The 144179-nt window shown below is 43.6% G+C and overlaps 2 long non-coding RNA genes across 6 annotated transcripts; both read left to right on the forward strand.

Annotated features, from left to right (window-relative positions):
* Window positions 1-31044: 31044 nt before the first annotated feature.
* LOC309374303 lies at window positions 31045-74946 on the forward strand. Of its 5 annotated transcripts, none has more exons than XR_014170499.1 (4): window positions 31045-31445; window positions 61110-61197; window positions 68195-68424; window positions 74667-74946. It is a non-coding gene; the product is annotated as an uncharacterized lncRNA (long non-coding RNA). The 5 variants fall into 5 exon arrangements; XR_014170500.1 differs by having other exon boundaries at window positions 61128-61197; XR_014170502.1 differs by lacking the exons at window positions 31045-31445; window positions 61110-61197 and adding exons at window positions 39136-39183; window positions 42130-42293.
* A 13060-nt stretch (window positions 74947-88006) lies between these two features.
* LOC309374307 lies at window positions 88007-116927 on the forward strand. Its single transcript, XR_014170508.1, has 3 exons — window positions 88007-88109; window positions 91263-91364; window positions 116734-116927. It is a non-coding gene; the product is annotated as an uncharacterized lncRNA (long non-coding RNA).
* Window positions 116928-144179: the final 27252 nt, after the last annotated feature.

Genomic DNA, 144179 nt, shown 5'->3' on the forward strand with positions numbered 1-144179 from the left:
CATGAAAGGAATTAAATGAATAAATGCATACATTTGTTTGTCTGTAAGTACTGAGCCATTTAAATAATTGAAATAACACTACAGGAATCCAAATGCTTTGGTTTTCCTCCTTGTTTCTCTGACATCTAATGGCTGGCTGGTTTAGAAAGGAATTTTGCCAGACTGTTTGAGAAGAAGCAATTCTTCCTCTGTGTTCCTTTAAGCGAGTGGGCCTCCCCCCCCCCATGCTGAGTGATTCTTCTGCTCTGTAATTGTCTCAATTATTATGATGTCACAATGGCAAATGAAAAATAGTAGTGGGTAACTGCTGCCATTTATTTTTATTTTTTGGTTGTTGAACTTAGCCACTGCTGGGTTAAGTCAATCTGTGGCTGCGTACACATTTCAGGCTTAAAAACACAGCTAGGTTGTCCCTACCCGCCCCCCAATGTGGATTAAAGCACATTGGCCGAGAAACACTCTGAAAGCATAGTATTTCAGAAAGAAAGCAACTAGATACATACAGGATATAGGGAGGCGGGTGGCGCTGTGGGTTAAACCACAGAGCCTAGGACTTGCCGATCAGAAGGTCGGTGGTTCGAATCCCCACAACGGGGTGAGCTCCCATTGTTCGGTCCCTGCTCCTGCCAACCTAGCAGTTCAAAAGCACATCAAAGTGCAAGTAGATAAATAGGTACCGCTCCGGTGGGAAGGTAAATGGCGTTTCCGTGTGCTGCTCTGGTTCACCAGAAGTGGCTTAGTTATGCTGGCCACATGACCTGGAAGCTGTACGCCGGCTCCCTCGGCCAATAAAGCGAGATGAGTGCCGCAACCCCAGAGTCGGTCACAACTGGACCTAATGGTCAGGGGTCCCTTTACCTTTACCTTTACATACAGGATAGCAGAGGAGTAACATTGCTTCCCAAACAGAAGACAGTTCAGAATTACAACAGGAGTTCAAGGGAGGTCACAGCTCAGAGGCAGATGAGGGGGAAAGCTGGGAAATAATGGGAGAGGAGGAGGAGACAGAGCTGGAGCAACTGGCTGAAGCGTTATCACTAGAAAGCATTCCAGACCCACCATCTCCCAGAACCCAACGAGCCTTAAAAGTAGGAGAGCAAATTGCTTGGATGCAGATGGCCCTAAGTAGCAAGCATAAGGGGGTGTTGTTGTTGACCAATGAGGAAGTGGGAGAAAAGGGTGTGTGTGTGTGGAGATTTACTCAGAGCAACACCATTATTCCAAGAGGCTGCATTCTCAAGCCCTTCTCTGTAAATATTGAATAAAAAGCAGATGGTAAGAACTTTCCCTTGTCTTCTCGTTCCTGGCAACCTGCTGTGGGGGTTACTGCCGCCTGACAGAACATACCCCAAACTGACATATATGACAGGCCCTAGATTGTACATTGTCAGCCTTTATATCCCCTCTCCTCCGATTCTTTTCTTCTTCTTCATTACCCACCATTCACCCTAAGGCCCCAGGGCTGGTTACAACATCGAAACACAATATTTAAAACCGATTAAAACAATGTACAAGTTGTTACAAAAGAACTTATTTCTTCACTTTGGGGCTACCTTTGAAGGTGATCCGGAAATTGCAATTAATCCAGAATGCGGCAGCTAGACTGGTGACTGGGAGTGGCTGCCGAGACCATATAACACTGGTCTTGAAAGATCTACATTGGCTCCCTGTACATTTCCGAGCACAATTCAAAGTGTTGGTGCTGACCTTTAAAGCCCTAAACGGCCTCAGTCCTATATACCTGAAGGAGCGTCTCCACCCCCATCGTTCTGCCTGGACACTGAGGTCCAGCGCCGAGGGCCTTCTGGCGGTTCCCTCACTGCGAGAAGCCAAGTTACAGGGAACCAGGCAGAGGGCCTTCTCAGTAGTGGCACTTGCCCTGTGGAATACCCTCCCATCAGATGTCAAAGAGAAGAAAAACTACCAGACTTTTAGAAGACATCTGAAGGTAGCCCTCTTTAGGGAAGCTTTTAATGTTTAACAGACCACTGTATTGTTGGAAGCCGCCCAGAGTGGCTGGGGAAACCCAGCCAGATGGGTGGGGTATAAATAATAAATTCTACTCTACTCTACTCTACTCTACTCTACTCTACTCTACTCTTCACAGATGTTCTCTTTCCTCTCATTGTTGCTTTCAGATCTCCCACTCCACACGTACACCATTGTTGGTAGAAAGCTGCCCAACTCCTATCCGCTCATCGGTTTTCCATTCTCCAGTATCCATCAAACTAACCTGCACCTACCCCAGCCCTCCCCTTAAAATCTGTTTCTAGCCATATGAATCTTCTTACCTGATCTGAGTTTGGCCTCTTTTGAGGACCTGATTTCCTCCTACCATTTTTGAGAGACCGAGATGATGCAGTTTGCTGGTGGTAGTTTCATGACAATATCTCCTAAATCATTCAGTTCACCATGACTCTCAGGGTAATCCACCCTAAGCACAACTGTTGGTTGTACATTGAGCCTGACCATCCACAAAGCTTTCTTCGTTTCCACGGAGACTGAACACTGTGACGTGAAGCAAGGAGGAAAACTCCCCAGTAAGACATAAGCAGCTAGGTGGGAAATTCTGCTGTCGGACATGGCAGGTGTAGATCAGCAAGTATTGTTGCAGAGATGGGAAAGCTGAAAGTAGTAACAGGGGATTATATATTTTTTCAGGTTATTCCAGGCTCTCTCTGGGGGATAGGTGTCTGAGGGGGAGTGAGGAGCCTCCTTTAGTTGAGAGATAGAAGTAGTTAATCTTTATTGACCTGTTGATGATTTTACAGTTGTAGAATACTCTCCTTTTTCTGTCAGAATGCCATTGAAGCTCATTGGTGTGGCCTTTGCAGCAGGGACAAAGATCCCTGACCACTGACGGCTTAGCAGGGGCTGATGAAAGATATTGGACTCCCCATCCCTGCAAGTAAGAACTTGAAGAAAATGCCTAAACATTTTGAATAATTTTACAATGGTACCTCGGGTTACATACGCTTCAGGTTACATACGCTTCAGGTTACAGACTCCGCTAACCCAGAAATAGTACCGCGGGTTAAGAACTTTGCTTCAGGATGAGAACAGAAATTGTGCTCTGGCGGCACGGCGGCAGCAGGAGGTCCCATTAGCTAAAGTGGTGCTTCAGGTTAAGAACAGTTTCAGGTTAAGAACGGACCTCTGGAACGAATTAAGTACTTAACCCGAGGTACCACAATAATGTAAGAGCTTAATTACACAAACATTCAGCACATGATAGAAATTTTAGATTTAGATAAAATGTTTCAAAAGACACACTTGGGAGCCATCGGTGAGGAGTTAGTTAGAGAACTGCTGGGCATCAGAACTTGGCTGAAAAGAGGAGCTGCTACGTTTATTTTTCTCCCTTTTGTTCTCTGTCACTCGAGGAACCTGGGAATTTCACTTAAGGCTAGATAAAAATCCAGGCGGCTGCTGGATTTTATATTTTCAAAAACGGGGTATCAGCCATTATTTGCTTCTATGTCCTGAAACCTGAACAGCTTCAAGTGGATCCCAAGGCAGATAAATCTAATGCAGCCCCCCCCCCAGCAAAACTGGACACCTCCATCTGCCCCAGCTGCAATAAAACATGTCTCCCCTGTATCAGTCTCTACAGCCACAGCAGGCACAGTAACTCTCTAACTGTTTGATTTTACCACCGACGGTACATTTCTCCATTGTCTCCTGAGACAGACGGATGCCAGCAATCTCTCCCTATGCTCCATTTTAAGACTAATTGGAGACTTGGTAGTTTTAATATCAAATCAGCTTATTTTCCCTGCCCCATTTACTTGGCTTATCATCCAGCCTAATGAAAAGCTCTGGAGAACCCTAAAGCTTGCTCAGTGGTATTTTCATTGATATTTCCCATTCCTGTCAACTCCTGCCAATCCTCAGTTTTATACATTTCACCAATTTTACAATCATTTCAACATTTCAACACTTGACTTCCTCCCCTCCTTTCTGCGGTTCCTTAAATTTATTTTTTTAATATTTTCTGCATATCCCAATTAACTTAATTTGCTCATTTATTCATCTCATTTAAATATATACTCTTATAAAACTGCAGGTTATTTCAATAATCCTGCCAATGTTCTTATCTGTTTACAACTTACTGTATCTGTAAATATTCAAGAAACCATTTCCATTCTTTAATGTAAAAAGTTTGTTATCTTGATTTCTAAATTTTTCGGTAAGTTTCGCCATTGCTGCATATTCCATAAGTTTTTGTATCCATTCTTCCTTTGCTGAGACGTCTTCTTCTTCTTTCCATTTTTGGGCAAGTAACATTCTTGCTGTAGTCCCAAACATTAATAAATTTCTATACACTTTGGGTAGTTCTGTCCCTATAATTCCCAAAATGAAAGCTTCTGCTTTTTGGTTTCTTTACAAACATTATTTTAAACATCTTTTTCAATTTATTATATATCATTTCTCGGTAAGCTCTAACCTTGCTACAAGACAAACACCTATGATAGAAAGAACTTTCTTTTGCTTTACATTTCCAACACGTATTTGATTTGGATTGATACATTTTTTGCCAATTTATTCAGTGTTAAAGGTAAAAGGTACCCCTGCCCATACGGGCCAGTCTTGACAGACTCTAGGGTTGTGCGCTCATCTCACTCTAGAGGCCGGGAGCCAGCGCTGTCCGCAGACTCTTCCGGGTCACGTGGCCAACGTGACGAAGCTGCTCTGGCGAACCGGCACCAGAGCAGCACACGGAAACGCCGTTTACCTTCCCGCTATAAAGTATATACTCAGTGTTAGGTACCTTCAATATATCGTTTTCATATCATTTTTTCTTAAGGAACCCCTGCCTCAATTGACCTATCTGTCACTTCCAGCAGGCGGGCTGAAAGTACTTTGATTGCCCCGTGCCCAAGCCAAACCTTTTTCATCTGTATTCAATAAAGTTGTGATCTGTTTCGAACTAAACCAGTCTTAGGTAAAGGTCAAGGGACCCCTGACCATTAGGTCCAGTCGTGACCGACTCTGGGGTTGCAGAGCTCATCTCACTTTATTGGTCGAGGGAGCCAGTGTACAGCTTCCGGGTCATGTGGCCAGCATGACTAAGCTGCTTCTGGCGAACCAGAGCAGTGCACGGAAACGCTGTTTACCTTCCCGCTGGAGCAGTACCTATTTATCTACTTGCACTTTGATGTGCTTTCGAATTGCTAGGTTGGCAGGAGCAGGGACCAAGCAATGGGAGCTCACCCTGTCACGGGGATTTGAACCGCCGAGCTTCTGATCGGCAAGTCCTAGGCTCAGTGGTTTAACCCACAGTACCACCCGCGTCCCAAACTAGTCTTACTGGTCTTCTATTTGTCTGGTGCTTGGGGACTGGAGAGCACAATGCTGTAGGGGAAACACGGAAGACCAATGTGATTTTGAGGAGTTAGATGACATGTCTCTTTCCCTTTACATCCCCGGTTTAAGGTTTGCCGATTCATGATGGCATAACTTGTTTGCGTGGCAAGTTCGCACCCCCTCCCCCATGGAAATAATGACACATGACACAAGTATTAAGGTTAATGGGCTAAATAAGGCCACAACTTTATTGGTTACAGGTGATGAGCAGTATTGACTTAGGTCCTAACCAACTATATCCGACTTCAGCCCATCCACTTGAAGTCCGGGAAGGGTTAACCACCATTGGGTGAGTCCTGCTGATGCACACCAGCTAGGAAGTCTCCTGGAGTCACCGATAGGGGGCGTGCCTTAGGCCCTCACTTCCATAGGCTTCGAACTATATGGCAGGTGGGTGTGTACCTTCCTTCCCAAGCCTCTGCGGGAGGAGAGCAATCCCCGCAGAGGCTTAGGTTGACAATTCTGGGAAATGGGGGGTGGGGGGCGCTTGAGGGATCTTTGCACCACGGCATCAGATATGCTTAAGATGGCCCTGGGTGTAGTGAATGGGGTTGGAGACTCTCAGCTGCTCCGCATTCTCCCGTTATGCCCCATGGTGAACCTTAAGGTCCATAAATAGCAACACCCTAGAGGTCCCGGGCCCCAAGGAAGTTAGATTAGCCTCAACCAGAGCCGAGGGCCTTTTCAACACTGGCTCCTGCCTGGTGGAATGCTCTGTCTCATGAGACCAGGGCCCTGCAGGATCTGATTTCTTTCCGCAGGGCCTGTAAGACAGAGTTGTTCTGCCTGGCCTTTGGCTTGGAATCAATTTGATTCCCTCCCCCTCTTTCTTTTTTCCTTTCTCCTCCTGTGATAGAACTCCTATTTGGGGACTTCCCTGGATTTTTTCCGGCCCATGTCTGGATAGTTAGCCTTGGTGAAGACCTGATGTTTTCATCCCCCCAAAAGTTTTTGATTTGAGTTTCCATTGAAATGAGGCTGCATTTTAATGTTTTAATGTTGTATTTTAATCTTGATTTTAAGATGTATTTCAATCAATTTGTTTTTATATCAGTTGTTAGCCTTCCTGAGCCCTGTCTTAGCTGGGGAGGGCGGGGTATAAATAACATTTATTTTTATTATTATTATTATTATTATTATTATTATTATTATTATTATTATTAATTCCTGTTCAGTCACACCCCTTGTCCCGGGCTGATCGTGAGTGATGCTTGCTAACCAGGTGCAGTCAATCAAGTCAATCAAAGCTGGCTATAAGAGCTGTAGGTTGAAGGGGCTCAGAGAGCTTATTTACAGATCGAGGTACCAGATTCTGTGAGACTTTTTTTCCATGATAAATTTTTATTAATATTACACATATACACATATAGACATATACAAAATCCATTACATAACTTACACATATTATATCCACTCCACAGATCATAAGTATAGTACACAGTTATTTTAGGCTCTGCCGAGCCTTGGACTTCCCTCCACTCCTTTGGTAAGTATCAGATAGATTCTATGGTCACGTATTTTATCTCTTTACATAGTAGCGCCTTACTGTTAGAGTTATTCCAACCCCGCCAGGATTCTGTGAGACTGTTGGCTGGGGTCTCTCTCGCTGCTCTACCTGGAGCTCTGGGTTGCTGAAGGGGAGATTGTGTGTGGCTTCTGTCTGGTATGCTATAATATGTGCTGGTCCCGGGGGCTAACCGAGAGGCGAGGTCCGAGTCCACTCCAAGGGCGATGGTGCGGCATGGAGGCTGTCCGTCAAAGCTGTAGCTGGGTCCAAGGCAGGGAGTCGGGTGGGGTCAGGAACTCTGGCAGAAGAGCAGGACAGGGTGCAGGCAAGAACAGGCTACCAACAATGTTGCTCCCGCAACCTGGGGCTGGTTGGCTTTTATCTGCCCAGAGGCATAGGGCGGCCCCGGTCCACAAGTGACTCGCATCTCCTGGCCTGCAGGCGAGCATTCCTCCTGCAGGAACTTATTTCCCTCCACCTCTCTGCCCTGAGCCTCTGCAGCTCAGGAGAGGCTGAAGGGTTACCAGAGCCAGAGGCAACCTCCTCTTCCCCTGACGGGGCTGAGAGTGGAGCACCTGCAAGCAATGGGTCCTCCATCACCTCAGGAGCCAGAGCAGACTCAGCTGGTGCCTGCACCTGAGGATCCAGCACAGGTGCGGACCTTTCAGGCTCAGCCCCGGCTCTGCTGGTTCTGGAGGCGGGGACTCCTGCGCAGGCTGTGATTCCTCCGGTTCAGCCTCTGAGTCCGAATCCCAGGCCATCACACCTGTTGCTATCTGTTAACCTTATGCAAATAAAGCATTGCTTATTCTTCATCCACTGGCATGCTTATTGGCTCCAGTTTCAGAAAGAACCCTGCGCTTTGCAGAACAGATGTCTGGACCTGTAATGACCCTCCATGCTTCCCCTGAAGTAACAGGTAAGAGATGGAGCTCTCAGCTACACCCCAAGGATAGAGCACAGAGGTGCTATTATCTCCATGTTGCAGATGCAGGGGTGAAGTGAGAAAACTATGGTTTGCCTAAGATCACACACCAAGTTTCTCGCTCAGGGGAAATTTGAATGGGCAACTTCCTAGCTCACAGCTTACACTAAAGATCGACTTCCCTTGTTGCCCATAGCATACAGTGAAAATAGGATTCCTAATGAAGCGGATTTAAGTAGGTGAAGTAACATGATTGCTCACCATGATTAGCAATCAGGTCTACAGTGATTGTGGGGCTGGACAGTTTAAGAAAAAAAATCAATAATATTCCATTTTTTTATTACAGACTGTGGTTTGCCTTGTTTTTTCATTTGTTCAGAATGTATTTCCACAGTGTTGGGAGATGCACAGCATAACAATGCTTTTGGCTGCAGGTTGTTGACAGCTGCCTCTCCACCTGGTAAGATCCACAAGGGTGTAGGTTTTTAAGTAAGCCGGATCTGTCTGTGGTCTGACTTTTGCACCTTCTGTCCACTATCAAAGAATTACACATCCTATCTAGCTGTCCATCTAATCGCATTTCTTTCCATCCATCCTCTCAAGAGATCAGGGTAGCAAGACAGCAGATATTCCTGTTTTCATCCTCGGGTTGGGCTGAAAGAAGTTACATGACTGAGAAAGGATTACCGTCTTGGTAATCCTAGTCTAAAGCAAAACTCTATCCATTATGTCACATTGGCTCTACCAATGCCTTCAGTGTTATTTGTGTGACAGGCCCCGTAGTTCCCTAATATATAATAAACACACACGGACATGATAATTTAGATTAATGGGCAAAAATAGGCCACAACTTTATTGGTTACAGATGTGAGTGGTTTGACTTAGGCTTTGGGTGGAACCAGACAATATCCTGACCAGTGGCGTAGCGTGGGTTGTCAGCACCCAGGGCAAGGCAAGTAATTTGCGCCCCCTAACCCGTGGATTTGCGCCCCCTAACCCATGGATTTGCGCCCCCTAACCCTAACCCCCAGATGTTGCGCCCGGTGCGGCCGGCCCCCCCTGCACCCCCCACACTACGCCACTGATCCTGACTCCTGCCCATCTGCAGGGAATCACACTAAGAGTTAACCACCAGTAGGGGGAGCCCTTTGACATATGTCAAATCAGGGTCCCCGGTGGGTTGTGGTATGGTCCTAGCCCACGATCACACTTCATACAAGATCCACACCCCGGATCCTTTTCACAGGATACCCTTATCAAGGAGGGGCAGGCGGAGGCAACAACCTCCCCTCCCAACACAAAGACTTACCCAATGCCTAACCTCACAAAATTGTGACGATTGCTACAAGGTGGGTGAAAACCAAGTGGCGGGTGCCAATTTGCCAAGGGGAAAAATTCCTACCCGGTGCCATCAATATGCCGGCCGACATATGTCCATAGCAAGGTCATAGCAACACATAAAAAGAGGGCGGGTGGACTGGGAGACCTGCTGAGAAGACAAAATGAGGCCACGCCCCCAGCCGCCCGATTGGTCGGTTGGGGGCGTGACATGACCAGGAATCCCCATGATGTGGGCAGCATCCCTTCACCCCCAACCTGCGTCACTGGAGGTCCTGGATTCCAGTCCGCAACACTTACCCCCCCAGGGAAAGGGAGCGGATTTATATGAAGTGTGCAGTGCAATCCAAAACCATCTTAGGCAGAAATAAATCAAATCCAATGTGGTTTACTCCCATAGCAAGTGTCCTTAGGGTGCAGTCCTAAACACATGTATCTAGAGAACAAGCCCCACTGAACGCAGTGGGCGTTACTTCTGAGTAAACTTGCACGTTGTCTGGAAAGACTAGTGCCCCCCCCGAGTGCTTAAGATGATAAAGGCATCACTGTCCAAGGTGTGCTCCACTGCCATCTCTGCCCTTCTCTGCCCAAGGTTTTCTCCTTCTCGAAAAGCCTGCAAAACCTATTTGACTGCCGGCACAGTGGGACAGAAGAAAAGAGTGTTTACATTGTGGGCAATGATTCCTACTCTGAACGCTGTTAGAAGTCATCCTCTGTATCCTGACACTTCCTGAGAGGTGTTGAATTATTTCCTTGATGGTGGCAAGTCATTGCAGCCGATTAGGAGGGTAGCAGACATATACCCTTCTAAGAATAGAGATCACGGATCCCACTCTTTGCTTTATGAGTCTTCAGGTGACAGGTTTGTTTCTCTGTGGCTGATATAGATAGTAGGGATGCAAGCATCTTTCTAAGCTTACTTTATGCCTCCAAGCCTTTTGTTCATTCTTCTAGAAAAATCAGACTGGGTTCCTTCTCTGGGCAATCACTCTCTCCACCCACAGTTTGAGTAGGAAGCAGAATGTTAAATCAGATCCCCCCCCCAGTGTGCCTCTTCCAAACAGTTCTGCATCACGGGGCTCCAAAAATTTACAGCCTCAGGATACAATGCTTCAAGGTTAATGCAGTCAGCCTTCGACAGCCTTTCTCCAGAAAAAAAATTATACACCTCTCCGTATGAGCACAGCTGTGCTGCTGCTCCGACATCAAACGTTCCAGCTGTTTCAGGTGACACAAACTGCTTCTATTTGTCTTCCCTCTCCTCTTTGCACTCTAGAAACATGTCCCCCCCCCCTTAAAATATGCAGTGGAAAATAAAGTCTAGTAGATGGAGAGTCTGCTCCAGGTAATTCATGCGCCTTCATTTAAGCCTAGTGTGAGCACATAGTGTCTTCTGAATCAGGCGAAACTCTGCACCATTGCCTGGGGGCAGTAATGGCAGAGAAACACATGTGAGGTGACAATAACATTGCATCAGATATTCTCCACTTTGAGAGGCTGGGGATACAGTACAACTAAGAATTTTGGTCAGCTAAAATTTAATTCCTTCAAAAAAACCAAACTAAACTTATTTATCACATTTTGAGAAAGGGGAATTCTGTTTGGAGTCCTTGTTTTCACCTGCAGCTACTGCTTCCTGAATTAAGTCCACATGAGTCATCCCACCCAATCAGGGATTATTATTTGAATAATCAAATAAGGGAGGGTTTTTTTTGTGGGAGGGGGACACTGTTGAACAAAAAATGTAGCCACAAAAAGCAGTTTTGGCTCAGCCGTAGGTGATAGCGAGCATGGTTCATTTGAAAGCCCTCTTCCTCACTCTAATCATGGGGGAATATGATGAAGGACACCAAATTTGTGTGATGATCTCTTAACTCTTGTATCTGTGGCTCTGATCAGAATGGTGAATAGCACCCAATGAGGTCACTTCTTGAGCTGATTGTAATGAGACCACAAAATTGCCCAATTACCTATTCACACAAATGATTGTAGAAATCAGAGAGAAGGGGGGGAGGGGGAGCTGTGGAATTAATCCCCTCCGCTTGGGGGCCGGAAGCCACGCTGTGTTGGAGCAAAGAACTTCATTTGAAGATTTTTTAAAAAGGTACTTGCAGTGTTGAAACTGCCAAAGACATTCGCATAAAGAGAGAGGCTAAAAGTGTCGGTGTCAGAAACCCACCCAATGAATAGAGATCCAAGAGTCAAAGTTGTCTGGCCTTAAGCTTTTTCTGGGGAAGGGGTGAATCAGTGCGTTACTCCCATTCCCTTGACCAGATATGATATCTCAGGGCACCCTGGTAAAGGGGTCTTGGGTGGAAGTTCCTGCCCTGAAGCTCGAGGTGAGCAGATGGGCTAGAGGACGTCCAGTGGTGGCTAGGAGAGAACCAGCTTAGTTGACCTCCATCATGAGGTGGCCCTTAACCCAGGAACAACCCTGTTTAAATTTCAGCCATCAGGTGGGAGGCTGATTCAGAATTCCTACCCAGTGCCTAGGCCAAGGCCTACCTACATCTGTAATCAATAAATTTGTGGCCAATTTTAACTTCAGAACATTGTTGCACCACTCCACTGCTTCACCTCTTCCTGTCCCCGGGTGCACTGCATCTGGGTCTGCAAACTCATCCAAGGAATAGAGACCCAAGAGTTAATTAATAAATTTAGTATCATATTACTGTCCTTGTTCACTGTACGCTGAAGCTGCTTACCATCATCCGAATCATCTTATCCATGTGGTGGCAGCTGCTTAAATATCACACCAGCCTTGTGGAATCAACCTATGAAAGAACGACTCCACTCTTCAAATAGACACCAAAGAAATCCATTCTCTTCCCAATTAGCTGGGATGTTGAACGTGTGGTTTTGCAGATGTTGTTGGAGCCAGTGTGGTGCAGTGGTTAAGAGTGGTGGACTTGTAATCTGGTGAATCGGGTTCAATTCCCCGCTCCTCCACATGCAGCTCCTCGGTGACCTTGGGCCAGTCACACTTCTCTGAAGTCTCTCAGCCCCACTCACCTCACAGAGTGTTTGTTGTGGGGGAGGAAGGGAAAGGAGAATGTTAGCCACTTTGAGACTCCTTCAGGTAGTGATAAAGCGGGATATCAAATCCAAACTCTTCTTCTTCTCTTCTTACAGCGACCCTCATCCCTGACCATTGGCCATGCTGCTTGGGGGGGATGGGAATTGTAGGCCACAACATCTGGAGATGCTACAGGTTCGCTATTGCTGTAGTATATCACACATGTTATAGGGACGCGGGTGGCGCTGTGGGTTAAACCACAGAGCCTAGGGCTTGCCAATCAGAAGGTTGGAGATTCAAATCCCTGCAAGAGGATAAGCTCCCGTTGCTCGGTCCCTGCTGCTGCCAAACTAGCAGTTCGAAAGCACGTCAAAGTGCAAGTAGATAAATAGGTACCACTCCGGCGGGAAGGTAAACGGCGTTTCCGTGTGCTGCTCTGGTTCGCCAGAAGCGGCTTAGTCATGCTGGCCACATGACCTGAAAGCTGTACACTGGCTCCCTCAGCCAATAAAGCGAGATGAGCACTGCAACCCCAGAGTCAGCCACAACTGGACCTAATGGTCAGGGGTCCCTTTACCTTTACCTATCACACTTATGCACATTGAGTCAGGTTATTTGTGCTGACTGCTCCAATATGCAGTGGCTCTCCACATTTCCAGACAGCGGCCTTTCCCAGCCCTGTTATCTGAGCTACTTTAACTTGAGGTGGCATGGATCGTTCCTGAAACCTCAGTCTGTAACCCATGTGTCCCAACATTAAGCTATGGTCCTCCCACAACACACTGAACTGAAAGCTACTTTGTTAAGCCTTTGTTTTTCGGCCTCATATGTGTCCTGTTGGATCATAGCGATATAATTTTCTTTCATATTCAGAGGAGCATGGCTGTTTTGAAAACTGAACAGTATGAATGTGGCCTCTCACAGTTATCCATGTTATTCATGGGTGGGGATGTTTGTGAAATTTTGCCAAATATTCTTAGAGAGGGGAAATGTAATTTTCCAACTATTTGATGGGTGTCTGTGAAAAAGAAAATTCCCAGAAAAGTTCTGGGAAAACTCCCTTTAAAAAAATAAAATTTGGCTCACTTAATGTTGAAGGAAATTCTATTGCTCGTAATGATAGATAAAGGAAGCAGTAGGGAATAGGGTCCAAGCCCATCCCTTATTCCAACAATATCAAGATACTACAGGTTTGCTCCATAGTTGTGCTCAAAATCCCCCACCCTATATATGAGTGGATAGGTTGGGAGGGCCATTTCACTGAATATTCTTGAGTGGGGCCTAGAATTCTTCAGCAGCCTGGGGTCAACCCACAACTGGATATTCTCAGAGAATTTCTAATAATATTCTTTGCTGATAAATAATAATAATAATAATAATAATAATAATAATAATAATAATAATAATAATAATAAATTTTATTTATATCCCGCCCTCCCCAGCCGGAGCTGGGCTCAGGGCGGCTAACAATCAAAATAATCCGACATTCTAAAAACATTCATTATAAAAATTAAGTAAATCAAATTAAAATCAAATTAATGGCAACCATCAAGCAAATTCTGTGTAGATTGCCGATTGCCAGAAATTCTGGCTCATCCCTGCATATAGTAACAGTTTGGTTCTTGATAATCCAATGTCAGGTCAACAGTTCGTACCACTCATGATACAGCTGATCTTTTATGTTATATCCAACTAAGTGATACTTAGAGTAGACCTGCTGAAATCAGTAAACTTGTTAGTCATGAGAACAATAGTATATGCTGACAATGCTTGGTAAATGCTAAGAGGTGAAAATTGACTGTGCTCTTGAAAGCACCTGGTGGTTCTTGAGATGTATTGATGGATATCATAAACAAATCATGAGAAATGTTCACTACTGGTAAATGATGGAAATGAGTATTAGATAAATACCAGGGCATTACAACATTTCCCACTGGTCTCAATAAAGCATAAGAATTGCAAGTAAATGTCAACATTCATTGAGTTTCTAATATTTTTCGCAAACAGACGCTGTCCCTGGCTAACACCAGGTGATAATTAAAAACTCACAAAAATCTCCAAGCAGCTATAGTTTCTAACTTAGCTGGCTCTATCCATTAACATTTTAAGCTTCAGCACTATGCTTTGAATATGGTTTCTGTGGTAGAGCAATTGATCAATTATTGGAAGACAGTGTGTTTAATTGTAACCTTTTATTGCATTAACATTACCCAAGAGCCAAAGCAATCCTCGAGATGCTTCGTTCCTGAAGTGTCAATCTAAACTGACATATCCTATTGTACAAAGACTTGGTTATATCCTCTTGGCGCAGCTATAATTACAGTTAAGCTAGTGAATGCTGCTACCAGAGCAAAGTATTTTATTGTCAGCTCAGAGGCATTTATAATTGCTGGTACTTGTTTTGAGGCTAGTGGGAACCCATCCAAAGGCAATGTTGGTCTACATTGTACCTCACCCAGCCAGCAGATAGCTTTCCCATGGACAGCTGTATTTGTAGTTTTGATGCACAAACTGAGAGACATGCCAATAATGTTTAAATATCTCTTATATGAAGAATGCTTCTTTCCCCCTAAGATACTGGACTCAGGAGCTGCGGTATGTAAATTATCAACAGGTGTCTACATTTTCTCTAGCAAGGTCAGGTTCCATCTAATATCTACACACCGCAACCAAATGAGCTTTTCCTCCCACAAGCTGTTTGAAATGTCCCGTCAAGACCGCTTACAAAAATTGCTGTCTTCCGCAGATGCACAGCTTTTGCCCAAGGCTCTCCCCTTACTAGAGATGGACTTTGTATTAATATGAAGCAGGCTTGTAAGGCCAAAGTGTAGATGCTGGAGGAAAAAATCCCTCGCTGGCTTTAATGCTCTTCATAATTCAGAAAACCTTTCTCGTGAAACCACCGTGTTATATATAAATTGCTAAGCTCCATCTAAGTGGTTGGGAAAAGGTCTGTTCATTTGCTTTCAGTGCTTTTCAAAATTGACCCATGACACCTGTGATCCAGCTATCTCGAGAATATGCAGTGCAAGTAGAAATTCACAAACCTGTTTTTTCTCCATTGCCCAGGGCTAGTGGCTAAGAGGGAGAATGGTCAGTAGACAGAGCTGTTTGCTGGTTTACACAGGTCTTCCAAGCAGCATGCCATAAACACGAGTAGGGCTTATGTCTTGCTTACTGTTAGTTTCTGTTTCCCTCACTGAGCAGCTGCTGGTAGTCACAAGACTATGTTTTCATTCAACAGTCCAGATACTGTTGGATTCCCACAGGAAAGGGAGAGACGGGATGTGACGTTTACTGTTTTCCTCTTTCCTTTGTACTGTTGTTTCTTTGTTGGAGTTGCTCTCTGCTTCCACAGAGACAAGATGTATATTTGTATGTTCTCGGTATAGCTTAGAAATAAAGCTTAGCAATGTAGCCATACCTGCCTCATCTTTTTGTTGTGGACTCTGGATTATACTCTGCTGGGCTCAAGCCAAGATGAGCCGTATCAGCTCGAGGGCCGGAGCTGACTTTGATTAACATGCTAGATCATATTCTTGTGATGAAATTTCAACTCTACAGCTAGTGAACCCACACTAATACAGGAAAGAGAACAAGAACACAGGATATCTGGGTGGGGGTAGCATTATTATCAATTTACAATGGGGTGAAAGGTTCTCAGGCTATGAAGGACTTGCTCACAAATTTATTGACATTTGCACAACTTATGATACCTAGGAAGTGGAAGGGGCAAGCAGAATATAAAATGGAAGAATGGTATAAAGAGGTGTGGGATATAGCTATTAATGATAAATTAACATGTGCCATTAAGGTAAGACGGGGAATACGCAGGAGAAATGATTTTGAGGAGATATGGAAGGTGTGTTTGTAGAATTTGCACTGTTAAAACAGAAAGGGGTCAAACCATCGCAAGAAGTGTTGAAATTTTGGAGGTTGGATAGTTGCAATGGAATGGACTTGGTGGTGGGGTGCACATGTTTATTCTTATTTATTTATTCTTATTACTTTGTCAAAAAAAGAAAAGAATAAAAGAATATGGGAGGAGGGGAGGGAATGAGTAGTTAGAAGAGAGGGGTAAATCATGATTCTTTCCCTCATATCTTGAAATGCTATTCACCTTGGAAATGGGAACAAAAGTTGTCCCGATATCCACTTAGTGTCAAGAGAAAAATTTAATTAGATCCTCATTCCTCAAGCTTATCTCAAGCTTGTTGCATGTTAGGGCAAACCAGTAAGAGCTACAGTCAACCTGACTTTTTAAGGCTAGCATCTTGTGACTTGAGGCTACAGTGAGATTGATTCGATTTTCGGTTTTAAAGAGGCTTTTTGATTGTTAAAGATGTACTGTTAAAAAAACCCAGAAGTGTTAAGTTACTATTAACGGGCAATACAAGACATGAAAAATGCGTAATGAATAGGAAATATGGATGATTGGTGGAGGAGCTGGTGGAAGTTCAAAAATTGCAAATACGAGAACAAGATTGTGTTGAATAATTTGTAAAAGAAAATTTAATATATTTTTTTTTTAAAGAGATTGATTCGATTTTATCTCCAGGGGGGACGGGGGACCACAGATGCTCATTTTTAACATTTTCTTTTAAATCTTAAAAGTATTTTATCAAGTTGTGGCCCCCAAAACACTGAAATATATTTAAGTGGAATGCAATCATGTACACGTAGATTCAGATTTAAGTCTCGTTGTGTTAAATGATTCAAGATGTTCAGTGTCTGTGCGTCTTTACCAGTTGTTGCCTGCAACCTCCGGCATGGTGCAAAAACCTATGGCAGCAATTGCAATTCTCACCCACATTCAATGAAAACTGAAAGAACTGTGTCCCTTCGTAATCAGTAGTTCCCAAACTTCCAGGGACCACCTGAAAATTGCTGAGGGTCTTTGCTGAGACCACGTAATGATTTTTATGCCTGCTGTGGTAATTGTACCAGACGTAGTGTGATTTTTTAATTATATATTCATTGCTTTTATTTCTTGCGTTGCATTTTATTGCATTGCAATTTGAATTCCAGACTGGGAGACAGCAGCTGACTCCAGGAGACAAAGTGAATTTCATGGCCAAGTGGTGATTTTCATCCTGATCTCTCTAGTCCTGGTTCACTTGATATCCTTGTCTGTTATTGCACATTCTGGGGGGAAAAGAAATGAATATTACGGGAGTGGATTGCTGGATAATGGTTTCTGATAGATATGGAAATCTATGGAGTCCTTTGTTACACCTTTAAGACTAACCAGTTCAGGCCACAATCCTGTACATATCAGGGAGCAATCCTATGGAATTCTGTGGGGCTTGTGTCTGAGAAATGCACAATTTCCACACTAGAAATTGCGACAGCAGAGACCCCTTCTTTCCCTAGGGAAGACCCTTAAATGTCAAGTATTATTAAAACTGCAGTGTGTTAAATGTCCACTGTTTCTTTGCAAAGGAGGAGGATATGGAGAGAACCAGAATAGATGGAAGCCACAAAACTGTTCTCTCAGCCCAGAAGCAACAGTTATAATAGGAACCCTTTCTGAATCCAAAGTAAGACATTTTTCAGTTTCATTGGGCGCTTTTTGTAAAACAATAACACTTAAGGGAGGAATATGCTGAGGAAACCAGAATCTGGGCATGCACCTGTGAATTGTCATTGACCACACACCCCTGACAATCTAGCAGCCCTACCAAGTCTAGTGGACATCAGATGCCACTGCATTGTCATACAGAGGAAGTAAAAGGTTTGCTTCATGCTTGCAAAAGTTGTTGTTGTTGTTTAGTCATTTAGTCATGTCCGACTCTTCATGACCCCATGGACCAGAGCACGCCCGGCACTCCTGTCTTCCACTGCCTCCCGCTGTTTGGTCAAACTCATGCTAATAGCTTCAAGAACACTGTCCAAGCATCTTGTACTCTGTCATCCCCTTCTCCTTGTGCCCTCCATCTTTCCCAACATCAGGGTCTTTTCCAGGGAGTCTTCTCTTCTCATGAGGTGGCCAAAGTATTGGAGCCTCAGCTTCAGGCTCTGTCCTTCCACTGAGCACTCAGGGCTGATTTCCTTAAGAATGGAGAGGTTTGATCTTCTTGCAGTCCATGGGACTCTCAAGAGTCTCCTCCAGCACCATAATTCAAAAGCCTATCCTGATTCTATGTAGCCCGTTCAGCTAAGCCTTTAGATATGCAAGGCTGAGATAACAGAACTTCAGTGCTTGGAAATGTGCCATTTAAGCACAGAACTACTTTTGCAATTTTGAATTATGGTGCTGGAGGAGACTCTTGAGAGTCCCTTGAGAGTTTTCCAGTTCTTCTTGCTCTCATTCTGTATGTTAAATCTGCAAGCTGTGCATATTCTGTCAACTTGAATTGCCAATCCTCTTTAGTTGGGACCTTGTTTACTTTCCATTTTTGGGCTAACCAAACATGGGCTGCAGTTGTTGTGTACGTGAATAACCATTCTTGGTATCTTGGGATTTCAGTCTGGGTTGTTCCCAGCAAAAAGGACTCTATTTTTGGGGGGAAGGGGGAGTATAGTTTCTCACTATATTTACTTCCAGGTCAGTGCAATGTTAAGGTTTTTTCTTCTTCTTTTGGTGGATTTTGTGGGTCTGCTTCTGCCTAGAGGGAAATGCAAAGCTTGCTGCTGCTGCTGTGGTTGCAGCCTGCAATCTTTCATGTTTTAATAATGCTGATTTTAGAGCAATCGATTTCAATAGCGGTTGTGTAACTCATTGCTTTCCAGAGTTAATGCCACATTAGGTTGCATTGGTCTCTTCTTCTAGTGATGGTAATCATTTCTGTTATAAAGCACCTCTGGGTGTTTACATGATTTGGTATCATACAAATTTGTTTGTTAATGTGGCGCAGCATGACAGCGAGATGCAAAATGCATTCATATGGAAGAGGAGACCAGATGGTTTGGTAACGATGTCTGGAAAATTTTCACTTAACACTGTCAAAAAGGCATCTTGGCGAAATGAAATTATGGGGACATTTTGCGCAACTGTTGGCAATGTCACCTGCAACGTGTTTTGGAATATAGATATATTTTACAAGTCTCCCACGAAGAAAACCATTTGATTTACCAATATTGAAATTGTGGCTAGCAGGACACCTGTGTAATCTCACATGTGCTTACTCAGAAGGAAGTCCTATTAAGTTTAATGGGGTTACCTGCCAGGTAAGTCCGCTCACCTTTTTGGTGGATGGCTTTGCAGCCTGACCATTCTGTTTGTCTGTGTGTTTACTAATCTATTAGGGAACTGCATGTCATGGAGTCTTGGCACATGAGTATAGGATTATAAGAAGAACCCCTGTTGCACCAGGACTATCTGGTCCAGCATCTTGTTTTCTACAGTGGCCAGCCAGACATGTCTGGGAAGTTCACAAACAGGACATGGCAGCAGTAGTTGTTGTTTGCAAGCAACTGGTGCTCAGATGCATACCGCCTCTGAAATGGAGGACTGCAACCTAAGAATGTCTGCCATAATGGCCATGAGACATAATGAATCACTTTTTATTTGAGGGGCAGAGGGATTTGGATTATAAGATAATCAACCATAGGTTGATGGTAGAGCACATTCATCCATAAAGAAGGTCTCAGGTTCAAACTTTGGGCAGCGGGTTGCGAAAGGTGCAGTGGAACCCTCCCAGTGAAAATGACAAGCATTCCCCCCCCCCCAAAAAAATTACCCTCAAAATCTCAAAGCCCCACATCCTTTCTTATCTCACACACAATTTATGCACCCTTCAATTTACAGAGGTGTTTCCTTCACTCTCCTGTTTTCTGGCGAATCAGCTCTCTGCACCATTCAGCCAATCCCAATCCAAAAGTATAGCTATGGCAAAGAGGTGCCTCTTACATTTTTCTAATAAAAATACGCACGTAACTGACTGGGCTGTGGGAAATTCAACCCAAGTAAGAAAATAGTTACTCCATCTGTTGTTATGAGGCCTGTGCAGCAAAGCTACTATAGCAGATATGGAAGGAGCCTCCTGAATATACTCCACCATTTGATGTTTGATTTTGTGTCCAAAAGCAAGCAGCTTAAGCAAAAGCTATACACAAACGGAAGTTCCCAGCAAGCTGTGCTGGAGTGTAAACAGGCATGTGACATACAACAACTCCACACGTCTGTTCTTAAGGTGGAACGGAATATCCTAACAATGGTCACCAAATTTCTCTCCACAATGCCCCTGGCAATGCAACATCCCACTGCCCTGACTCAGCAGCTCACCTGAGGCACAGGTGCTGCACCCAGCTTCTGTGAACAGGCCAGCAGCCTGGAAGTGCAGGGAGGGAGTAAGAGAGACACACAGCTTGGTAGAAGACCACAGTTAGATATGACAAAAAGTGATGGGAATTGCCACACCGACTTGATGAAAATGGGGTTTTGTTGGGATGAACAGTATTTAGCAATGCTAAAAGATGATAGAACAAAACAGCTCTAAGATAATAAAATATCCATATATTAGCAGTGGTGGAGCAAGCCGATTGGGTGCATGTTCCCTGCACTCAGGGGCAGGGCCAGCCACCTGCGGGGGCAGGGCTAGCCATCCATGGGGCAGGGCAAGCTTGGGCAGGACACTCTGCGGGGCCTCTGAGGTGTGATGGCCTGGGATTCAGACTCAGAGGCTGAACCTGAGGAATCCCAGCCTGCGCAGGAGCCCCGCCTCCAGAACCAGCTGAGCCAGGGCTGGGGCCTGAGCCTGAAGGGTCCTCACCTGTGTTGGATCCTCAGGTGCAGGCACCAGCTGAGTCTGCTCTGGCTCCTGAGGTGATGGAGGTTCCATTGCCTGCAGGTGCTCCACTCCCAGCCCCGTCAGGGGAGGCTGAGGTTGCCTCTGGGTCCGGTAACCCTCCAGCCTCTCCTGAGCTGCAGAGGCTCAGGGAGGAGAGGCAGAAGGAACTATGTTCCTGCAGGAGGAGTGCTCACCTCCAGGCCAGGAGAGGTGAGTCACCTGTGGACTGGGGCCGCCCTATGCCTCAGGGCAGATAAAAGCCAGCCAGCCCCAGTCCCAAGTTGCGGGAGCAACATTGTTGGTAGCCTGTTTCTGCCTGCACCCTGTCCTGCTGGATCTACTGACCTTACCTGACTCCCTGCTTTGGACCCAACTTCAACTTTGACGGACGACCTCAATACTGCACCCTTAACTTCGGACTGGACTCGGACCACGCCTCACGGAAACCCACGGGACCAGCACACGAGGAGTCTGCCTGCCTCCTCCCATTCAGCTGCCCTACAACTGAGGGGGAGGCGGCAGGTGCACCGTTTGGGGCAGCGAGGAGTCTGCCAGTGCCCAAGACACTGCGTCACTCCTAGGAGAGATGCATGGCTCGGGCTCACTGCAGGCCCCACGGTGAGTGACAACTGGCATTTTGGCACCCCCCCTCTGTGGTGGCGCTCGAGGCAGCCCACCCCAATTGCCCCCTTCCTCCGCCCCTGTATATCAGTCATCTGAACTGAAACACACACAAATATATACTAATTAAGGAGGTGGCTCAAGAAAACCCTGATATGCCACCTGGCAGTGCCATCACTTTGTAGTATAGGGGCTACCAATCTTTTCCCCACTTTAAAATAAAGTGCTGTGTGGCTCATTTACATTTTAACTAACCCACAATGCTTTCACTGCAGAAAAAGTAGGAGGTTCAATAGCTTATTCTGACTACCACCTCCAACCTTATCTGGAGAGAGCTCTTGGCACTGCTATTAATGCCTTTGTTCCTTTCCCATGGTGATTTTAGTTTGAAGTTGTGTCATCATGACACTGCAAACGGACAACAAAATGCAGCCTTTTATGCCAGCACACAGACCTGCAAGCTCTTGATGTGTTTAGGATGGGCAATTTTTGAAGATGAGTGTATTTTTCATATACAGCAGGGAGGCTGCGTATAAATCGAAGCTGCTTATCTTTCTTTACAACTGATTTCCCAGACTTTGCGGGCACTTGTTTTCCTGGCATTTGATGAGCGATAAGCTCCTGCTACCTGCAGAATGCAGAATAAAAAATAATAAAGCCAAACTCTCACCTGTGCTGACCCTCGAAGTAATTGCAGCACACAACATTTCCTGCGGTGATTAATAGCTGTGACAGCTACCATTTGGCTGAATAGTTAATACGGGTAATAAAGAAACAAACAATTGCCACTTCTGCCATCTGCGATCCGGCATCAATGTTTTATAGAACCAAAGCTGTTTATGAAGGAGCATCTTTATTTTTTATTTTTTTAATGGCTTCTTATTTCTAAGGCTAGCCTACTTAGCCAAAGCTCAAGGCCACTGCAAGCCAAAGTTTATTAACCGTTACTTCTGCTGTGTTGCAGACAGAGGGTGGGGGGGATAACATAGGACTCAACAAGTATGTCGCGATTCTAGTTTTAAGCTTTTTCTTTCTTTTCCAGCATTTTACCTCAGCCCTCTTTGTTGTTAAACTCAGCTCACTGTGTGATAGAGACATGGGTGGGGGTGGGGCCATAAAAAAGGGTGGGACTGGGGAGGAGTCAACTTCAGTACAGGACCCAGATGACCCCATTCCCATGAGGGCCTAGAACAAGGTAGGGCAGCCTATGGCCCTCTAGATGTTGTTGGACTTCAACTCCCATCTTCCCTGTTCATTGGTCATATAGGCTGGGGCTAATGGGAGTCCAACAACAACTAGAGGGCAACGTGTTTTCTTTTTTCTTTTCTATAATTTTTATTAAATTTTCTGTTTTACATTTTAGAATATTCATTTAAACAACCTTAAGATATCAACGACTTCCCTGCTTCTCTTTCCATGGTTCATTTTACATAGCATAAATCCCGGCATATTTTATATAAACTAAACCATTCAGTATTCCATTATTGCATCCATCAAAACTTATTGACACTGTTGAATTTATCTGAATGCTGCCAAAGCTTTCAAGTGTACACAATTTCCCCCCATATACAGTGGTACCTCTGGATGCAAATGGGATCCGTTCTGGAGCCCTGTTCGCATCCTGAAGCGAACCCAACCCGCATCTGCCCATGCACGTGATGTCATTTTGAGCGTCTGCACATGTGCGAGCAGCAAAATCTGGAAGTAACATGTTCTGTTACTTCCGGGTCGCTGTGGAGCGCAAGCCGAAAATGCTCAACCCAAAGTTACTTTAACCTGAGGTATGACTGTATTCAATAAACATTTTCCAATCTTCTTTAAACTTATGCTCATCTTTTTCTCTTATTCTGTATGTTAAGTCCTGAAGTTGCGCATATTCCATCAATTTAAGTTTCCATTCTTCTTTAGTTCCATTTTTTGGCTAACAAAACATGGGCCACACTGGTGCAATACATAAATAACCTTTTTTACACCTGGGATTTTCCATCTCCGTTATCCCCAGTGAAAAGGACTCTGATTTCTTTGGAAAAGTACTTTTAAACATTTTTTCAATTCATCATGAACTATTTCCCAATGCTCTTTTACCCTTTTACAAGTTCACCACATATGATAGAACGTACCCTCAGTACCCTCATGTTTTCTTCTACTACTGCTTGTGAGTATGAGACCACCCTGGAGCTTATCCTACCACAATATCTGTGGCCTTACCATCAAGCTCAGGTTATGAGGACTCCACTCCAGAAATGGCCATTGTGCTACCACACCTAAAACATTGCTGGAGCCAACACTTGTAAAATAGGGAAAAGCCTCCTATATTTTTGATTGAAACTCAGCCGCAGCCTATCTAATGCCTTAGTGAACTGAAGTAGTACATAAACCCTACTTTTGTGTGAGCAACAGACCTGACTTCCCATGAGCTTAAATTAGAGCTGTCCAAGGTCCTGATCATCTCAACCTTTCTGCTTGGGCCTAAACCTGTTCCAGAACCAACCTGGAGCAGAAGAGAGGCAGAGCTATGGCAGAACCTGTTGAGGCTGGAAAGAAGCCTGAATTGCTTTTCAGTTCTCACTATGGGCTCCTGGCAGTGCATGGCTATATTGGTCAGACCACTAAAATACCTTGACCCAGGGTCATTGGGATATTTGTGTAATCATTGGCAGATAGGGTGTAGGAAGTTGAGAATTACAGTTTAGATGAATAAATCAAGGGAAAGGGCTTTTATTCAGTGGTCCTGAATAAATGCCGATAAACACTCTGGTATGTTATCTGTGCTTTCTCACAAAATAAAATGAAAATGAGAAAAAAGTGTAGCGCTGAATCTACACATTCTTTGAACATGGCCCCTGGGAAGAATGTGGTTTTGTCTTTATGAGAGGATGGAAATTGTTCTTCCCTTAAACTCCCTCAGGTACTCATGTTCTCTCAAATGAGAATGATACAATTCCACATATTGAATTGCACTCTTTTGAGGGGGGAGAAAAGGATGAGTGGAATCGGAAGGGATTCACGACAGATGTCGATCTGCAGTTGCCAAACTTGTCTCCATTGTGATGAAGTATAAAAATGTGCTCATTGACTATGGGGTTACTGTTTTGCATTCCAAAGGAAAAGGTCTGTGTCATCTTATCCGACTAGTCGCTTCTCTGTGAAAGAAGATGGGGGAAGCTGGCCCTATGGAAAATATCCTTAAAATTCAAAGGTAGCATTAGCATATCACAATCTCCTTTCTGCTTAAGATGCCCTACAGGTTGAAAACAATCCTATTTAGCCATGGAAGGAAGAGCAGCATGGGTTGTAAGCAACATCCTAAGGTCACTAGCTAGCAAATAAAGCAGTAAAGCAGCCACCAACATCATTTGGGCAGCGTTTTCTACAGCGCAGACTTAAGCGCACTGCAAACAAAAGTGCAGGCACACACCCAAAGTGTGGTTCAGTGAGATCAGCCAAGGATATGCATAATAGGAAAGGATGTGTGGTCTGGAAGCCCAGAATTTTCAACATAAGAAAAGTAAAAAGCAGGATTCATAACTGGAAACACAAAAAAGGAGAGGCATGTCTGAATAGTATAGGTGGCATTGTTCAGCTGTACAAAAACAACTGTCTCCTGAGAAATCTCTATGTGGGACAAGAAGCTACAGTTAGAACTGGATATGGAACAACTAATTGGTTCAAAATTGGGAAAGAAGTACGACAAGGCTGTATATTGTCTCCCTGCTTATTTAATTTATATGCAGAACTCATCACGTGAAAGGCTGGACTGGATGAATCCCGAGCCGGAATTAAGATTGTCGGAAGAAATATCAACAACCTCAGATGTGCAGATGACACAAACTTGATGACAGAAAGTGAGGAGGAATTAAAGAACCTGTTAATGAGGGTGAAAGAGGAGAGCACAAAATATGGTCTGAAGCTCAACATCAAAAAAACGAAGATCATGGCCACTGGGCCCATCACCTCCTGGCAAATAGAAGGGGAAGAAATGGAGGCAGTGAAAGATTTTAGTTTCTTGGGCTCCATGATCACTGCAGATGGTGACAGCAGTCACAAAATTAAAAGACGCCTGCTTCTTGGGAGAAAAGCAATGACAAACCTAGACAGCAACAAAGGTCCATATAGTTAAAAGCTATGGTTCTCCCAGTAGCGATGTATAGAAGTGAGAGCTGGACCATAAAGAAGGCTGATCGCTGAAGAATTAATGCTTTTGAATTGTGGTGCTGGAGGAGACTCTTGAGAGTCCCATGGACTGCAAGAAGATCAAACCTATCCATTCTTTTGGAAATCAGCCCTGAGTGCTCACTAGAAGGACAGATCGTGAAGCTGAGGCTCCAATACTTTGGCCACCTCATGAGAAGAGAAGACTCCCTGGAAAAGACCCTGATGCTGGGAAAGATTGAGGGCACAAGGAGAAGGGGACGATAGAGGGCGAGATGGTTGGACAGTGTTCTCGAAGCTACCAGCATGAGTTTGACCAAACTGCAGAAGGCAGTGGAAGACAGGAGTGCCTGGTGTGCTCTGGTCCATGGGGCCACGAAGAGTCGGACACGACTAAACAACTAAACAACAAAAACAGCACTATTCGCATTGAGAGGGAAGCCTTCATTTGAACAGAAAAGGACTGTGTTATTCTAAAGCAGCAATGCGGCAGCAAGCAAAGGCTATAGCAGCCAAGTCTGCTGCTTGTGGCTGGAAAGCCAAACAGGAAGTTTGTGACTGTTGCCATGGGAACAAAGGGGCAGTCCATTCTGTACTGAGCACCGGATGTTAGCTCAGCGGGTTTGTCATATGACCTGTGCTGGAAGTACATGGGTGGAGTTTCTCTCTGTCTGTTGAAGAGAGCAGACATCTTTACTGTATGACTGCTTAAAGACACAAATAAAGACATGTAGATACGTTTCTATATGTGTCTGATTCCCCTCCCTGGGGATATGCAGGGAGGAGGAGAAGGAGGAGAAGCAGTTGGTGTGTTTTCCTCACAGCCTGAGGAAAATCGCCGGAACGGACCTCGAGTATGTTGTTTCCTGCCGGGAGTCGCCGGAGGGAGGTCTAAAGAATTCAGCCGGTGCCTGAACAGATAGGCACATACCTCTGAGACGGGCTAGAATTCTAACAGTGGTAGCAGACGCCGGTTGCTATTTTCATCGACCTCTGCATCAAGAAGTGGCCTCCATGGAAGCCTGAGGTGAGAAAGCTGATTCTCTGCAGCCAGAAGCTGACCAGAAGAATCTGAAAGCCAAAGCAACGGCGCCCAGGTATGAGATTTTCGGGCTTAGAAGTGTGAATGCAGATTGATTCATTCTCTGCTTCGAGGGAGCAAACGTTTGGGAAAAACAGCTCCGAGAGACAAGAGCTCTGCATTCCAAACATTCCTGTGGTTTCCTGTTCAAGGAAAAGGAATGCTGTTGCTTAGCAACGAAGGCCAGTTTCACGAGAGGGCTGGACAAGTCAGGCTTTTGCCTCGGAGAGGCAAAAACAAGGTTTTGTTATGACTAGGCCCTTCCAAAGGAACTCTTGGAAGAAACATTCCAACGCGGCCAGCGTTCAGAGCTGCCAGGTGCACAGAGTGTAAACAAGCCAGCTATTGGATTTTAGAGGCTTGTGTTTGAGAGTCAATGCAAGGACTCAAGATGGATGCAAAGAAGGGAGCTTTGCCTTCTCCGCCCCTTCTGACCAGTGACAATTATGCATCTTGGTCTATTAAGATGAAGGCCCTGCTGCAGAATCAGAGACTGTTTGGGGTGATTGAAAACCCCATCCCAGCAGCACCAACGCGTGCTTGGGAGTCACAGGATGTGAAGGCCAGAACTGCTATAATTCTGTGCGTGTCAGATTCGCAGCTGATCCACATACAAGATTTAGACCACGCGAAAGATGTTTGGGACACGCTGAGAAGGACACATCAGAGAGATGCAGGTTCTTCAGCGTTGCTGTATTTTGAGAAGCTGACCAACCTGAGGCTTGCGCCTGATGGAGATGTTCAAGCGCACCTGACGGAAATGAAATTTCTGCGTCAACAGATGGTGGAACGCAATTTCCGTTTGCAGGAGGAAGTGTTTTGCTTTATGGTGATCAACAGCCTGAATCGGACTTACAAAACAGTTGCCAGTCAGCTGGGGTCTCTCCCAGCAGCTGATCTCACGTCGGAGAGGGTCTTTGCCGTGGTTCTTTGTGAACATGACAGACTTGCCGCCCTGGAAGTCAAGGACAGGGGGAGCCAAGAACGGAGTTCTAACGCCCCTACTGCTGTTGCTACTGGAGAAAGCGCTGAAGCTTTAAACGTTGTCCGATGCTACAATTGTGACCAGACTGGGCATCTTCAGCGGTACTGCAAGAAGCCACGTAAGAACAGAGGAGCCAAGGGAAGCTCCACAAAGTCTGAGGCGTCAGACAAAGGTCACACCAAGCCAAAGGCAAAGACTGCAAAAGCTTTGATGTCGCTAAAAGCCACACCAGAGGTGGGAAACTTCTTTGTCCTAGACACGGGCGCGACGGTTCACATGACAGGACACAGAGGACTATTTTCTACGTTTGGGAAGCAAAGCTTCACTGTGCAACTAGCCAACGGTCAAAAGCTGGAAGCGACCGGAATTGGAACTGTGTATCTTAAAAGTCTGAACTTGACTATAAGCAATGTCTATTTGGTTCCAGAGTTGAAGTTTAATCTGCTCAGCGTTTCGCAGATTGCCAAGAAGGGACTAAAACTGTCCTATGATGATCAGAAATGCGAGATCTACAAAGATGGAGAGTTGTATCTTTCTGCCAAAGAGAAAGATGGACTGTATTTGTTGACTTTTGATCAAAGTGATTACATGAAATGTGATTCTTGTGATTCTAACATGATCTCTTTTACAGGTGTAGCCAAGAAGAACGTCAAGCAAGTGACCCCAAGGGTCGACAAGGCATTTCAGCGGGTGTATGCTGATGTGATTGGTCCTCTAGCACCCTCTAGAGGCAATGCAAAGTATTACCTAATATGTGTTGATTCTTTTACAGGTTTTGTCTGGATTTATCTTTTGGAGAGACCGAAAGAAGCCTTAGAAAGGTTTAAAGAGTTTTGTGACAAGGTTAAAAATATGCATGATGCTGACATAGATTGTCTTTGCACAGATGAGAAGCCAATTTTCTTTTTACAGGAGTTCCAGAGGTTCCTGAAGAAGAAAGGGATAAGACACAGAATTGCTAGTTCAGAAGAAGCTTGGAAGAAATGTGTTTGTGTTAGGGTGAACAAAGAATTGCAAAAGGGAATGGAAGCGCAATTGCTTAGTTCACATCTGCCACATGAGTACTGGGCTGAGTCGCTAATGTCATTCTGTTACACGTGGTTGAGAAAGTTTTCAAAAGAGTTGGGAAGTTCTCCTTTTGAGAAACTGTTCCACAGAAAACCTTCTGTTGCCCATTTCAAGGTTTTTGGGTCTCATGTGAGAACAGAAGCTCCAGGTGGAGTAAAGAATGCCAGAGGCATTTTTGTGGGTTATGAAAAGGGTCTCTACAGAGTAATTTTGTCTGAATCTGGTCAGGTGATTCTCACAAAATTTCTAGAGAGTGCTCCTGAACAGGAGAGAGTGATTGTTCACACATTTCCCACAGGTGATGATTCTGATGATGATGATGAGTTTGATCTTATTGAGTTCAGTAGTACTGATGATGACAGCGATAGCTCAGACAGCTCAGTTGTCACAGTCATTGAGAGGAAATCTCACACAATGACTAGACCCTCAGAAGAGGAGGATGAACCACTGATTAAGCTTAGTACTGGTTCTCCAGAGAGTCCAAAGGCTGAACCAGAAAGCAAAGAAGAGCAGCACCTCTTACGTAGGTCTGAGAGAGCAACGAAGGGTGTACCACCCAAGAGGTATTCACAAGAGTTTGCTAACATAGCTGTTGCTGTTGTAAACGACCAAGGTCAGATTGAAGCTGTGTCGGAGTCAGAGACAAAGGCACAACAGAGAGTTGCTAACCCAGGTAATGCAGAAGCACTCATTCCTTGGAAGTCACACAACCAGAGAGGTACATTGGTAAAACCAGTGGCGGGTAGTTCCAAGGGTGGAACTGAAACAACAGGGGAATGTTATAAGTATAACAACTGTTTGTTTTCTTCTCTGGATGACGCTTTGCTCGCAGCACGCATTGATACTTTAGGGGGAGTATGTTATTCTAAAGCAGCAATGCGGCAGCAAGCAAAGGCTATAGCAGCCAAGTCTGCTGCTTGTGGCTGGAAAGCCAAACAGGAAGTTTGTGACTGTTGCCATGGGAACAAAGGGGCAGTCCATTCTGTACTGAGCACTGGATGTTAGCTCAGTGGGTTTGTCATATGACCTGTGCTGGAAGTACATGGGTGGAGTTTCTCTCTGTCTGTTGAAGAGAGCAGACATCTTTACTGTATGACTGCTTAAAGACACAAATAAAGACATGTAGATACGTTTCTATATGTGTCTGATTCCCCTCCCTGGGGATATGCAGGGAGGAGGAGAAGGAGGAGAAGCAGTTGGTGTGTTTTCCTCACAGCCTGAGGAAAATCGCCGGAACGGACCTCGAGTATGTTGTTTCCTGCCGGGAGTCGCCGGAGGGAGGTCTAAAGAATTCAGCCGGTGCCTGAACAGATAGGCACATACCTCTGAGACGGGCTAGAATTCTAAAACTTTTCAGTGACCACAGCATAGCAAAAATGGAATAAACTCTCCCCCATGCCCCAGGTTCCCTCTGCAGCTTTTATTTACCTTTTTAAAAACATGCATGTTAATCAAATTCATACAGTCAACATTTCCTCTGGTTTGGCTCAGTGTGGCTTTTAAACCAGAGTACTGAAGCAGGTTCACAGGGTGCTGGCAAGTATGATTTGTTTAATCATTTGAATTTTTTGACCTGCCATATCAGGAGTGCCCAAGTTCTTCAGTTCAGTCTCATGGTCTGAATTTCCTGGTTTCTGTTTATAAAGCTTTGCTGATGTCTGGGTGAAGCAATTGCTGAAGCTCCTTCTGTTGCATACCATAAAACTAGGAAATGCTTGCCTGGTCTCATTCTGAAGCAAAGTTCTTAACCCGAGTGTGGCGATCACACAGGGTCCCTGGACGTTTGATCCCTGTGCTATCACTATGATCACTTCCCCGCTGCCACCAACCCGTTTCTTTCGGGTATACACTGAGTCCAGACAGTTGTTAACATTAAAACAAATAATCAAGTTTATTTTATAAGCATGAACAAGTTTATGGTTTCAGATAATTCTTCTTGTCAGTTTCTTATCCATAGTTTCTATATCGGCCTATACCTTCCTAGTAACTGCTAACTGATTATCCCAACTGTTTAACTGACTCCTCCTAACAGTTTCACTCAGTCCGTCACATCAAAACTAGACCAACTCACTGACTTATCCTCCCTCTTCCTTCTCCAACTCCCAACTGACTTTTCAACAACTCCAACTCTAACTCCTCCCCTTGGGTTCCCACTGGCCAATCACTTCACACTCATTTAACCCTTTCCTTCTGACTCACCTAGGAAGGCAATCGCCACACCGAGGTACTATTTCTGGGTTAGCGGAGTCTGTAACCCGAGGTACCACTGTATTCTAGTGCAAATGGGATATGTGGGATTCAGTTTTGAGTCCCATTCCAATGAGGCTTTTTTTTGGTGTGGCCAATCACTGCAAACATCTGAATGTTCATTCGCATCACAGCATGCAGGAAATTAACAACGTAATGTCTGCTATTTTCTAATTTCTTCCTCCTCACTCTGCAAACGTATTCCCAGGTGCCTCATTCACTTTACAAGCAGATGCGAAGGCTCATAAACTCAATTACAGCCCAAAGGAACGAGACATTCTGAGAACTTTCTGTTGCTAAGGTAACCCACCCTCCATTGGTCGATGTTTACACTGAGTCTCCGGGTCTCTCGCTTTGGCAGTCGTGAAAATACATATGTAAGGAACAGAAGCAGAGAAACCGTAAGGTATGGCAAACTTCTACAGCCACTAAGTGCTCCTAAGTTGGGAGCAGTAACTGCAGGACACAAATTCTGTTCATTGAAACTAGGAACCCATCTGCGCTATGCATTTAATGCACTATGATACCACTTTAGACAGTCGTGACTTCCTCCAAAGTGTCTCCTGGGCGACTGTTGTTTGTTATGAGTAGTAGTAGTAGTAGTAATAATAATAATAATAATAATAATAATAATAATAATAATAGTTTATTTATACTCCGCCCATCCTGCTGACTTCCCCTAGCCACTCTGGGCTGCTTCCAACTGAATATTAAAATACAATAGTCTATTAAACATTAAAAACTTCCCTAAACAGGGCGGCCTTCAGATGTCTTCTAAAAGCCCTTTGTGGCTTAGGACCCTCGTATCTACTGGACCGCCTCTCCTGGTATGCCCCGCAGAGGACCTTAAGGTCCATGAATAACCATAGTTTAGAGGTCCTGGGCCCTAAGGACGTCAGACTATCCTCCACTGGGGCCAGGGCTTTTTCAGTGATGGCTCCGACCTGGTGGAATGCTCTGTCCCATGAAACTAGGGCCCTGCAGGATTTAACTGCCTTCTGTCAGGCCTGTAAGACAGAGCTATTCCGCCTGGCCTTTAATTTGAATTCAGCTTGATCTTTTATTTCCCTTCCCTTCTCTCCCCTCCTCCTTCCCTTTTATGAAGATCACCCGCTCTGAGACCCAACAGCTAATTCTCCCCTGGCCTCCTCGCTGGCCCAAGTAGGACCAAATCAGCCAGCCAGCCCTGGGGATTATCTAGAAGAAGAAGAAGAAGAAGAAGAAGAAGAAGAAGAAGAAGAAGAAGAAGAAGAAGAAGAGGAGGAGGAGGAGTTTGGATTTGATATCCCCCCTTTCACTCCCCTTCAGGAGTCTCAAAGCGGCTAACAATCTCCTTTCCCTTCCTCCCCCACAACAAACACTCTGTGAGGTGAGTGGGGCTGAGAGACTTCAAAGAAGTGTGACTGGCCCAAGGTCACCCAGCAGCTGCATGTGGAGGAGCGGAGACGCGAACCCGGTTCCCCAGATTACAAGACTACCGCTCTTAACCACTACACCACACTGGCTCTCAATCTAATGCTTATTTCCCCTAAATTGGTTTTTGAATTTTATTGTTATTCATGTTTTTATACTGTATTTTATGCTGCTTTTATAATTAAGTGTTTTAAATTTGTTGTTAGCTGCCATGAGCCCTTTGAACCAGGAAGGGCGGGGTATAAATAAAATTTTATTATTATTATTGAAAGTCTGGTAGTTGTTTATCTCTTTGACATCTGGTGGGAGGGCGTTCCACAGGGTGGGCGCCACTACCGAGAAGGCCCTCTGCCTGGTTCCATGTAACTTGGCTTCTCGCAGGGAGGGAGCTGCCAGAAGGCCCTCGACGCTGGATCTCAGTGTCCAGGCAGAATGATGGGGGTGGAGAAGCATCTCCAGGTATACTGGACCAAGGCTGTTAAGGGCCTTAAAGATCAGCACCAACACTTTGAATTGTGCTCGGAAACGTACTGGGAGCCAATGTAGGTCTTTCAAGACCAGTGTTATGTGGTCTCGGCGGCCACCCCCAGTCACCAGTCTAGCTGTCGCATTCTGCATTAGTTGTAGTTTCCGGGTCACCTTCAAAGGTAACCCCACATAGAGCACATTGCAGTAGTCCAAGCAAGAGATAACTAGAGCATGAACCACTCTGGCAAGACAGTCCGTGGGCATGTAGGGTCTCAGCCTGCGTACCATATGGAGCTGGTAGACAGCCGCCCTGGACACAGAATTGACCTGCACCTCCATGGACAGCTGTGAGTCCAAAATGACTCCCAGGCTGCGCACCTGGTCCTTCAGGGGCACAGTTACCCCATTCAGGACCAGGGAAAGCATTCCAAACCCTCCATGTCCCAGAATCTGGTGAGCCTTAAAAGTAGGAGAGCAAAGAGTTCAAAGACGTCTTCTTTGTTTAACAGGAATTCAATAATATGAAGCTCCCATCATTCCTATGCTGGACCACAAAGCCATCATCCTAGCCCCCTCACTTGTAAAGCTTAGATCCTCACCATACTCATCCAAATCTTATTCTTGGTTCCTTATCTTCTCCTTTGTTATTTTTTCAAATACAGAGAAAAAGCTGCTATAGAGTGGATAAAGGAAATGTGGTTGTATGAATCAGTCCCAAAGTCACACATATAGCTGCTTATTGGATGGGTACAGGGCTGTGAATGCATATCTATTGGCCTCAACTTGATGGGACACAAGCTGGCAAACCAATCTAAAGTTTTTACCCTGTAGTAAAAGTTATTACATCCCCCAAATAAAACTATTCATCACCTATTATGGAGATCCATCTTGACAGGGCTGAGATGCAGTCTGACTGTTAACTGTTTTTGGCTTTACCAAGACTTAATGCATATCCCCTTTGTGACATCACACATGACATCAGAATGGCATGTTTGCATTCAACCCCCTAGACTATCTCCAGGCCAACAGCAATGGCCAGTAAACCTCTGCAACCAAGTAACCATCAGCCTGACTACCCAGTTGTTTCTATCTAGACTATTGGATGTTTATTTTTTGCTCTCGTAATCAAAGCCTGAAGAAGAGCTGCGTGTAATAATAATAATAATAATAATAATAATAATAATAATTTATTTATATCCTGCCCATCTAGCTGGGTTTCCCCAGCCACTCTGGGCAGCTTCCAACACAATATTAAAATACAGTAATGCATCAAACATTAAAAGCTTCCCTAAACAGGGCTGTCTTCAGGTGTCGTCTAAAAGTCTGGTAGTTGTTGTACTCTCTGACATCTGGTGTGAGGGTTTTCTGCAGGGCAGGTGTCACTACCGAGAAGGGGGTGGAGATGCTCCTTCAGGCATACTGGGTAGAGGCCATTTAGGGCTTTAAAGGGTCAGCACCAACACTTTGAATTGTGCTCGGAAACTTACTAGGAGCCAATGTAGGTCTTTCAAGACCGGTGTTATGTGGTCTCGGCGGCCGCCCCCAGTCACCAGTCTAGCTGCCGCATTCTGCATTAGTTGTAGTTTCCGGGTCACCTTCAAAGGTAGCCCCACATAGAGTGCATTGCAGTAGTCCAAGCAAGAGATATCTAGAGCATGAACCACTCTGGCAAGACAGTCTGTGGGCAGGTAGGGTCTCAGCCTGCGTACCATATGGAGCTGGTAGACAGCTGCCCTGGGTACAGAATTGACCTGTACCTCCATGGACAGCTGTGAGTCCAAAATGACTCCCAGGCTGTGCACCTGGTCCTTCAGGGGCACAGTAACCCCATTCAGGACCAGGGAAAGCATTCCAACTAGAGCTTGCATCACTCTGGCTGAGTGCTGACAGTTCTTACAATATCCCTATTGCCCTCACAGAAATGTACCATAGTTACCAGAGTCGTTTAAAACTCAAACCCTCTTTCTGGGGAACTTTGGGAAATTTTGAATGTTCTGATTTACAATCTGGTTTGCTAAGTACATATAAAATTGGCTTATCAATCATTAAATGGAAGGAGAGACCCTGGTTTTAGATATGGAAACAGTGTGTGTATGTGTGTGTGGGCATGCATGCTCCATAATTGTAAATGGATTTGAGAAATGTCACAGAGCTGGCAACACTGATCATTCCTTATCTGAGGCGAAAGTCAACGTTGGATGATAACGTATCAACACAATTTGAAATTGTTCTTTCCCCCAAGGCATTTTAAGGTTGGATTTTTTTGTCCACAGGGAAGGTGAAAACTAGGAGAATCAAAATGAATATGAAGTTCACTTTCCTTATAAACCTCATGGCCAGCAGGCATAAGAAACAATCATTTGGAAGAAGGACATGTTATAAAAAGCAAACTGCAGATAAATGAGAGTCAAACTACCACGGATATGGTGTTTTTTTCATTGTAATTCCTCTATAGCTTGGTGGCCAATAAGGAAGTAGGAGGCTTGCCTGAAATAATAACTAAATGCACAAAAAGAAATCTAAAGCAAAGCATAACAATACAAGTTTTAATTCTTCCATGGTGCACAGATTAAAACCTCATTTAAATGTCACTTTGCTGCCGCTCCTTCTCCTACTAACTACACTATGCTTTTCCATTCCATTAACCTTTCAAAAATATTTTCTCTTCTCTATTTAGGGGTAGGAAAGAGCACATAGAAAGATTTCAGTGCTGCTCAGCTTGCAGACTCATTGTCCTGTCACAGCTACATTGCGTCTGTAGCACCTTGCAGATTTTGAAAAATGTGGCAAATCTGTGATCAGAGATCCCTTGTGCAGAAACATCAGAGGTCTAAATACTGTTCAAAGAAGGATATAGTAGCATAAAGAGAAGCAGCTGGAATCCTATGGACCAGATGGGTTTTTGATGAAAATATATATACATATATTTTTCGGTCAAGGTAAATTAAAAGGCAGAATTACCAACCACACTAGAAATTAAGGGCACAATGGTTATGGTTTGAAGATTACATGAACAAACACTGCTCTAAAGATAACATGCTGATAGACTAAGCTTGTAAGGATGACCTGATGTTATATAATAATAGTACCATAAAAGGAGTAATTACAGTGATAAATGATATGCAATGTAAATAAGAATTTAAATGAAGAAGAGTTTGGATTTGATATCCCGCTTTATCACTACCCGAAGGAGTCTCAAAGCAGCTAACATTCTCCTTTCCCTTCCTCCCCCACAACAAACACTCTGTGAGGTGAGTGGGGCTGAGAGACTTCAAAGAAGTGTGACTGGCCCAAGGTAACCCAGCAGCTGCATGTGGAGGACCGGAGGCTCGAACCCAGTTCCCCAGATTACGAGTCTACCACTCTTAACCACTACACCACACTGCCTCTCGATTTAAAGATGACGAGAGCTGGTGGAGGGAAGTCACATGGGTGTGGTATTTTATGTTCCTTTTGTCCTTACTTTTTCTTCTTCCTTTTTTTGGTTTATTTTGTGGTTAAGTGTGTGTTTCTTATTGTTTTGTTTGCTTGTAAGTACGCCTAAATAAAACGTTTAATAATAATAATTATAAGGCAGAATTTTGCTTCAGCGTTTAAAACTTTTCTTTCAAAACCTGTTGTTTGCAGGTTGTGATTTGCAAGACAGAGTTTGCATCACATCATCTATATCTTCAGTAAAAAAACAACCCCCAACTTTGGTGAAGAGAGTATAATAATAATAATAATAATAATAATAATAATAATAATTTATTTATATGCCTCCCATCTGGCTGGGTTTCCCCAGCCACTATGGGTGGCTCCCAACAGAATATTAAAAGCACGATAAAACATCAAATATTAATAACTTCCCTAAACAGGGCTGCCTTCAGATAGTTGTTTATTTCCTTGGCATCTGATGGGAGGGCGTTCCACAGGGCAGGCACCACCACTGAGAAGGCCCTCTGCCTGGTTCTCTGTCACCTCACTTCTCACAGTGAGGGAACCACCAGAAGACCCTCGGAGCTGGACCACAGTGTCTGGGCTGAGCGATGGGGGTGGAAGCTCTCCTTCAGAATATGTTGTGGGGACACAGTTGGTTTTTTTCTGATCTGACATAGATTTTGATTGCAGTTATGACAAACTCATGACCTAGTCTTCACATGCAGCAGTATGACGTGGCAGCGTAGACTGTGCCATTTCAGGTTGCAGAGACATTGGTGCTATGCTTTAATGTTCCTGCACGGGAAAAGCCTCCTTGCAGGTAACCCCCCACCCCAGTAATTCACAGAGAAAGGTTTTAGATGAGGCCACATTTTGCTGCCCAATTTTAAAAAGCTTACTCTAACACAGAGGAACTTTCAAAACTGCGCCTTCCCACCCATTCTACTACCATACCATTCCCACCTAATTCTGTCACATGTGCAGGCCACACCTAGGTTTATGAGAGGTGTGTTTGTATTTGAAGGCAGAAATGATGCAAACAGGAATAAGTTGGTACTTACGATGCAATAGGTACACAGAATTATCTGCTGTGTATTTAGCATCAAAACAATAACAAGAGAAAACCTCATGGTGCCATTAGAGTTCTCTGTGTCGCCTCTAAGAGGGTTAATTATGAGAAGAGTGCTTGTTAGTCTAGTACTTACAAACCACCCACCCACTAATTTAGTGACTGGGGTTTTTTGCACACAATTTCTTTGCTTTTCAGATTTCATGAATTTGCGTGCCATTTGCTGTTTGCTGAAGTAAACAGCAGCCTATTTAACAAGAACAGCTGAAGAGTTTGCGGATTCTTGAAATATGCCTGATACAGAGTCCCCTTTTTACAATGGGTAAGCCATTTCATGCAAACAGACCTTATGTTTTAGGTCAGTTTGAACAAAATTCACCTCTGCCATTAACTCAGTAGGTGTCAGGATGCTGTCAACAGCACCTGGCTGGTTGCCCAGGAAAGTATAAAAGCATATTTCCTTTCAGTCCTTTATTCAGGGGCGGAGCTACCTGCCCCGGCACTCTGAGCGGTGTGGGGGCAGGGCTAGCTGGCCTGCATGGCGAGCGTCCTTAGCTGTCCACCGCCTGTGTGGTGACCATGGGCAGGTGCTGTTTGCCGCCCTCGTGGAGAACTTCCCTACCCATTTGTTGCTTGCGTGGCGAGTGTCGGGGGGCACCGTTAACTGCCCATGGCAGCATCGTCCCTACCGGCCCACCACCCACACAGCGAGTGTCCAGGAGCGCCACCCGCGCAACAAGAGGAGGGTGATGTGCCGATGTCACCCGCCCTCACAGCTGACACCCGCTGTGCACCACACCCCCCACACCCACCTTCCTCCACCAGTGCCTTTATTATTTAAGACTTTACAGAGAGAGGCTATAGAACCCAGATAATGGCATTGTCCCGAGTAAATCTCCACCAACCCCATCTCTCCCACTTGGAAGGTAGGTAGTTTGAATGGCTATTTGCTCTCTGCTCCTTGCTGTCAGGAGCTGTCAGTGGCTCCTGGCTGGTTGCCCAGCATAGTATAAAGACAAGGAAAAGTTTCATACAGTTTTTTTATTTCAAACTTTACACAGAGAGGCTATAGAACAGAGCCTCTTGGATAATGGTGTTGTCCCGAGTGAATCTCCACCCTCTGTCTCTCCCACTTCCTCATTCGTCATTCTCATCATTTCCTCTACAGCTGCCACCCTCTGTCTTTGAGCTCTTTGCTCTTCTACTTTTAAGGATTGCCAGGTTCTGGGGGGATGGAGGGTCTGGAACACTTTCTAATGATGTGTCAGCCAGCTGCTGCTCTGGCTCTGGTCCTCCTCTTCCATTCTTCCCCAACTTCCCCCCTCATCTGCCTCTGAGCTGTGTCCTCCTGCAAACCCCTGTTGTAAATCTATATTATCTTCCTCTTCCTCCTCCCTGGAAAGGTCAGGATGGGAAGGAGGTCTCCACCATTCCTCCTCTATCCAGTTCCTGACAATTAGTTTTCTTTAACAGTGGAAGCAGGTTTTCAGATTGTACGCAGCTCTTCTTCAGGCTATGATTATGAGAGCAAAAAATAAACATCCAATAGTCTAGATAGAAACAACTGGGTAGTCAGGCTGATGGTTACTTGGCTGCAGAAGTTTACTGGCCATTGCTGTTGGCATGGAGATAGTCTAGGGGGTTGAATGCAAACATGCTATTCTGATGTCATGTGTGATGTCACAAAGGGGATATGCTTTAAGTCTTGGCAAAGCCAGAAATAGTTAACAGTCAGACTGCATCTCAGCCATGTCAAGATGGATCTCCATAATAGGTGATGAATAGTTTTATTTGGGGGATGTATTAACTTTTACTATTGGGAAAAAGTTTTAGATTGGTTTGCCAGCTTGTGGCCCATCACGTTGAGGCCGATAGATATACACTCACAGCCCTGTACCCATCCCATAATCAACTATATGTGTGACTTTGGGACTGATTCATACAACCACATTTCCTTTATCCACTCTACAGCAGCTTTTTCTCTGTATTTGAAAAAATAACAAAGGAGAAGATAAGGAACCAGGAATAAGATTTGGATGAGTATGGTGAGGATCTAAGCTTTACAAGTGAGGGGGCTAGGAAGATAGTTTTGTGGTCCAACATAGGAATGATGGGAGCTTCATATTATTGAATTCCTGTTCCACAAAGAATAAGTCTTTGAACTCTTTGCTCTCTTACTTTTAAGGCTCGCCGGATGCTGGGATATGGAGGGTGTGGAATGCTTTCCCTGGTCCTGAATGGGGTAACTGTGCCCACTCCGGGTGACTTCCAAAAAATATTGAAAATACATTAAAATGTCACACATTAAAAACTTCCCTAAACAGGGATGCCTTCGGATGTCTTCTAAATGTCAGGTAGTTGTTTGTCTCTTTGACATCTGATGGGAGGGCGTTCCACAGGGCGGGCGCCACCACCGAGAAGGCCCTCTGCCTGGTTCCCTGTAACCTCACGTCTCGCAGGGAGGGAACCGTCAGAAGGCTCTCGGAGCTGGACCTCAGTGTCCAGGCAGAACGATGGGGGTGGAGATGCTCCTTCAGATATACTGGACCGAGGCCGTTTAGGGCTTTAAAGGTCAGTGCCAACACTTTGAATTGTGCTCAGAAACGTACTGGGAGACAATGTAGGTCTTTCAAGACCGTTGTTATGTGGTCTTGGTGTCCGCTCCCAGTCACCAGTCTAACTGCCGCATTCTGGATTAGTTGTAGTTTCCGAGTCACCTTCAAAGGTAGCCCCACGTAAAGCGGATTGCAGTAGTCCAAGTGGGAGATAACTAGAGCATGCACCACCCTGGCAAAAGTGTCTGCGGGCAGGTAGGGTCTCAGCCTGTGTACCAGATGGAGCTGGTAGACAGCTGCCCTGGATACAGAATTGACCTGCGCCTCCATGGACAGCTTTTACCTGTTCTGTTTCTTACAGCATAAAGTCTCTGATTCCTTAGTGTGGCGATCACACAGGGTCCCCGGACGTTTCACCATCTATTGATCCCTGTGCCACCACTTTATTTCCCACTGCCACCACCCAGGCCCTACCTGGTACAATACTGAGTCCAGTCAGGGTTAAATTGGAACAAAAACATTTGTTTATTTATTGCAGTTTAACAAGCATGTGGTTTCATAAACAGTATCGGTCAATTACATTCATGAGGTGCCTATCCAGACCTATAACTGCCGCTACCTGCTCTCATTCACTAAACCACCTCTCAGAGATTTACCTGTCTACCTAGCCCTAACTATTCCTGACTCAGCTTATTTCGCTACACTAACTCAACCTACCCACAAACTTTAGTCCAATTCACTCCCACTCCAACCAACCACCCAACTCCCAATGAACTTCTCCTAGAGCTAGTTTTATAGTCCCTCTGACTCCACCCCCCTGGGTCCTGATTGGGTAACCTGTTTAACTATTTCACCTCCAGCACTCTCATATGTTAACGTCACACTTAGTTCCTTTATTCCTTGACATGGGCTTCCACCCTCCTCGCATCCTCTCTTGAAAACGCTCAAGCATTCTGCACAATAACTTCCATACGGTGGCATTTTTAGGAGCCCCTAGGATACCAAAACTGAAGCACCACTCTGGACAGAAGGGGACTTGAGTCAGACAGAATCTATAAGACCACCCCCACTTTTGACTTTTGTATGATCTTTATCAGAAGCCATCAACTTGAAGAGCAGCATGTGTGTTTGAAGTAAGAAGTGCGCAATAATTTCATCTGCAGGCCAAAGCACGGAGTGTTCTTAGGAAGACATTTGAAAATGTAAATGTCAGGAGATGAATAATTAGATGGAACATACTGAAGGCTTTTTCTGTGGATTAATGCTATAGTATTGTGGCTGATCTTGTTTCAAAATATAGCCGGTGTTGTAAGTCCATCAAGCTGTAATTAAACAATGAACTAGAGAATACCAGAGTATTATTTAACTATTGTTCACTCTGCTCCATTAAAAAAGTCACTTGCTTAAAATCATGAGTCGTTGCAACATAAAACACAGTCCCAGTAAAGAGAGATAAAATAATAGAAAGAATCCCAAACTGATACAGTCAAAACGGAAAAACAAGAGCTCAAATCTAAATTCACATGGGGCAAACAGTCTGCAATCATGGCTGTCATATTTCCTTACATGATTTAAACTTGCTTTATAAATAGCAATTTTTCAGAAATAAATAACTATAGCTTAGAAAAAACTCCTGGTAAAGAAATCCAAGCCATGTGGTTCTTGCAGAAAGAGAATGTATTTAACTTTTTAAAAATCTAATTTGTCAGAGCAGCAAGTGCATGTAACATTGCCTTATGTAATATTTGTTTGTCTTTGCTAGCTAACACTTGACATATTTTTTTCCAAATTAATCCCTAGGCATAATTCTGGACAGGATAATGGAAATAAGTCTTTCTCTTTATGTAATAGACAGGGCTATAAAAGCAATCTGCAACATCCTCCACACACTGTCGAGCTCAGACACACAGACATTTCTTAAAAGAATTTTTTAAAATGCATTTTCCCTCCCAATAACTAGAAAGTATAGTTTGAAAGTGTCGAGCACTATGGTCGTTCCTTGTAGCACAAAATGCTGAATCATTAAAATACGAATCCATACCATGACTAGGTTTTACGAACCCACACCTCTCAACTGTCCTGAATTAAGCAGGACATCAAGTATTCACAAAAGCTGTGATGTCTGTGATGTCCTGCTTTCACCACCTTGCCTCTGCCTTCTCTAGGACAGCCAGGGTGGCTTCTGCCATAGGCTCTACTGCACACGTCTAGATACAGATGTACCACTTCCAGCAGCTGTAGCAAGGGTGAGTAAGCCATAAGAACAGGCCGTGAGAAGGAAGAGTAGGCTGCTAGAAGCCCCAGGACTAGCTACAGAGAGCGAGCAAAGGTAAGGCCATGGAGATGCAACGAGGTCGAGGGTATGTTCTTTCATATGTGGTGGACCTGTAAAAGGGTAAAAGAGTATTGGGAAATAATGTATAATGAAATGAAAAAATGTTTAAAAGCACTTGTATTATACTCGGAGTTGAGTGTGGCTTTCATGCTCTTTATTCAGCTCATCGTAGCGAGGAATGTGAGTTCCCCCAAAATATCTGCTTTATATACATTATTTACATAATGGGCTGCACGTGATTGGCTAATTCTGGGATTCTCCCGTAGGCCAATCAGGTTGCGGATTCACTTCCACCTGGAGGTGGATTGGGTGGCTCCTGCGGACCAATCATACTGCTGCATTGTTCTAGGACCAATCAGATGCTGCATTCTGAATCCTATTATTCTAAGACCAATCCGACTGCTGAATTTTGGATCCTATTGTTCTAGGACCAATCAGACTGTTGCATTTTGGATCCTATTCAACTCAGTACATAACAGCACTTTTCCAAAAACAACAACCCAGAGTCCTTTTCGTTGGGGATAATTCAGATGGAAATATCCAGGGGTCAAAAAAGGTTATTTATGTATGCCACTATGGCAGCCCGTGTTTTGTCAGACCAAAACTGGAAAACGAGCGAGGTCCCAACCAAAGAAGAACGGCAACTTAAGCTGACAGAATATGTGCAGCTTGCGGATCTAACGTATAGAATAAGAGGACAAGAAGAACATCCGTTTAAAGATGATTGGAAAATGTTTATTGAATATATGGGGGGAAATTGTGCACACTTGAAAACATTGGCAGCATTCAGATAAATTCAACAGTATAAATAAGTTTTGACAGAAGTAATAATGGAATACTGAATGGTTTAGTTTATATAAAATATGTAGGAATTTATGCTCTGTAAAATAAATCATGGAAAGAGAAGAAGGAAAGTCATTGATATTTCAAGGTTGTATAAATCAATATTCCAAATTGTAAAACAGAAAATGTAATAAATATTTTACACACACACACACACACACACACACACACGAAAAGAGTCCATGGATTGGCGGGTAAGAGAAAAAGCAAGTTCAGTCAGGGCGGGCGAGAAAAAGAGTCCATGGATTGGGTGGGGGTGTATGATAGCTAAACTACTTGGGGTAGTAGTGAAGTATACTTTAAATGTGTGGTGTGTACTCCATTTCAGTTGCCCTCAGGTTGTCAGGTGACCCCATCTGCTTGCCTTCCACTGTTGTTTTGCACATGCAGTTACTGGTAGCTGTTACTGGTAACATTTGCTTCATTGGTTGTGGGTGGCGCTGCGGTCTAAACCACTGAGCCTCTTGGGCTTGCCGATTAGGAAGGACTGCGGTTCGAATCCCTGTGACGGGGTGAGCTCCCGTTGCTCTGTCTCAGTTCCTGCCAACCTAGCAGTTCAAAAGCACACGAGTGCAAGTAGATAAATAGGTACCACTGCGGCGGGAAGGTAAATGGCGTTTCCGTGCACTCTGGTTTCTGTCACGGTGTCCCATTGCGCCAGAAGTGGTTTAGTCATGCTGGCCACATGACCCGGAAAGCTGTCCGTGGACCAACGCCAACTCCCTCAGCCTGAAAGTGAGATGAGTGCCTCAACCTCATAGTTGCCTTTGACTGGACTTAACCGTCCAGGGGTCCTTTACCTTTTTACATCCTCACTAGCCCAAATAACAGAGACTGGCTTGGAGTGCACCTACCTTCCATTCAATCCTCCTGCTCTGCAGCTTTGGAAAGAAAGCTGACCTGAAGAACCTGGTTTCACTCACCGTTTCATAATCATGGGGTCGTGGTGGTAGGGTGTGAGATTGTATCAAGATTTCATGTTCACCAGCAGGAAGAAATATTCCAAAATGTTGATGATGGAAGTAGAAAGCTATTGCCATGATAGTCATCAACTTGTTTCCATTTTACTATCTGGCCTACAATGAATCTGGGGTAGGAAGGATAGCTCCATGAACTAAAGATCAGACAGACATAAAAGTGTCTTAGGTAAAAGGTAAAGGTAAAGGTACCCCTGCCCGTACGGGCCAGTCGTGTCCGACTCTAGGGTTGTGCGCCCATCTCACTTAAGAGGCCGGGGGCCAGCGCTGTCCGGAGACACTTCCAGGTCACGTGGCGAGCGTGACAAAGCTGCTCTGGTGAGCCAGCACCAGTGCAGCACACGGAACGCCGTTTAACTTCCCGCTATAAAGCGGTACCTATTTGCGTGGACAGGCGGAGTCCCCAGATCCCGCGTGGTCCCCCCGTCATGTGGAATAACGACTCAAGACAACATGCTATGGGATTAAATTGGCCACAACTTTATTAAATTTCAGATGTGGGTAGACCTTGGCTCAGGCATTGGGCGTTCTCCCTCCCCAGTCCCCAGCCGGGGACCTGGGGAGCATCAGGGTTATCCAGTGTTTGTGTGGGGGATGGGCCGGCTCTGGAGAACTTATGTTCAAGCAGAGATAGCCGCCCTGTAACGCCGCTGCCGCAGGGGAGAGCAATGACGACCTTTCGGCGTACGGTCAAAGCCTTCCTTCAGAAAACCCCTTTAACGGGGAACCCTGGTATCGCCGCCGCAAAGAGGAAGATGGACAAAAGGATTCTGCCCAAGGCCTGATACCGCCAAAGTTGTGACGTTTTGCTACGGTAAAGGCGAAACCTGCCAATGCAGGGAAATTCCTTTCCGGCCCTTTAACAGCGACCTTAACGTAGCAGCGCCTGCATACCTGTGAAGAAAAGTTAACCTGCAAAACCTGTGAGGAAAAATTAACCTGCAAAATAAGACATTAACTGAGGGTGGGTAGGGTGGGAGAAGCTCTGGAGCCAAGTGAGAATTCCCAGTAAGATCCTCCCTCCTTTGTGTGGGCAGGCAATCCCTCCCCTACCTGGCCTGGTCTCCTTGGCAACGCTTCCCCCAGGTGGGATTGGACAACTGACTGAGGTAGGCGGAGACCTCCAGGTATCCCACATGAGGGAAGGCAAAGCCAAGCCTATGCTGTTGGAGCCGCTCCAGATCTAGGGGCTGCATGCGTCCACGCAAAGGCCCCCCCCCATTTTAAGCGGGGAGCGGTCATTATCTACTTGCACTTAAGAGTGCTTTCGAACTGCTAGGTGGGCAGGAGCTGGGACCGAACAACGGGAGCTCACCCCGCCGCGGGGATTCGAACCACCGACCATACGATCGGCAAGTCCTAGGCGCTGAGGTTTTACTCACAGCGCCACCCGCGTCCCAAGGTGTCTTAGCTTACCCTTAAAGACTATCTCTTAGTTTTTCTCTGCTTGTCCTGGCTCTCAGCATGACCACTTCTACAACCTGCCATCACTTTCTTCAACTTTATTTATTTATTAAAAACAAACAAACATGAAATACAGATGTACGTAAAATGACTAGCTAGTGTTCCTTCTGAAGTTTAATTTGGATGGTTTATTTCCTGACAGAACCCCTATGTACATTTTATAGACGTGGCGGCAATTTATTCTGAGACTGTTTCCAAATAAATGGCAAAAGTTCATCTTGGAATGCCACCAAACCTTGGAGTAAGTTACATAACATGCCTCAGCTGATCATAAAGCATAAGATTTGTTAACTCCGTATACGCACACGATATATTTATCCTGCTAAACTGTCGGTCCTCAACACAGCAAGGCAATAATTATAGCTTTCATTAAATTATGCTAGGAATCACACAATGAATTACACAGCAGGCTACGGGGTATAAAACATCTTGGTACCGCAGCAATGAACCAGGAACTAGAAGTCTTTTCATCCTGAGATCTGGCTTGCTATTGCTTTCATTTAAGGTCCTGACAATGACAGAGTCCATTAACTATCCAGTTGATCGTCAAGTCACAGCAATATAATCCACTGGGTTGTTGTTGCTGTTGTTGTTTTTAAAATGTGGTGGTGGTGGTTATATTGTACAGGTTGCAGCCTCCAGATTCACACCGATGTTGCAAAACCTTGGATGCCCTGCGCATGCATGGGAATTTTAGGTTTCTGTACAGTGGTACCTCAGGTTACACATGCTTCAGGTTACATATGCTCCAGGTTACAGACTCCGCTAACCCAGAAATATTACCTCGGGTTAAGAACTTTGCTTCAGGATGAGAACAGAAAAATTGATGAGCTATGCAGAACTGGCTAAATTGACATACAAACTGCGGGACAAGGAGAACTGCGACTTTAAGGAAGAATGGGAACTTTTTACAAATTATCTAAAAAGACAACAAAATGAACTGGACTCCTTGGCAGGTTTTGAATAAACATGCACAAATTGGTTATTGGTTGATAACATGATAGATAGACAATGCAAGGATATGTATAATTTTATAACATGCAGAGAATAATATGTGCAGAGAAATCAGAGAGAGGAGCTGAGGGAAGTCCCTGGTGGGGGGGAGGGAGGGATGGAAGGGGGTGGGGGGAAAGGGAAAAAATAATGTACAGTGGTGCCCCGCAAGACGAATGCCTCGCAAAACGAAAAACGCGCAAGACAAAAGGGTTTTTCGGTTTTTGCGTCGCTTCGCTAGACGATTTTCCCTATGGGCTTGCTTTGCAAGATGAAACGTCTTGCGAGTTCTTGTGAGTTTTTTTCCTTTTTCTTAAAGCCGGTAAGCCGTTAATAGCCGCTAAGCCGCTAAGGCATTAATAGCCGCCAAGCCGCTAAGCCGCTAATAGCCTCTAAGCCGCTAAGCTGCTAATAGCCGTGCTTCGCAAGACGAAAAAACCGCAAGACGAAGAGACTTGCGGAACGGATTAATTTCGTCTTGCGAGGCACCACTGTATGTGATTTGATAATTTGTTATGTTGAAAGTCCTTAATAAAAATACTTTTAAAAAAGATGTGGAGGAACAAGCAGGGGGCTGTTGCCATGGTCTCCGCCATCTGCTTCCTGAAGCAGCTGTCTCACACTGCCACACTGCAGTCCTTCCTGTTCTTGTGGAAAGAGTTGTAGGGGTGTCTGGAAGACATCATTTCCAGTGTGCACAGGAACCTAGGAAAACCAGCTGGACTCTGGCTGTCCAACACTGGCCAACAAAAACAACCCGGTGGGTCTGAATTACTTGCAAAGTAGAAATTATGGAAGTTGTCTAACGCTGTGCACAGCTGAAGAGCATCTTACCAAAAATGCGAAAACTCATGGACTATGCAGAATTAGACAAATTAACAGGAAGGATTTGAAACCTGCGGGACCAGAGATTCTTAGAAGATTGGAGTAAATATTTGAATTATTTAAAAAGCAGTTGTAATGAACAGATTACGCTAGTAGGACTGAAAGAAGTTCTGTAAGGAGGATTGTGTGAAAGGAAGACTATGAAAAGAACTATTAGTTAATGATAATTAAAAGTAATGGAGAAATTAAGAAATGCAGAATAAGTGATAAAGAACGGAAAATCTTCAGAGGTTGTTGATGGAAGTCTAAAATATCGTATAAGATAAGAATTTATGTTAAATGATTGTTGGAAATGATATGTTAAAAAATCAATAAAAATGTATATATAAAAAAGCGAAAACTCTTGGATGCATTTGAAACTCTTAAGCCTTATATGAGGTCTATATGGGCATCTAAAAAGTTATTGCGCAAGCCAATCATGCAAGGTGAGTATGGTCAGGCACCCAACATCTGAAGGAATATGACATGCCAGGGCGGGTTTGAGGCTTGCTGTAGTTTGTGCCATCATAATGCTTCTTTTTCTAACTCCAAATGAACTTGAAGAATCCCTGAAATGCAATTGTAGCTGTATAAATCATATCGATATCGTTATTGCAGGTTTATGCTGGTGGAGATCAGAGCAGAATTCACCTATAAAATCAGGATATAAACTTGTCCATACAGTAGAGCGGAAACCTCTCTATTAAAAAAATAAATTAAATTGGATGCAGGGAAGAGAAGCTGTAGAAGGTTGCTGGGTCAAGGGATTTCGTTTCAGTCCGTCTGTGAGATTGCATTGCCCGTCTTCTGAAACACAATCCATTGTACCTTAGACTTCTGAAAGCTATGGCAATTAGATTGTAGCTGCCTCAATGCAGAGTGACTTAACAAGGAATCATTTGGACACTTGAAAGAATCCGCATTCCAGACAGACCATGACTGCCAACAGACCTTTTCTTACGCAATAAAGATCCTTTGTGTGTTTTGAGCAATCTCATCCGTCCTAAGAAGAGGGTTATACCAGTTCACCTTGGTCTTCAGCTATCATTCACTGCTCTTTCTGCATAAACTCTTAAGCAGAATGACCACTTTTAAAACTTGGGTTGCTAGTCAACTACTGTACTTTTTACCCAGAGGAAACCCAATGAAATTAATGGACCTAACTTCACCATTATTGTCTCCCTGCTTATTTAACTTATATGCAGAATTCATCATGCGAAAGGCTGGGCTGGATGAATCCCTAGCCGGAATTAAGTTTGCCGGAAGAAATATCAACAACCTCAGATACGCAGATGACACAACCTTGATGGCAGAATGTGAGGAGGAATTAAAAAACCTTTTAATGAGGGTGGAAGAGGAGAGCACAGAATATGGTCTGAAGCTCAACATCAAAAAAATGAAGATCATGGCCACTGGCCCCATCACCTCCTGGCAAATAGAAGGGGAAGAAATGGAGGCAGTGAGAGACTTTACCTTCTTGTGCTCCATGATCACTGCAGATGGTGACAGCAGCCACAAAATCAAAAGACGCCTGTTTATTGGGAGAAAAGCAATGACAAACCTAGACAGCATCTTAAAAAGCAGAGACATCACCTTGCCAACACAGGTCCGTATAGTTAAAGCTATGGTCTTCCCAGTAGTAATGTATGGAATTGAGAGCTGGACCATAAAGAAGGCTGCTTGCCGAAGAATTGATGCTTTTGAATTATGGTGCTGGAGGAGACACTTGAGAGTCCCATGGACTGCAAGAAGATCAAACCTATCCATTCTGAAGGAAATCAGCCCTGAGTGCTCACTGGAAGGACAGATCCTGAAGCTGAGGCTCCAGTACTTTGGCCACCTCATGAGAAGAGAAGACTTCCTGGAAAAGACCCTGATGTTTGGAAAGATGGAGGGCACAAGGAGAAGGGGACAACAGAGGACGAGATGGTTGGATGGTGTTCTCGAAGCTACCAGCATGAGTTTGACCAAACTGCGGGAGGCAGTGGAAGACAGGAGTGTCTGGCGTGCTCTGGTCCATGGGGTCACGAAGAGTCGGACACAACTAAACGACTAAACAACAACAACAACAAACTTCACCATGTCAATTGATGTCACTGGGCCCTTCATAGCTACAGACTTTAAAATGAAAGTTGACAGTCTAGGGCTTCTGTTGGCTGTGAGACCCATTTCTACCCCCTGTACTCAACTCTTGGTGTCTCTGCCTATAGTTATGAACATTGCAGAGTCCCCAAAGAGCATCAGACTTTCTTGGAACACAGTTTGAAAACCACTGCCCTGAATCTCTTTGGGTCATGCTTTATTTTTGTGAAATATTCTGTGAAATGATGTTCTCATTTCTTAATTAGTCATGGCAGATTGCTTCCCCCCTAATTTTGATTGATAATATTGCCAGTACTAAGGCATTTTTTCCTGGTTGCCTGTTCAGTTTCTGCCAAGTATTAAAAAACCAGCAGCTATTTAACGATCCAGTGTTGATATTCAAGAAGACCAAGCTTCATTATTAGCCACTGCAAACAGATTTGTGCCAGAGACGGTATCATTGAAGCTCTCTGTTTTTTGTGTGGTTTTTTTTTGTTACTTCTTGTTTATGCAGAGTTGCCAATACATATCTTATGAGCAATTTACTGCTGAAACTGGCAATGCTGAGAAGCATAACTTCACTTTTTTAAAAGAATACTTTGAGTGAACCCATATTTACATATATCAATCCAGTCTTTGCTGATCTGTTATCCAGCTAGAGAATTGATTCCTTCAACTGATTAAAGGTGGATTAAAAGATTCCCTCCCCATAATGCCTTTCCACAGCTATATCTTGTTGCGCAATGCTTCTCTGCCTATGTGTACCAAGTATTTGGTGTTAAAGTCAAAACTGTGCACAAAATGTTTGTTTGCATTGAAGTTAAAACTTGTGTAAAGGTTTGCGTTTGAAAAGCAGAGAAGTTTGCCTTTAGCAAGAGGTTCCACCTATGGGATCAGTGAGAGAAGTTCCTAAGAAGAAGAAGAAGAAAAGTTTGGATTTGATATCCCGCTTTATCACTACCCTAAGGAGCCTCAAAGCGGCTAACATTCTCCTTTCCCTTCCTCCCCCACAACAAACACTCTGTGAGGTGAGTGAGGCTGAGAGACTTCAGAGAAGTGTGACTAGCCCAAGGTCACCCAGCAGCTGCATGTGGAGGAGCGGAGACGTGAACCTGGTTCACCAGATTACGAGTCTACTGCTCTTAACCACTACACCACACTGACTCTCCTAGACAGTGTCAAAGGACTTAAAGGACAGAACTGTATAGCCTGCTAGTTGAATGCAGTGTGTTACTTTGTATTTGCACTCAGTAACATTTATATGTAACTAGTTTTAAGATTGTATTGCAGTACAGTAGCACCTTGGTTCTCCAACCTAATCCGTTCCGGAAGTCCATTCCATAACCAAAGTGTTCCAAAACCAAGGCGCATTTTCCCACTGAAGGTAATGCAAAATGATTAATTTATTTTAAAAACAACCCCTAAAACAGCAATTTAACATGAATTTTACTATCAAACGAGACCACTGATCTCTAAAATGAAAGCAATAAACAATGTACTGCAGTCACACAAATCAATCAATCACTCGGTAGCTGAACTGGGTTCCACACAGCCACAAAAACAAAACAAAAAAACCACAAAAACGCAAAATAAATAGCAAAAACAGACAGACCTCAGCGTAACACTCAAAATGGAAGTGTGGTACTCAAATCAGAAGCGTAACACTCAAAACGGAGCACGTCCGGCTTCCGAAAAATGGTCGCAAACTAGAGCACTTCTGGGTTTGCAGTGTTTGTGTTCCAAGCTGTTTGAGTACCAAGGCATTTGACACCCAAGGTACCACTGTAAAGTTTAAAAACTCGTTATTAGGCTGGAAAGCTGATTAATTTCTGCACAAGGTCCAGATCAGGGATTCCACTGAACAACTCTAACTATAGAAAACCAGACAGGTGGAGGCGGCCTGTGCTTCTTCAGAAGAAGTGCCATCTCTCAGTTTCAAAAGTATTACCAGGGGGAAAAAAATGTTTCATCACATATTTTCTTCTATGACTTTGGTTTTCTGCAGTATAACTCCAAAAGGTAAAGGTTGCCTTTCATAATAGCGAAAGTGTCTGGATGATTTGCAAGAGCAAAGCTAGACTCATAAACTGTAAACTCCAGTACTTTAAAGCGTGCCCTAAAACTAGCAGGTAAAAAAATTAATCAAGAAGATCATACTATTCCTGTCAAGCCAGAGGCAAAAAACAGTAACAACTAAAACGAAAAAATGCAACGGGCCAAAGATGTGGTCTAGCTTGTATTTTACTTCTACATCAGGTTGGTAGCATTTTAAACACTGTGAAGGGAAAGGAAGAAACACTGTCAAGGCAAATGTTTTTAGGCAGTCACGAGGTAGCCTACAATATTTTTGATGGAGAGGATCCAAACTCCCCTTTTCACAGCCTAGTTCAGTGTTTGTCAAATTTTGTTATAGGGACCCTTGAGTTTCTCAGAAACTGATCAGTGGCTTGAGCATTTTATATTGTATGAATAACTCATCATTTGAGGGGCTTGTCTCTCCTTGTTTATTACCTATAAAACACAGATCTTCAAGGTGAAATGATGGTACAGTCCATAAAGTCATTCTGGGATGGGAATGATTGCCTCGTATCTTCTGATCCCTTTTGGACTACATTGCTTATGTTTCTGTACTTTGCTCATTTTGTTCAAATGTCATGCGGCATTCCAAGACCCCATTAACTTCTGATGTAAAAGAAAAGGAAAAGGAAAAGGAAAAGGAAAAGGAAAAGGAAAAGGAAAAGGAAAAGGAAAAGGAAAAGGAAAAGGAAAAGGAAAAGGAAAAGGAAAAGAAAGGCTTTGCTGCCAAGTGTGTGTGTGTTTTAAGGCAAGCAAGCAAACTTGATGTTTATTTCTTTTCTGTCTGCATAGTTAGGAATAAATCTCTTTGCAATGTAGCTCAGATTTTCTCGGCTCCTTCCCTGCGTGCTGGATACTCTGCGTAATGGGGGAACGTGATTGGAGCCTCATCAAAGGCTCAGGTCATTAATCATCTCGGAGGACTCGACCGGAAGAGTTGCTTGGTCGAACGCAAGTCCGACAGGAAGCCCTCAAAAAGTGGTGAAGTGACTCCCCCAGGTAGCCTCAGGTTGCATGGCCGTGCGGTCAGATAAGACCATGCACGAGCTTACCCAGAACTCTGCCCAAAACCATCCAATTTATAGATAGCTAGATAACTAGCATGTGTGGCCTGGCTACGTGCAGATCAGTCATTAGCCACCCCCTCCCAATGCCTCACTTTCTCCAAACAATGTCCACAATCAAAGAAGGTCCTCATCACTATCTCTTCCTCCTAACTGATGAGGACATTATAGGCTGTTCTCGTGCCATCAAAGAACTTAATAGAAAAGGGGGGGGGGACTGCGTCAGGAAGAGGGCAACTGAGTCAGATCACTAACTCCTCGAAATACAATTTATCTTCTGGATAGATTGCCCATACATGGTGGAAAGCTATAAACTGGATGATAAAACTATTACCGGTACATTAGCCACTGAAAGTTTGAGCAAAATTGGTCAGTTCTCCAGTACCGTGTTTTGGGATATTTAAAGCATTCATGTTGTGATGTGCTGACCTTCCCACCTCCAAAACACCCCATTTGGGAGAGTGTTTTGCTAGCTGCTGGAGATCCAGTTAATGGCTCACCTGCCTCTCTGTCAAGTGGGAAGATGTTCTGCACTGGTGGAAGTCCATATCAACCATCAGAGCTGGGTGGAGAGACATCTTGGCCTAATCTATCCCCGCCAGTCCAGCATAGGGCTTTTGGAATTCCTCTGCCCATCATTTCTCAAAATTTAATTTCCCAATTCGTTATTCTTGGGGCTTCTTACTAGGCTGTAGCTGTCCTGATTTCTTTTAGCTGTGCATAGTTAAGTCTGTCCTGGCCATTCCATTTCTTTCCCTCCCCTTTTGCCCCTCCTTGCCTTTCCACTCACTGTGGGTTAAACCACTGAGCCTAGGACTTGCCGATCAGAAGGTCGGCGGTTCGAATCCCCGCAACCAGGTGAGCTCCCATTGCTTGGTCCCTGCTCCTGCTAACCAAGCAGTTCGAAAGCACGTCAAAGTGCAAGTAGATAAATAGGTACCACTCTGGTGGGAAGGTAAACGGCGTTTCCGTGCACTACTCTGGTTCACCAGAAGTGGCTTAGTCATGCTGGCCACATGACCCAGAAGCTGTATGCTGGCTTCCTCGGCCAATAAAACGAGATGAGCGCCACAACCCCAGAGTCGGCCATGACTGGACCTAATGGTCAGGGGTCCCTTTACCTTTACTTCTCCACTGCCTACAAAGCAATCCTTATATTTGCTCTCACTCCAGGCATTGACCAGACTTAGCTGCTGATGCCACACACCGAAATAATGCAAAAGGGGAGAAACTAGTTGTTCAAGGTGCAAATATTATGGTTTTCTTAATAGCTCAATATGTCTTGGAACTGAAGTTCCTACTTCAGGAGCAAGCTTCGACTTCATTGTGCCAGATAAGTAGCTGCATTTGTGCAAGCTGCTTCAGATATTCTGTAGAATTTGTAAGTCTGGGATTACTCTTGAAGAAGGAACCTCAGTTCTGAAATGATATGAGCCATAACAAACCTTAATAGTTGGCACTTTTGAGAAAGCCATTTCCGACCTGACTGGGAGGAGAGGGGGTTGCGGGCAAAACCCTCCTCCCACTCACGCGAGGGCGGCACCTTGCCCCCGCGTGAAGATGGAATCCCCGGGCGTGCCTCCCACCCCACCCGCCAATCGGCGGGCTGGGGAGGTGTGGCCTAGTCCATTTAAGACCAGGCACACCCGGGGACCACCCTCTTTCACCTTTGCCGGCCGAGCGGTTTTTCCATCCCACCCACCCTTTAGGTTTAGGTAGCTATGGCCTTGCTATGGACTTCGGTTGGTCGCCGCAAGGGGCCTGGTAGGATTTTTTCCAATTTGGCACACTTCGAGCCTTTTGGTTTTTTCGCCTACCTCGTAGCAAACGTCACAACTTACTCGGTATTGGCGGTTAGGCATTGGCAGGGGTCAATTGTTATGCAAATGAATGGGGGGAAGGAAGCGCCATCACCTTCCCCAATGGAAAGGGTAGTCCGGTAGAGGACTCCGGGGGGGCATTGCCTTGTCCGAAACCTAGGGAGGTCAGGGCCCCCGGCACGCCCCAGAGCGGTGACACCCGTGGGATCCTAGTTGGCGTACTTCAACAGGACTCCCACGGCTTGTGGATAACCCTTCCCGGTTTCCATGCCGGGTAGTCGATAGGAGCCAATGAGTAAGGCCAATACCTTCCAATTCTGTAATCAATAAAGTTGTGGCCTTTTTATGCCCATTAACCTTACATAATGTGTCCAGTGTTTTCATTTCTCTTGGGGGAGGGGAATTGCCACGCAACCAGTTTCTCCTCTTTGCTTTATTTCTTGTTTCTGTGTCTCTCCCTTTTTGTTATGCCACATTAGAGATGGTTGAATATGTCAACTTCCATTTCTCATATTTCCAGTCATCCTTTCACCACATTTCTGCGTTAATTTGAAAAGAAATTCCTTGTGAAAAATCATTGGCATTGTAGTGTGCATTTCTGCTAATATACACATTTTTGGCCAGCATTTTTGTGTAATGCAATACATGGTTTTTTTGCATGCTATTTTCATGAATATATGCATGCAAGCATGCATTACATTATGACTGTTGTCTTTGTCCATGGAGTTTTCTTGGCAGGGATACTGGAGTGGCTTGCCGGTTCTTCCTCCAGATGGATCACGTTTGGTCAAAACTCTCCACTATGACCTGTCCATCTTGGGTGGCCCTGCACGGCATAGCTCATAGCTTCTCCGAGTTATTCAAGCCCCTTCGCCACGGCAAGGCAGTGATCCATGAAGGGATCCTAGACAGCATCTTAAAAAGCAGAGACATCACCTTGCCAACAAAGGTCCGTATAGTTAAAGCTATGGTTTTCCCAGTAGTAATGTATGGAAGTGAGAGCTGGACCATAAAGAAGGCTGATCGCCGAAGAATTGATGCTTTTGAATTATGGTGCTGGAGGAGACTCTTGAGAGTCCCATGGACTGCAAGAAGATCAAACCTATCCACTCTGAAGGAAATCAGCCCTGAGTGCTCACTGAAAGGACAGATCCTGAAGCTGAGACTCCAATACTTTGGCCACCTCATGAGAAGAGAAGACTCCCTGGAAAAGACCCTGATGTTGGGAAAGATGGAGGGCACAAGAAGGGGACGACAGAGGACAAGATGGTTGGATAGTGTTCGCAAAGCTACCAGCTTGAGTTTGACCAAACTGTGGGAGGCAGTGGAAGGCAGTGGAAGGCGTGCTCTGGTCCATGGGGTCCCGAAGAGTCGGACACGACTAAACAACAACAACATGCATTACATTACACAAAAAGCTGGCAAAAAATCTTTCAGGAACTGCAAATTGGGGAGGTTCACATTGAAAGGTGAACTGAATTTCTCCCCCACTCCCTGCCACACACCAAAGGGGTGTGCCTAATTGTACAACTCTGCAGAGAATTTTTCTGCAGCAAACTCTATGTACAGCAGCTATCTGCATGCCGCTGTAAGGAACTGAAAAGTACGACATGCCACTTCTGTCACCGCAATGCATACTGCTAGCACATTCAACAGTTACTGTGCCAGACATAGCTGCGTAATGCACCTCTTATGTTTTTGCAGGCCTTTTGTCTTTTCGGTTTCATCTAATCTTGTCTCTCCCCCTCTCCCCCCTTTCTTACTGTGTCCAAGCATATGCCAAATAGACTGGAAACAACCTTCTGTTTCCCTACAGGCTTGGTTCCTTCACCACCTTTATAAAGGTGAAGAACTCCTCAAGTGGTTAAAATATGCTATTTAGACTCCGCATATGCATGGCTCATTATGTCTCTCTTGACGACTTTTGTCAGCAAGCCGTTTCTGTCAATAATTTTCCGCTTCGCTGCGCTGTTCATTAAAATTCCATTATAGGGCATTTGAGGTTTGACAGATCTGGGAGCTGTCATCTAGTCAACTAGACATCACCAGTTTCCTTTCAAATCCGATATTGTCATCTTGATGGTGCTGAGTAATTTCTGTTCTTTTCTTGCTCTATAGCTTGTCCAGGGCAAAGAGCGTTGCTCTCTCCTGTAAGCACGGTTGCTATTCAACGGTACCCGATAACAGCACTGAGGGCAGCAATTGGGTGCTATTCTGAACTGTTCTGGGACGCGGGTGGCGCTGTGGGTAAAACCTCAGCGCCTAGGACTTGCCAATCGCATGGTCAGCGGTTCGATTCCCCGTGGCGGGGTGCGCTCCCGTCGTTCGGTCCCAGCGCCTGCCAACCTAGCAGTTCGAAGGCGGAAAACATAATTTTATTGATTTTAAACGATAACAAACAAAAATAAAAATATTTACATCTTGTTATCACAAATTTCTTTCTTTAAGACTTCCTTCAGCTTCCCCACAAATCATCCGTGCCCTTATTTGAAAAGTTTACGCAAATCCTGGTTTATATTGACATTATTTTCTCTTTTCTTCCTTTTCTCTTTAGACAATATTCCTACTTTTTCACAGAGCCTTTTTAGCAGTTCGAAGGCACCCCCGGATGCAAGTAGATAAATAGGGACTGCTTACCAGCGGGAAGGCAAACGGCGTTTCCGTGTGCTGCGCTGGCTCGCCAGATGCAGCTTCATCATGCTGGCCACGTCACCCGGAAGTGTCTGCGGACAGTGCTGGCCCCCGGCCTCTAGAGTGAGATGAGCGCACAACCCTAGAGTCTGGCAAGACTGGCCCGTACGGGCAGGGTACCTTTACCTTTTACTGAACTGTTCTGCCAATGGGGCTGCAAAGTAGCCAGAAAACTGGGCTCCCAGGTTTCTGGTTTTCCATTTTGAGCAAGATGCAAGATGAGCAAAGGGCTAATAATAATAATAATAATAATAATAATAATAATAATAATATATTTATACCCCGCCCATCTGGCTGGGCCTCCCCAGCCACTCTGGGTGGCCTCCAACTGAATATTAAAATACAATAATCTATTAAACATTAAAAGCTTCCATAAACAGGGCTGCCTTCAGATGTCTTCTAAAAGTCTGGTAGTTGTTTTCCTCATTGACATCTGGTGGGAGGGCGTTCCATAGGGCGGGTGCCACCACCGAGAAGGCCCTCTGCCTGGTTCCCTGTAACTTGGCTTCTCACAGTGAGGGAACCGCCAGAAGGCCCTCGGCACTGGAGCTCAGTGTCCGGGCAGAATGATTGGGGTGGAGACACCCCTTCAGGTATACTGGACCAAGGGCATTTTTAAATGTTTTTAAAGCTGCACACCTTTGGTAAATAGACAGGACTTACGTTAAGCTCCCTTCCTAGACCTTTCCTCATTCACCTCCAAAGCCAGACAAAACTGTTAGTTCCACCCCAGGCTCAGAACGTGTGATCACAAGAACAGACAACTCTTATTTGTCAAGCTTCCGATTGAATGCCTCTAAAATTAATGATGGAAGTAGCTGGAATCACAGAGAGCTTAGAACCTTAGCTAGCAAGTTGCTTTACTGGAGAGCTGTGATGCTTAAGCGTTCTATGATAGCATACTGCCAGGGCTCCAGATCCATGTAGATTGTTAGTGAGGGTTACGCTTAAACCACAGGTAAGCAATCCTGAATCACAACTTTCTGAAACCAAAGCCTGGTGGAATCTACACACATATGAAAAACGCTATGAAAATGCTTTCAAAAAAAAGTTTTGAAAAACACATTGGATTTTGCATAGCTCACTATCGCCATCTAGTGTCACATTTGTGTATCGCCCTTTACAACACATTTAACACGTTATATTCCCAACTGTGTAGCTGAGTCCCCTGTATCATCTTTGTTTATCTCAGGAAGGTGGTTATCTTCAAAACTGTATTGATAAAAAAGTGCACTATGGCTCGTAGAACATCACCCGCAGGTCTGGCAATGTAATTCACATCAGTGAGTGCAAATTGCCACTGGATACCATATTTAGTACTTGCGTAAAACAACAACAAGTTCCGTATAGTAAAAGCTGCGGTTTTCCCAGTAGTGATGTATGGAAGTGAGAGCTGGATGATAAAGAAGGCTGATCGCCGAAGAATTGATGCTTTTGAATTATGGTGCTGGAGGAGACTCTTGAGAGTCCCATGCACTGCAAGAAGAGCAAATTTATCCATTCTTAAGGAAATCAGCCCTGAGTGCTCACTGGAAGGACAGATCCTGAAGCTGAGACTCCAGTACTTTGGCCACCTCATGAGAAGAGAAGACTCCCTGGAAAAGACCCTGATGTTGGGAAAGATGGAGGGCACAAGGAGAAGGAGATGACAGAGGACGAGATGGTTGGACAATGTTCTCGAAGCTACCAGCATGAGTTTGACCAAACTGCAGGAGGCAGTGGAAGACAGGAGTGCCTGGTGTGCTCTGGTCCATGGGGTCACAAAGAGTCGGACACGACTAAACAACAACAACAAAAAGCTAAGTGCCCTGGGCTAATCCATCTCTGAGCACCTTGTTCAAAACAGCAATAGGGAACTCTCTTCACCACAAAGTAACAGACAGAGTTTGTGCTGGGTGAGGTGTCAAAAGTCGAAACTTCAAAGGCAAAGGGTCAGCAGGAAAAAAATAGTCCTGCTAGCTACAAATAGGAGAGGGCAGGATATCAGAAAGGGCTTAGAGGCAACAGGAAGGGGCGGTGGAAACGACTAAACAACAACAAAACAACAACTTGCCTAAGCACATGTCTGAGGAACCAGGAAACTGCAATCTTGATGGAGCAGGGGCAAATGTAACTGGTTTCAAAGCATTTCTGTTCAGATAATCTCAGCATCTCTGTATTATGAATTATTGTAGAAGGGATAACAGCTAATCTCTTTATAGATGTGATACCTTAACCCCACATGGCCTTGACAATACCAGGCATCACTCGGTACGTCAAGTGCAATGTTTCTGAGTATTCCATCTTCTGTATACTATAACTGATACATTGGCTACAAGTACCCTTTGGTTCACAGCAGAGCAACTGAAGGAGGCAGAAGCCAAAATATTTTGCTTTAAGACTTTAATATCTCTGCTCTGACAGTCGCTGTAAAAAATACACAATCTTCGTGATTAACTGCATCCTCTGGGGATGCAAACTTGTCTGAAGTGCTGTTCGATGCTTGAAAAAGTGTGTGGGGTGGAGTGGGGGTTTGGCTGTATCTTTTAATTAGCACACAGTGTTGAAATATATTTCACATCATTTTTAATTTGTATGCCATCTTTCCACCTTCCTGCACTCAAAGCAATTTACGGCCTGCATGAATTGCAAAGTAAATGAAAACCAGTCATCCTAGAACAATACAAAATGGATCTAAAAATAAACAATTAAGGCAATTCAAGAATCTGTCCACATATCATATTTACCAGAGAAAAACAAAATATCAGCAAATGACAATAGAAGGAAATCCCCCCCCCCCAATCAATTACAATAGATGATTAAAATGTAAGCAACCAAGACAATACATGAAATGCAACTAACCATGGGGAAAGATCTATTTTGCAGCTAGGCCATCTTATGTGTGTTGTGTGTTGGAGAAGAGAAAGTATGAACTGAGAGCTCTTGTATGGCAACCAAGAAGTGAGGTGGTTCTTGCCATGATGAGATAGCAGCACCTAGCAGCCCAAGATTTTACTTTCTTGGGCTCCATGATCACTGCAGATGGTGACAGCAGCCACGAAATTAAAAGACGCCTGCTTCTTGGGAGAAAAGCAATGACAAACCTAGACAGCATCTTAAAAAGCAGAGACATCACCTTGCCAACAAAGGCCTGTATAGTAAAAGCTATGGTTTTCCCAGCAGTGATGTATGGAAGTGAGAGCTGGACCATAAAGAAGGCTGATCGCCGAAGAATTGATGCTTTTGAATTATGGTGCCGGAGGAGACTCTTGCGAGTTCCATGGACTGCAAGAAGATCAAACCTCTCCATTCTGAAGGAAATCAGCCCTGAGTGCTCACTGGAAGGACAGATCGTGAAGCTGAGGCTCCAATACTTTGGCCACCTCATGAGAAGAGAAGACTCCCTGGAAAAGACCCTGATGTTGGGAAAGATGGAGGGCACAAGGAGAAGGGGATGACAGAGGCCGAGATGGTTGGACAGTGTTCTTGAAGCTACCAGCATGAGTTTGACCAAACTGTGGGAGGCAGTGGAAGACAGGAGTGCCTGGTGTGCTCTGGTCCATGGGGTCACAAAGAGTCGGACACGACTAAATGACTAAACGACAACAACAAGCAGCCCCAGACAAGAACCAGGTCAGAGACAAGAGTCAAGGATTCACGGTGCATGCACTGCTCCTGTAAGGAAGCTAGCATGCCCATCTTGGGCTGATAAGGTAATTGGCTCTCGTCCACTGATTGTTGTTAGTTATTCTGCAGGGGCTTCTGCCTTCCCCTCACTGGTGGTCCTCCTACTACACACAAAGAGGACTCAGCTACATTAGTAAAGAAACAGCGATTTGAATGCACTATAAACATGCAACACCAGATGGCGGCAGAGAGCAGGGAATTTTAAAACACAATTTTCCATAGAGATTTTTTTCTTTCGTTAACATGATCTAATTTCTGACTTAATTAAAGCACTATTCCTGCATTTAGATCCACCCTGAGATACCGCTATCACCGCTAATTCAACTAAGAAAACGCTTTGGCTAACCAGTTGCAGCAGGTCAGTAATTTAAGTGTTGATGAAGTGCGATGATTTCCCATGATGGCAGTCTGTGAACCATGACAACCAATCCAGAAATGGAACTAATGATACATTTTAGGAAAATGTAATAGAAACTGCCAAGGATTACACCCAGAAGCTTGCTTTTTAAAAGATGCTATACAATGTAGCAAAACATTGCTTTTTTTGAAGAATTCATGAAAGACTAAAATAATACCTGTTCAAGATTATCTAGCAGGCATTGCAATTATTTCTAAATTAAACGGAACGAATAACTCTGTTCTTGCACTTATAGATTGATTTACAATTGAAGCTTGCAAAGTTAATCATAGAACTGTGCTGAAATTTTCAAGAACTTCTTTAAAAGTCATTGGATGGACAGACAGGTGGAATAGACACCATTACACAGGCGGACCTTATGCATGAAGTGACTAGAGAATGATCTGATCCACTGGGTCTTCTGCTTTGTTCGTTTGTTGAACTTTCTGAGTTACTTCTGTTGAAATTTGATACAATGAATAGCATACCTTATTTATCTAAGAGCACAGCCGGTTACGTCTCCTGTGTTTATTGAGCTTAGTTCCCTTCATACAATGGGACTTCCCCTTCTTGCCCTATACTTATCTCTTCCCAAAATCTGCTCAAGTAGTAACTAAAGTAAATTAGAAATGGCTGTATGGGAGGAGTGGAATCACTTTTGAACAACGGTGTCAGATACAACTCCTTGTTTTTATGATGGTGCTGGGAGTTTTGTGATCTCATGGACAACCTCTGGCTCACTTGCTGTCGGGAGTCCAGGCCCCCAGCTTGATAACGCAATAAGCGTAGGTAATTAAAAAGGAGGATTTATTGCAAAAACAAACAGATAGGTCTGGACAGCTCTAACGCAGCTGCTAGCTTTATCACTCAAGATGACCCTTCTGAAGACTGCTTCCTGTGTCTACAGAATATATTGAACTGCACCTTACGTCTTTTGTTTTGCTTCCTGTCTAGAAGCCCTCCTATTCGCCGACTCCTAGGACTGCTTGGATCATCTCCAGCCCCTTCCGTTTCCAATAAACTCTCTGTGTGACTGTTCATGCCTATTTGAACATCCAAAGAGCTTTGGTTGTGTTCCAGCCTGCTCTTAGCCACTGCCTCCTCAGCCAGCCCGTCAAGGTCAGGAAGAGCCAAAGGTTGCAGCTGCCGTCTCTCCCCTGTCTGACTAACATCAAAGCAGCCTCCCTGTTCTTGGCTGCTTTTTGCAGTTGGCTGCAAACCTTCGCTTGGAGCTGGCTCATTTCTGACACTTGCTTAATAAAGTGGCTCTTGTGAATGATTCAAAATATGCACAGTGTAACCTTAGACCTATAAACTCACCTCACTTCCGATTGCAACTTTTTCTTGGTACATCATCATTTTATTATTTATACCCCACCCATCTGGCTGGGTTTCCCCAGCCACTCTAGAAAATTATGCTTGCTTTTTCCAGTTCACAGAAGAAAAGCTGAACTCTCACTTGAGCTCCCATTTGAGCAGCGTTCACACACAACTAGAACGGTATAGAAACTTGTGGAAATGCAATGGTGTGAACTGATTTTCAGAAATTGGTATCTTCTACACAGTACTAATGGGCTGTCTAGCCCATTTGAAACGACCTGTGTACATGGAAAATCAGTGATGAATTTGAAATAGTACCCTAGAATTATGATAAGCTTCTTTGTACTTTTTGTGCAACATTACCTAGATGAATTTAATTTGGGGCAGAAATGTCCTGCTTGTTAGAGACACACTGTAATAATAGCACCAACATAAATGACAGAATGAACTGTGATACCTGAGCGTATCGTTTCGCTTCTAGTTAGTGTGAGATTTTATAAAGCTTCATGTCTTTCCACTTTAAAAAATTTAGGCAACGCTTCTCAAAATGACAAACTACATCAGCAATCCTGTTTTCTTCAGTAGGCTATATTTATTTTATTTCAGCACAGTGACAAAAGAACTGTCAAGTGAGAGGAAGCTTTCTTTGGATAGTTTTCCAGAGCATAAACCGCTTCAGGTTTCTTTGTTGAAAGAGGAGTATGCCGAGCTGTCATTATTCTGCATTGACAAATTTAGGTAGCTTGCTGTTTTAATCAGGACTGGCATTTGAAAAAGAGTTGTGCCTATTAAAATGGATCAATTCACTTTTATGAATTACTAATGAGGGAAACTCATTTTTTATTGTAAACTCCACATTAATGATACATTTAGAATGAGATCACTGCTTTCTTAAGGAAGTTTTAAACAGGTTTACATTGTGGATGGCAAATACAGGATGAAGGAGTGCAAACAGTACGTGAGGAAATTGATAGGGCAAGGCCTGCCTTATTTTATTATTTATGGGACTTATTCATCATGTTATACCAAAGTTTCAAGGTGATTTAACAATGATAGACAATGCAATAAATTACATATAAAAAAATAAAAACAACAACACAAGTGGTCACATAGTAATCAAACTCACTTCTCCCCAATAGCATTATGCATGCATGTCTTTTTATTATTATTATTATTATTATTATTATTATTATTATTATTATTATTATTTATTTACTTTTACACCATAAACATTTTCACACGTATTTTTTTTAAAAGGGTTCTTTCAAACCTTGAGACCTTCTTCCTTCACTCCATGGGTTCCAATTCTAAATTTTATTCCTGCATCTTTTACTGTAATTTATCTGTTATATAATCATAGTATCCAAAATCCATATTACATTCCAAGTGTCATTGTATTCCTGCCAATGATTTCAACTGTTTACAGTGACCTCTCAAATGTGTTAGAAAGTTATTCCAGTCTTTTTAAAAATACTTGGTCTTCCTGGTTTCTGATCTTTCCCATCAGTCTTGCCATTTCTGCATACAGTGGTACCTCGGGTTAAGTACTTAATTCATTCCAGAGGTCCGTTCTTAACCTGAAACTGTTCTTAACCTGAAGCACCACTTTAGCTAATGGGGCCTCCCGCTGCCGCCGTGCCGCCAGAGCACGATTTCTGTTCTCATCCTGAAGCAAAGTTCTTAATCCGAGGTACTATTTCTGGGTTAGTGGAGTCTGTAACCTGAAGGGTATGTAACCTGAAGCATATGTAACCCGAGGTACCACGGTATTCCATAAGCTTGGTCTGCCACTCTTCTCTGGTCAGTAATTATGCATGCATGTCTATGACTTCTGTAGATTCTGCTTTAAACCTGACCCCAAGTATTTTACTTTGGATATGAGTTTGTGTGTCAATGCAACACAGGATCCCTATAGCGTAGGTTGGAATCTTCAAGATTCAATGATGGTTGTTTGGCATCAGATCCTTCATCATGCATAAGGAACAGTAAGTGGTTGGCAGCATGTCGTCAAGTATCTTGATGGCCATGAATGGCCACGACAGCCTCACAAAAGCAACCATCGTATACATCATATGCCCAAGTGGCCACAAATTTGGTATTTTCTGCATTTTGTATCTTTACCCATGGGTCTTCTTATTGTTTTCTTCCTGCTGAAACTTTACTGCCTCATGAACTTTTGCTTTTGAGTTGATTCATGTCCCCCACCGCCAAACAATATTCTCTGTCAATGTGTGCACATACCTTGCCATTATTTATAGTCTCACATGATGCTGATCCCAGCTGGCATTTTACCTCAGATATTACTATTAATATTTATTAAATTTATACACCTCCCTTCATCAAAAGACCCCAGGACAGTTCCCAGAATAAAATACAAGACAAAACATAAGTAAATAATTAAACCAAAACAATACCCCCCCCTCAATACAGGGTGAGCTCCCGTTGCTCGGTCCCTGCTCCTGCCAACCTAGCAGTTCGAAAGCACATCAAAGTGCAAGTAGATAAATAGGTACCGCTCTGGCGGGAAGGTAAACGGTGTTTCCGTGCACTGCTCTGGGTCGCCAGAAGCAGCTTAGTCATGCTGGCCACATGACCTGGAAGCTGTACGCCAGCTCCCTCGGACAATAAAGCGAGATGAGCGCCACAACCCCAGAGTCAGTCACGACTGGACCTAATGGTCAGGGGTCCCTTTACCTTTACCTTATATGGGGAGAGGCAGTCCCCATTATCTCTCATATGGGAGATTTGTTGCCATTCATCTCTATGCAGAAAGGTAAAGGCTTGCACTAGGGATGTGTTCTTCAAATTTCTTCCCCAAAAGAGTACAGCTCCCATCAACCCCATCGAAATCAGCCAATGGCCATGGATTATAGGAATTGGACATTCAAGGCTGAAGATCACTGCACTGTGAGACTTTGTTTAGTTAAGGACAAATCCTGCCCTGATACTGAGTGGCCTGGTGCTCCCTGACAAAGAACTTACAGAGAAACACACTGCATCCTTTCGGGGTTACACAAACCCTCCATTTACACATACGCCACTCTTTAATAACGACGGGAATTTTCTTACTACTATAACAGACAAGGTCATCACCCAAGAACATCTCAATCAATGGCCACAAAACTGCCTTTCCTCCTCTTTATACATATTTTAAAAACCAGAGGCACAAATAACTCCTGCACTTCCCATGGGGATGCAGCGAGCTCGGAGGTGGTTTGCAGAAATTCGTTCGAAAAATCGCTGGATGCTGATCAAAACACAGCTGGCTTCTGTGATTCCTTTCTGCAAACTGAAGGCAAATATCCAAGGTGTCACTGTGGCAACTGACACCTTCCAGATGGTGCAGATGCCTGTGGATTGGCAGGGTGCTGTTTAAGCACATTTATGCGCAGAACAGCAAGTGAAGAACAAGCGAGTTTTCTGCCACCATGGGATTTTGCTCCCAGCTTGTGGCTCTGTCACTTGTTTCATACAACATGGAGCAGATGTGGAAACTTCTGCTTTCCATGAAAGGCTCAGCCAATTGCAGAAGTTCTAACACCTAAGGCATGGGAAAGGACCCTGGGTTGCTAGGTAGCACAAATGGGGAAGAATCTATTGTCCCATATAGGTCAAGGTCAAGGCCCCTGGATGGTTAAGTCCGGTCAAAGGGGACTATGAGGTTGTGGCGCTCATCTCACTTTCAAGCCAAGGGAGCTGGCATTTGACCACAGAGAGCTTTCCGGGTCATATGGCCAGCATGACTAAACCACTTCTGGCACAGCAGGACACTGTCATGGAAACCAGAGCGCACAGAAACACTGTTTACCTTCCCACCGCAGGGGTACCTATTTATCTACTTGCACTGGTGTGCTTTTGAACTGCTAGGTTGGCAGGAGCTGGGACAGAGCAATAGGAGCTCTCCCCATCATGGGGATTCAAAACACCAACCTTCCTAATCAGCAAGCCCAAGAGGCTCCGTGGTTTAGACCACAGCATCACCCATGTCCCTTTTGTCTCATATGGTCTCCATGGAAACACTGAAGAGCATCAGTTGAAAAACACACATGCCACCACCAGCAGCAATAGCTAAGGCCTAAGGACACAGTCCACCATGGTCCCACCAGAGACTTGATCAGTCACCACTGCCTTTTAAAATAAGATTATTATATATCCATTTTCACTTATTGCCGGCTGCCTTGAAGGCCTACTGTCAGGCAGCAAGGAAGGATATAAATATTGTGGATGAATAAATCATAAAGAGGTATTTTATCCAAATTACAGATCTGGGCAGTTTTACCTTTTGGAAAACACATTTACTTGTTTGGTAAGAGGGAGCTGTAAGGTAAAGGTAAAGGACCCCTGGATGGTTAAGTTCTGTCAAAGGCAACTATGGATTAGCGGCGCTCATCTCATTTTCAGGCAGAGGAAGCCGGTGTTTGTCCACAGACAGCTTTCCGGGTCATGTGGCTAACATGACTAAACTGCTTCTGCCACAACGGGAAACCGTGCCAGAGGTCAGAGCACATGGAAACACCGTTTACCTTCCTGCCGCAATGGTACCTATTTATTTACCTACACTGGCGTACTTTCAAACTGCTAGGTTGGCAGGAGCTGGGACAGAGCAATGGGAGCTCACCCCATTGCAGGGATTTGAACTGCTGACCTTCTGATCAGCAAGCCCAAGAGGCTCAGTGCTTTAGACCACAGCGCCACCCACATCCTTGCAAGTGGGAGCTGTGATTGATACTAGAAGCATTTCTCATGGTGATTGTTTTTTTTTTGGCCTCAGTAAAACCAGAGGTGGCCGAAAATGAAAACATTTGTAATTTGCACCCCTGCTAATACACAACCACATTTGTATGAGTTACTATTGAAGGCAGACAGTTGATTTTCCTACAAAAGTCACATAGACTGATGTATGTAAAACCAGGAACCTATGTACCGGTAACTTTCGTAGGAAAAGTAAGAGCCTGCCTTCAATCGTAACTCCAGGAATGATCTGGGCTTTGATTATTATTGGGGATGATGGTGGAAGATAATTGTTTATTCACAAGTATATGCTGAGTTGTGTCTGAGGGGCATCTCAAAGACTAGTTTGAGAGATCTGAAACTTCTGCTAGGCAGGACAAGCCAAAATAGAGGCAGCAGAAGCACATTCCTCTGACTAAAGGGAGACTGCTTATTCATTTCCCAGTATCTGAGGATACATGGACTGAACAGTGAATCTGTGGAGCCCTTAAGACATTGCACAGCAGTTCTGTTGAAACTAACAAGAATGAATGAAATGAGCATGAACAGAATATTAAAAACTCATGAAATCTGCTCCATTAACTTCAAACCTCCTCAAGTTTATTCCAAGCACATTAAAGACGCTCTAATGCAAAGCGGTAATTAGATTAATACATTTTTAGGTATGTGTGTTTCTGCTGGGGGAAAAAACCTCAAACTCTGATAGCTACTCAAGATTTATCATTCAGGTTTGTACATTCTGGACATCATCAGGCCAAGTATAGCAATATATCCAGGGTGCTTGCAGATTTTAATACAATGCTAATAGCTAATGTTACATGGAACCAAAGCTGTCGTTCTTTCTTTGGGTGTGACTCACACTTTTATTTCATTCTGAGGATTTGGCAATTTTACTTGTTCCTGCTAGGTGCTATCGTGGCGAAGACACGGACCTAGAAAACATATGAGGGTCAGAAAACCCATCTGCAGACAAGCAAACAAAATGCTGCAATGCAGAAGATCCCGCAACCAGCAGGGATTTCTGAACCAGTAGGCTACACCATCCAATTGGTCAGTTGAAGCCCTCGAGAGAATATAGAGAGCTAGACCTCAAGCCAAAGGGCAACCTCTTTAAAAAATCTGTTCTTCACTAATGAGGTGAGGTTTGAGGCAGTCTCCAGGCCTCACACAATATATATAGGGTTCAATTCTGATCTGGGGGGGGGGAGGGCTGTTGGAACAAGCTGCCTTTCCAAGAGCTGTCCATAAATTGCCCATGCCTTGCTGCTAATAGTGTTCTTTTGTTAACCATTCATCCCTTTTATAATACAGTATTACCTTAATTTATTGGAGGATGGATGGGGGCTAACAGATTAAGGTTGAATCCTGACAAGACAGAAGTACTGTTTTGGGGGACAGGGGGCAGGCGGGTGTGGGGGATTCCCTGGTCCTGAATGGGGTAACTCTGACCCTGAAAGACCAGGTGCGCAGCCTGGGAGTCATTTTGGACTCACAGCTGTCCATGGAGGCGCAGGTTAATTGTGTGTCCAGGGCAGCTGTCTACCAGCTCCAGCTGGTACTCAGGCTAAGACCTTACCTGCCCGCAGACTGTTTCACCAGAGTGGTGCATGCTCTAGTTATCTCCTGCTTGGAGTACTGCAATGCGCTCTACATGGGGCTACCTTTGAAGGTGACCTGGAAACTGCAATTAATCCAGAATGCGGCAGCTAGACTGGTGACTGGGAGTGGCCGCCGGGACCACATAACATCGGTTCTGAGATATCTGCATTGGATCCCAGTATGTTTCTGAGCACAATTCAAAGTGTTGGTGCTGACCTTTGAAGCCCTAAACAGCCTTGGTACAGTATACCTGAAGGAGCATCTCCACTCCCATCATTCAGCCCGGACACTGAGATCCAGTGTTGAGGGCCTTCTGGTGGTTCCCTCCCTGTGAGAAGTGAGGTTACAGGGAACCAGACAGAGGGCCTTCTCGGTAGTGGAAACTGCCCCGTGGAATGCCCTCCCACCAGATGTCAAGGAAATAAGCAGCTATCTTATTTTTAAAAGACATCTGAAGGCAGCCCTGTTCAGGGAAGTTTTTAACATTTAACGCTGTATTGTTTTTAATACTTGATTGGGAGCCACCCAGAGTGGCTGGGGAAACTCAACCAGATGTGTGGGGTATAAATAATAAATTATTATTATTATTATTATTCCACAATGAACATCTTATTTCCCTCTTAAGGTGTCCTCTTGAAAACAACAATCCCGACCAGACTTCTTGTTCACTGTGTTCTTCCTCAGAAGTTTTCTTTCTGGTCCAGAGGGGGAGAGCATTCTGTTTCACATGGATAAATCCTTATGCCAATGGAGCCAGTGATTTATTGCTCCACTGAATACATCCCATAGTCTATCCTGGTTTAAGGCAGTGTCTTACGTTCCTGTTTCCTGTGAGATTTTATGATATTTGCAATTAAATGTGTCTGCAGTTAAACATGAACAGGAGCCAAAGTTCTTAGGTTTATGCTGCAAAGAGAACAATACGGACCCCCCACTCAATTCTTTGAGAAGCAACACATTTGTAATTTTCATCACATTACTTTTAATGAGCCGGGCTGGTTGTGAGCCAGAATCAGATTCGGTTTGTGGCCTACAGACCTGTGGTGACATAAATTATTTCTTATACAATAGGCTCTATTATGAAGCTTAGAAAGTTGTTATTAATGAGAGCTGGCTAAGGGCTAGGATGGCTTTAACCATGCTGCCTGTAGCTGGGATCAGCTGATACTGAAACAGCTCCTGGGGAGTAATTCTAGTGAGCAAATGGAAGAGTCTGGAGATGAGCTGATCATCTTTCCTTGGGCTGATGTCCTGAACACCCAGACGCCACCAGCATATATAGCAGAACAACTTGCCCTTGATGGTTGGGAGTCAAGCAGCTACTCTCTCCGGTAACCTCAATGCCAAAAGATTGCAGATTATTATTACTATTAATAATATATTATTTATACCCCACCCATCTGGCTGGGTTTCCCCAGCCACTCTGGGCGGCTCCCAACAGAATTAATGATGATGATGATGATAATAATAATAATAATAATAATAATAATAATAATAATAATGTGATAATAAAACATCAGACATTAAAAGCTTCCCTAAACAGAGCTGCCTTTGGATGTCTTCTAAAAGCTAGATAGTTGTTTAATTCCTTGACATCTGATGGGTTAGGGTTAGGGTGGGTGCCACTACTGAGAAGGCCCTGTAACCTCATTTCTCTTAGTGAGGGAACAGCCAGAAGGCTCTTGGAGCTGGACCTCAGTGTCCGAGTTGAATGATGGAGGTGGAGACGCTCTTTCAGGTATACTGGGCAGAGGCTGTTTAGGGCTTTAAAGGTCAGCACCAGCACTTTGAATTGTGCTCGGAAACGTACTGGGAGCCAATGAAGGTCTTTCAGGACCAGCGTTATATGGTCTCGACGGCCACTCCCAGTCACCAGTCTAGCTGCCACATTCTGGATTAATTGTAGTTTTGGGGTCATCTTCAAAGGTAGCCCCTTGTAGAGTGCATTGCAGTAGTCCAAGAAGAATTTATCATCTTGATAGGCATATAACTTTTTCCAGCATCTGACGAAAATTTCCTGTTCTGCAAAGGCCCTCATGTGTGCATGCCAAATTAGAGCTAGGATGGAGTGGTGGCAGCAATAATGGCTCAAATTTGGGATTCACTGTGGTCACACCCACACATTGAAATCACACTCAATGCACATTTAAAGCACATGGAATCTTGGGAACTGTAGTACATTAAGAGTGCTGCAAATTGCACCTTGGTGAGAGGGAACCTACAGTTCCCAGAATTCTTTGGGGGAAATCCATTCACTTTAAATGCAGGTTGAAAGTATCTGGTGTGGATGTGACCTAAGTGTGTGGACCACTCCAGTTACAAATAACAGTGGAAAGTTCTTTCCCCCTCAAAACAGAGTCCTTTTTGCTGGGGATAATTAAGTCTGAAATTCCCAGGTGTCAAAAAAAGCTATTTATATACGCTACTACTGCAGCCCGTGTTTTGTTAGCCCCAAAATGGAAAACTAGTGAGGTCCCAACCAAAGAAGGTTGGCAACTTAAGTTGATAGAATACGCACAATTTGCAGACTTAACATATAGAATAAGAGAACAAGAAGAACATACGTTTAGAGAAGATTGGAAAATGTTTATTGAATATAAGGGAAATAATTGTATACAGCTGAAGAAGTTGGCAGCATTAAGATAAATTCAACAGTGTAAATAAGTTGTGATGGATGCAATAATGGAATTCTGAGTGGTATAGTTTTTGCGTGTTGAGGTCCCCAATCCACCCCCCAAAATAACTCACAACGGACACGTAATTTTTGTTTAAGATTTTTGGCATGATTTTGGCCACAACTTTATTAAAATACAAACTGTGAGTGGTTGTTTAGGCATTGGTTAAGACTATATGTCCCCCCGCCTGGGGACAGAACTGACTTCCGGGCACCACCGAAAGACAGTGCAGGGGAAAGCAAGTCGGGGAAGAATTGGAGCTGAGACACAGACTCTCAACTCTCACCCGCCTGCTCCCCGAAGGCTTGCCGGCCCTAGTCCCATTCCAGGGATTGGACGAAAAGATGGCAAGCCCCAGGATTCCTTTAACGGAATTCCCTTTCCGCAGCAACCATGGAGGGGCAGGCCCAGCCTATCCTGAACCCCTCCATGGAGGGGTAGGCCCAGCCTATCCTAACCCCTCCTCCACCAGATTTATAACCAATGCCTAACCACAACCTTACAAGTTGTGACGATTTGCTACGCAGTAGGCAAAAACCACCCACCCAGCCAATTTGCCAGGTGGAAAAATTCCTACCAGGCCCCTGCTCAAAGGCAGACGACCCCATGACAGGCATAGCAAGGTCAACGCAACAACCCCTTACTCTAGGGCGGGTGGGCGGGTGATCCGTTGCACGCAGCAAAAGAGAAAGTACAAGGCTGCGTGCAGAGTATTTAAACCTTTTACCCCTCCCACCAAAATTGCAACATGACTTTTCCCCCAGCAACTCGGCAATCCAATCAATGCCCCCTGGCCATCTTGGAGAACTTACCCAGCAACAAAGGGGTGGCTCAGTAGACCCCACCGCAACACGTGCTCTCCCTGAAGGAGAACACGCTTTGTAAAATATACAGGGATGTTAGATATGTAAAATGAACCATGGAAAGAGAAGGGAAGTCATTGATATCTTAAGGATGTAAAATGAGTATTTTAAACTGTAAAACAGAAAATTAAATAATATATATATATGAACAAATAACAGTTGACATATGATTTGTTAGTCTGGATTTATTCAGGTTTACCAGACTAACAAATCAGGTGTTTCAGGGTTTGCCTAGCTCTACCCAGAGATCAGAATAAAACTCATTCGGGTCATTGAGTTGTGAGTCAAGGACCCGCCCCCCGCTTGAGGATAAGAAAGGCACAAGGACGCAGTATATTAGGTTAATGGGCTAAAAAAGGCCACAACTTTATTGATTACAGCATGTGAGTGATATTGGCTTAAGCATTGGATAAAATAACAGAGCGTGACTCCACCCCCTCAGGGAGAAGTGAGTCTATCAAGGGTTAACCACCAGTAGGAGGAGTTTGTTGATGCAAATACAACTGGAAGCTCCCCCTAATGTCACCGGGGGTTGTGCCATAGCCCTAGCCACTAGCAAGGGTGTCGGACAGGATCCACAACCGCCAGATTCCTTTAATGGAATACCCAAAAGTGGAGGGGCAGGTAATGGCCACACCCTGCCCTCCAATACACAAACATATTCCTTTTTTATAATATTTATTAAGATTTTCAATAATAATACAATGAAAAATACAAAGAAAAAATAACAAAAATGCAAAAATAAAAATAATTAAAAACACATAAAGGTTCCATTACTTATTTTCCTTTAACTTATTTCTCAGACCTCCTCATACCTCCCTTTTTTGTATTCCAATTCAAATTATTAGTTCAGCAAATCCTCACCATAAATTTTTACTTATTTCTAAATCTTTTTTTCATATTCTCTTAAGCATTACAGCTGGAAATCACTTAATTTCTGTCCAACATCATTCTAACATTCATTAATTTTACAATGTTTCTGTAAATAGTCTTTAAATTTCTTCCAATCTTCTTCTGCCGACTCTTTTCCCTGGTCTTGGATTCTGCCGGTCATTTCTGCCAGTCCCATATAGTCCATCACCTTCATCTGCCATTCTTCCAGAGTGGGTAGATCTTGTGTCTTCCAATACTTTGCAATAAGTATTCTTGCATCTGTTGTAGCATACATGAAGAAAGTTCTGTCCTTCTTTGGCGTCAATTAGCCGACCATGCCCAGGAGAAAGGCCTCTGGTTTCTTCAGGAAGGTATATTTAAATACCTTTTTCATTTCATTATAGATCATTTCCAGAAAGCCTTGATCCTTGGGCACGTCCACCAAAGGTGAAAGAATGTACCTTCAGTTTCTTTACATTTCCAACATTTATTATCGGGCAAATGATAGATTTTTGCAAGCTTGACTGGGGTCATGTACCACCTGTAAATCATTTTCATAATATTCTCTCTTACACAAACATATTCCAATGCCTAACCGCCAATACCCAAAAAGTTGTGATGATTTGCTATGAGGTAGGCGAAAAACCAAGTGGCCGGTGCCAATTTGCCAGTTGGATAAAAATTCCTACCAGGCCCCTTGGACAACCAAGGCGACCAACCACAGGTCCATAGCAAGGTCAAAAACATAGAAATGTACTAAAGGGAGGGAGGGTGGGTGATATTTGTCACAGAACAAACCTCAAATGAAATCCATGTATGGGCAAGACATTAGAAGAGGTCCCTAACAGAAAGTTTGACCATTGGTTTGAGAGACACAGTTTGGCATGGCTATGACTTACTAAGTACCTCCCATCTATGTATTGGCAGTGAGTGATAAGGATGCTAGAGATGATATGAAGCAATCTTAAATTCTTTCACTATATATGGTTGGGTGTGGGAGGGAAGAGATGCTGAATGGCTGCACAAGACTGATATTTCATAGCTTTGTTTTAGTGTAGGGGTTGTATATTATTAATGTCACACAGATATTGGATGGGTGCTGCCAAATCTAATTGCATTACTCTTAGTGGGCAAATAAACCAGGAAGGATGCTAGGACACAGATAGAGCCTGACAGCTTTTTAGAAATCAGTGCTTGCAACTCTCTCTGTTCCAAGTTCCATGAGAATAGATTCTGGATGGTGTGCAACTCAGGCTTGTTTATAGGCCTCGGGAGACGGTGTGGTTATGTATGAAGAGAGGATTGCATAATTTCACATATATTGTATAATTTATGCTACGATGAATGCATTCTCTTTAATGTTCCCAAGATGTCTTGGATGATCCAAGGGTTATTTCTGTCCACCATGAAGATGCAAGGAGACTACTGTGGCAGCTCCTCCTGTTTAGAGACGCCAAAGCTGTGGAGAACGCAACCATTTTCTATTCTGCAGTGCAAAAAGAATAAAGAATCCCGCCATCTCTGAGAAAAGGAACTTCTGAATGTTCCTGGATCTTTCATGATAACGCTAGTGTGAAGAAGGATGTTTTTGGTGCGGGAGGTATCTCAATTCCCATTTCTCATGGAAATAAAACTGGAAATAACACCCACATTTTAAAGGCAACATGTTACTTTTGTTCAGGTCTCTGTCTTTAACGACAATATGTATTCATGGCTGACAGTCTTCTTTGGTGATCACTCGTAGACAAGTAAGATTGTCTTCCATATACACGGTTATAACAGTGAGTCCGTAAGTGACTGTGGAGGCCAGTTCTGGATCCACACGTCCTTCCACAGTGGGGACATAGGTTTCCGGGTAGGAGTTGATCACGGTGAGGGTTTGCCAAGCATGCTTTCCTTTTAGCATGTTTCTCCTGTTTCTCCTGCGTTTGAGTATCTTCAAAGCTCATGACACCTTTGGCTTTTCTCCAACTGGAGCGCTCACAGGCCAGTGTTTCCCATTTTTTTAGATTTGCCTTCAGAGAGTCTTTAAACCTCTTTTGTTGACCACCAGCATTACACTTTCCATTTTTAAGCTAGGAAAAGAGTAGTTTCATTGGAAGACGATAATCAGGCATCCGCACAACATGACCAGTCCAACAAAGTTGATGTTGAAGAACCATTGCTTTGACACTTGTGATCTTTGCTTATTCTAGTACACTGGCATTAGTTTGCCTGTCTTCCCAAGTGATGTGTAAAATTTTTTGGAGACACTGTTGATGGAATTTTTCAAGGAGTTGGAGATGGCATTTATAAGTGGTCCATGTTTCACAAGCATACAGTAAGGTTGGTAGTACAATAGCATTGTAAACAAGCATTTTGGTTTCCCTGTGAATGTCCCGGTCCTCAAACACTCTGCACTTCAATCAGGAGAAAGCTTCACTCCCAGAGCTCATGCAGTGCTGCCATCTATGTCGGCCCTTGTGGAAAGATAACTGCTCAGGTAGGAGAAGTACCATTAGGCAGAGTGAGATGTCTACCACATGTAAAGGATTTGGGGTCCCACTTTATCTATTTTTACCCTGGGGACACTTTCAGGTTGATTTTCTTCCCGAGGCACCATCATCTTTTTGGTGGGCAATCTAAAGAAGGTAGAGACAGGCGAAACTATCAATTTTGGGTTCTCTTGGTTTAAACATTTTTCCAACCTTAAATTTGGTTCTCAACACTTCCACATCAGTTTGCACATTTTCTTATTGAAAAAAAAGTCCTCGTGAAAATTTAACCTAATATACACATGTTTGTACAGTGGTACCTTGCGTTACAGATGCTTCAGGTTACAGATGCTTCAGGTTATAGACTCCGCTAACCCAGAAATAGTACCTCTGGTTAAGAACTTTGCTTCAGGATGAGGACAGAAATCATGCAGCAGCAGCGTGGCGGTAACAGGAGGCCCCATTAGCTAAAGTGGTGCTTCAGGTTAAGAACAGTTTCAGGTTAAGAACGGACCTCCAGAACGAATTAAGTTCTTAACCCGGGTACCACTGTAATGTGATTCTGCCTAATATGCATATCTTTGCAGAGCATTGCCCGGTGATATAATATACGTAGAGGAAAGCTGGGGGGGGGGTGAAGTCTTCCCTCTGGTCCGCTCCTCAGGTCATGTCCCCAAGCTGGCTACAATCACAGGGGAACGCCAGCAGTCAGTATGGCCGGTGGAAGAGGAAGTGGCACCCTCACCGTACCAAATCCGGATGTGTGCCAGAGCCCACACCAGGCTACAACCACCACCTGCCCAGAGCTGCAAGCAGGAGTGTCAGCTTGGCCCTGACTTGTTGGGAAACTGTGTACGTGCAGCTACTCACACAGAGTCAATTAAGATTTGGCAGCCAGCCAGAAGGCAATCTGAAGGAGTAAGTCTGCCTGGTGATAACAGAGACATGCAGACAGCTCCCTGATTGGTCAAGCTCTCTCAAGGGAGTGATAATTAATGGCGTACTAACTGGAATATGTGAGTTCAGAGGTTCAGAGTTCTGTGTCAGTGTAGGAGTTGTGAGTCGTGTCAGAGAGAGCTAGCTAAAGATCTGTGTTCTGTTCCTGTAAATAGTCCACTGTATATAATAAACACCTAACTATAAGTTCCTGGTTCCTGCTTCGTCTATCCTGTCTGCAGCCAAGTTGCCAATTGCTTCCGTGGATTCTGCATGTACTCTGCTAGGTCTGGCTAAGGTCCTGCAACTAGTCCGAAAGCTGTGAAACACCAAATAGGTGTTGCCAATATGACTGTGGGTTCCTGGGGCCATGGGTGCCATGCAGCGTGCATGGTCCTGGTGCTGAAATTTGTCAATACCTGGTCCCTTCGTGGGAAATTTTGTGGGTGCTCAGGTGCCCCAGGGAGCCAGCACCAACGGCTGCAAGCTAAGTGGCCATTCTCGCCTTGTTTCTTTCCTCTTGGACATGTAGGAATACAAAATGCTAAAAACAAAAGAAAGAAAGGTAGCGTGGGAAACCAACTTTGCCTTGTAGCACTACAGAGCAGATTAGACGATATCACAGTGGTGTGCTGATGGGGGAGCAATGCTTTTAAAAGGAAAGTTTGCGGTATAATATACGGCAAACAACAGGGCCCCCGCCCGCCGCCAGCGGAACTGTTTGAATACCTCTGCAATTTAACTATACAAAGTTGATGAGGAAACAGCAGCAACACTGAGGGTTTTTTTGGGTTTTTTGCACTTGCATGTTTCATGTTTGTTTGGAATCTTTTTAGAAATCTCCTTGCCTCTCGAAAGAGCAAAGGAAACCACGTGGCGCTGGCCCCAGGCTGAGACTCTGAACTGCAAAGCATTCGCGGGGGAAGAGCTCAGCCGCTCCAATCTTTGATCTAACTACACACATCTATTGTAGAATGATAAAAAATCATTTCTGTCCTTAGGCAGGAGAACAATGTAGCCTTAGGAAGAGGCTCTGCCTTTTTCTTTCCCTCTTTCCCTGGGAGATGAAGCCTTGCATCTTTCAAGGTGAAAGAAGATTTCCCGTGCTAATCATGCATTATGAAAGCCACTGATGAAATACCCTTTTAAACTGTATTTGAAATTGGGTGTGGGGTTTGACAACGTGGATTGGAATTTTCTTCCTGATGCTATTTTTGTGCTCTGTAACAGCTGAAGGGTTTAACCAGCGGTTATCAATATCCAATCTATAGGGTCAAAGGGTTGTATTATTTTTATGCTTACTCACAAATATTTTCCTACCAAATAAAGCTTCCTAGGACAACTCTTTGGAACATTTAAATTACAGGATTATAGTGGATTTAGTTGTCATTGGCAAATTCCTTATCCCACACAGTTAAACTATAGAATTCAATTCCCCAACTAGTGATGGGGTAGAAATATGTTTTGATGTGCATTTAAAAGGCAAATCTACCAAATTTCTGACATGATGTAATAACCTAAACCCAGCCATCCTTCGAAAGTAACACAAATCCCAATTTTGCAATGTGGTTCTCTGATGAAACCAAGTTTGCCAAATTGTATACATCCCATAAAAACATGCATAAGAATTATATGCTAGTGAAAATAACATACAAATGTGCATATTTTAGATGAAACTGTTTGCAGAAATGTGCACATTAATCCAAATTACATACAGAAATGTGTTTATTGGGAGAAATTCGCACCAAAGGGCTGAAGAATTTTATTTATTCATTTAGCAAGTTGCTTTAAAAATATGACCTGAATTTAAGATGGTATTCAACTCTGAGTAGGCTTGCTAAGATGTATAAGATGAATCAGATAAGCGCTGGAGATGCAAAGAGGTTGAGGGAACGTTCTTTCACATGTGGTGGACTTGTAAAAGGGTAAAAGAGTATTGGGAAATAATCCATAATCAATTGGGGAAAAAAATGTTTAAAAGTATTTTCCCAAAAAAAACAGAGTCCTTTTTGTTGGGGATAATTCAGGCTGAAATTCCCAGGTGTCAAAAAAAGAAAGGAAAGGGTTATTTATGTATGCCACTATTGCGGCCAATGTTTTGTTAGCACCCAAAAGAAAAATGAGTGATGTCCCAACCCAAGAAGAATGGCAACTTAAGCTGACAGAATATGCACAGCTTCCAGACAACATATAGAAAAAGAGGAACATACATTTAGAGAAGATTGGAAAATGTTTATTGAATATATGGGGGGAAATTGTGTACAGCTGAAAAAGTTGGCAGCATTAAGATAAATTCAACAGTGTAAACAAGTTTTGATGGATGCAATAATGGAATACTGAATGGTATAGTTTTTGTAAAATATGCAGGGATTTATGATATGCAAAATGAACCATGGAAAGAGAAGGGAAGTTATCGATATCTTAAGGATTGTAAAATGAGTATTTGAAATTGTAAAACAGAAAATTTAAGAAATATGTATATATGACCTGAATTTAGTATTGGTAAAATGAGGAACTGAGAGAACTGGCACGGTCAGATCCTTCTACCATACACAAGAGATAGTGATGGCCATGGACTTGGATGACTTTCAAAGAAGACTAGAGAAATTATTAGAGGATAAGGCCGTCAGTTGCTAGTAGTCATGATGACTCTGTTCTGTCTCAATTGTTGGAGGCAGTATGTTTTTGAATGCCCATTTCTGGCAACTACAAGTGGGAAAGAGTGTCGTGGCCCTCAGATCTTGTTTTTGGGCTTCCCCCATAAAACTGTTTATCATTCCACAAATCTTATGTTTCCCCTGAGCCTGCTAATATCTCCTTCTTCAACACGGGTGGTTCTGTTTGGCTACAGAAGAAATGGAACTTGCACCCTGAACTTTGGAAACAGAGGCAATGTTTTTATTTATTAGACAATATTGTTCTTCCAAGAAGAATTTCTGCATATTTCTCATATCTGGGCTGTTTACATGACCATGAACTACTTAGCTTCATCTGGTGTGTGCCTTTGAACCATTTTCTGGGCCCTCTGTGCAAGAAACTGCCCACTTATCTGCCTTGAAATTAGAATTAAGTAAATTGGTTAGCCTAAATTTATCTGCAATGACTGCATAAAACGGGGGCACCCTTTGCATGGACGCGCGCAACACCTGGATCTGGAGCAGCTCCATCAGCACAGGCTTGGATTTGCCTTCCCCCAGGTGGGATACCTGGAGGTCTCCACCTACCTCAGTCAGTTGTCCAATCCCATCTGGGGGAAGTGTTGCCAAGGAGATCAGGCCAGGTAGGGGAGATACTACCTGCCCACACAATAGAGGGAGGTTCTTACCTGGGAATCCTCACTTGGCTCCAGAGCTTCTCTCACCCTACCCACCCTCAGTTAAGTCTTATTTTGCAGGTTAACTTTTCTTCACAGGTACGCGGGTGCTGCTATGTCAAGGTCGCTGTTGAAGGGCTGGAAAGGAATTCCCCTGCATTGGCAGGTTTTGCCTTTCCTGTAGCAAAACGTCACAACTTTGGCGGTATGAGGCCTTGGGTAGAATCCTTTAGTCTATCTTCCTCTACCAGGGTTCCCCGTTAAAGGGGTTTCTGAGGGGAGGCTCTGACCATAAGCCGAGAGGTCATCATTGCTCTCTCCCTGCGACGGCGGCATAACGGGGGCAGCTATCTCTGCTTGAACATATGTTCTCCAGAACCCGCCCATCCCCCCCATACTGGATAACCCTGATGTTCCCTAGGTCCCTGGCTGGGGACTGGGGAGGGATAACGCCCAATGCCTGAGCCAAGGTCTACCCACATCTGAAATTTAATAAAGTTGTGGCCAATTTAATCCCATAACATGTTGTCTTGAGTCGTTATTCCACATGGCGGTGTGGGGGGGGGGCGCCGCCTGTCCATGCAAATATATTTAATTCTTATGTACTCAAGTTTTACTAGCTTCACATAAGGGGGAGGGGGAGGACATGGAATCTAGAAAATACTTTCAAAGAAAATTTCTCGGGTCTTTTTATAGTCTCTTATTTTGAAAGAAAAGCCCTGTTATTGTCATTCAGAGGCTGTTCAGGAGGTCTGAAGACCTAATAGTTTTAGGGGTGTAAGATGGGAGTCTTATTCAGGAAGCAATAACAGAGGCAATGTAAAACCTGTTTCAGGACTCCAAACAGCCCTTAAAGCAATCATCATTTCAATGACTTATTGATTTCTGGGATAGTTAAAAGTGCAGGGCACATTCTCAGACTTGAGCAGCAAATCAACATAAAAGATGTTCCGTCTTTTGATTATGAACAAACACTAGATAGCCTAACAAGATAACTAATCTGCACTAAAGGCAATGGTCTAACACAAGTTTGAACATGGCAAAGGAGAGCTTTTTATGGGCATTTTAAGATTATTTCATAGGTTTTCCAAACACCACACAGTTGAAGTCCGTGATGTGCCTCACGTACATAAAATGGGTTGTTGTCTGCATGCGTGTTCAAGCAGGATGGGCAGAAAATGCCCAGAGAACCCTGAGGGGGGAAAAAATCTGTACCTGTTTGTGGACACTGAAATTCCCATTCAACTGCTTGCTTAGTGCTGGCTAAACGCTTAGGACAGCTTTCACCAACCAGATGTTTTAGTCTGTAACTTCCATCAGCTCCAGCCAGAGTAGCCATTTTCTGTAATGTACTGAATTTCGGGTATGTTGCCCTCAGGGATATAAAAAGTCACCTGGTGTCATTGTGATATCAGATGGCTGACAGGAGGGTGCCAAACCTGGCCAGATCCACTGGCCAGATCCAGTTACCCACTCCTGTTTAATCAGACACTGCCAGTTCAAACCCCATGATGATTATATAATAATAATAATAATAATAATAATAATAATAATAATAATAATAATAATTTATTTGTACCCCGCCAATCTGGTTGGGTTTCCCCAGCCACTCTGGGCGGCTCCCACAAAGACAAAAAATACACTAAGATGTCACACATTAAAAACTTCCCTGAACAGGGCTGCCTTAAGATGTCTTCTGAATGTCAGGTAGTTGTTTATCTCTTTGACATCTGATGGGAGGGCGTTCCACAGGGCGGGCGCCACTCCCAAGAAGGCCCTCTGCCTGGTTCCCTGTAGTTTTGCTTCTCACAATGAGGGAACCGCCAGAAGGCCCTCGGCGCTGGACCTCAGTGTCCAGGCTGAATGATGGGGGTGGAGACACTCCTTCAGATATACTGGGCCGAGGCTGTTTATTGCTTTAAAGGTCAACACCAACACTTTGAATTGTGTTCGGAAACGTACTGGGAGCCAATGTAGGTCTTTCAAGACCGGTGTTATGTGGTCTCGGCGGCCGCTCCCCATGAGTGCATATGTGAAATTAAGGGATTTTATATTAATTTATATGTGGCCGATTTGCACATTAACAGCCATGAGCTGCCCTTGGTATTGGTCTTCCTAAACTTTTTGTCATTAAAATAACATTAAAATAAACAATTTTAATGTTTGGATCTTGTTTTTATCAGTAATAAATAAATAAGAGCCAGTTTTTTATTGATAACAATGGGATCCAAACATGCATTCAAATTTAACTCCCCCCCCCCCGAAGCAAATGAATAAATCATAGGTCTGCTTACTTAAATTTTAAGAAACCAGTGTGCAAAACCTTGATGTGCTCTTCAATCCACTTGTAGTCAGTCAAACACAGAGGCAAACTTAGACCAGTCTAAGTAATGTTTGCTATCTAGGGAACTGTCTTCAGCTCCTGATAAAGATCCCCTGGGCACCTAGGGATCTTCTGTAGCCTGGGGGCCTTTGTGCTGCCTGTCTCCAAAGGCAATCTCTTTCATCTTCACTCATAACAGTATTCAGTAATTGATCACAGGGAAATTCATAGCAAACATGCTGATTGTTTTATATTCAAAGTCTGCCTGTCAGACTTCTCCAAGATATTCCCCCCTGCCCCCATATTCCCCAAGTCCAGGGGTGAGGAAACTCAGGCCTGGAGGGGTCAAATACATCCCTCCAGCTCTATCTATTTGGACCCTGGGATTTCCTCAGGCCAAACCCCTCATCAGCTTCCTTGACTGTTTCCCCCACCTGCTATAATGGGCTCTTGAATGCTGATAATCGTTCTTGTTTGCCTGGGTGAAGGATAGAGATGGTTGCAAAAAAGCAGTCTGCGTAAAAACTAGCCTACTGTACAAAGGGAAAAATAATTTCATTGTCCTGCCCGCTTTTTACCTCTGGACCTGCTTACCATGAGCATGTGGTCCCTGAAAGGTTGCCTGGAATGGAATCTGGCCCTTCATTTGTAAAAGGTTCGCCACTCCTGCCCTAGTTAAAATCCTATTTCTAGTTTTGCTGTTCTATGATTCCCTAGTGCACAAAACCCAAGAGCGGGGCTGAGGGTAAATTCTTTTGAATGCCAGTGGGGTTAAATTTCTTAATTTGGCCAACCATTTCAGTGCCATCTCGTGTAAATAGGTCATTTGTTCTTTCTGACTGTTCTCCTTTTGGATCATTCTTGAACACAAGCAGTTAATCTCGAGGTAATATCCTATACAGGACATTGATAGATTACTATTGCTTCTCAAAATGAGCATCTAAAACTGCGCTTGTGACTTGGACTCATGCTGTAAGTCAACCAAGATCAGCAGATGTTTCTCATCTTGATATTTCTAGCGTAATGATTTGCTAGCCAATCGTAACAAAAGTTTGAGCTCCCCAAACATCTTCAGTCTGTAATCCTCAGATAATCATGGGGATCAGATTTGAAGGGAGCCCGCCCAATGCGTGAAGGTTCTGACGCAGTTGAGGTTGGAATGAAAATGGCACTTGAAGCATCAAAGAACGTGGAGCTTGTAGAGAAATTGAGAAGTGAGGAAAGGAATCGACTGAAAATCCAGCATTTGGATCAGTGCTGACGATCAGCTAGTATGTGTTAGTTTGGAATAACGTCTATGACATTTCCCTTGTATTGCCATTTCAACCCTCTCAATGCCCCATAGGCATATTTGCTGCCACTAAGAGTTTGGAATATGCCATTGAAATTCAGATAGTTGTTGCTGTGAGTGTTTGATTTGTGATTTAGTGATTTAGTGACCTTTCTCCCCTCCTGTTCCTAGAATCCCTTTGTAGCTTCATATCCGTCCTTTGTAAACAAGCTGCCATAAGAGCCTGGCTACATGTTACACTCACCATCCAAAAGGAAAGGGAGTCTTATGGCACCTTAAAGGTCAACAAATGTATTATGACATCAGTTTTCCTAGACCAGACTTTTCATTGTTTTGGCTGCAGCAGACTAACATGGCTACCTTCCTGGAAATTGTCACAATTACGAAAGCGCCCTCACTTCTGTCAGTCAACACTGGTGGAAACTTTGGTGGTATTCATCTTGGTGTCATGCTGTGAAGGAAGGAACAGCTGCTGGCCTATGGGCTTTTATCTGCTGCTAACATGCATTGTTAATTTCCCCTGTTTCTCAATAGCTGGGGGAAATTAGCAGAGCGAGATAAGAGATAGGCCAGCAGCTTTTCCTTCTCTCTCAGTGTGACATCAAGGCAAACACCTCCAAGCTTTCCTCAAGAGCTGACTGTTCAGGGGGCACCTTCAGAATTCCAAACCGTCAAAGCCTGGAGATGCCAAATGTGATAGATGTCATGTGTAGCTAGGCTCCTCCATGGTAACCAGAGGTTCCACATCATTAGAATTGAGAAGGGGTGAGGGAGAGGGCTGAGATACGCAGGAGGGTGAAAAATGAGGCCGCGGGACCCCAAGCTGCTGAAAACCAGTGCTTAAATAGTGGAAGAGCTGGCAAGGTTCCTTCAGCTACACCTTTCCATTAGAATTTAAATTGTTTTGCTCCAGTTCATGAAGCCATCCATTTCCTCCTGAAGAATGTTCTGGTCATTTAGGAAAAAAGGAGAAAGAAAGAAGGCAGACTCTGGAAAGGGGGCTTGATTAGTTTCCAATTCGTTTGACTGGAAGAGTTGTGAATTTCTATTAAAACCGAGACACAAATTAGAAAGTGGCTCAGTATCACTGCAACTTCTGGATCTTGTGTGGTGTGGCCAAGTGGGCACATAATGGAGTCGGAGGTGGGATTTATCTTCTCTGATCGCTATCCAAATGTGTAAATACAATGACCAATGACTGGTAGGGTTGTCAGGTTGCCACCTAGACTGCCCTATCTTTGCTTGAATGTTAACAGCAGAGCAAGAAAGTTTATAAAACCATCACTGGCAGCTTTCTGGTTCATTCCTTTCCTGGTCCATCTCCATTGCTCTTTTGCGTGGACAGGCGGTGTCCCCAGATCCCGCGCGGTCCCCCTGTCATGTGGAATAATGACTCAAGACAACGTGCTATGGGATTAAATTGGCCACAACTTTATTAAATTTCAAATGTGGGTAGACCTTGGCTCAGGCATTGGGCGTTCTCCCTCCCCAGTCCCCAGCCGGGGACCTAGGGTGCATCAGGGTTATCCAGTGTGTGTGGGGGGGGATGGGCTGGCTCTGGAGAACATATGCTCAAGCAGAGATAGCCGCCCCCTTTATGCCGCTGCCGCAGGGGAGAGCAATGACGACTTTTCGGCGTGCGGTCAAAGCCTCCCTTCAGAAAACCCCTTTAACGGGGAACCCTGGTATCGCCACCGCAAAGAGGAAGATGGACAAAAGGATTTCGCCCAAGGCCTGATACCGCCAAAGTTGTGACGTTTTGCTACGGGAAAGGCGAAACCTGCCAATGCAGGGAAATTCCTTTCCGGCCCTTTAACAGCGACCTTAACGTAGCAGCGCCTGCATACCTGTGAAGAAAAGTTAACCTGCAAAACCTGTGAGGAAAAATTAACCTGCAAAATGAGACATTAACTGAGGGTGGGTAGGGTGGGAGAAGCTCTGGAGCCAAGTGAGAATTCCCAGGTAAGATCCTCCCTCTGTTGTGTGGGCAGGTAATCCCTCCCCTACCTGGCCTGGTCTCCTTGGCAACGCTTCCCCCAGGTGGGATTGGACAACTGACTGAGGTAGGCGGAGACCTCCAGGTATCCCACCTGAGGGAAGGCAAAGCCAAGCCTATGCTGTTGGAGCCGCTCCAGATCTAGGGGCTGCACGCGTCCACGCAAAGGGCACCCCCCGTTTTAAGCGGGGAGCGGTCATTCTTGCAGGCTGGGAAGGAAGGTGAGTAGATGGATTGGGGGAAGCATTAGGAGATATGTGTGCAGCCCATCTCAATCTTCTCCTCCATTGTTAAGGTCAGAGGTAACCCTTCACTTCCCAGGTCCCTTGGATGAATGTGTTTGGACACAGTCCTTTAACCAATGGGAGGAATCCTATCATCCTGAGGTTTGCCTGTCCATCCAGCTGTGGCACATTTCATAAAGGATCAGGAAAGTTTCCACTGTATAGCGGGTATTTCACTTTTACTGGGGGGGGGGGATATATATTTTTTGCCCTGGATACACACAGACAGATTGCATTCAGCTTGTTTGGCTCTGACCTTTGTACACTGCAGCTGTTCTACCCGGGTTAGTTGAACTGTAAACAAGGGAGAGCATGGATGGTTCTCCAAATTACAGAATAATGAAAAGGTCAGAATCTCTTTTACAGACTGCCTTGCATTTCTCCAGCCAGAAGGTATTAAAAAGCCACAATGCTATGCCTCGTTTGGGTGTCTTAAGGGTTCTAATGAGAGCAGAAAATGGCTCTGCATGAATCTATGCTTCTGACAGAGACTGTAATGAGAAGAGCAAATGGTGATAAATGTAACCATTCATGGACCTTCTATGGCGGTTTTGCCGTGTGGCTTTTTTTTTGCTTGTCATGCAAGGAGGAAAGCACCTCTATGAAAAAGGGTTGCCTGCAAATACTCCATTCTTTTTAGCTATCCCTGGTTAACTAGTTCATACCAAATGATGTTTTCAGTTCACAGCAACATGCTTTTTAAGACGGACTCTGAGATGAATTGTTAGAGAGGCCAGGAATTAGTTTTATGAGTCAATGCTGCAGGAATCCTGACTTCTATGCTTAAGATCACTAATGGGATTTCATCCACACATAACTGTATACAGTGGTACCTCTGGTTAAGTACTTAATTCATTCCGGAGGTCCGTTCTTAACCTGAAACTGTTCTGAACCTGAAGCACCACTTTAGCTAAGGGGGCTGCCGCCACGCCGCCAAAGCATGATTTCTGTTCTCATCCTGAAGCAGCGTTCTTAACCTGAAGCACTATTTCTAGGTTAGCGGAGTCTGTAACCTGAAGCGTATGTAACCTGAAGCGTATGTAACCCGAGGTACCACTGTATTGAGAAGGACGGGAAAATCACGTCACTTTTGCCACCTCTTTTCATGCTCAGGATGGTTGAGAAATGGCTTCTTGGGTTAAAGGATCTTGATTATGAGTCCCTTGTATGCTGAAATACGAATTGCATCTGCATGAGACCAGAGGTTATGTAAAAGGTAAAGGTAAAGGTACCCCTGCCCGTAAGGGCCAGTCTTGACAGACTCTGGGGTTGTGCGCCCATCTCACTCAAGAGGCCAGGGGCCAGCGCTGTCCGGAGACACTTCCGGGTCACGTGGCCAGCGTGACATCGCTGCTCTGGCGAGCCAGAGCCGCACATGGAAACGCCGTTTATGTACACAATATGAGGTTATGTACACTCTCATATTATTTAAGATTAGGTTCTTGGGTGCAGCTCCTAGAGATCTGCATAGGAGAACATCCTGGTGGGTTGTGACTGGTGGGGACTGGTAAGAATGGTCTTAATAGCATCCCAGATCTGCCAACAGAGGGGGCCACCTATGTTTAGAGCTTACAGAAGCACCATTGAAGATAGAACTTACTCCAAGGTGGATACACAAGCCTAAAACTGTCAACACAATGCACTGAAAGTGAAACAAGACCAATCAACTCTTTTTGCTCTGGTTGTCTTGAAATTCCTACTCAACTACACCAGGGAACATCACCAAATTCCTTATTGCCTACAACAGATCTCCATCTTAGAACACAAAATCTTCCTCATAAATATCACTTATTTATTCTTTACCAAGGCAGGATGCTTTGCCACGGGGAAGTAATTTCCTCCACCATCCCAATGGCCTCCAAAACATGTGCTTTGTCTCATTTTATAGTTCAGTCAATAATATATGACCATATACTGTTCTACTGCTGCAGTTAAGGTGGGGCAGAGCTGAAAAGCAGATGTTTAAGATGAGTCTTTGATTTTTCAATTGAGCACTGTTGAGATGAGGTCACAGTGACCTCACAATAAGGCTATAGTGACCTCACAATAAGCCTAGCCTCAATGACACATACAGTGAAAGTGTTTATATGAACTATAACTCATACAGAGTTTTACAGACCTCAATATCTACAGCTAAGATACAGGCAGATATCAACAATGACAATTAAGAGAACAATTCTGTTTACCTTGGGTAAGTGAGTTATATGATGGCGGCAATGGGATGGTTGCTGTCTAATAGCAATTGGACTCCATTAGATCTTATTTCCTTTGGGGAAATTGTCTGCATATAATTTGTTTATTAAAAAACATTTCAAGGCTGCCTTTATGAGTGAAACTTACTCAAGACTGCTTATGTAAAAATAACAGATAAAATACAGCTCCAATGGTAAGAGAATACAATACAAAACCTCTCATAAAACACACATTAAGAAAGCCAACAGTAAGAGCATATCACTCTTGGATTAAAAAAAAAAAATTCCCCATGGCTACCAATCCAAAAGACCTCAATAGCAAGATAGAGTCACTCATGGATAAGTCAGTGAAAATAAGTAGGCCTTCAGGGCTGTTCTGAAGAGTTGTAGTAGCACTACACTACACTACACTGCAGTTACATGATCCAAATGAAGACAACCCTTTGCACTCCTATTGAATTTAATTGGTTTTAGACACTGAGCTGTTCCCTCTCAGTATGGATATGTCTTGGTATTACTGTCCGCTACTATGATGCTCGTTAGACTAATTTAAGTCCATGGACAGTAGCCAATGATTTCACTGGACCTATTCTCCCCATCCCCCAACTTTTATAGGTTTTATTTATTTTCCCCAAGAAAAATAAGACCAGAAAACTCCAGGCTCCCAGGGGAGTCCCCCTTTATTAGTATCAACTACAAACAGGGGCGTGGGTGGCGCTATGGGTTAAACCACAGAGCCTAGGACTTGCCGATCAGAAGGTCGGCTGTTCGAATCCCCATGACGGGGTGAGCTCCCGTTGCTCGGTCCCTGCTCCTGCCAACCTAACAGTTCAAAAGCATGTCAAAATGCAAGTAGATAAATAGGTACCTCTCTGGCGGGAAGGTAAACAGCGTTTCTGTGCACTGCTCTGGTTCGCCAGTAGCGGCTTTGTCATGCTGGCCACATGACCCGGAAGCTGTACGCCGGCTCCCTTGGCCAATAAAGCGAGATGAGCGCCACAACCGCAGAGTCAGTCACAACTGGACCTAATGGTCAGGGGTCCCTTTACCTTTACCTTGCAAACAGACCATGGATCAATCAGTACCCCCTCCCTGCTTCCCTTGCAACAATCTGAACAAATGCCTTTTGGGGTGGGTTGGGGGTGAGAAGGCAAAAGATGCTTTGGCAGATCTTACCAGCACAGGAATGTGTGTGTAGCATTCATCCATCCACTGGATCTATTCTGAGCAGCGCTTGGTTAGCTATCACCCTAATTCTGTTGAAATTTGTAATAGGAATAAATTCCTGCACTGCGACTTGTGGATATCCTCATTTGTACATCTTGCAAGTATTAATCAGACTAGCTAGAATAGGGATGGGGAACCCAACAACTTCCCTCCCCCCCCCAGTTTGTTGGACGCCATGTTTCATTGGCCCAGCCAACATGGTCAGGAGTGAGGAATTATGGGAGTTGTAGTCCAAAGACCACCTGTTCCCCCACCTTAATCTAGAAGACCCTGATAAAAGTATGTGCATATGCCTCTTTAATATTAGTCTTTGCATTTTTCGTAGGCCATGTAGAAGGTTGCTGGAGCTCCAACCAGCAAGGTGGGCCCTTCCTCTCTAATCTTAGATGTGTTGGGATTGGTTGTACTCACTTTATAGCTGCAGGGGGAGACCTTGGCACATGCCCAGGAACACTTGGCCCAAGACAGACCTCTGGTACTGAAAAGGTGTTGTAGCACTGGGTCTGGGGTTAAATCAAGCCATGAATGGTGTTTTTATAAACAACAACAAAAAAACCCCCAAAGAAAATGCTGAACTCAACTTGTAATTTTGAAAGAGAGCAAATTCTGCATTACCCGATGATATCACAGGAAACATATTTGCTAGGTAGGTCTTTCCAGACCTGCGAGGACACCAGATGAAAAACTTGATTGGTTTGAGCAAGGGCATAGGCACATATTTAGGACTACAATTTTTCATTTTTTCATTTTTATTTCGATGTATCTGGCTTCCTTTCATCAAGCAACTATAGCAAGCAGTGCCACTAATGGGATTCCAGGAAACTGAATGCAAGTTAATGTAAAATTACTCAGTTTGCTTGTTTACAACTGGATTTATTGTCGTGCCCACGGCTAATTTTTGTTACATTAAATGAGAAAGATACCATGGCATTGATGGAAATTCTAACGATAGTCACTACCTCGGCTGGGAAGCCTCAAGTTGTTAGTAAGCCCATCAGGATTTATAAACTGAAATACAAGGTTTTCTTTTAAAAACGCATGCACACAATAGGCTATATGCCTCGCTTTTACAAGTAGTGACTTTAATTAATGCATTTAAATAATGCATTTAGAATAATGTATTGGAACTATCTGTATACTGAACAGCTGCCATGATGCATTCCCTGAAGAAGTGGGAAATTAAGTATTGCCTGGAGATTACATGGATGAGGAGTGCCTATGTGGGCACATGTGTATGTAGCTGAAGTGACACACACACACACACACACACACGTTGGCTCGATGTATTGAAAAATGACTAAGAATTTGCTGTTTTTTCATTACACCTGAATAGCCACCTCAGTCTGCCCGATAGTAGGGCCCGGACTGTCACCTTACAGGCCCACTGCTGCAAATATATGCACACACACACACACACACACACACACACACACACACACAGGACACTGGTGGTGCTGTGGTCTAAACCACTGAGCCTCCTGGGCTTGCCAATCAGAAGGTCGGCAGTTCGAATCCATGCGACGGGGTGAGCTCCCGTTGCTCTGTCCCAGATCCTGACAACCTAGCAGTTAGAAAGCACACCAGTGCAAGTAGATAAATAGGTACTGCTGTGGTGGGAAGGTAAACGGTGTTTCCGTGAGCTCTGGTTTCTGTCACAGAGTTCTGTTGCATCAGAAGCAGTTTAGTCATGCTGGCCACATGACCTGGAAAGCTGTCTGAGGACAAACGCCGGCTCCCTCGACCTGAAGCGAGATGAACGCTGCAACCCTATAGTCACCTTTGACTGGACTTAACCGTCCAGCGGTCTTTAACCCATTTTTACATACACACACACAGAGAGAGACAGACACACACAATTTCATAATTTACTCCTTCCCTTTGTTCTGGTTTTCCCCCTCTCAAGTGGGTTTTGCCTGTCTTTTATTCCAGTGATGAGCTCTTTAGGACCTGGGATCATGCCTCTTTTAAATTAAATGTCTCTGGCCTCCCCTGAGCTGTTCGGAAAAGGCTTTCAAGAAGACTGCACCCACGGTAACTGGCATGCAAAGTGGATCTGTCTCTTGGTGCCTTTTTAAGAAACAAAAAAAACAAGACGCCATTAGACATCAAACTTCCCACTTAACAGAGAAGTCTCCTGACAACTGTGTTTCAGATACCTGATGAATTAAAAGCCATGTCTTTAAAAGCTGCACAAATTCTTGGTATCCTTGAGCAGTTCAGCAAGGTTGGTGCACCAGAGACTGAAATAGATGATTACAGCCTTGAGGCCTTGCCACAAATTGAATAGAAAGTATTGCATTTTATTGTAATCTCTCTCTAGTCTTTCTTGGATTTGAAGCCCGTTGACCTTTCTTCTGCACATCTTTTTTATTTTATTTTTAAGAATACTGAAATAATATAATTCACAATTGCTGAGCTGATAGAGCCGGGGCTGGCTTTGATGGGCATCAGGGTGAAGCTGCCTCCCTCGGGAGGGGGACACTGTGAATTAGGCATATATGAAGGTAGGAGAGAGAGGTTTGGAAGAGTCTTACTCTTTTGTTGTAGAGTTAGCACAATGACAATCCCTCTGAGCACATTTGCTTTGCAAATCAGTGAAGATTTTACTCACAGTTTCAAAAGTTACTGCAAATAAGTCTTCATCCGTAGGCAGAAAAATAAAGAGGGAAAGTGTTCCAAAAGAAAGAACTTGGTTTCCTTACAAAAGAATCATGCAATCTTAAGATGCAGGCAGCAAAAATATCTATTAAGAGAGATTTTCCATTCATGCAATTTTCCTTGCAGCTGGCAGCTCCAGCTACTTTGAGGAAGGGCCGAGAGAGGGAGGAAAGGAGGAAGTAAAGGCTAGTCTAAGCCACCCATGGCAACTTGAGCTCAGGGCTCAGGTTAACCCTTCCATGCACACAAGTGTGAGTCAGTAACTGTATGCTGCAACAGGAATTTGTATCTGAATGCTACAGCAAACATCTTGGACCTAGCAGGATGTGTGTAGCTTTTGCCATCAGCTTCAGGTGGAAAAATGGTTGGGGCGGGCACTGGAAGGAGAATGAGAAATGCTGGATTTTTCTTTTAATGGCTAGCCCTATTGATGTGGTCAGAGAATGGTAGCCAGATAGTAGTTGTATGGGGTGAACCAGTTCTAGGTGAGACCAGCAGAAAAAGGAAGCTATGAAGTGTTTGACTAGTTTCCGTTTTGTATATATCTTTGGAGCAGCACACTGCTAAGTAAAGTTTATTACTTTTAATTCAGTCTCTGTGGACCATTTGTAATCTTGCAAATACTACATGGTGTGCAAAGACAAAATGAAAATAAGGCAGTGAAAAATGGGCCAGCTGAAGCCTCTAATAAAGCTGCTATTTGAAGAAAATGCTGCAGAGAACTGGAGAATCTGGAAGCAAGGGTTTGAATTTTGCAGCATTGTAAGTAGAGCAGATAGGGACGCAGGTGGCACTGTGGGTTAAACCACAGAGCCTAGGACTTGCTGGTCAGAAGGTCAGCAGCTTGAATCACCACAACGGGGTGAGCTCCCATTGCTCGGTCCCTGCTCCTGCCAACCTAGCAGTTCGAAAGCATGTCAAAGTGCAAATAGATAAATAGGTACCGCTCCGGCGGGAAGGTAAACAGCGTTTCTGTGCGCTGTTCTGGTTCGCCAGAAGCGGCTTAGTCATGCTGGCCACATGACCTGGAAGCTGTACGCCGGCTCCCTCGGCCAATAAAGTGAGATGAGCGCCACAACCCCAGAGTCGGTGCCGACTGGACCTAATGGTCAGGGGTCCCTTTACCTTTATGTGTAACTTGTACAGGCAATCCTCATTTTGTGAGGGGGTTCCATTCACATCGGCAAAGCACATGTATGCCCATTCTGCTCTGTTCCGCCCCCACTCAGCCCCTCTCTGCCCTTGCCCTGCCTCTGCCCTTCCCCTTTTCATGATGCCTTTCTAACGTTTTGGGGCCACTTCTGAGTTTGGTGCCGTGCCTAAATCGGTTGTTGCCTGTAATGGGGTCTCTTGTCTGTACCACAAGGTGGATGAGGCACCATTCTTGTACAAGAAAAAAATCCTTTTTTGATTTGCTACCTGTCAGCTGGTCATTTTTTTTTTGCCAGACATCGAAGCTGAAACTGACAAAGTTCCACAACACTTCTAAGGTTAGAACTGGGCCTTTTCCATAGGGGCCTCCCCAGTTCTGTGCACCTTGCCCTCCACCTCTTTTTTTTTTTAAAAAAAATATTTTATTAAGTTTTACATAACAATTCTAAATTCATTATTATTATATATTCATTATTAAATTCATTATTCTATTCTATTATTATTATTATTATTATTATTATTATTATTATTATTATTATTATTTTCTTTATTTACAACATAGTCCACAACAACTCATACATGCAAACAAACCTACCACCAATTTTATTTTATTTTAAAATTCAGACAGATCATTCACCTCTTCATTTAGGATTCTCTAAATCCCTTGATTTCCCCTTTCATGGTTACCATTATCAATCTTTCCCCCCCATCTGCTTATCTTATTTTCTCTAATTTGTATAAAGAATAATAATTCGTTTTTTGTATAAACATTACTCAAATCCTGCCAAAGTTTTTAGTTCTTTACAACGTTCTCTTAAGTACATTGTAAATTTCCCTCATTCCTCCTTAAAATCCTTCTCTTCCTGGTTTCTGATTTTCCAAGTCAGTTTCGCCATTTCGGCATGGTCCATCATTTTCATCAGTTATTCCTCTCTGGTTGGAACTTAGTTTCTTTACATCTCTGGGCCAGTGGTATCCTCACTGTTGTCATTGCGTACATGAATAGTCGTTTCTGCTCCCTCTGAATCTCTGTACCTAAGATGCCTAACAAAAAAAGCCTCTGTTTTGCCCCAAATGTTATTCTAAACATTTTTTTTTCAACTTATTGTAAATCATTTCCCAGCATCCTTTAGTTATTGTAATGGTTATATGGGGTTGCTCGTGCGTACGTTGCCGCCGCTCCTGGCTAGGTTGCCTGGTTAAACCGTTTCCTGGCTGGACAGCCCTTCACTTCGTGGCTGTTTCAGTCGCTAGCAGAATCCGTCAGTAGGAGTTTCTTGAACTTCTTCCAGCAAAGAAGTTCTTTGACGCCAAGTCTACGCCTACTTTCCCTGTGCGGAGGTCTTCTGCGCAGGGTGGGTGTGGGTAGAGGAGGACCTGTGCTCTCCTCGCTGGTCTCCGGCGAAGAGTCCTGGAGCCCCCTCGCTGATTCCCCCATCCGCCCCCCTTTATCCCTGGTGTTACGCTGATTTCCTTCCCCAGTCGATGTGTTCCCTCTCTCGCTGCTGGGCCCTTCTCCAGCATCGCTTGGGAGCCTTGCCTCCACTACTGGCTCCAATGTCAGTTCCCTGACAGTTATCTTGCATGTCCACCACATATGGTAGAATGTGCCTTCTTTCTCCTTACATTTCCTGCAAACATTGGAAGCAGTTCTATACATTTTTGCTAGTTTTACAGGTGTTCAATACCACTGACATATCATTTTCATATACCGTATTTTTTGCACCATAACACTCACTTTTTTCCTCCTAGAAAGTAAGGGGAAATGTCTGTGTGTGTTATGGAGGGAATGCCTATGGGTGGCATGCCTATGGATTTTCCTCCTCTGAAAACTACGTGCGTGCTATGGTCAGGTGCATGTTATAGAGCGAAAAATATGGTTGTTTTCCTTCAATGTACAGCACGCTGTAAATTTTAAGTCCATAATTTCCCCCAAGATGAAAATTGAATATTGTGCCCAATGTCTTGTACCCAGTTTATCATTACTGATTTAACTTCTTCGTCCTTAGTATGCCACTCTAGAAACAATTTATACATTTTAGAAAGCAACTTCACATTATTTTCCAATAATCCCTTTTCAAACCATGAAATTTCTATGCTAAATCCATTTTTTCTTATCTATTTTAAACAAACCATTTACCTTGCACCTCTCTTTATGTGTTCTAGCAACCAGGAGTTTTATCCAGGCCTTTAAAATTCCGAATATTATAGTTTTATTTTGAAGCTGCTTTAAAGTAAATTTGGTTTTATGCTCCTACTAAAAAGCTTTTGCATGTTCTCATTTTATTATTAATTTTTATAATGTTTATTTTTTATTGTGAAAATTATAAAAAGCCATCTTGAAATAATGTTATGGATAAGGTGGGATACAAATATGTTAAATATCACTAAAGTACTTTGGATCCTTTTCTAACTATTGTTTTGTTTATTGTTTTGTTTTATTTTAAAATGAAGGGTGTTGTAGGATGTATGGGGTTGTGGAACTTGGCTGTGCTTTGATCCAAAATCTGGGCACCAGTTGGTACCTATTAAATAATGGATATTATTCCACTCATTACGCTTTATTCATAGAGAAACAATCCAAACCATTTCACAGGAAAGAATTTTTAGGCTAGTCATACTGCCAGCTATGAACAACAGTCCAATTTACTCAGCTCCTTCTTTACTGCTTATAAGAAACAGTAGAAATGTTCATTGTGCGTATTCAAATTAGTTTTTAGCTTTGCCAAATCCAAATTATAATGTAAATGATTGACCTATTCAAATATTCATAGTTGTCTATTTGCACATCATTATCATTAGTTGCTGTCTTCCCTGATTAAATCTTAGCCTGAGCTTTGTACGTGAATATGAATCCGTTTCATGTGTATTGTATCAGTTTCTTTCACTCCAGATGATGTCTTCCTTAGACTGGATGCAAAGCTGTGTCCTTATTCAAAATGGTAGCCTCTCTCGTGACTGTGGTTTCGTTGCATCTGCAAAATTCAAAGTAGGAGAAGGATTTGAATTAGGAACTACGAATCAGGAATAAGCCATAAGCTTATGGTGCACAAGCTCTATGCTGCTTCCCCCCCTTTTTTTGTCGACTGACTTGCAGGGATTAAATAAAACAGCTTCTCCAAGGTAGTATTGTATAAGGGATAATTGGATACAACTCTGTGTCTAAAATGGTGACTAAAATACAATTGGGTGATATAGTATCACTATAATCTAATTAATTCAATTGCACCCAATTGCACTGCATAATTCTATATATATAGATAAAGGTAGGAATTGCTGAAGAGAGAGGTTTGGAAGAGTCTCTTTTGTAGCAGAGTTGGCACAATGGCAATCACTCTGAACGCATTAAAACTTGGTTAGATTTAAATATTCCCTCATCCACCTTTATACAAACGTTCCCAACAAAAATACCTAGGCTAGAATAAATCAAAGTAACTTTGCTTTGCAAATGAGTGAAGATTTTACTCACAGCTAACACGCACAATATGGCTTTTTCCACTGCCATATATTTAGCATATTTGTTACCCATAGACTTGGAACAGAGAACCTCAGTCCCAAGGACCTAATGTAGTTTCTCTGTCTCGCTCCTCAGACTCTTCCCCAACCCGGATCCCACACTGACCTTGCTCTGCACCTTCATTGATGGCTCTTGCATGGCTGGGATGTGTTTTTGAACTGTGATCATGTCTCTTGCTTGCTTGGATGTTATTTGTTGGCATCTGTCTGTTTTGAGAGACAATGGAGTGCGCATCCAGGGCTGAAGTCAAACCAGCAGCACTGAAGTGACCTGGATGGAGAGAGCTGCGTTCATCACCGCTCATCACCTGTAACCAATAAAGTTGTGGCCAATTTTAGCCCATTAACCTTAATTACGGTGTCTTGTGTCTTTAATTCTGCTGGGGGGAGGCAGGAACTTGCCATGCAAATGCATGTGGTGGGAAGGAGAAGCTCAAGATGGTTAATGTGCTATAACGGCCACTAGGATGTTATTAGCTCAAAAATGGAAAGATGAAAAGATACCAATGAAAGAAGAGTGGCAAGCAAAACTTTTTTTTTTACACATCATTATTATTAGCTTATTAAATGTTACAAAAAATGAATAGAAAAAAAGAAATAGAAACAATACATAACCACACATAAAAACATTTTATCTACACAATTTTCCAAAATGCAGACTAGAAAAGAAGAAAAACAAAAGATAAAAGAAAGAAACAAGAAAAAGAATGAAGAGAAAAAATACTTTTCGTAATCGATTATTCCAAATTCATACTTCAAACATTACAATATTTAAATCCTACTTAAAATATTATAAAAGACTTCCACCGCATTCACCACACATCTCTTGGTTATCTAATTTGCCTTTATATCTGTTCTTCAGTCACTTCCTTTCCTTAAATTCTTTCATAGTCCATCTAATCTTTGTATTCTCTGTATTCTTCACAAGGTTAGTCTAAGCACAACCAAACTTTTGTATTTGATCCCTGTTTGTGTAAATATACATTTAAGCATTCCCATTGTTTCTGTACCATAGTTTTAGATTCATGCCTTATTGGCAAGAATGGCAAGCAAAACTTATGGAGTATGCTGAAATGGCAAAACGTTCTGGGAAACTCAGAGACAAGGACAAGAGAGACTTTAAAAAAGACTGGGAACCATTTATGATGTATTTACAGAAATATTGTAAAGACGTGGACTCACTAGCAGGGTTTGAGTAAACACTTACAATTAAGAAAACAAGGGTCAAAGACAAGGAGCAATAATTGGGGGAATAACAAAGTGTAAGATGTAATTTGAAAAGATAAGAGTATAAAAATGATAAGAATATAAGACTATTTAGTTAAAAGGTTTCAAAATGAAGGTAAAATGAAATAAGCAGGAGAAGCAAATGTTTAAAGAACCAGAAGAGGAGGTTGAGGGAAGTCAGAGGGGGGTGGGGTAAGATTTAGATTTGCATATTTTTCTTGTGTGTGATGGTGGTGATTGTGTTGAATGTAAAATTGTAAAATTTAATAAAAACTACCTCAGATATGCAGATGACACAACACTGAAGGCAGAAAGTGAGGAGGAATTAAAGAACCTTTTAATGAGGGTGAAAGAGGAGAGCGCAAAGTATAGTCTGAAGCTCAACATCAAAAAAACGAAGATCATGGCCACTGGGCCCATCACCTCCTGGCAAATAGAAGGGGAAGAAATGGAGGCAGTGAGAGATTTTACTTTCTTGGGCTCCATGATCACTGCACATGGTGACAGCTGCCACGAAATTAAAAGACACCTGCTTCTTGGGAGAAAAGCAATGACAAACCTAGACAGCATCTTAAAAAGCAGAGACATCACCTTGCCGACAAAGGTCTGTATAGTTAAAGCTATGATTTTTCCCAGTAGTGATGTATGGAAGTGAGAGCTGGACCATAAAGAAGGCTGATTGCTGAAGAATTGATGCTTTTGAATTATGGTGCTCACTGGAAGGACAGATCCTGAAGCTGACGCTCCAATACTTTGGCCACCTCATGAGAAGAGAAGACTCCCTGGAAAAGACCCTGATGTTGGGAAAGATGGAGGGCACAAGGAGAAGGGGATGACAGAGGACGAGATGGTGGGACAGTGTTCTCAAAGCTATGAACATGAGTTTGACCAAACTGCGGGAGGCAGTGGAAGACAGGAGTGCCTTGCGTGCTCTGGTCCATGGGGTCACGAAGAGTTGGACACAACTAAATGACTCAACAACAACAACAAATTTAAAAAAGAAAAAAAAGATGGTTAATATGGGGCAAATGGCAAGGGGGGTTGTGAGTGGAGCAAGCAGATGTGCAGCTCCTAGTCAACATATGCTTTTCACTGGGTTTATGTGATGCTTATTTATCCGGGTTTCAGAAAAGAGCCACAGAACTGGAAATCGACTTTGCTTCTTCTAAAAGGCTGCACTGCAATTCAGCCATATCTGCCGCAAATCTCTGCTTGCAACATAATCCGTATCTTTGCCGGTTGATCCTTCAGAATAAGATAATAAGAATGGGAAGCCACTGAGACAGATCAGAGACTGTATGATTAATAGGAAACAAAACCTAGGAGCTTCTTTCATTTACAGTCCTGGAAACACATCCTTGTTTTAAACAAGCAAGCCCACCGTCTAATTGGATTGATGACTTCTGGCATTTGCATATATGTGTGTGGATGTACATGCTGCAGGAGCTGTCGTAGTTTTGCTAATTGCAGACAGAAAAAGGAGAACCCTAAGTTAGGAAGAGGAGGCGAGACCAATTAGTCCTCCAAAATTATTGGCTTCAAAGGAATTTAGGAGAAGAAAGCCATTCCACAGCAATCTAATAGGCTTGCCTAGATTTGGCTCTTATATTCCAAGTTACTCCTACACATTAAAGTATTTATCACGGCACTAGAATGCTGCATTAGGAAGGATGAAGAACATCATAACACGAAATCCCTTGTTCAGAGCTAAATTAAGTTTAAAAACGGGAATGAGGAGCTCGCTTTCCTCCATCAAACATGAAGGCAAAGATCTCTTCAGCAACAGAACCTGAAGCTGTAAGTTTAGTCCTGAGAAACAAGGTATCTGAAACATGAACCAATGTTATATAAGATCATATTGTACCAACCACACCATATTAGCAGAACTTGAGTGATACTTGTAAACACAACAAATACGGGAACAATATTAAAGAATATAAAACTGTGCGAAAAAAACAATGACAGTATAAACAGTACAATGAGAATGATTGGAAGAAACGTTTTGTCAGAAGTCTTTTTTATTTAAGTGTTTATTTAAGTATTAATTAGGAAGTTTAAGTTTTTTTATGCCCATAAATCTGCTTTTTCTTCTTTCCTTTTTTCTGTATTTTCTTTTTTCCCCTTAATTGTTTTTTCTTTAATTTTCTTTTTGTAGTATGAGATTGTAAATTCGTTGTATATGTGTGTAATTTAAATTAATAAAGATTATTTTGATTTAAAAGAAAGAAACATGATCCAATGAGGTAGAGAGGGTGAATTTCTTTTCAGATTTTCCTGTTCTTGGTGGGGTTATACTCCCTCTGAAGGAGCAGGTACGTAGCTTGTGGGTTCTTCTGGGTCCATTGCCATCACCTGAAGCTCAGGTGGCCACAACGGCACAGAGTGTTCATCTAGACTTACTTTTTGTGCCATGTTTCTAGGCACAGGTCTGGGCTTCCAAGCTCTGTGTCCAAGCAGTTATTTTCCCCTGTCCTGGTGCTTTCCCTGAGAAAATTTGCAAACGGCAACCAGAGCTTCAAAATGCTGGTGCGTACCTGGAAAGTGCAGAACAAAAGGTAGTCTGGATGAGCCCTGAACTAAGGGATCAATGGGACCAGTGTAGGAAACTCAGAAAATATTGGACACCAGTCCTTCCCAAAGAGTAAAGGTAAAGGGACCCCTGGCCATTAGGTCCAGTCGTGACCGACTCTGGAGTTGTGGTGCTCATCTCACTTTATGGGCCAAGGGAGCCGGCGTACAGCTTCCGGGTCATGTGGCCAGCATGACTAAGCCGCTTCTGGCGAACCAGAGCAGTGCACGGAAACCCCGTTTACCTTACCTATTTATCTACTTGCACTTTGACATGCTTTGGAACTGCTAGGTGGACAGGAGCAGGGACTGAGCAACTGGAGCTCACCCCATCACGGGGATTCGAACCGCTGACCTTCTGATTGGCAAGTCCTAGGCTCTGTGGTTTAACCCACAGCGCCACCCGCATCCCTCCCAAAGAGTAGAAAGTACCAAAACTATGACTACATTTGCCAACACCACTACAAATTAACAAAATTAACACTTAAATTTCATTGCTAAGCCATCTTTAAAATACTGTGCAATTCAATAAAACAACTAACGTAATTTCTGTTTACTTATTCTATCACCTCTTTAACCACTTGATTCTGTTGATTGTTTACAATGATCATTAGCCTGTATCTATAAATGTGCCGCACTTTGAACATCTCTTAGGAAGCAGGGACTCCTTATTCTTTGCCATTATACATTTTTAAAAGTGCTATATAAATGCTAAGTACTACTGGTTGAATGATCTGAGGCCTTGGGTTTAACTTGCCTGCCTGGCATTCTCTTTATAACATCTTGATAAGCAGTAGATAAGGAGAGAGATCTTTAGATTCTGTCTGGATTTGGTTGATGTAAGAAATATCTTTGTCAGGCTCTGCTCTTCAATGACCCTGCATAATATTGCAAATCAGAGCTGTGGAAGATGAACAGATTTGTTGGCATGAGTTTCTTTAACAAAGGCACATGGTTACATAAATGGCAAAATAAGCCCTGCAGGAACGCATAACGAATCTTTAGTTTTCTTTCCTGTGGATGCTTGCTAACGTTCTTGGAAGCAGCCACAGATACAAAAGCATTTGGAAGAGAGAAAATGAAAGGACGAGAAGGAGCTTTCATAAAGGAAATGTTTGAGACGGATGCTTAAAATTTCCAGGGGAGAGGGAGACTTTGTAGGCATCATATTCAGGTTGGTTCATACCTGCTGGAAATTGGGCAGGGGTGAGGAATCTGTACCCCTGTGGGTTTTGTTGGGCTCTACCTTCCATCAGGTCTGCAATAATTCATGCTGTATTATTATTATTATTATTATTATTATTATTATTATTATTATTATTTATACCCCGCTCATCTGTCTGGGCTTCCCCAGCCACTCTGGGTGGCTTCCAACACAATATTAAAATACAGTAATGCATCAAACATTAAAAGCTTCCCTAAACAGGGCTGCCTTCAGATGTCATCTAAAAGTCTGGTAGTTGTTGTTCTCTTTGACATCTGGTGGGAGGGCGTTCCACAGGGCGGGCGCCACTACCGAGAAGGCCCTCTGCCTGGTTCCCTGTAACCTCGCTTCTCGCAGGGAGGGAACTGCCAGAAGGCCCTCAGCGCTGGACCTCAGTGTCCAGGTAGAATGATGAGGGTGGAGACGCTCCTTCAGATATACTGGTCCGAGGCGGTTTAGGGCTTTAAAGATCAGCACCAACACTTTGAATTGTGCTTGGAAATGTACTGGGAGGCAATGTAGATCTTTTAAGACCAGTGTTATGTGGTTTCGGCAGCCATTCCCAGTCACCAGTCTGGCTGCCGCATTCTGGATTAATTGTAGTTTCTGAGTCACCTTCAAAGAGTGCATTGCAGTAGTCCAAGTGGGAGATAACCAGAGCATGAACCACTCTGGCGAGACAGTCCACGGGCAGATAGGGTCTTTGCTCCAGCTGGCTGCTGGAAAACTTAAAACAGCAAATCAGTTCCTCCCCTTCTGTATTTTACTCTTGAGAACTTTGTTATTTACATCCCGAAAGTCACACCATTGTTGTCTTTTAAAGCCTGATTTATAATTTCTGTTACTTTGACCCATCCTCATTGTGAGATACACATTATTATAACTGAAGCAAGGCCACCTCCATCTTTGTTATAACTGAAGCAAGATTAATGTCATCTTCTATGGAATGTTGGAATTAAGTTCACTGCATGTATGGCTTTGAAAGAAAATACAATGAAAATGATGTACAGATGGTACTTAACCCCAAGTAAATGAGCTAAAATGTATAGAATGAAAAATAGAATACATTGGAAATGTAATCAAAAAGAAGGAGATTTTTACCATATGTGGTGGACCTGTGATAAAGTTAAAGCATTTTGGGAGAATATATATCATGAGTTAAAGAAAAAGTTAAAATATACTTTCCCCAAGAAACCCAAAGCATTCCTGTTGGGAATGGTAGGAGATGAAATATCTAGATTAGATCAGAAACTATTTATGTATGCCATTACAGCAGCAAGAACTTTAATTGCCCCAAAATGGAAACAACAAGACATACCGACGATACAAGATTGGCAGACAAAGATGATGGACTATGCGGAACTGGCAAAGCTGACAGGGAAAATCCAACAGCAGAGTGTGACCAAGTGTTCCAGAGAGATTGGAGTAAATTTATTTATTATATAGAAAATCAGTGTATACCATTAAAAACACTATCAGGATTGAGATAAAGCTTGCAACGTTTACAATATTTTTTCTACCTGTATTTTAAAAATTTGAATAATTTAGAAAAATGTAGAATTGTGATGATATAAATGAGTGGATGTAAGATAAGTCTTAGAAAACCAGAAGACGGGTAGAGGGAAGTGGATAGCTCAGCAGAGCTAAAAAAATAAATATGTATTATTGTTAAAAATTTGGAAATCTCTCTCTCTCAATGCCATCTTGTTGCAGGCTGATGTCCAAATTGTATATTCTCATCATGCTGAAATGCAAGCTTCAGAAAGGGGAAAGGGAAAGTGGAAACACAAAAGGGAAAGTTGCAAGGGCATGACCTTTAGAACGAGGATATAAAAAGGATGGGGGGGGGAGAGAGGAAATAGACAATGCCACCATTTCCTCTATCCTCCTTGATCTAAAAATTGTATCAGAACATTCAAGGAATGTGAAAGCTGGTGGATGAGCAGAATTCAATACGCACATCAGTTGATCCAGTGCAGACTGGGTCAGTTGGTATTAGAATTTGCAAATACCAAATTCCTAAAGTGCCTCTAACTTTCAATGTGCTTGACACTCTTAGGATACCTGCTGACCCCCTCCTCAAATTTCTTTGACTATCAGAGCTTTGGCTGGTTGTGACAATGAGCTGGGCATTTTTAGCTACAGCTCCACATTCTCACCACAGCCCTATTGAGGGAGGAAGGCGTCTTTAAAGTTATTTAAGCACACTTTGCTTCAACAATTTCACTTTCAAAACTAGCATTCTAATGCGCACCTTCAGCTAAACGTCCCATTTGTCCTGTTCCTCACTGCAGTCCTGCATGAAGGCTCCGAACAGCTTCCTCTTTCAAAAGGGATTTCTGTTGGCTGGATGAGCTTTTATCATCTTTAAGGGCAATTTCTTGCACAGTATCTACCTGTCACCAGCAGTGTATGTTTAATGCTTACTGTTCCAAAATTGCTTTTGATTTCTACAGGTTTTTTTAAATGATTTTGAACAACCTGAGGGAACCAACCTTTGGATCCAGAACCAAATGAAAAATAATTTTAAAACTTATGTATTCACAATATCTATACAGTCATACCTCGGGTTACAGATGTTTTGGGTTGCGTGATTCCGGGTTGTGCACCTGGAAGTACCGGAACAGGTTACTTCCAGGCTCCGGTGCTTGCGCATGTGCAGAAGTGCTAAATCGCGCTTCGCGCATGCGCAGAAGCACCGAATCACAACCTGCGCGTGTGCAGATGCGGCGCTGTGGGTTGCGAATGCTGCAGGTTGTGAACGTGCTTCCCGCATGGATCATGTTCGCAACCTGAGTGTCCACTGTATAAGGACAAGAATTCCCCCACTTTCTGCTATCAAGGTTGTGTCATCTGCATATCTGAGGTTGTTGATATTTCTTCTGGCGATCTTAATTATGGCTTGGAATTCATCCAGTTCAGCCTTTTGCATGATGAAATCTGGGAGTTCTCGGTCCACTTACTGCTTAAGCCTGCCTTGTAAAATATTAAGCATAAATTTGCTAGCGTGTGAAATGAGTGCAATTGTGCAGTAGTTGGAGCATTCTTTGGCACTGCCATTCTTTGGGATTGTGATGTAGACTGATCTTCTCCAATCCTCTGGCCACTGCTGAGTTTTCCAAACTTGCTGGCATATTGAGTGTAGCACCTTAACAGTATCATCTTTTAAAATTTTAAATAGTTCAGCTGGAATATCATCACTGCCACTGGCCTTGTTATTAGCAGTGCCCATTTGACTTCAGGATGTCTGACTCAAGTTCAGCAACCACACTACCTGGGGTGTATGAGACATCCATATCTTTCTGGTATAATTCCTCTGTGTATTCTTACCACCTCTTCTTGATGTCTTCTGCTTCTGTTAGGGCCATTCCAGTTTTGTCCTTTATTATGGTAATCTTTGTACGAAATGTTCCTTTCATATCTCCAATTTTCTTGAACGGATCTCTGGTTTTTCCCATTCTGTTGTTTTCCTCTATTTCTTTGCATTGCTTGTTTAAGAAGGCCCTCTTGTCTCTCCTTGCTATTTTTTGGAAATCTGCTTTCAGTTTGCTATATCTTTCACTTTCTCCCTCAAATTTTGCTTGCCTTCATGGATCACTGGCTTATCATGGCGAAGGGGCTTGAATAACTCAGAGAAGCTATGAGCTATTCCATGCAGGGCCACCCAAGATGGACAGGTCACAGTGGAGAGTTTTGACTAAACGTGATCCACCTGGAGCAGGAACTGGCAAGCCACTCCAGTATCCCTGCCAAGAAAACTCCATGGACAAAGTTGTATTTACATGCATTGAATATTTATGGTCTTTTGGCAGCATGCTTCTTTTCAGCCAGAGGGCAGTAGAATATAGATTATGCTGTGTCTCCCTTACATAGGAAATGGGATGTTTAGTTGATGGTGCATGTTAAAATGCTAATTTTTAAATTGAAATCATTGAAGCAAAGTGAACCTTAAATAACTTTAAAGAGGTGTTTCCCTCCCTAACATGATTTAATGTGTGATCAGTAATAGCAACATTAACCAAAGATGCATCAGAATCCCTCAGGAGACTTACACTTTATTAAATTGCATCCCCATTCAGCACATTTTTGGAGCCTTTGTTGCTACAAACACTTCAGGGGTAGATGGGATACTGCTGATTAAGATTTGCTCTGCAAAGTGCAAGGAGAAATGAGCTGTGTGAATTGACTGTCAGGCTACGAAAGTGAAGACCCTTAGTTTATTGCCAACAAAACAAAAAACATCCATGTGAGTTCTACCTTTTCATCCACAATAATAAACTAAAGTGGATCTCCTGAAGGTCCAGTTGCTGGAAATCACAAGCGAAGAGAGGGATGTTACTCCCAGGTCCTGCTTGCCACCTATCAGAATGGGAATCTAGACAAGATGGACCATTGGCCTGATGCAACAGACTCTTCTTATGTGGAAATGCTCTTTGACTAGGTGGCTGTGTCTACTTTGTTGTTGTTTAGTCATTTAGTCGTGTCCAACTCTTCGTGACCCCATGGACCAGAGCACGCCAGGCACTCCTGTCTTCCACTGCCTCCCGCAGTTTGGTCAAACTCATGCTGGTAGCTTCAAGAACACTGTCCAACCATCTCATCCTCTGTCGTCCCCTTCTCCTTGTGCCCTCCATCTTTTCCAACATCAGGGTGTTTTCCAGGGAGTCTTCTCTTCTCATGAGGTGGCCAAAGTATTGGAGTCTCAGTTTCAGGATCTGTCCTTCTAGTGAACACTCGGGGCTGATTTCCTTCAGAATGGAGAGGTTTGATCTTCTTGCAGTCCATGGGACTCTCAAGAGTCTCCTCCAGCACCATAATTCAAAAGCATCAATTTTTCGGCGATCAGCCTTCTTTATGGTCCAGCTCTCACTTCCATACATCACTACTGGGAAAACCATAGCTTTTACTATAGGACCTTTGTTGGCAAGGTGATGCCTCTGCTTTTTAAGATGTTGTCTAGGTTTGTCATTACTTTTCTCTCAAGAAGCAGGTGTCTTTTAATTTTGTGGCTGCTGTCACCATCTGCAGTGATCATGGAGCCCAAGAAAGTAAAATCTCTCACTGGCTCAATTTCTTCCCCTTCTCTTTGCCAGGAGGTGGTGGGCCCAGTGGCCATGATCTTTTTTTTTTATGTTGAGCTTCAGACCATATTTTGCGCTCTCCTCTTTCACCCTCATTAAAAGGTTCTTTAAGTCCTCCTCACTTTCTGCCATCAAGGTTGTGTCATCTGCTATGTCTACTAGCCTAAAGCTATTCCTTACTTTCAAAAATTGGATCTTTGCAGAGCTTTCTAAATTTCTCCATCAGGCGCTAGAAGAAAATGGCTTTCAGAGTGGGCACATTCTATCTGGCCTGAGCTTGTAAACAATAATTATAATTTTTTTTCTGTGCGTAGGTGTTCCTAAATACCTTAACTCTTAATATCTGTGGCTGGCTCACCTTAGCAATACGTTTGATGACTTGCTCTTTGGGAGCCCTCCATCAGTGTTTGCCTGTGGCTGCAAATTTCGTTAATAAGTTATTGACAGTTTGTTTTGCCTTCTGGATCATGCTCTGCCTCTGTTGTAAATAATGTAGCATTAGGAATCAAGCTTCCCAATTCCAACTAGGCAAGAAGAGATATGCCGACCCCCAAAGCTTTAATATGAAAAACAGGAAATCGATTCGTTGACATTTTCAATCTTCTGCATCTGCACAATCTATTAATAATGTTGCATTTGCAAAAGAGGATTCCTAACCCCCTCCCTCCCATTTTTATATAACACCATGCAGCAGCAGCACACAGTGGCTTGGGAGAGCATATGAGCGTCTTTTTGAAGAACTAACCATGCGTCAAAATCCAACTTGAAGCCTTATGTATTCCATGCTCTTCTTCTAGTAGAAAGAGGTTCTTGGCAAACTGGGACTCGCAGCTGTCCATGGAGGCGCAGGTTAATTCTGTGTCCACTGCGGCTGTCTACCAGCTCCATCTGGTACGCAGGCTGAGACCCTACCTGCCTGCGGACTGCCTTGCCAGAGTGGTGCATGCTCTAGTTATCTCCTGCATGGACTACTGCAATGCGTTCTATGTGGGGCTACCTTTGAAGGTGACTAACTGCAATTAATCCAGAATGCAGCAGCTAGACTGGTGACTGGGAGTGGCTGCTGGGACCACATAACACCGGTCCTGAGAAATCTGCATTGGCTCCCAGTATGTTTCCGAGCACAATTCAAAGTGTTGGTGCTGACCTTTAAAGCCCTAAACAGCCTCGGCCCAGTATACCTGAAGGAGCGTCTCCACCCCCATCGTGTCCGGGCTGGACACTGAGATCCAGCACTGAGGGCCTTCTGGCAGTTCCCTCATTGCGAGAAGTGAGGTTACAGGGAATCAGACAGAGGGCCTTCTCGGTAGAGGCACCCGCCCTGTGGAACACCCTCCCGTCAGATGTGAAGGAAATAAGCAGCTATCTTCTTTTTAAAAGACATCTGAAGGCAGCCCTGTTTAGGGAAGTTTTTAATATTTAATGCTGTATTGTTTCTAACACTTGATTGGAAGCTGCCCAGAGTGGCTGGAGAAACTCAGCCAGATGGGCGGGGCATAAATAATAAATTATTATTATTATTATTATTATTATTATTATTATTATTAAAAGGTCCTTTATCCTGTTTTTTCTGCCTGTTGTAGTAATTGTAATTTCCCAGTGGGAAAACTGCTTTTGGCTCACCTGGGCATGGTGGAGGTGGTTAGGATTGCACTAGAAAATCCTTATTCCTTTACGGCAATTAAATTATTATAACTTGCCTTTTGATACTTTTGAAAGCATCAGTATTGCCTTATATGTTACCATTCCTTTCTCCAGCTGCCTTAGAATCAGTTTTCAGTCTTTGTAATTGGAACTAACTTGTTTTTTGTTTCGTTTTGTAAAATTCTCCATAAGACTTGCTCAAATTTGTTTCCCTGTCTTTGCCCATCAGTCCTGGGAATCTGTTATATCCAGCCAACACTAGAACAGATACAGACTTATTCACAATAATATCTTGCAACAAGTCTATAAAGCTCCACATCTCATCATTTGTCTGCAATGCCTAATGAGCTGAACATAATGCATTCACTCCATAATTGGAGCTTCATGTCAGTGTAGCCAATTATGAATTGCAATCCTTGTTCCTTTGAACTTCTTACCTGAAATTTATTTTTTCTTTGCTTTTAATTCAAGCAACTATGATCATAGACTTTCAGAGAATACTAGAGAATTTATTTATTTGTGGCATTCAGTGACTATTGCCTGACTTAATTTGCTTTGTGCCTTGAAATATATTACTGGTTAACATATATTTAATATCAGCATCCCCATTCTCATACTGAGTATTGAATGGCTAAGTTTCCTATTGGTTTCCATATCTGAGAGACCAGGGACACTTCCAGATTGAATTGCACTCCAAAACAGCAACAGTCACTTTTTCTGGCAAATTCAGATTGTGAAATTAAAGTTCATTTGGAGCCCTTGCACATACCGCCACAACCCACCCCCCCTTCCACTTTTATGATAATGAATGTGATAGAAAACTGCTGGTAAATGAGGAAAAATGTTTTCTGAATATAACACCATCTAACCTCTCTACAAACCAACCAAAATGAATGTTAAGTAAATGGTTGATATCCCCATGAAATCTGTGCAAACAAATTGAGGTAAATGCTCAAGAAGGGAGACTGTCTGGAAGCAACCTGGTGTCATGAGCCCCAGTGAAGAGTGGGTCAGTAACAAAACAGCCAGTGTCAGTGAAGTTAACCCTTTATTCAAAGAAACCAACACAGTGCAGCCTAGTGTAGTAAACACACAGCAACTCTTCCCAGTAGGTCTTGCCCAAATGAGGCAAGACTGAAGGTCCCTGCCTTTCCATGGTTCTCTACGGCTTCTTCCCCAGCAGCTTAAGGCTCTGTCGTCTTGTCTCTCTTTGCTCCACCCTCTTCATTTCTATGCATATTCTGGGAGATTGGGGGCGGGGGACTGGTCATAGCAGGAAGGGGAGACTCCCTGGATTTCTCAGCAGTCTGCCTTGTCTCTGTCTCCTGGCCCCCGCCTCTCCTGCCTCTGATTCAGGACTGCTCTCTGCCCCAGCTTCTTCCTCTTCGCTAAACCCTGTTGCCTCTTCAGCTTCCGACACCTCCTCTCCCCAGTCTGCCTTCTCTTCTCCTTCTGACCACTCATCGCCATCCTACCACCAATCCCTTGGCTATGAGCCTTCTTATCCGGGGGTTCCCTTGAGGGTTCCCCCAGCCAGAGCCTTCCACCACTCCTCTGCATTCTGCCATTTTATGACACCTGGGTTGAGATTTGTAGAGCCCAGTGAATTAGAAAATATCACTTTAAAGTCTTAGTTTGCTTTCAAGGCCATTCCTAGCTTGGTTCCTTTTAAATCATTCATTAATTATGTGAAACTTGTTTTGTTTTTTAAGTTTGTGTTTTAAGAGCACTTACGTGATACCTCAAGACAAAGCACCAAAACATAAAGATTATTCAAAAGAAGAAAATACAAACTAAGCTAATAACTATTTAATTAATTTGGCCATGTTTATTTCTGCATGCATAATGTTTAATATTGTTGCTTATGACTACCGTCATTACATTTTGTGCCTTTATATTATTATAATATTGGTATGAGGAGTTTGGAGGAGGAGTTTGGATTTGATATCCCGCTTTATCACTACCTGAAGGAGTCTCAAAGCGGCTAACATTCTCCTTTCCCTTCCTCCCCCACAACAAACACTCTGTGAGGTGAGTGGGGCTGAGAGACTTCAGAGAAGTGTGACTAGCCCAAGGTCACCCAGCTGCTGCATGTGGAGGAGCGGGGAAGCGAACTCGGTTCCCCAGATTACGAATCTACCGTTCTTAACCACTACACCACACTGGCCAGTTTTGAGAAAAATGCACCCTTAAATTTAGAATTCTGTGAAGGCTAAATGAAAGGAGCATTTAAATTGTGAATGTGTGTGTGTTTTCCTGTGAAATGACCTTGTCCTTGGTATTTCAGTGATTTTCAGGGAGAAGGATTCACTCTGCAGGTTTGGGCTCTAACCAATTACACACCTATCTCCTGAGTGTTACACCAATGTGTTTCCCAAATGAGAGCTTGGAAGCATAAACATACCTTTTTATGAATGAGCAGACGCATGTCCTCTCTCGTTCCACCTAGGACTACATAGCAACTATTGAAATTATGCATGTTGATTTCTCACACAAAGCAGTTCAATTGAAATATGTAAAATCAATTAACCTAAATTGGTTCGAAATATCCTGTTCACATTCAGTGGAAACCAGTGCATGCTTTTTCATTCTCCTAGTAGCATGGGTCCAGTTGAATATAATTGGAAAGATTACTAAAGCACAGTGTCATGAATTCAAGTGGTAGAGGAGAATGTTTTATCATAGCAAAACATTTTTATGGGTTCGTAGGTACAAGGGGTGGGCGATAAAGGCTGGAGCAAATAGGAAAATGATGAGACTGAAAAATCAGGACAGAGCCCGGCCTTGAATTCAGGGAACCTGAGAACAGTAGTCAGAGAGTTATTTTATGGGTAATATAGGAATAAAATTAGCTAGGAGGATCTCAGAGGTTTATTGTGTAAGTTTCAGTGAAGCAGATGTTTGTTTGTTTGTTAAACATACAGTATCTCACCCTTTCAGTTTGATAAAAATTTTCATACAAGCTTACATACCACAAATATAAAATTACACGCTGGTTAGCTTAACATCTATTCTGGGTAAACCAATTCTCAGAATTTCATGAAGCCTATAGAGCAGGCTTCAGGACGCGGGTGGCGCTGTGGGTTAAACCACAGAGCCTAGGACTTGCAGATCAGAAGGTCAGCGGTTTGAATCCCCGTGATGGGGTGAGCTCCTGTTGCTCGGTCCCTGCTCCTGCCAACCTAGCAGTTCGAAAGCACATCCAAGTGCAAGTAGATAAATAGGTACCACTCCAGTGGGAAGGTAAACAGTGTTTCCGTGCGCTGCTCTGGTTCGTCAGAAGCGGCTTAGTCATGCTGGCCACATGACCTGGAAGCTGTACGCCGCTCCCTTGGCCAATAAAGCGAGATGAGTGCCGCAATCCCAGTTGGCCACGACTGGACCTAATGGTCAGGGTTCCCTTTACATTTATAGAGCAGGAGTGGTGAACCTTTGGCCCTTCAGATGTTGCTGAACTATACAGTACTCCCATCAGCTTCAATAATACTGGCCAGTAGTTATGGGTGGTGGAAGTTGTAGTTCCACAACATCTGGAGGGCCAAAGTTCCTCACACCTGATACAGAAGAACAAGTTCTGCGGCAGAAGAATCAGCATGGCTTCCATGAAGGTAAGTTCTGTCTTACTGAGCTTGCAAAGTTCTTGGGGAACATATCAAATATATGTAGAAGAGAAGCAACAAAGGAAGATATTGTCTACCAGAGCAGCAACTTTTTTATTTATCAATTATCTCATTTGGGGTTTTGCTTTCTGAATTTCAAATAAATCATGCTAAGGTCAGTCGAGAGGGATGCCCGACTATTTAGTTCATAGTGGTTTTGCTTTGATTTCATCTGGGCAGGAGTAAATAAAAGTTGTGTTACCTTGTACCGCCCACCGGGAAAACTGTATGGGAAGAAATGAATTGGTTGCTAGTCAGGCAGCAAGTCATTTTACTGAAGTCTTGTTCCTGAAGTCAAATACGCCTTAGTTTAATTTTGATGGGATTTAATTTTAGAGCCATGTTTAACAATTCTATTTTATGTACTGTGTCTGATGTCTTTCTAGTCCTTGTTTCTCCTGTTCTGATTAATTTGTGTGACTGTGTGGGTGCTGTGTAGCATCTATTGGCATCCTCCACATAGCTTATTTTCCATTCTCAGTAACTACCAAGTGGCTTATTAAAGTAATGCAAGATCTCGTTTTCAATTCCCAAAGGAACCTCTAATGCTATGGGAATAGAGGGATGTAATGCAGGGGATGTTTACAATCCCTCAAGACATGTGTGGAAGGGAATTAAATGGTAGAATGCTTTGGAAAATTTACAATAGTGAGGAGTTGTTGAAATTTGTGAGCACAGCAACAAAAGGAAGCCAACCAATCCTGCTGGCATGCCATGTGTACCCAGGCTACCGGGACACGGGTGGCTCTGTGGTCTAAACCACTGAGCCTCTTGGGCTTGCTGATCAGAAGGTCGGGGGTTTGAATCCCTGAGACAGGGTGAGCTCCTGTTGCTCTGTCCCAGCTCCTGCCAACCTAGCAGTTCGAAAGTACACCAGCGCAAGTAGAAAAATAGGTAAATGGTGGGAAGGTAAATGGAGTTTCCATGCGCTCTGGTTTCCATCACAGTGTCCCGCTGCACCAGAAGCAGTTTAGTCGTGCTGGCCACTTGACCCAGAAAGCTGTCTGCAGACAAATGCCAGTTCCCTCGGCCTGAAAGCGAGATGAGTGCTGCAACCCCATAGTCGCCTTTGACGGGACTTAACCATCCAAGGGCCAGTGGAGCAATGGATAACGTGTCTGACTACGGATCAGAAGATTCTAGGTTCGACTCCTGGCTGGCTCGGAAAGGGTGTAATTTCAAGGGACGCTGGTGGCGCTGTGGGTTAAACCACAGAGCCTAGGACTTGCCGATCAGGAGGTCGGGGGTTCGAACCCCTGTGACGGGGTGAGCTCCCGTCGCTCGGTCCCTGCTCTGTGACAACCTTTTGGTCAGCAGTAGAGTAAAGCCACATGCTCCTGCCAACCTAGCAGTTCGAAAGCACATCAAAGTGCAGGTAGATAAATAGGTACCACTCCAGCGGGAACGAAACAGTGTTTCCGTGTGCTGCTCTGGTTCGCCAGAAGTGGCTTAGTCCTGCTGGCCACATGACCCAGAAGCTGTACGCCAGCTCCCTTGGCCAATAAAACGAGATGAGCACCGCAACCCCAGAGTCGGCCATTACTGGACCTAATGGTCAGGGGTCCCTTTACCTTTACCTTTAACCATCCAGGGGTCCGTTACCTTTTTCTGTTTTGCCCAGGTGACCCATCATGTCCAAAAGACTGGATGCTTCCTAAAGGATTATTGAAGGCTGATATAAATCTTAACATCTTTAGATGAAGACAATCTCAAAAGTGCTTTCTCAAATAGGTGTACACCAGATGAAACCATACACACAGACATGCAACGAAGAGTCTGTCTTGTAGCTCCTTAAGGTTTACTAACAAAAACAATGTAGCACAAAATTTGTGGACTTGAATCCACTTCTTCAGATGCAAGAAGTGGTGATCTTCACTTGGCAGACATAGACGATACAAGGGGGGAGCACAAAGAAGAAGGAAGGTGAATGGCAATGCAATGCAAAAAAAGTAGAGTCATTGACAATTAAATGTAATGTTTGAGATGACCGTAACAACAGAAATTGCTTGTAATACCATCACTACAGTTTTACTATGTTAATTAGCAGGTGTCGTGGAGCAGGAAACCAATGGGCGACCTTCCACAACGTTTTTCTCAGAGAATAGACATATTAATGAATTTGGCTAATTTAGGCCCATTAAATAGTCTTAATCTGAGTAAAGCTTAGTTGAAAACCATCCATAGTTCCTATTCAAGCCTAATTAGCTATATTCAAGCTTCTGGAATAGTTCGAGCTCAGCAATTTCATGCTATGGTTGCCTTTTGGTATTCCTTTGCTGGAGAATGACAACCTTTTGGTCAGCAGTAGAGTGTCCTGGAAGATGAACAGAGCAGTTTCTGAATGTTGCAGTTTCTGATATTGTATTTACTAAGCTTTATGTAGAATTATCACAGACTATACAAATGGGGAGAACGTTTCAAGTACCTGATGAAGTGGGCTTTTGCCCGTTAAAGCATATGCTGCAGTCTTTAAGGTGCTGCATGACACTCTGCTGGTTTTGCTACAACAGATGGACATGCTACCACTCTGCAGGTTGTACCCCAAATTTCACCTGTGGGCTGCAATATCAATTATCCCTGAGGCCTTTCTACATGTTCAGAAAAAGCATGTGGTACAGCTCTTCTAGGTCTGTACCACTTCAGAATATAAATGTGGGGGGGGGGCAATGTCAGTCCCCCCCCATTCTCCCTCAGAAGTTGGCTCCCCTAACTCCGATCCTCAGTTTCATCCAGAACTGCGGTTCTTATGAATTGCTATTGTGAGTTCCTGGGGAGTGAGAGTCATAAGATTATGCATGAAGCTGCTATTACCCAACTGCTCAAAAAACAGCGAAAACCTGTTTTCCAAAGACCGAAGTTGTGTTGTCTCATGTCCCTTTGCAGCCTGTTGTGTGATTTGATTTGTTCACACCACCTATTCCAGCACCGCAATGTGAGTAAACATATCTGAGCGACTCGAAACATTTCAACAAAAATGCGGTGGATTTATAATGGAAACCTGAGGCAGGATGAATGGGGTGTAAAATGCTACAAAATGAACCCATCTTCATGTCAATGTCAGGCTAACCATTGGATAATATAGCACAAAATTTCCCCTTGCATAGATCTGAAATTGGGCATTTGAAGTATAAACTCCTTTTTCAGTGCTCTGTTCAAGTCCTATCTTCTCCAGCAGTTGTGCCTAATTTAGCAATATAGTTTCCATTTGTCTTTTAGATAGAAGACTTGAGTCTGGATTACGAGGAGTTCATGCAAGAGCTATCTCAGCTTGTTTCTGCATGTGCAGCTATTAAAACTGATGCTACCTGCACGATTCTAGATCTGCTACTGAAGGTAGCCGCCTCACTCTGTCTAAGGATAGGGCCGGCTCTGCAAGTGTCCTCTTAGGAAAGCCTCTCCATCTCCTTTCCACAACATACAATATGGGGATAATTCATAATAATATACCTTACAGGATTGTTGTAAAGCTGATGCACATAATATACATAAGTGCTTTGCAAACTCTGAAAGTCTAATAATAGGACATCTATAATTCCTCTATGTCAGATGAGTATGATGGCAAAAATCTGCAATGATAAGCAGCTCGGAGTTTCAAACACCAACCTTGTATACAAGGAAAATGAAACTTTTATAATATTGAGGGGGAGGCTGGGCAACAACAAAGCCACTTGGATCACAGCTTGTTGTTGGGATTGTCAGACAGGCCACTGCTGAAACATGTTCTTAGCTTGAAAGATAGGTTTCATTAACCGAATTGACTGGGAATGTTTTGTTTCAGCGGGCAGAGAGTAGTAAGAGATTTCATTATTCTTTTTTGCTCTGTCAGCCCCAAATGGAATGTTTCAATATGCCCAAAATGAGCTATTTCATTTCAGCTTGTCAAAGTGAACTCTCTCTCTCTTTCTCTCTGTGGAAATATTTTACCTTCTTATTAAAATATGCTGTTGAGTTTTGTTTTCTTTTTCAACCGAGTTGTTGGAAAAGGTCCACGGAACTTCAGAAGAGATTGGTTTCTCTGGTTGTGATGTAAGTTGTGCTTTAAAAATAAAAATCAGAGAAATCTTAATGACCAACATAGTTCAGTCAGGGCAACAGAGACATTAGTGGTCCTCTAAGCAAGAGTAGGGACGCGGGTGCCGCTGTGGGTTAAACCACAGAGCCTAGGACTTGCCGATCAGAAGGTCGACGGTTCGAATCCCTGCAACGGGGTGAGCTCCCATTGCTCAGTCCCTGCTCCTGCCAACCTAGCAGTTCGAAAGCACGTCAAAGTGCAAGTAGATGAATAGGTACCACTCTGGCGGGAAGGTAAATGCCGTTTCCATGCACTGCTCTGGTTCGCCAGAAGCGGCTTGGTCATGCTGGCCACATGACCCGGAAGCTGTACGCTGGTTCCCTCGGCCAATAAAGCGAGATGAACGCCGCAACCCCAGAGTTGGTGACAACTGGACCTAATGGTCAGGGGTCCCTTTACCTTTACCTTTAAGCAAGAGTAATGTCTAAAGCTAGAATGGACAATCTTCAACTACCACCATCCCTGGCTGTTGTCAGTGCTGGCAGGGGTTGATGAGAATTGGAATCTAGCAAGATCTGCATAGTCACAGATTCCCTAGCCCAGGTCTAAACAATGAAATACTTGAGCATATATCACTGAAGAACTGCTTCTCATCACATGATTCTGCCTTCCCACCCAGGTCTTCAGTGGAGGCCTTGATCCACATCCCACCATCAAGTGGGAGTTTTCTCCACTATGATTTTGGAGTTCTGCTCCAGGAGGACAGAACAGGCCACCTATGATGCTTTTTCAGTGCCGTGTGATAAGTTTTATTCGGCCATGATTTGAATTTCACTTTCCCTCCTGTTGTACTTAAAGCTGTTGTTTTGTTGATTTCATGCCGTTTTATAATGAACTGGTTTTTATCTTCCATTTCGGGGTGGGGGGATGAATTGTCGCAAGCCTTGGAGATCCCATTATTGAGCAGGAAAGCGCAGGGTGATATGTCAGCAAATAAACAAAACACACGAAATAATGAAGCCAGGATTAGTCAGTATCGGATAATTCCAGCAGCAATTGCTTTTTGTTCCCTGCTATATAGCTCAGTCCACTTTAAAATTGTGTTTCCATAGGTCTGCCTTTGGTAGGAGCCGAGGAAGCAATTTAAAGTTGAAGCATATTCTGTGCTGCCCTTGAGTAGCAATTAATATCATTTCTGTGGATCCCAATTTCTTCCTGGCTTGCTAACTGCCATTTTTCACAGCTTAATGCTTCCCTCGTAGTTGGCCAATTTCCTGGAAGACCTTGGAAGAAATTCCATAATATGGAGACTTCAGCATGTCTGAAGTGGTTGTTACCTATGCCAGCGAACCATTCAAACATTTCATATTATTTCGGCATTCTCCCCCCCACCCAATCAAAACCCCAACGTTGCCTACAGAGGCATGTATCTGTCTTGTAAGATATGTCAGGCACTCTTGCTATTCTTCTGCTGCCTACTGGGTAATGTTGGCTGCAGCTCTGACAACTGTGACAAACAAGAAATGAAAAATACATTGGCATCATGTGCGAGAGAGATATACTTCAGCTAATGTTGCTGATGAAGTATGGCAGAGCTGTTCAAAAGGCTCGTAATATTTCTCTGCTGTTTTCCCTTCTAAAACGGAGGGCTCATCCACATGCCCACTTGCCCCATGTCTAGAAAGCACGGGGTCCAAGCAATTTTCTGCTTCTCCCACTGCCTCCCCCAGGAAAACCCACTCTTTAGTGCTGAATCAGAGCAAATGTCAATCCTTTCGCCCCCTCCGCCATTTAGGTGAGATTTGAAGCAAAACTCTCACCCATTTCAGTTGCCTATACTAAACCAACTTTCTGCTCCTCTTAGCACAGCTGTCTACTTTTCCCTTTTCTTGCGAGGAATCCTATTCAGAATAAGGGAATTTCCCTTTAAAAAAGGGAAAACATTGACAGCTATGACTCTTAGGCATTAGTTTCCTGATAGGAGGGTGTTCCTTACCAATTTGATTATCTCTGTTTATAGGGGGGAGTTTCGCCACCTCTTCCCTTTGTTTAACTCTGTGTTGGTTAGACATTATTTCCACAATTTGATCCGTGATTGTATTGGCTTTCTCTGGAAGCCGAAGGTGAATAAGGGTGTCTCAAAAAGAAGTCATTTTGCTGATTTCTTCCTGTGACTGGTAGTAGTTGTTGTTTAGTCGTTTAGTCATGTCCGATTCTTTGTGACCCCATGGACCAGAGCACACTAGGCACTCCTGTCTTCCACTGCAGTTTGGTCAAACTGGTAGCTTCAAGAACACCGTCCAACCATCTTGTTCTCTGTTGTCCCCTTCTCCTTGTCCCTCAATCTTTCCCAACATCAGGGTCTTTTCCAGGGAGTCTTCTCTTCTCATGAGGTGGCCAAAGTATTGGAGCCTCAGCTTCATTTGATTTCCAGACTGGTAGTAACTATGCGGATTCTCCACGATGATCAGATTTCTGTCTGTGCTATCTTTTTGCTGATGTTTCATTTTTCTACTTACCAGGGTCATAAGTGTTTTGTTTTTAAAATATTTGTTTACCTCTATGCCGACTTCCAAAAGTTTGAGGTTTCCCCCCCATATACTCTATTAGTAATGTTCCAAGTTCTAAAAGTTACCACTGAACGAGCATAGTGGTAATCACAGAAAAGGTACTCTATGTTTGATATATCCTCTATACTGAGAGATGATGGAATTATTGCTTCTACTAGCTGTAAAAAAATGTATCTTATGTGGGGTCTGAGTAAGCATACCTCTAGACCAATTTTAGGAGATTTAGAACCAAAATCCATTTAAAGTTGATGTTAAATTAATCTCATATTGGTCAAGAAGTGGTTGCTTAAGTGTATATATTGTCCTCTGTTAAGGATGTGTTAGTTTCCTTCAACTCAAGATACTTCGAAGTGAACTAGACACGATCTTTTTGCATAAGCTCAAGAATCCTATGGGGAGCAGTACAGGCGAATAAAAGCAGAAATATCCAGTAACATAACCCCAAGATTCTTAAATGAAAATAAAAATGAGTACAAACAGGCATCCCAGTGTCTCCTGTTTATGCTAAAATAAAACCTGGTACCTTGAACTACATACTGGCAGTGCCTGAAATTTAGTGCAAAGCAGAATGCTCTGTAATCCCAAAGCCATGCTAAATGGCCACGGCTTTTTAAGAGTCTTCAGACACAAACCAACGTAGAATCTACAGCAGTCAATGTGAAGTGTGAGAGGCTTTGAGTGGCTCGGAGGCTGCTTGTGTAATGAACGTTGACAGAACGCTGGCCAGATGTTCATATGAAAGAAAAGAAAGAAGCCACAGTATTGAAGATGCCCTCCTAAGATTTAACATCCAAATGTCTCTGGAGTTTTCCTATTTGATCAACCAAAACAAGAGTCGGTTGAATACTGCATATTGAAAATATCTGATGGCTAAGTATAATGCTGGCAGCTTGTTTCCGTTTGTGGCTGCGTGGAGGGTAGTTTCATGTCCTATGATGGCTGCCGCAGAGTTAGCAAGACTGCAACACCAGCTAGAGAGAGGAGGGAATACTTAGCCATCCCCTTGGGCCTTCAAGAGTTCAGAGTTCTGAGGGCTTAGGGGAGTTGATAGCAACTACCTTGGAACAGCTGAAATAATGGCACCACACGATCAAAATTTAACAATAAACTAGTTGCTTCTCTTTAGCTTTGCCTAAACTTGGGGTTGGGAACCTCAGACATGGGGGCAAATGTGGACTCCAGGTCTGTGTCTGTCCCTTGGGCTTTGTTGCTGTTGTTTAATCGTTTAGTCATGTCTGACTCTTCGTGACCCCATGGACCAGAGCACGCCAGGCACTCCTGTCTTCTACTGCCTCCCGCACTTTGGTCAAACTCATGCTGGTAGGTTCGAGAACACTATTCAACCATCTCATCCTCTGTCGTCCCCTTCTCCTTGTGCCCTCCATCTTTCCCAACATCAGGGTCTTTTCCAGGGAGTCTTCTCTTCTCATGAGGTGGCCAAAGTACTGGAGCCTCAGCTTCAGGATCTGTCCTTCCAATGAGCACTCAGGGCTGATATCCTTAAGCATGGATAGGTTTGATCTTCTTGCAGTCCATGGGACTCTCAAGAGTCTCCTCCAGCACCATAATTCAAAAGCATAAATTCTTTGGCGATCAGCCTTCTTTATGGTCCAGCTCTCACTTCCATACATCACTAGTCCCTTAGGCCTGCTTGCCTGGATAGAGGACACCAGTGGCGTAGCGTGGGTTGTCAGCACCCGGGGCAAGGCAAGTAATTTGTGCCCCCTAACCCGTGGATTTGCGCCCCCTAACCCGTGGATTTGCGCCCCTAACCCTAACCCCCCAGATGTTGCGCCCGGTGCGGCCGCCCCCCCCTGCACCCCCCACGCTACGCCACTGGAGGACACGGAGTGCTGTGAGAGATGGTTGGCATTCCTTTGTCTCATGAGACAATGAAGGAGATGGAGTCAAACTATTGGAAGGTTACAGCGCCTGCTGTAGAGACTGATAGGGGAGAGACATGTTTTGTTGCAGCTGGGGCAGATGAAGGTATCCGTCTGTGCTGATGCAAGTGTACCATGGCATTTCTTCTTTGTGTGCTCCTCCCAGTGGCCCTTCCTGCTCTGGTCACTGCTGTGTATACCCACCTGACTGTCTGTCTCCAGGTACTGTGGTCATCTGCAAGGGATTCCCATATGGCAGGCTTGATGTTGCCAGCCTTCATTTCTGGTATGCAGACATCTTTGTAAAGCAGAGTTGGACTGCCAACAGGCCTGGTGCCTGAAGCCAGCTCCCCACAGAGCACATCCTTGGGGATCTTGCTATCCTGTATTCACCCCACTGACTAATAGTAGGGCCTGGAAACTGCAATTTGTTAACAGCACTCAGAATTTTAGCTCTCTGAAGGATAAACTACAGTTCTCGGGATTCTATGGGGGAAGCAATGTGCCTGTAAATGTATGGTATGGATATGACCTTACTAGCAAGCATAATGTATACCTGAAAGAGCATCTCCACCCCCATCGTTCAGCCTGGACATTAAGATCTAGCACCGAATGCCTTCTGGTGGTTCCTTCAGTGCGAGAAGAGAAGCTACAGGGAACCAGGCAGAGGGCCTTCTCGGTAGTAGCACCCACCCTGTGGAACGTCCTCACATCAGATGTCAAGGAGTTGAGCAACTATATAACTTTTAGAAGACACCTGAAGGCAGCCCTTTATTATACCTTAATTCAGGCACGTCCAAAGTCCGTTTCAGGGTCCTAATCCGACCCGGCGGTCCCTTTAATCCGGCCCCTGTGGCAGTTCATTTCCTGGGGCAAAATCCTAAAAAAACCTCAACAACTGTCGCCCTTTGGTCGGCCCTTCATTTCATCAAATCTGGCCCTCTTTGAAAAGTTTGGACACCACAGCTTAATTCATGGAGTTTATGGCTATAGTATCGGTTTACCAGGCTCAGTTTATTTTGGAGAGTTCCTAAAAGTAAGGGGTTGAGGGTTGTGAAACAGGAAAATTCAATTTATTTTCAGCATTCCTCAGAGCAGCTGTCACTCGGTTAGTTTCAGCGCCCCTTTTTGATGGCGCCACAAATGAGGAGGTGATGAAGCTGCTGAAGGGAGAATTTCAAGCGTGCAATTCCCTCTCCCCCTACACATCTGACTAGAGCCAGCTTTAAAGTTCTTCAAAAACATCCCTCTGAGTAGAAGGGGGAAACACTGGCTTTTTGAATGTTGCATATATATATATATATATATCCAAAGGAATAAAGAGGGACTGCTGCTGGCATCTAGCACAAGGCAGTCTGGAAATCGAATGAAAGCGCCTGTTGACGGAAGGCTGTGTGAGCAATGCAACTAAAAGAAAAAGAAGAAAAAAAGGAAGCAAAACCATAACGGAAAGAGCTACTGTTTTCTTGTTCATTAGCGTTTGAAATGGGCAGTTTGAATCTAATAGGAACGTGAAACAGTTCTGATAGACATGCTACTACCATTGCTGTTAGACATTCACTGATCACCAGGTGAATATGCAGTATCCATAAATAATGTTGACAGCAAAGGCTAGGGATAGGCTGGGTGGTGTTTTATGGATTGGGGAGGGATGCCTGTTCTATCTGTGATACAATGGGCATGTAGAAATGAGCAAGTCTCATGCTCTCCTCTTTCCCCAGGGGCTTCCACTTCTGATTGACCACGGTTTGCCTTGTCATCCAGACCGGGAATTGCGATACATCCTAACTTCAGTAACTGTGGTTTGAAGATGACGTGTTTGATGCTGCCCCTCTGTATGCCCTGCAAGTTGGCTGCCTTGGTCTGGTGGTGTTGTGGCTCTAGGATGCTGAAGGGGTGATACTGCACTGGCTTTGGGCTTAAAAGCCTTGGCCACACAAGCTTCCCACCCAGTCACCTTCAGTGACAGCACTCATCCAGACTTCTCCTTGTCCCACCACTTTCCCCTGGGAAAACCCACTTTTGACCATGGAATAGGGTTTTCAGCAGGTTGCTGTTTGCTCCGATTCAGCACTAAAGAATGGGTTTCCCCTGGGAATGTGGCAGAACAAGCAGAAAACCACTCAGAATCATGCTTTCTAAGCACTGGACAAGTGTGGACAAGTCCTTAATGTTTTGCTAGGCTCTTTTGGTCACCAGTAAACAAGGCCAGAAAGGAATTTTACTCCAATTGGCTCCAATCCCTCGGTGGCTGGCATCAATTTTGTTAGGTGTTCTCAAGTCTTTGATACAAATCTGTGCACAAATGGTATTGGGCAGGATCAAACCAGTAAGAGGGAGCATAAGGGACCTGTGAGATGTTAGTGGATCAAGGCATGCCCCTAGTTTCTGTGGTGCCCAGCCTTGCTTAAACCCTTCTCCTGGTTGCCCAGTGGTATTCTGGATACTTGGCTTGCCTCAAGTCAGGTTCCAGCCCTGGTCAACTCCCAAGGGTGCATTGGCGGCTTCCTAAACAATTGGCCAGAATGCCATTCCAGCAGCAAAGGCAAATTGTAATGACAACCCTATCTTTGTCCCATTGCCAGGCCAACTTGTGGGCTATTTCCACCCAACAACGGTGCCAGGGCTGTCTTAAGCATATGCGGCGCCGGGGTGCAAAGCTCTGCCCGGTGCCGCACCCCCCCAGGTTGCCCAGGGTTATCAACCTTTTTTAGGGGGGGACCCCAAAATTGTTGACCTTTTTTAAGGAAAGGTTCCCCAGAGTTGTTGACCAAGGTCCTACACCAATCCCAGGCACGCAGGAGGGTGGAGGAGGCTGGCCGCCTCAGCACCTCGCTAACTTGCTCGCCCCCAAACTCACAGCACAGAGCCACCCGCAGCAGAAGAGCCCGCCGTGGTGCTCCGACCGATGGGCGGGTTCTTCCCCAGACTCCAACTCTTGGGCCCCGGACTCTCAGCCTGGTGCCCCTGAGAGCCTGGTGCCTGGGTGCTCCGCACCCCTGGTGCCTATGGTTAAGACGGCCCTGAATGGTGCCTAGTGTGTAGCATTCCTACTATACCCACAAGCCACACAAACATAACCATAAGTGAGATTAGCTAGTGTCTGTAGTTGACTCCAAAAAAGCTCAACAACTTTGCTGAAGCCTTCCCCAAAAAAGCTCAGCAACTTTGGTCTATCCACTGGGTAAATCACTGCCAGTTTATTTATAGTGGGAGTAGATTGCAGTCTCTTGGAAGTTGGACGTCCCTGTTCTAGATGACATGACAAACCATGGGAAGCCAAGGGAAGTGGAATGCCCTCCTTTTTGAGGTCCACCTAGTACCAACCTTAACCTCCATTTGGTGCCATGTTAAAGCTTATCTCTTTTCTCAGGTTTTTAATGGATTATTATTATTATTATTTCTGCTGCCTAGTGCTCATATTTTTTTGCTGCTGTTTTATTGGGTTTGTTTTATAGGTTATTGTATGGCTTTTATAGTAACACATTATTCTTTTTTCTGATTTTATGTCATACTTTCGCTAAGTCCCTTGGAGATTCCTGATGTGTCAAGTGCCTATAAACTGAATAAATAATAATAATAATCTATGGCTGTTCCCCTCCATCAAACCAGCTCTGTTTCTTTGCTGTGTTCTTGAATGTGACAAAAAGATAATATATTGGGAATTGGCTATTTTATATGCATTTTTTTCCCAACACTTCAGATTATAAATTTCCCCTTAGGGTCAACATTTCAAATTAACAATGGTAAAGAAACGTGCAGTAATATATCTTAAATCAAGTCACAGAGCATCTCATAAGTATTTTCATACTTGAAATCTTTCTTGTAAAGTAATAAACATACAAACTCAGCCTTGACTGATCTGGGGCAACGAAATTGAAAGGGAGGATGAGAGCAATCCACAGGATAGTCATCTTCAAATATCTAAAGGGGAAGATGGAGCGAGCTTGTTTTCTCCTGTTCTGGAGGGAAGGACCTGAACCAGTGGTTTCAAGTTACAAGAAAGGGGAATTCATCTAAACATCTGGAAGAACGTTCTGATGGTGGGAGCTGTTTGAAAGTGGAACAGACTCCCTTGGAAGATGGACTCGCCTTCCTTGGAGGTTTTCAGGCAGAGGATGGATGGCCACCTATCTGTTAGAATTCCTGCTCCGTGATTGCAGTCATGGGATTGTTGTCTTTCATATGACGGTGTATGTTTTGACTCCACAGAGTGGGAAGTGACGGAGACAGGATGTTTGTGTTACTGTGTTCCGTGAAGTGGGGCTATTGTCCTTTGTTCTCTTTCTTTGCTGTCTGATGCTAGAGAGAGAGGGAGCCATGTTGCAGTGCTCCATGTGTGTTTATATGTAAATAAAGTAGATTAGCCAAAATGCTGAGTTCTGTTACGCAAGCTGCGAAGACTTTGCGGATCCCTAAGTGTGCTGGTGCCTGTTGGCATTGGTCGCTGTGATGTTCGGGCAGAAGAAAGCATTTGAAGCTCCCAAATGGAAGACCAGGAAGGAGGGAACATGGCAGTTGGGCATGTTTCTCTGTCAGGGTCCCACTCGAGTGTAGGAAGAGTTCTTGACACTATCATGGGTGCTTTAGTTGAGATTCCTGCATTGCAGGGAGCTGTATTAGATGACCTTCCAACTACAGTGGTAAGGTCAAGGTCAAGGGACCCCTGACCATTAGGTCCAGTCGTGACCGACTCTGGGGTTGCAGCACTCATCTCGCTTTATTGGCCGAGGGAGCCGGCGTATAGCTTCTGGGTCATGTGGCCAGCATGACTAAGTCGCTTCTGGCGAACCAGAGCAGCGCACGGAAATGCCATTTACCTTCCCACCAGAGTGGTACCTATTTATCTACTTGCACTTTGACGTGTTTTCAAACTGCTAGGTTGGCAGGAGCAGGAACCGAGCAACGGGAGCTCACCCGCTTCCGGATTAGTGGAGTTCATAACCCGAAGTGTTTGTAACCCGAGGTACCACTGTATTTGATTCTATATCAGCTGTTCTAAATAAGGCTAACATGCTTTTCTCCTTATTTTGTATCTTTAATTCTTTGGAATAAACTTTCTCATTAGCCAACTCTCTCTCTCTCTCTCTCTCTCTCTCTCTCTCTCTCTCTCTCTCTCTCAACAAAAAGCATTAAAATTCACAGTGATCAGGTTTTTTCTTCAACCCTTTCCCCTCTAATCATTCCCCTCTATTTTCTCCATCTAGAGCTCCCCCAGCTTTCTCTTTCCACCTGTCACGGACATTACCGTAGCCTTCCTTTCCCACCGTGACTTTACCGCCGCAGATGACAGACTGGGATGTAATTTGCATGAACTGCTTTCAAGATTGCCTTGTAAACATGACAGTGTGCCCAAGCACTGTCACAGGGAGCTTATTAATATCATTCCCCATTAACTTGACAAACTGGCAGAGAAATGTGCACATGTGAGAGAGGGTACAAGGGCAGTGTGGCAGGCCCGTGTGCCTCGCACACTCCATCAACAAGAGAAGGATGCTGCAGCAAACAGAGTTGCTAGACAGAAGTGAGCAGAACCTGGAATAATTGCTCCGGGGAAGTTTCTATGACAGAGGAGGACTTTTCTTTGATCTGCGTATTTCATAGAAGATGGAACAAGATTCCCTGGCACAGAATATATTACTTGAATACAGTATATATCCAGACAGATTGTGAAAGCAATTTTGAAGAAGGGTCTTCCATGACCGTTGGGAGGAAAGTGATCTTTGCAAATTATTGGTTCATTGCTCTTCTTTTATTTATATATATATATTGTGATTTTTATGTTGTAATTTTGTGTTGCGGACTACCCTGAAATCTATGGATGAAGAGTAGTAAACACAGTCAATAAATATAAAATATAAATACATAAATACAAATTTACTTGAGATGCATTGCCCAGAGCGCTAAGGGCCTTCTGGTTGTTCCCTCACTGCAAGAAGTGAGGTTACAGAGAACCAGGCAGAAGGCCTTCTCGATACAGTGGTACCTTGATTCTCAAACCTAGTACGTTCCGGAAGTCCATTCCAAACCAAAGCTTTCCAAAACCAAGGCACACTTTCCCATGGGAAGTAATGCAAAACGAATTAATCCATTCTAGACTTTTAAAAACAACCCTGAAAACAGCAATTTAACATGAATTTTACTATCTAATGAGACCATTGATCCCTAAAGTGAAAAACAATAATCAATGTACTATACTATAAAATAAATAAGACAGTATTGTAGATGATAAAAATTAAAATTATTATTTTTTCTTACCTGCACCAATAATAATAATAATAATAATAATAATAATAATAATAATAATAATAATTTTTATTTATATCCTGCCCTCCCCAGCCGAAGCTGGGCTCAGGGCGGCTAACAACAATCAAAATAATTCAACATTCTAAAAACATTCATTATAAAATTAATTAAAATCAAATTGATGGCAACCATTAAGCAAAATTCTGATGATAGTCATTGTTTGGATGAGAGGACTTTTATCCATTTCCACAGTCACAAAATCAATCAGTCAGTAGCTAAACTGGGTTCCACACAGTCACAAAAACAAATTAACCAAAAACCCCACAAAAACGCAAAATAACTAGCAAAAACAAAAGTGTCAAACTTAATTCATTCTGGAAGTCCGTTTGACTTCCAAAATGTTCAGAAACCAAGGCTGAGTGGTGCAGGTGCCCCAGAAACAATAGCCGACAGTCAGTTAGGACATTTGGCTTCCGAAAAACATTCAAAAACCAGAACACTTACTTCCAGGTTTTCTACATTTAAGAACCAAGGCATCTGCGAACCAAGGCATTTGAGGTTGGTCTACAATGTTAGATATCCCCTGATTTTTGCATATCCTGATTGTTAACCTTCATCGCTTTCCTATTTGTCCAGAGAACATTCTGGAATGCTACACCCATTTTGGGCAGGAGAGCAGTAGGATGTTAAAAACTAGCAGTTAACAAGACAGTTGTTAGTTTTGCTAGGTAGGCAAGTTGCCCTATTTGAATTTGGAACTTTCTGACCCTTCTCAAGCTACCTCATTATTTAGTATAAACAAAGGCGAGATAAATTCTGAGTATGACTTTGATCAGCTCCTGAGAGCCTTCATCTGACTAAAACAAGGAAACAAACCTTTTAAACTTTTCTACCTTTCAACCTTCTCCCCATAAGCCTCTTTTAGTACTTTTAATTTTCAGTTGAAAGCCACCTTGGAACTATGCAGGTTCATGAAATTAGAGGAGAAACTTCACCTCAACAATTAGCGAAGCCATCTTTCTTTTTTATATATCTATTAACCCAGATCCATTGCAGTCCCACCCGTTACTTCTAATTCCCTAAAAGCTCTCCAGCCCCATAGCGTCTAGGAAGCTCAGCCTCTTAGGGGTGTCTTTATTTTTCATTCTGCTTTGTAATCTGCCCTAATCTTATCTATGGGCTTGATTACCTGTTACTTCTTAAATTATCCTTCCAGTTCTCAGGCAGGCAATCCAGAAGACATGTCTTGAGTTCAGTATCAACTCAGGAGCTCCTGAAATTAAGGTCTCTGAAGCATCCTTTATATATCTCCATCCCCATGGAGACTAGACTTTCATTATGACATAAGAGACAGAGGAGAAATTCAAACACTGTTGGCTTGAAAACTCCTTGACGGCTGCTGGATAAAATATTGAGGTGAACAGAAGGGCCTTGCTAGGCTGGAGAAAGAGAGAGAAAATAGGAATGGAATGAACTTTAAAAACAAGACAGCAACTGATCTAACATTAGAATGAGGTGAGGTCTTGTCCTTATTTATCTAGGTTCAGTGATATTTTAAAGTTATTCGACTCAAGTCTTTTTGGTGAAAGAATGTATAAACTTTCAGAATTCTTCTTTAGGTAGCACAGAAAGGAAGCTCATTCTAAAAGGGGTTAAATCTGCTATTTCTAATCTAAGTAACCATCACCTGGATTTTTATGCACTCTTCACCATCACCTGAATATTATACAGAGGTATTTAACAGTTTTCTTTAAGCAAGGAGTATTGGTAGGCTGTCAGCCCTGGTAATTTCCCTGCATGCAGGCTTACCCAGAAAAGTTACTGCAAGGATATTTTACTTCCACACAGCAGTGGCAATAACCCACCCTCACCCCAGCCCTCATAGAAAAATATGCTGGTGTGAAAAATCATCATGTGATCCAAGCAGCCATTGGCTACCAATGTGACGTGAAAGGCAGCCAGAGAGGAAGCTTGCTGGTAGCAGCCACATAACCAGTTTAAGCCTTCAAGGTGCCATCCTGTGCATTCTCATCTGGGAGTTGTTGTTGTTATTTAGTTGTTTAGTTGTGTCCGACTCTTCGTGACCCATGGACCAGAGCACGCCAGGCACTCCTGTCTTCCACTGCCTCCTGCAGTTTGGTCAAACTCATGCTGGTAGCTTCAAGAACACTATCCAACCATCTTGTCCTCTGTCGTCCCCTTCTCCTTGTGCCCTCCATCTTTCCCAACATCAGGGTCTTTTCCAGGGAGTTGTCTCTTCTCATGAGGTGGCCAAAGTATTGGAGTCTCAGCTTCAGGATCTGTCCTTCCAGTGAGCACTCAGGTCTGATTTCCTTCAGAATGGAGAGGTTTGATCTTCTTGCAGTCCATGGGACTCTCAAGAGTCTCCTCCAGCACCATAATTCAAAAGCATAAATTCTTCAGTGATCAGCCTTCTTGATGGTTCAGCTCCCACTTCCATACATCACTACTGGGAAAACCATAGCTTTTACTATACGGACCTTTGTTGGCAAGGTGATGTCTCTGCTTTCTAAGATGCTGGGAGTAGGGACAGGCAAATCTGTTCATTTCAGATTCCCCCAGTTTCTCGTTTTCCAATCTTCAATTCTCTACATTTCTGCATCAGTTTACAATTTTAGTGCACCTTTCTTGTAACAGGCACACTTTGTATTCACTTTTCCCCAATATTCATTTTTTTGCAAAGCTATCTCCCCCTAAAATAATGCAATTTTGTACGCTCTTTTCACAAATGTCTGGATTTTTATGCACACTTCACCTTAGCTTATGCAATTTTGTATGCACTACTTAGCTGGAGAACTGCGTATCAAAATTGTTTTGGAAATTCGATTCAGTGGGTTGAATCCCCACGATGGGGTGAGCTCCCGCTGCTCGGTCCCAGCTCCTGGGAACCTAGCAGTCTGAAAACACACCAAAAAAAAGTGCAAGTAGACAAATAGGTACCACTCCGACAGGAAGGTAAACGGTGTTTCTGTGCACTGCTTTGGTTTCGGTGTTCTGTTGCACCAGAAGTGGCTTAGCAATGCTGGCCACATGACCCGGAAAAACTGCAGACAAACGCTGGCTCCCTCGGCCTGTAAAGCAAGAGGAGCACTACAACCCCAGAGTCATCTGCGACTGGACTTAACTTTCAGGGGTCCTTTACCTTTAGGAACTGAACTGAATTGCTCCACCATCCCAACCTGGTAGTAAGCTCCATTGAACTCAATGGGATTTACTTCTGCATACACTTGGATAGGATTCTACTGTTAATGTGCGGCTCAGGCCTGATTATTGGTGTCATACACTGCATGGGTGACATTCAACAAACCAAGTGCTTTAGCAGAAGCCAGTGTGAAGATTCCCACTGTGTGCCCTCTGTGACTCCTCCAGATTCACTCTGGTGGGTCGGAGAACCCCCAGAATAGGGTGTACTGTAAGAGGGAGATCATGCTACCTGGCAAGCAGCAATGCTTGTAGTAACACAACAATAATAAGTTGGATTCCACCCCAGGAGACTGAAGGGAGGTACTGAACATTGAATGCCCCTTGTTCTGTGTGGCAACTTTAGGTTTCTGTACTTTGCATGCCATTGCTGATGGCAGAGGCATAATGTCTCACATGGTATGGGGGGGGTTGTTGAATGTGCATGATGTCACACTTGCAACACACATGAGTGCCATCACGTGCATTGGAAAGAGGCTGCAAGGCCCAATGAGGCCCTCCGCCACAGCAGGGAGGCCCAATGGGGTGCTCCACCACTGTGGGAAGGTCCTGTGGTGAGGCCCGATGGGACCCAGCCCCTCAAGTTTTAGGGCACTCAGCCACAACCCCACATACTTGGGGGTGAGGGCTGAACTGTCCTCAGTTTCATAGAGTTGGCACGTGTGGCAGAGGGGATATTTTCTCCCCCCAGAAGAAGAGTTGGCACGTGTGCCTGATGGGATAATTCTCCCCTCAGCAACAAGCATGCCGGCACAAATTAACCGAGACTGCAATGCAGAAATTTCAGGGCCTCAGCTCAGAGCAGAAATTACAAGATGGCCACAAATGTAGTAGCAATAAGACTTTCTTTAAAGAGAGAGAGAGGAGAGTGCAGGAGAGGGGGGAAAGAAAAAGATGTGCAAGAAATGGAAAAGCAAGTAAACAGGCAGGTTGCTGGCAAAGAGCACAAGACTATAAATGAGATCAGGTTGAGCTGTTCTCGGAAGCTCCCCAAAGTAAAGGGGACATTGAACCTGACAGCTTTTCATGCTTGAGACTAATTTCTCTACTTTGAAACACCGAGCTTCTGCATTCCTAAGTGCTTCCTCTTTGATAAAATACATTTTTTTGAAAACTTTGGGAGCACGCTTTCTGCTTCCTTCTGGAATCACGATGAAAGGGGCAGCTCACGTCCAAGTGAGCTTCACATTGATTATTTGTAAGTTTTTGTTTGTTTGTGTGTGTGCATTTATCTTATATAAACAGGAATAACTTTAATTCCTTTGGGTCCCATGCAGTTTTCCTCAAGTTCTCATGGCATTTAGAATGGCCTGAGGAGAAGCTCGGATAAACATGAATGGGAAATTGAAAAGACAAGTACCTAACTTGACCCATTCTCCCCATTCTAGTCTTCAGCCTTAAGTACAGGCGCACTCTGAGGAATAAAAACAAGCTAGATGGAGAAAGTAGAAGTGCATTGCATGCAGCCATTTAAAGGTCCGGCCTGCTCACCCATCTCTAGTAGCTTCTTCACTTGGCATGGTTGGAAGAACTAACCTTCAGCCATAAACCATTATGCAAACACACTGTTTCCTTTGGGCCTGCTCACCAAGAGCTGCAAAATAAGTTAGGGAAGGGCAGACAACTTTTGTATCAGTAATCTTTATTTGATTCCCTCACCCCAAATGTAGCAAAGCTAAAACTTTGAAGAGAATAGATTGATAAATTGGTTCCAGCTGACCCACAGAAGCCTAGGACAGTCCTTTTGTTGTGAGAAACTGCCTTCATCGACGAAAGTGATGGACTATATGGAATTGGCTGAGATGACTGGCAGAATCCGGGACCAAGGGTAAGAGTCGGTGGAAGAAGATTGGAAAAAATTTAAAGTATATCTTCAAAAATATTGTAAAATTAAGGAATGTTAGGAAGATGTTGGAAAAAGAAAGTTAGGTGGTTTTGGTAGAAATGATATAATGGATTAAGTAATGAGTTGATGAAATTGACGAAAGAGAGGATGTTAAAATTTAATATATTAAATTAAATTACTTAAATTACTTAAATGAAAAGTAGGTTGGAAGGATGTGCTGAAACAATGATTTGAACTAGAATACAAAATTGGGAGGTGTGAGGAGGTCAAGGAAAGAAGTAAAGGAAAATAGTCATATAAAGGTTTAATATTGTTTTTTTTTATTAAGAGAATGTATCTTTATTCTCTCTTGTTTATCTGTTGTTGTAGTATTTTTTTCTTGTTCTTTGTATTTGGTATTGCTCTTGCTTTTTTTTGGGTAACTTTTAAAATCTGGAATAAATATATATAAAAAAGAGAAACTGCCTTCATCTTTCAGCCGAGGTAAGAGCATGGAGCAGTTTTCTCTTTCTCTGTCTCTCTTTTTAAGGAGACAGAGCTAATGTAGGAAATGTAAACAATCACTTGTACAGTTGTTGAATGTAAGATGGATCAGAAGCTGAATTGAAGCGGGATACTTCTTCAACCATGGAAAGTCACCGATATTATTGATCAAAATGTAGCCTTATTGGACTTTACCAACTGGTGGGCTCTGCGTTGCTCCCGGACGGGAGGAAGGAAGTCAAATGACACCGAGGTTGATTCAGAGAAAGAGTTTATCCTGCTCTCCGGATAGCAGAAGGCACTTGTGCGGTCAGCCCACAGCAAGTCCAAAGAAATGAGAAATTTCATGCAGTATATATATATCCTCCAGGCACCCTCTCCCCCCTTCCCCAGGAATCCAGCCACATCAGCTTATACATGCAGGTTGACATCACAGATGTTCCTACTCCAGTACTCTTAATCATAAAAGGGTGTTCCTCTTCCTGTACTTTTGACTATATAGGGGTATTCCTGTTCCGGCACTCTAAGAAGGTCACCAACTCTCCTGGCGCTGTTCCCAGACTAGGTCTGTGCATCAGAGTGTGGTCAGGATGTAAGATAAGACCCAGACGTGCCATCCCTGCTCCACTGGAACTGCCAAGGCCATCCATTGCCGTCACGGACTGATAAAGGAGAGCACTTTGTGCACTTGTTTATACAGCTGGGTTTTGGCTCAAGAGCTCAAGTTAAAGCATTTTAGAAATGCTCCCTTGGAAAAGGGAAAAAGTGGATTTTGGGTCCTGTTTCAAACTGACTGCACAGAAACCCATTCCTTCAAAAACATTCTTTAAAAAAAAAGGTTTTCTGTGACAGCAACCCTAACTGAGGCCGAGGAGGCATTGAGTGGTAAGTTATCTGCTGCATTTGCAGTCCTGCCAATCATGGCAGATGGGAAGGGCAACTGAAATGGGCCAGTTTTCTACCACAAGTCTTGCGCCACCCCCATCTTGTCTGGTTTGGGGCTTTACGATGAATATCCCTGGTGAGGACATTGCCGGTGATAGTGTTCACTCTGCTGCACTTCTGGAGGGTGCTGTGGGGGGTTTCCGTGGCAGTGGAACCCCTCCTCCATTAAACGAGGCCAGTGGAAAGACACTTCCATAGTACCCTAACCCCCTTTAGCAGTGCATATCAGGGGACAGGATTCCTCCGCATTTAAATTTATTCAAGGCATTTCTTCCTTAGATGTTGAATCCAGCTTCAACATTTGGAAGAGTGCAAGCCTTCCAAGTCTTTAGGATTATCTGTATAGCCACAGGGGCTGTATATTTAATCCAGAACATCTGTGACTAGTCTAAGATCCAGATGACTGGTACGTATCCAATTATTAAGTGAACAAATGACAACTCAAAATTTGTAGAGTTGGGCTGATTCATCGTATGACTGCTGCTAGAACTTATGGGTAGCTTTGCATTCTTAGTACGCATGGGTCATTGTTGGGAGTCCTAGTTCCCTTAACACAGCAAACAAAGTTAATTAAAAAGTAAAATTTATTGCAGAAACAGAGTTCGCCGGACGGCTCCAACAAGCCGCTAGTCTCATCAATCATTATGACTCTTCTGAAGACTGCTTCCTCTGATACCAGAAGCAACTGAACTTTCGCTTCTGAATTCTCTTGTTTTGCTTCCTGTCTTGGAGCCCTCCCATTTATCGAGACCGTGGATTGGGGGGGGTCAGCTCCTGCCTCTTCCCCATTCTCTGAGAGGCTGTCTCTTAGGTCTTTCCCGCCTGATGAACTGCTTACTTCTCTGTTCGTGGCATTTTGCACTTCTCGAAAGCATTGGCAGGGTTCAGTCATCTCTTTATCAACCTACATTCCTAGGGGAGGAGGACTTGGCACTAGCTGAGGCTCATCTTGCCTGGCAGTTAACCCTCTCTGTTCCTCACTGTTTCCTTCACTGAAAGCTGGCTGCAAACTTTCCCTGGGGGCTGGCTCATTCATGACAGTCATGGTAGCATGTACTTCTCCAGCATAAAATAACTGGTATTATTATTTGATTCCCAGTAATCCCTTTTAATATATGTCTTGAGTGCTGAAATATGAATATTGAATCGAGTATCTGTATCCTTTGAGCTTGGCTGGTTTGGTGTTGAACCACACTGTTGCTTTCCATGCCATGCAGAGTTCTGCTTAGGCCATAAGCCTGTTGGTAGAGGGGGCAACATTTAAGAATATCCTTCTCCCTTTGTCACCCCAGTACCACCCCTAACACTGTTCTCTCCAGATCATGGTGCTTGAGACTGCATGGGGGGGGGGGGAATCAACAAAAATCACTTGCCCTCAAGATAGCAGGATCGCAACCATCAGTCTCAATTTACTTTTAAAAAATAATAATTCTATTTTTCATAAACTTGCAGACATACAACTCACAAACACACAAATCCCATACAATTCCAATACACATATATGTTTGACTTCCCTCCCCCTTGTGATTTCTTTTTAATTTAATTTTTTTATACTGCATTTTCCACATTAATCCATTTTAAAGTTATTCTTTTGTTTCTTTGCATAATATGTTTAACTGCTTGTTTTACATTAACCCTGCTAATGAACTTATTTGCCTACAAGAATTTTTCAAATGCAGTGGTACCTCAGGTTACAAATGCTTAGGGTTACAAACACTTATAAAAGAATGGAAATGGTTTATTGAATATTTACAGACAAAATGTAAACAGATAAGAACGTTGTCAAGATTGTTGTAATAACCTGCAGTTTCATAAAAGTATATATTTAAAGTAGATGAATAAATGGACAAATTAAGTTAACCTGGATATGCAGAAGATATTAAAAATAAATTTAAGGAATGGCAGAAAGAGGGGGAAGGAAGTCAAGTTTTGAAATGTCAAAATGATTGTAAAATTGGTGAAATGTATAAATCTGAAAAGCATAAATAAAATAAATAAGGGACACCAATGAACATCTAGTGCAATCCCCTGCTACGTATATTCTATCCGCAGCTATCACATACAGGGATTGAACCCACAACCTTGGCATCATCAGCACCAGGCTCTAACCAATTGAGCTATCCAGTGATCATGTTACAAAACTGCCCTTCGGAGGCACATAGCAAGCTACCACTGGTCCATCTGGTTCAATATTGTCTGTGGTGATTGGCATCAGCACTCCAGGAATTCAGGCAGGGGTCTCTTCCAGCCCTACCAGCAAATGCTGGGGATTGAACCCAGGACCTTATGAATGCAAAGCAGATGTTCTACCACTGAGCTATGACCCTCCCAGATAAGCATGAGTTTCTGCCAAGGAAAAGGTCACCCCATTCCTCTCTTTTTCTGTAAGGGTTGCAAGCAGCCTGCCATCAAGCCTTTCTGACTAGAGGCATTGCTAGAGGCATGTTTCCGTTTCACCCCTAAAGCAATTTCCCCTCCTGCCTTTTAACCACATATTAAAATATTTGAAAAAATTATTATTATTATTATTTCTTTACAAGACATACGAGAAAGATATCTTGGACTGAAAGAATCGTCACTGGATTAAATAAATTTCTCTAGAGGTTGGCACCAGCTGATTCACAGATAATATGTTACGCTAACCAGATGCTGTAACATATACTCAAGTCACCATGCAGTTTTCAGAAATTGGTTTTATTCCCCCCTTTTTTTTAAAAAAAAGAGAGAGATGTTTGCGTCTCAAGGCCCCAAGACCCACCCCCAAAATAAATACACACGGACACTTATATTAATTTAAGTTTTGGGGCAAAATTTTTGGCCACAACTTTATTGAAATACAATCACGTGAGCGGTATTGGCTTAGGCATTGACTCCCCACTATAACTGGCTCCACCTCTCAGGGTGATTGTCAAATAGGCTAAACCAAACGAGGGAGTTAGGTCGATGAGGACCAACCTAAGCTCACCCTGGGGTTCCTGTGGTCCTGGCATGGCCCTAGCCCCTCAAGCGGACTTTGGACGAGATCCAGGACCGCCAGATTCCTTTAACAGAATACCCAGTTCCTGGAGGGGCAGGTGATGGCTGCACCTCCCCTCCCCACACTCCAGCTGAGCCAATGCCTAACTGCCACCTTACAAGTTGTGACGATTTGCTAAGGGGTAGGTGAAAACCAAATGGCTAAAGCCAATCCGCCAAATGGAAAAATTCCTACCCAGCCCCTGTTCCAAAACAGGCGACCCAAACCAAAGCAAGGCCAAGCGACTCTACCAAAACTAGGTAGTCAACAGTGCGAAGCAAGTGCCCCTTCTTCCATCACACTGCCGGTTTTAAAGCCCCTGGGATCACACCACCCACTGGCTATTGGCTAAAATCGCCTGGTGTGATCCCAGGGGAATGGCCAGGATTTCTTGCTCCCCCCCCCATTTTAACCCTATCAAGAAGAAGAAGAAGAAGAAGAAGAAGAAGAAGAAGAAGAAGAAGAAGAAGAAGAAAAGAAGAAGAAGAAGAAGAAGAAGAAGAGTAGTAGTAGTAGTAGTAGTAGTTTGGATTTGATATCCCGCCTTTCACTCCCCTTTAGGAGTCTCAAAGCGGCTAACATTCTCCTTTCCCTTCCTCCCCCACAACAAACACTCTGTGAGGTGGGTGAGGCTGAAAGACTTCAAAGAAGTGTGACTGGCCCAAGGTCCCCCAGCAGCTGCATGTGGAGGAGCGGAGACGCGAACCTGGTTCCCCAGATTACGAGACTACCGCTCTTAACCACTACACCACACTGGCTTTCAGGTGGTGAGTTTTTGGGTCCCGCGTGCAACCCCGTTCTATCAGGTGAGTTCTTGGGTCCCGCGTGCAACCAGGACCCTTTGTTATGAGGATCCCATTTTTGGGACAGCTGTCAAAAGTAAGGCTGTTTGTCTGGAAAGTAAGTTACATTGTCAAGATTTAAAATGTATTGAAAAATGAGGCATGGAGCCTTTCTCCTAGCTATTTACAACCTGTGTTGAATTTTGCAATCCATCACTTGTCACTTTATTATTCCTTTTAGTAGTAAGCACCAGCTACTCTAACAAATCATTTTCAGATTTACATTACATAATGGATTAATAACACAAACTCCCCGATCTTATCTGTTTCTTACCTGCTATCACAGCTCTGGCGGCGGCGGGGACTTTGTAATTCATCCCAGCATTAAAATTTTATTTTCCAAACACACTTAAGGAATGTCAGCACCACTGGGATTGTTCGGAAAGGTTATTCATGATAGCTTACGATGCTGACCTTTACTTAAGACCGAAGTAAACAAGTTGGATCACAGGTATGGGTTCCTCGTAAGCCCAGGCAAGCGGTTCCTCTGCTCAGGTGCTCTGTAACATCCGTTTACCCCAAAGACGCATCCTGGAAATATAAGTGCAAATTAATTAGCTACTGCCTTGACACTAGCATATGGCACAACAGCCTCACACTCCCCTTGAACTGTTCGGAAGTGACATTGCCATCTGCATGGGGCCATGTCCAGCTAACAATCTGTCTGCTCCTTTTGTGTTGGAAAAGCCTCCGTAATTAAAATGAAAACTGTTGTTGTCTTCAAAGTCTTTGAAAACCCCAGGAAGCAGTCCTTTGGCTGGACGAGCAGGTTTTTGTGTGTGAATTAATTGTCTTCATGAATACCAAACAGGAGCTGGGTCCTTACCAAAATAAATACAGGCACATTGTCTAAGCTGCTTCTTTTTATGGTTTTGGTTGGGCTTCGAATGTTACTCAGCCTCATAGTGCACTATGAAGAATGCTCTCCACTCATGAAGTAGCCTTGAGGTTTCAGTAAAAGATTAATAGTATTTGGTTATGGTGACTATGGTTTCTATTGCTTTTCTAACACCACATTTTAGAAATCAAAAGGCTAAATACCGTATTTTTCGCTCTATAAGACGCACCAGACCACAAGACGCACCTAGTTTTTGGAGGAGGAAAACAAGAAAAAATAATAATTCTGAATCTCAGAAGCCAGAACAGCAAGAGGGATCGCTGCGCAGTGAAAGCAGCAATCCCTCTTGCTGTTCTGGCTTCTGGGATAGCTGCGCAGTCTGCACTTGCTCCATAAGATGCACACACATTTCCCCTTACTTTTTAGGAGGGAAAAAGTGAGTCTTCTAGAGCAAAAAATACGGTAACAACCAAGGGAACTGAACAGCTTGCAGATCTGTAGAAGTATCTTTTGAAAGGTGTTGATCTCTCTTTATCACAGAAACAACCTCATTTAATGGAAAAAAAGTGGAGGTTTTTTGGAAAATTGGACTTCTGACTCCTGGTTCAAAAGTTCATTGGAGTGGAGACCATTTTGCTTATGTCACTCTAGAAAACTGATCCACGGTAGCACTAAAAAAATCATGATTAATAAGATATACATTTTAAAATCCAGTTCCCAATGCATCATCAAACTCTTCTGACGTTTTGTGACATTGCAGTGTGACCAAGATGCAGATCCCAGAGAACAGATCTCTAAGCAAATAGGTGTTGCTGTAATTCTCAGTGGCTCCCATGACATTCTGTGGGTGCAAACTTGTGCATTTCTACATAGCTGTAGACTTTGCTGAATTCAATGAGATATTCTGACTAAACAGATAAAGGACAGGGCAGAAAGCAAATCACTTCTTATACTTACAGCCACCCATTCACTATTATAGTACAGTGGTACCTCTGGTTACATACTTAATTCGTTCTGGAGGTCCGTTCTTAACCTGAAACTGTTCTTAACGTGAAGCACCACTTTAGCTAATGGGGTCTCCCGCTGCTGTTCTCATCCTGAAGCAAAGTTCTTAACCGAGGTACTATTTCTGGGTTAGTGGAGTCTGTAACCTGAAGCGTATGTAACCTGAAGCGTATGTAACCCGAGGTACCACTGCAACACATAAATACAATTGCTATGAAATTAGCAATATGTTAACAATGGCTTTTAAAACAAAAAAAAATTCCTTCCAGTAGCACCTTAAAGACCAACTAAGTTAGTTCTTGGTATGAGCTTTCGTGTGCATGCACACTTCTTCAGATACCAAAGAATATCTTTGGTAAAGAAAAGTATCTGAAGAAGTGTGCATGCACACGAAAGCTCATACCAAGAACTAACTTAGTTGGTCTTTAAGGTGCTACTGGAAGGAATTTTTTTTGTTTTGACTATGGCAGACCAACACGGCTACCTATCTGTAACTGGAACAATGGCTTTTAAGTTAAGTAGCATATTCAAGTTAAATTGAGGGTACACTAGATTTTTACTGGTTAGTTACTTTGGGGGTGAAAAATCACACCAGAAAGTTCATATGTGTTCAAAAGGGAAGCGCTTATTTTTAGGATCCATCTTTCAGCAGCAGCATCTAATAATTCCCTTAGCTGCAAAGCTTTGTGTTTCATATCTAACCTCATATTGACACAACTTGCTCTCTTTGGAACAGAGCTTTTATAATAGACTAGCTTTCGGAATCCCTTGCTCCCCAAACAAAAACTGATACAAATAGCCTTATCGCCTTGGGCTGTGGTCTTTCAGGCTTCACGAGATAATCCAGATCAGACTGTCAAAATGTGGTGGGGGGGGTGCTCTGTTTCTCCCCATGGAACAGATTTCTACAATAACTCCTTTGCATAAGTGGATAATCCTAGTGGCTCTAAGAAATGATCTAAGTGTTGAGGGACCAGGTCCAGGACACGAGCAGTAATACTACCAAGATACTAGATTGTTGTCAGCTCCAGTTACACAGGTTGAAAAACGCAATCCAAATGGGTAACCAATTTTGATGTTGTATCTCACATTTATGCTTCCATGGGAATGATTCCAAACCCACCTCCGAAGATTTTGGATGTGACAAGGATGCGGAATGAACAAGAAGCTCAACTACTTTATACTTTTGCTTCTTCCACAACAATGTTATCATCCAAAAATGTTACTTTGACATCTCCCCTGCCTGGAAAATGCAGAACTGAGTGGGGAAGAAACAAGGATTGTATTTCAGATGAGATGGTTGCAGAGGAACAGGGTATACAAGGGGGTTTCATTTTTGCAGAAGCCGCAAGATCTTTGTGTCACTTGTCAACCTTTCCAGTTGTCCAAGTGTCGTTGCAAATTACCATTCCTGTGTCTCTTCACCATTTTTTCCTTGGTAACCAAGATTGTGAATTTTGATAACAACGCTTGAATGGGAGAGCCAGTGTTTGATTTTCAAAATTGCAGGATTAAATGTTTGCCTATTAACTTTATAACCTTGAACACTGAACTTTGGTTTGTTATATCTTGAGGAATTAGGTTACTATTGTTTAAAAGATGTGCTGTATTATTTTTAAATAACAGGATGTGTGATATGAAACAATCTGCAGTTCTTGCCCCTGGGTTTCACTTACAGTTATTGGTTTCTAGTCTTTGCCAGATCAGTTTTGTCATTATTATGCTTTGAAATGTTGCCAGAGTTAGACTCTTCATAATCATATATAAATGTTTTCTCATTACCTTAATTTATGCAGACTGCAGTTCTATATCCACTTATGTGGGAGTAAGCCTCATAAGATTGTGCTGTAAGAAATTACATGGAGGGTGTACATCAGGGATGGGAAACACTATTACCCTCCAGATGTATGTTATCACCCCCTGACCATTGGTCCTACTGGCTAGGGCTGGATTTCACTAAATTTCCAATCCCTGGAGTGATCCGCCTCGTTTTTGCTACACTTCTGTTGTCTTAGGTCTCTTGTCACCTGGATGCACATAGCTGAAAAAAGTTATTCCTCCTGGTCAGTCATGGGGAAAAATGATTTATTTAAAATAGTCTTACATCACCTCTCCTATGAAAAGTGCTCAAGGCATCTTACCAAAATCAACACTTAATTCGGCCAGAGTAGTGCACGGTTTTCTTAGAAAAGAACTATCAGTACAGGAGAGAAAAGGGACGCAGGTGGCACTGTGGGTTAAACCACAGAGCCTAGGACTTGCTGATCAGAAGGTCGGCGGTTCGAATCCCTGTGACGGGTGAGCTCCCATTGCTCAGTCCCTGCTCCTGCCAACCTAGCAGTTCGAAAGCACGTCAAAGTGCAAGTAGATAAATAGGTACCGCTTCGGCAGGAAGGTAAATGGCGTTTCCGTGCACTGCTCTGGTTCGCCAGAAGTGGCTTAGTCATGCTGGCCACATGACCCAGAAGCTGTACGCCGGCTCCCTCGGCCAGTAAAGTGAGATGAGCACCGCAACCCTAGAGTCAGCCCCGACTGGACCTAATGGTCAGCGGTCCCTTTACCTTTACCTTTACAGGAGAGAAAACTGACTGCTGGTGTGTGTTTTTTGGAATTACGAATGCTCCAAGAGAGTCTAGAACAGAGGCTGGGATTCTGGATATTGTCATTGGTCATTGGTCATTGGTTATGCTCCCTAATTCATAATAATGTAACAAGTAGAAGCTTTTAATCCTGCCATATTATAAATCAAACACTGGCCATGGGTCTGTTAGGCGTTTTGTCCTTGGAGGGACACAAGTTCTTGGCCTTTGGTCTAGATCAGGGGCGTACAAAGTGGGGGGCAGAGGGGGCGGGCCACCCCAGGTACCACTCGGGGGGCAGTGACAAGATGGCCCCTGCCTCCCCCCAGTTGTAGAGCGGTCGAGGGTGCGCGCAGTCCATATGGACTGCCGCACTTGCACGGCGTCCATACGGGCCGCCTCTTGCATGGTGACCGTGCAGGCTGCTGCACTTGCACGAGTGGCATCCCATACAGAGTTCGCATGTGCGGCATCCTGTACGGACTGTGCATGCGCGGGATGCCACACATGCACACTCCGTGCGGGCTGCACAGCCCTGGATGCTGGAGAGGGTTCCTCCACCACTGGTCTAGATCAATCAATTAATTAATTAATTAAGGCCACTGAAATACTTCTTGAATGAAACCTTCATTGGAGTCTGTAAAACACGCTTCCAGCAAAATCTGATTAGGTGTGCCATCGATCCAAAATCCAGGAGTCTTTCAATGGTCGCATTAAAACAAATCGTCCATCTCTGCTTTCATAACAGAGCAATCTCCTCTCTCCAACCCTCGCATACTGTTTTGTGGGTTCTCCTGACCCCACATGGAGGGGGCATGGAGAGGCGAGAAAGCCCTGTTGCGTTAGCAGGAGCCCTTGTGCAGAGTCTCCCTAGTGGAACTATGTAGCTGAACCCTATGACTGTAGAAAGTGGGTAAACCAGTACTGAAATGCAAAATTCCCATTCATAACACAACCCAAGAAAGCAGCATACTTTGACATTTATAGCTTTGCTTTAAACAAAGGAAACATCAGCCTGCATTCTCAAAGCAGCAAGATAATTTTCTAAACAACGGCAAAAAATGTTGAACATGGATATTGTTGAGAATGCAGCAGATGGTGCTGGAGAAAGATTTTTGCAAATATTTGGCAGGAATTGGAAGAGAAATAGCATTTCAAATAATGCATAAATTCCTTTTACCCTACCTGATAATGTGCTGCTGTGAACTACTGACAACATTCCTAGAACTTCACCATCCCCAAGCCTTGGTCCCACTGTTTTTAAGTTAGTTGCTCTTTCCATGATAGCTTGTCCACATTGTCAAGATCTCATCTATCACCATGAAGGATTAATGGACCATACTTCAGTAGCTTTCCTGTTGCAGCAGTGGGGATTTCAGAATCTAAGAATGTTCTTCAAATTCTGTAGAACGAACATACAATAGCTTTTCTGTTATATCTCAAGGAGTTATGTCGCTTGTCCAAGGCACTGGTTGACTTCTGTGAAACTAAATGGCTGTCAAGACAAACTGGATCACAGAATAGATGGGAAAGGCTCCCTTTGGTCTGAAAATCCCTGTCTGTCCAGAAATAAGGACTGTTCTAGGTGTGAACTGGTTGTCAGTTTGCTTTTCTTAGCACAGAAAGTATTGGTCTGATGTGTAGAGAACTTTCCTATTCTAATTAATTCAAGAGGGTTCTGGAAGCATCTCCTTGTGAAAGAAACAAGCATAAGGTTCGTGATATTTGGGTTATTCATTCAGAGAAGCTGAGTACAGCTGGCTTAAACTGGTCCTGTTATCTCTTCTGTCAAGGTCATACTGACTATAATAAGAGGCCAGAAGGAGCCTGAGTTTCACTTTCTCTTTCTATCTCTTTTTCTTCTGGTGTGGTGTTCTGTACATAATATGCTTAGTGTTAAGATTGAGTCTTATTATATATAAGTCATTGTAAGTTTAAGTTAAGTCTGCTGCCACTAGATTTCTTATGGACAGTGCCAATCCTGAATGTATTGGATTTGTGACCATTATGCTCATTTGCCTTCAGTAGCAGTAAAGCTCTGCTGGATGAAATATAATTGCCTCTGGTCTATTTTGGGGGAATCCTGCAACGTGTTTAAGTTTTTATTCTGCTAACTATATGTCAGAGTTCTGCTCTGGATCAATATTGAGTAGAATTTAATGGCACTGGCTACACTTTTATTACACTGGAACCTACAGTTCTTTGATATAAAAGGGGGCATGAAAGATCAGCTGTTGCTCTCAAGCCCAGGCTGACTTGTAGGTACCCCAGGAAGAGTAGTGGTTCATCATCATTAATTACAAGGATCAAACCTGATTCTACAGGCAGTAGTCTCTCCCAATCTGGGTGCGTGGTTGCTATGAGATAGGCAAAAACCTCCCTGTTCTTGAATATGGCGACTGAGTAAACTATATGAAGGTCCATGTGTTAACTCACCCACTGAGAGATCCCCCAACAGACTGGGTGGGTGGAAAATCCCAAGATGGTCAGCAAAGAGGGCGGCCTGCACCTAGCCACCCAGGGGTTGGATGGGCACAGTTCCCCATCTCTGCACCTGCCCTCAATTGGCCTTGTGGACAAGGCCCACCTCAGCTGGAAGGTCCAGAAGGGCTGGAAGTGAGTGGCACCCGGTTGCCATCCTCTACCCCAG

The sequence above is a fragment of the Podarcis melisellensis genome (genome assembly GCF_964234715.1).
Source record: "Podarcis melisellensis genome assembly, chromosome: 7".
NCBI lineage: Eukaryota > Metazoa > Chordata > Lepidosauria > Squamata > Lacertidae > Podarcis > Podarcis melisellensis.